Source organism: Plectropomus leopardus, chromosome 1 (genome assembly GCF_026936395.1).
Source record: "Plectropomus leopardus strain MGB_pleo_1.0 chromosome 1, ASM2693639v1, whole genome shotgun sequence".
Lineage (NCBI taxonomy): Eukaryota > Metazoa > Chordata > Actinopteri > Perciformes > Serranidae > Plectropomus > Plectropomus leopardus.
This window is the reverse complement of record NC_142176.1, coordinates 30,117,483-30,228,210: the sequence shown is the minus strand read 5'-3', so window position 1 is coordinate 30,228,210 and position 110,728 is coordinate 30,117,483. Positions and strand designations below refer to the sequence as shown.

General features: G+C 38.3%; 4 protein-coding genes across 10 annotated transcripts; 1 reads left to right on the top strand and 3 right to left on the bottom strand.

Annotated features, from left to right (window-relative positions):
• Nucleotides 1-435: 435 nt before the first annotated feature.
• trpm7 (transient receptor potential cation channel, subfamily M, member 7) lies at nt 436-68,217 on the bottom strand. Of its 3 annotated transcripts, none has more exons than XM_088079804.1 (49): nt 67,981-68,217; nt 58,677-58,756; nt 56,257-56,295; nt 55,128-55,335; nt 53,742-53,955; nt 51,749-51,873; nt 51,364-51,535; nt 49,204-49,378; nt 46,803-46,926; nt 46,374-46,446; nt 44,207-44,307; nt 43,634-43,768; nt 43,485-43,538; nt 43,258-43,398; nt 42,721-42,855; nt 42,283-42,560; nt 41,932-42,160; nt 39,970-40,125; nt 39,497-39,640; nt 35,252-35,380; nt 34,834-35,085; nt 33,401-33,611; nt 32,358-32,490; nt 32,052-32,230; nt 31,700-31,832; nt 30,155-30,957; nt 28,959-29,053; nt 28,148-28,244; nt 27,891-27,967; nt 27,713-27,750; nt 27,407-27,435; nt 26,357-26,410; nt 25,498-25,542; nt 25,172-25,237; nt 22,000-22,283; nt 20,953-21,035; nt 20,058-20,263; nt 19,629-19,680; nt 19,103-19,209; nt 16,076-18,413; nt 15,585-15,685; nt 15,143-15,219; nt 11,080-14,480; nt 9,999-10,090; nt 9,534-9,610; nt 5,408-8,562; nt 4,588-4,673; nt 4,048-4,124; nt 436-2,042 (listed from the first exon to the last, which is right to left on the bottom strand). In XM_088079804.1, exons 1-40 carry the CDS (start codon nt 67,981-67,983, stop codon nt 18,301-18,303), a joined length of 5,772 nt encoding a protein of 1,923 aa, XP_087935930.1. In that variant the 5' UTR covers nt 67,984-68,217; the 3' UTR covers nt 436-2,042; nt 4,048-4,124; nt 4,588-4,673; nt 5,408-8,562; nt 9,534-9,610; nt 9,999-10,090; nt 11,080-14,480; nt 15,143-15,219; nt 15,585-15,685; nt 16,076-18,300. The 3 variants fall into 3 exon arrangements, with proteins under 3 accessions (XP_087935930.1, XP_087935915.1, XP_087935923.1); XM_088079789.1 differs by lacking the exon at nt 67,981-68,217 and adding an exon at nt 59,792-60,075; XM_088079797.1 differs by lacking the exon at nt 67,981-68,217 and adding an exon at nt 59,792-60,073 and having other exon boundaries at nt 33,437-33,611.
• Nucleotides 68,218-70,214: 1,997 nt separating this feature from the next.
• sppl2a (signal peptide peptidase like 2A) lies at nt 70,215-83,266 on the bottom strand. Of its 3 annotated transcripts, XM_042512605.2 has the most exons (17): nt 83,056-83,266; nt 81,254-81,364; nt 80,655-80,837; nt 80,106-80,195; nt 79,837-79,970; nt 78,746-78,900; nt 78,549-78,645; nt 78,044-78,145; nt 77,023-77,104; nt 76,608-76,682; nt 76,263-76,319; nt 75,701-75,754; nt 74,486-74,585; nt 74,166-74,246; nt 73,544-73,704; nt 71,403-71,436; nt 70,215-70,704 (listed from the first exon to the last, which is right to left on the bottom strand). In XM_042512605.2, exons 1-17 carry the CDS (start codon nt 83,107-83,109, stop codon nt 70,664-70,666), a joined length of 1,611 nt encoding a protein of 536 aa, XP_042368539.1. In that variant the 5' UTR covers nt 83,110-83,266; the 3' UTR covers nt 70,215-70,663. The 3 variants fall into 3 exon arrangements, with proteins under 3 accessions (XP_042368539.1, XP_042368607.1, XP_087935908.1); XM_042512673.2 differs by lacking the exon at nt 71,403-71,436 and having other exon boundaries at nt 83,056-83,262; XM_088079782.1 differs by lacking the exon at nt 75,701-75,754 and having other exon boundaries at nt 83,056-83,262.
• An 8,794-nt stretch (nt 83,267-92,060) lies between these two features.
• On the top strand, nt 92,061-100,927 carry LOC121942778 (gonadotropin-releasing hormone II receptor-like). Its single transcript, XM_042486032.2, has 4 exons — nt 92,061-92,244; nt 95,447-96,050; nt 97,574-97,778; nt 98,424-100,927. Exons 2-4 carry the CDS (start codon nt 95,502-95,504, stop codon nt 98,948-98,950), a joined length of 1,281 nt encoding a protein of 426 aa, XP_042341966.2. The 5' UTR covers nt 92,061-92,244; nt 95,447-95,501; the 3' UTR covers nt 98,951-100,927.
• Nucleotides 100,928-101,122: 195 nt separating this feature from the next.
• Nucleotides 101,123-109,196, bottom strand: wdr93 (WD repeat domain 93). Of its 3 annotated transcripts, none has more exons than XM_088079770.1 (16): nt 108,975-109,196; nt 108,022-108,133; nt 107,548-107,749; nt 107,229-107,293; nt 106,451-106,529; nt 106,272-106,357; nt 106,002-106,086; nt 105,597-105,678; nt 105,258-105,328; nt 104,404-104,493; nt 104,136-104,267; nt 103,515-103,725; nt 103,347-103,407; nt 103,063-103,219; nt 102,771-102,957; nt 101,123-102,592 (listed from the first exon to the last, which is right to left on the bottom strand). In XM_088079770.1, the coding sequence occupies exons 2-16, from the start codon at nt 108,091-108,093 to the stop codon at nt 102,493-102,495; spliced, it is 1,680 nt and encodes a 559-aa protein (XP_087935896.1). In that variant the 5' UTR covers nt 108,094-108,133; nt 108,975-109,196; the 3' UTR covers nt 101,123-102,492. The 3 variants fall into 3 exon arrangements, with proteins under 3 accessions (XP_087935896.1, XP_087935883.1, XP_087935891.1); XM_088079757.1 differs by having other exon boundaries at nt 101,131-102,592; nt 105,597-105,753; nt 108,975-109,193; XM_088079765.1 differs by having other exon boundaries at nt 101,136-102,592; nt 104,404-104,490; nt 105,597-105,753; nt 108,975-109,191.
• Nucleotides 109,197-110,728: the final 1,532 nt, after the last annotated feature.

The window sequence follows — 110,728 nt, the reverse complement described above, 5'->3', positions numbered from 1 at the left end:
AATCAATTCTCCTCAGATGATGGATAACTAAGTTTGAAACAGACCTGCATTACTTCTTCTATTCTAGTACATTTCAGAGGCAAATATTACACTTTTTATTGAACTCCTCCTTTTAATAAGAACATAAAAAATGAATTGTTGTAGGTACACTGACCACATCAGCATTACATGAAATTGTAGCTAGCAGCTTTGTATTTTCATCCTACAGAGATTTGTCAGATATGATTTGTTTTTTATCTGCTCGACATAAAGTGACAAGTCAGCAGGAACAGTTCAGGAAGTCTAGCTGATATTCTTTGGAGAAGGAAGATCAGATCAGTTGATCCGACACACAGCCAGCACTGATCACCACACAGACAAAAATTTGACTATAGACTGGTGTAGACTTCTTTTCCAGAATAACTCAGCACTGTTAAATAAGTCGTAGAGTCGTCGTTGTTTGTCCAGTGATGTTTTATTGCATTTGATGTGATTTGATAGAACTGATTACAAATGATACAATGGTATAACAATGGTGTAAGTTGTTAAAAAGAGTGCAAATATATTTTTCCAAGCCAAATTAAAGATCTCATATGGAATAGCCTATTTGACATTGATTTAATGTTGCTCTTAACTGCTAAAATGCGACAATGGTAACACAGATGATAGTTATTAGCTTTTCATTACAATACACAATCCAAGTAACAGGGCATGTGTGTGTTTATTAAGTATCTTAAGGGTATACATACAAATTGGAAATGCAGGCGTTAATGGTTGAATAGGGTGGTCACCCAATTTTTTGGAAACTGCTGATTGTGCTTTCTTGCAGAGAGTTAGTTGAGAATATTGATACACACTGACCTCTGTGTGGTAAATGAACAGCAACCACCAGCAGCTGGTTAGCTTAGCTTAGCATAAAGACTGGAAACAGAGGGAAACAGCTAGCCTGGCTTCATCCAAACCTAACAATAACCTACGAACCAGAACATCTACAGCTCACTTATTAGGTGATACTGGACGTCTTGTTTGACCTGTAAAAAACACAAAAGTATAAAAATGACAAACCACCGTTTCTCAGAGAGGTTATCTGCCAGACTATTTCTTGGCCTGGACCAGTAGCACAGAGTCCAGAAGGTTACTGGTCCAAGCCTGGAAATAGTCCAGCACATAACTCCCCCATCAAACATCAAATTGTCATTTTTACGCTCTGGTTTTTGAACGGATTCAACAAACCAGATATCACCAGATAATTTGTGAGCTTCAGAGGTGCTGGTCAACAGATTTTGTAGACTGGACAGAGACGGGTCAACTGTTTCTCCCAGTTTCCAGTCTTCATGCTGAGCTGAGCTAACCGTAGCTTCACAATCAATGTACAGATATGAGAGTGGTATCAATCGTGTCATCTAGCTAATAACTGGCAGAGATCGAATAAGTGCATTTCCAAACATTTCAAACAATACACAAAATAAATTTGTGCCCAATCATGTCACAGACCTGAAACGTATCTAAGCAGACAGCAAATATGAAATTTAAAGAAGAGCTATTTTTTTCTGATTTTTTAAATTCCTGAGTAAATGCAGCTGTAGAGATATTTGTTTGTGAGTAAATGGCAGACGGACATGATGAGAGCAGTTTCTCAGGCTCCAGTCAGATGAAAAGCTTCTGGACATCGTGTACACACTGAGACTTTTAGTGTGTACATTCATAAACAGAAGTGCAGATCAGTGGCTGGTTCCTCAGAGTTGCTCTCATCATCCTCTCGTCTTTGTATTCACAGTGAAGATTTATGGTCTGATCTTCTCATGGCTGACGGAGACACTTTAAGGTTTTGATTTTGGTTCACAATTACAACTTTAATTCTTTTTTAATGTCATATTTCAATGTTTGAATTTACTTTTGTATCCAGATAGGCAGCTGTCAGATATTGTAGTCTGAACCATAAAAATCAGATCATGTTCTTGCAGTGTGAATACAGCTGGTGTTTAAGTCTCAGTCTTATAATGGTTCATCTTCTAGAGCTTTGTCCTCTATTTGCCAATTCTGTCATTCACTTTCTTCGCCACCTGGTCACATGAAACACAAAAAAAAAAAACATCCTGAAATATCCTGAACACAGAACAATGTGAAGAAAATATAGGCAGAGGAAAGAGTCTCTGGAGATAAATACACCGCCAAACATTTCCCATGGATCATAAGTGACGATTGAAAGGGATTTTTTGTTTTACCTGATTTTTTGTTAGGTAAATGCTGCATATTAAACCTTTAAGTATGAAAGGTTTCAAACATAACTTACATAAAGGGATTAGTTCTGATTTTTTAAAGTGGGGCTGTATTATATACTTATGAATAGTTAATGTATTAGATACTGTAGCTGGTGGTCGACACTGCCTCTTTGCAGAAACAGAGGGGGCACACAGCCCAAAGCTCAGTATTACTTGGCTGTAAAGAGGGTCAATATCAAAACATATTTTAGTCAATTTAAAAAAGGCCTACCTAAAAAAAATCGTATCAGTCTAAGAGGATGCAGTACTGAGTTTTCACCTCTTTACCTTGCTGTCACACAGCCTTTTCCTTTGGCACTACATGTTCCCAACCATGTAACTTCTCTATTCCTGCACAGAAGCCCAACAGAGCCGTCCACAGTATTAAGCCGCTGGTTAGCTGCTTGAGTCAAACTTTTGGCGGTTTATAGAAGAGACAACAAATACAAGAGTGATTATGACAGCGATGATGTAATGGGGTTCACCGTGGAGACAAAAGGGATACTTTAACTAACTAGTGTACAGAGTAGGAGAACTTTTGAGGAGGGAGACCTAACCGGCCAAAAATGAGACAGAGAGGGGACATTTCTTTCGAAGCAGAAGCTAATTGTGTACTGTTAACACAGAAACTGCTGCTGCCTGGAGTTGGTAACTACACAACCTCAGCATCTGTCTAAATCAGAGGATGTCAGCTCTTCACACTTCACTGGTTGTTTTGTGAATCTTTTCCATTTATCTGTAGGTATTTATTGTAATTTTACATGGTTGGGTTCAGTATTGTTCTCTGGTGTTGACGGTTTGCGGTGGCTTTATATAATTCTCCTGAGAGAAATGTTCACTACAAACACAGAGTTGTTTCAGTCTTGCAAGTGAAGTGTTTACATCTGTATTTAGTTTAAATGGTCACAGCAGTTTTCATTTCTTTGTCTGAACAGCCAGCAAAAATACAAGCATGTGAAATCTTTAGAAATGTGAGGTTTTGTTTCAGTGGGATTGCATAACAGTCTGTAACAGTACTTTGTGAGTCAAACAGCTGTGCTGCAACTTGATATTGACTCAATCGGGCTTCTGCCTAAGAATAAGGAAGTTATGAGAAAATGCAGTACCAAAGAAAAGGGCAGAGTCACAGAGAAGTAAAGCAGTGAAAACACTCTCAATACAGATTGATAATGATTTTTTTTTGGGGTAAACCTTTTTAAAGTGGTTAAAAGGATATTGACAGCCTCTATACGGCAATGTAATTGATTTGATTTGATATTTATTTATTTCAAACAATGGAAAAAGTATTATACAAAAACAGATTAACACAGTTACAGACAAGGAAATTCTGAGCTTTTGGGTACGAGTCCCGTCTGTTCTTGTAAACAGGCAGTGCATTAGACCCACTTCAGAATTCCCAAACTATCTCTTTTTTTAGGTTTTAGCTTTGTGGGCTACACACCCAAATACTTAAGAGTCTAAAAAATGTGTTTTTGTGAAGCCCACACCACAAAAACGTATTACACACTACTGTGAAGAATGTAGTCGGGTGTAATGGGTCATGTGAAGGAGGCTATTGGCTGACTACTTTAAGTTTTTGTACCAGAAGAATCTTTTTTTTTTTTTTTTACTTTTTCCTTGACATACAAATTGTATTATGACCTAGCCTTAAGTTATGATTTTAACAGTTAATGAAAATCACTAAGACATTGAACAGTCTGTAACATGTTTTTTTTTTTAAATGAGCTAATTACCAGCAGTCTGCCGTAGTGTTAAAAAGATGTCACTATTAACAAATAGTATATATCTATCTTACTGAAACACTGACCTCATTGTTATCAGGAAAAGATCCCTTCTCAAGCTTGGAGTAGATCAGCTCATCCTTAAATGTGACCTCAAAGCTGCCTGTGAGGGTGAAAAATGAGACGGCACAAATGAAAATCCATCTATGTCAGCTCAATATGTAGTTTATTATGTACACACAATATCTGCATTGGCATCGCAGCCAGTAAGACAGGTTTTATCTGAGAAGCTGGAGACAGTGTGTCACTGCTAAAAGGCCAATTGGGGCACTAAAATCTCCTGAAAGATTTTGAAATTTAAACACTCATATATATATATATATATATATATATATATATATATATATATATATATATATATATATATATAAAGTTTGTTTTTGGTTTATTGTTTATTATTATTATTATTTGGCACAAGAAATAACTGAACAATGGAGACAAACAAACAAGCAGTGTTAACTTTTTTCCCCAGTGTGTCATTGAAAAGTCAACATTTTTTACTTATTGGCAGAAATAAACTCTCTAATCGTGAACAGTGAGAATGAGAGAAAGAAAAAGCTGCTTACCTGGCCTCCCTTTAGTCCCCACCACCTGCACATCCTTGAGGATTTGCTCCAGTTCACGGAAGCGCCATGAGGAGGATCATCATCCACTGTAACAGAAAGCAACCCAGAGCGAAACACAATAAACCTCACTATGGGCACATAGAAACTTTCTCAATAAAGGACTTCCACACGTATCAAAATATCCTGAATTCAAAACTCCAGTTCAATGCAGACATAAGTAGGCTATTTCCGCATTATAACCAACATCAGTTAAAATATGTAACATATCTTCGTTACGTTGAGTCGAGCCAAATATATTTCCGCTTTTTTTCCCCATGAGCTTCTTAAAAATAGTCCATAAACGTTAGATAAAGCAGTATTTTCCCTCATAAACGATGTAGGCGAAATATTCTCATAATTTATAACCTGCTAAAAGTTTGTCGCGGTGAGACTGTCCTCTGCATATTTTTTGTTCGTTTCCTGTACTTCCTGTACTTGGGACTTTCAAAGAGACACAAAATACAAATATAGCGAGGCGAAATGCCAAATGAAAGTAGAGCTGGGGTTGGTTTTTATTTTTACTCGCTGGCATGCGTGTGCACAAACAGTAACCGACAATCCCGCTCAGAAGACCATTAAAAAGGCAAATATAATGTGAACTGTCGCACCAAGTTGCAAAGTACAGATGTGTTTTTTGCCTGTTGCAGTAAAACCACACCCTGATTTGAAATTAAGCAATAATCTACCTCCCGACGTTACTGAGTGTATTAGGGTTTGCCCCTAACTATACGATTAAGCAGAATAACTATATGTAAATATAGATTCAAAGTTATAAACTCACCTATGTTCAACAAAGACAGAGGGCTTATCCGCGTTACTCATGTTTGTATGAGGCTGGACTCGATGCAGAGTTGCAGACTTTCAGCTCGACGATGAGTTGCATATAATGCTGAGTCACGATTGTTGCATTATTATAAAGTAAACCACACCCAGTGGGAGGGTAAATCAGTGTATCGTGTGTGCGTCGCCTATCTACTATTAGGATATGTACAGTTTGAAAGTTTTCAGTATATGTTCAGTTTCTTCTTCTCATGCAGTATGTTAAAAAAAAAAAAGTTCTTCCTGTTCATACTGGGCAACTTTTGCAGTGTACATATGGACCCAAATAGTCTGTATAAAGATACAACTGAAAAATGTTAATCTATCTCTAAGGTTAAGGTGAAAGTGAAATGCCAGCTCAGTGTTTGTAGCTCAACCATCCCTCTATATTGCTGCTATAATAATGTTTTGAGTGTTGTGTGACTTTAAATAGTCTAAAGACATAATCAATTCTCCACAGATGAAAGGTGGCTAAATACACATTTGAAACAGTACAATTTTGACATGACATTTTATGTTACTTACTCTTACTCCAATACACTGATGAAGCAAATACTCTTTATTCAACTACTTTAAATGACGCCTATTACTTTGCAAAAAAGCTATCATGAGAACATAAAATATTAATTGTTTCAAGTACATTGACCAAACTGGCATTATATGAATTAGCTAAAATAGGCAGCTTTGTAATTTTCATCCCAAAGTGATTTCTCAGATATGATTTGAGTTTGCTGGAAACAGAGGAACGAGTAAGCTGCAACAGTTTAGGGGGTCTGGCTCATCTCTTAAGGACGTTCGGATCAGTCGATCTGACACACAGCCAGCACTGAGCACCACACATACAGAATCTGAAGAAGCACTGGTGTAGACTTCTTTTCCAGAATAACTCAGCACTGTTAAATAAGTAGTATCAAAGTCATCGTTGTTTGTCCAGTGATGTTTTATTGCATTTGATGTGTTATGATGGAACTGATTAGAAATGATACAACCAGTGGTGTAGTGGAGGATATACGCAGGTGTACAGGGTATCCATCTTTTTTTTTGATCGTTCATAGTATACCCACCTAGCATTCCAAAAAGCCACTTAAATATCTAAAAGAGTATACCCACTTTCTCCTCAGTAATCTACCTTGAAGTACGCCCACCTCATCAGCTACCTCTACACCACTGGATACAACGGTAGAGCAATGGTGTTAGTTGTTAAAATGTGTGTGCATATGGAGCATTTGTCATTGATTTAATGTGTATCTCACTCTGAAATGCTACAACAGTAACACAGATGGTAGTGTTCAGCCCCTTATTACAAAACATTATCCAGGTAATGATGCATGTGTATTAGGGATGCACGATAATATTGATAGGTCACTGGTATCAGCAGATAACGGCTTTCAAATGAAATATCGGCATTGGCCTGAAATGACCTTTTCTGCCGATATGACTTGCTTACAAAATTATTTTTCATGGCATTAAATTATGCAACTTTACTTAGTTAAGAATAGGTCATATTAGCCCTAGTTTTGGCTATTGTCAGACTGTTCTATAGTGAGAGCATCATCCAAGCCTGTTAAAGTGGGAGGAGGTAACAGTTTTGTTTGTTACATAAAAATAAAGGATGGCCTGTTTTACATGTAAGCTAGGTTTAAGCTGTTTTATTGTTTTGCCCAGTAAATGTGTATATTGTGAAAAGCATTATATTCTATGTTTGCATCTTTGTGCCCGCAAAATGTAAATGCATATATTGATATGGCAAAAATTTTACAAAAGCACATTCAAACGACAAAAAGGCTAGGTGTCTGACAAAAGATAATACACACCGCTTGGTGATAAAAAAAAAATATTTGTGGGAGCATAATCTAGAGTGCGTTATTTTCTTTGGCCATAATGAGTCATAAAATATCAACATATTGGATATTGGCAAAAATCAAATATCGTACATCCCTAATGTACATTTGAAAAAGGGGCATATGTCAGGTATGAATATAAAATAGATCTCATATGTTAGAAGATGAAGCATTTTAGAGTATAAATGCAGATTAGAAATACAGGTATTGGTAGTTGAATGGGCTGGTCACCCACACAAAGAATACACAGGTTAAGGCTGGTGTCAACTGTTTCGAAAACATTGGAAAAAAATCCTTTTTTTTTCAAATCAAGTAGGAAATTGTGGCAGACACTGTGTATGACTACCCAAAATTTATAGAGTAATTCAAAATTTTTGGAAAGTGCTTATTTTTGCTTTCTTGCAGAGGGTTGGTTGAGACGATTGATACCACTCTGACCTCTGTTAGGGGGAAAAGACAGCAGCTGGTTAGCTTAGCCCATTACAAAGACTGGAAATAGCGGGAGGCAGCTAGCCTGGCTCTGTTTTCACACTCTGTTATTTCTATATGGTTTAAACAAACCAGATACATGTTAATTAGCCTAGTGAGCTTTAGAGGTCCTGGTTAGCTGATTAAGTTGACAGGACAGAGCCAGGATAACAGTTTCTCCCTGTTTCCAGTCGTCACGCTAAGCTGGTGGTAGCTTCATATTCATCATACAAACATGAAAGTCCTTTCTATCCTCTCATCTAGCCAAAACGTTTGGAGTTATCTAAACAGAGAGATATGGAATTTAGAAAACTGTTACTTTTTCTTATTTTTTTAATTCCTGAGTAAATGCAGCTGTAGAGATATTTGTTTGTGAGTAAATGGCAGACGGACATGATGAGAGCAGTTTCTCAGGCTCCAGTCAGATGAAAAGCTTCTGGACATCGTGTACACACTGAGACTTTTAGTGTGTACATTCATAAACAGAAGTGCAGATCAGTGGCTGGTTCCTCAGAGTTGCTCTCATCATCCTCTCGTCTTTGTATTCACAGTGAAGATTTATGGTCTGATCTTCTCATGGCTGACAGAGACACTTTAACGTTTGGATGTTGGTTCACAATTACAATTTTGGAAATGTTTTAATGCCGTATCTTAATGTTTGAATTCACTTTTGTACCCAGATATTCGGGGCCATAAAAATCAGACCATGTTCTTGCAGTGTGAATACAGCTGTAGTTTAAACCTTCATCCTCTAACGCTTGGAGCTGTGTCCTCCCTGGCTGATTCTCTTCGTCACCCTCTCCACCACCTGGTCACATAAAACACAAAACATTTTTTTAGGTTAAGACAGTTTAATTCTCATTTGTTGAATTACTTTTTTTTTGTAGCTCTGGGGAAGGCTATCAGTCACCTCACCACTTTGGCCCAAAGTGGAATAACTTAACAACTGATGGATGAATTGCCATGAAATTTGCCACACACATCCACATTTCCTTCAAGATAAATTTCGCATCAGTTAAATGTAGGCAAGCTGTATTCCTTGAGTATTGTGTTGTGTATTATAATATATATATATATATATATATATATATATATATATATATATATATAATATGTTTAAAAAGCATGCCAAATTGAATAACACATTTGATTAAACTGAGCAGCTGGAATGTCATTATCAGTAGTCTCTTAGAGAGTAGAAAAGCCACGTAATATAGAATTATATCTGAATGTTTAAACAAATGGGCCAATTAGAAATTTAACATTCAAACCTAAATTAGGTGTCATTATAAATCACAAACAGAAGTTGGGAGGTCTTGGGGTCCTCCCCCAGGATATTTGAAGCATCAAACACTTAATTTTCTGCATTGTGGTGAACTTCAATGCACCAATTTTTGGTGGAAATATCTGTTTTTATGTTATGAAAAACACATAATTCAGGCACCAAGAGGCAATTCAAAATAGCACCATCATTAGATTTTTTTTTATTTTTTTTTTAATTTTACCTAATTTTACCTTTTATTTTTATTATCATTAAGCACTACTACTGTGACGAACGCAGTCGGTTGTGACATGTAAAGTACTGGCTGAATGCTTTAAAAATTGCAATTCAAACAGTTAATGAATGAATATATGAATGAATATGAATGAATGTTGTCAGTCTAAAAATTACTAGTAGTCTCTTAACATTAAGTTGACCAGATACTTTTATATGCCAAACTGTGAATGAAATGTCACTTTTTTAAAAATACTAGATATCCATCTCATTAACACACTGACCGTCTTAGAAGTAGGAAACAGTCCTGTCTTAAACCTGGAGTAGATCACATGACCATCCACTGACACCTCAAAGCTATCTGTGGAGTTGAAAAATGAGACAGAAAATCTTTTTGTCATGTCAGTTCAATGTAAAGTAGTTCATTATGTACACACATTATCTGCATTGGCACTACAACCAGTGAATCAGGTTTATCTGGGAAACTGGAAATAGTATGTCACTGCTAAAAGGCAAAATGAGGACACTAAAAACTCTGTCTCCACAATCAAAATATAACCACTCAAAAATATTTTTGGACATATTTTGCAAAACAGATAGTCTAACTGAACAACTGAAACAAAAATGGTTAGAACTTAGACTGTACATTTTTTTTGTTTTCGTTTTTTTCTTCCGCTGAAAGTTGTCTTAATGGCAGAAACAGGCCTCAATACAGGACTGCAGGAATGGAAAGAGAAAAAGCAGCTTACTGGGCCTCCCTCTGTGTCCCTGCACCACCACACCGACAGGATGGAGGGCGTTGACTAGTTTCCGGAAGTGCCCCGAAGACGCTCATCATCCACTGTAACACAAAACAAACAAGACGGCCCCAGGAATGAGCACTGAACCCAGAAATAAGTAAGCATTTCAGCATTTCTAGTTCCCTTGTTTCAAAGGCAATGGGATTTTGGTTAGACTCCTTAAATAAGGTCTGTGGTTAACTCAAACTTCAGAGACCTCCACACTTAATGTTACTACATAAAATACATGCGTAAATACCACACTGAATTTTAAAACTTCAATGTGTAGTCCATAGTGTAGTTTATTTATAGCCAAACATTATCTTTTTACTTCCAGTGATTGTATTTAGACATCAAAATCCTAAAAGTGGTGTTCAGCCTTGCCTATAGTAGGCTATACAGGATTTATCTAAAACAAACAACCAAAAAACCCCTTAAAAAATACACCGCCAGACCCATACAGAAGTAATCCCCCTCAATCATCACCTACGACCCCACTAGAGGTGTGTGGCGGGGTATTTATCTGCAGAGACTCTGTCCTCTGTCTGTTCTTGTCTTATTTTGCTGTGTTCAGGACGTGTATAGGCGTGTACCCAAACAGCGTTCAGGTGAGGTCAGGTGCCAGGCTGTAAGCAGCAACTATCCAAAGAACACAGCACTAAAAAAGCACAAACATAGCGAAGCGAAACACCAAATGTGAGTGAATCTGTGGTTAGTTTTTACTTTCAGTTTTGCTTGGGAGCGTGTTTACAAACAATGACTAACAAACCTGCCTGGAAAGAGTCTACCCATATATAGCCTAGTATTTTCACTTTGCCCTTGAACTTCTTATTCATAAAATAAATGTTCAATTGAAAAATAAAAGCAGTGTGTGACGCATCAAGTAGCCTAACTGACAGGTAATGCACATAATGAAACATGATTTCTGCCATTTTCATCAGGACTATACCCCAATTTGAAATAAACATGGACATCTCCTAATGTCAAAGAGTTTATTGCAGTCGGTCCTAACTGCAAGATTAAGCAGAAAAATACAAAGTTAGAAACTTACCTATATTCAATGGTGACGACATGCCTGTTAGTCATGTTTGTATTGGGCTGTAGATGATGCAGATCTGCAAACTTTCAGTCCGAAGATGAGTTGCATGTAATGCAGAGTTGTTATTGTTGGACTATTATAAAGTAAACCACACCCAATGGGAGGGTAAACCAGTCTGACAAGTGTATGCATCAAAATTGGCCTCGGTTTTATTTAGGATAAATACAGCTCATAGGATAAGAAACTAGAGTTGCAGGGTTTCTTTACACTTTCTTGGACAAAAAGTCTAAACTTTTTCTATGAATTTTCAAGAGCCCTTTTTTTTTTTTTTTAAAAAAAAAAAAGTGTTTTCCTGCCCCACTTGTCAGGCATTTCTCCAAACTTATCAGATTCAAACTGACTTCAAACATAATTTCAGGTATGCTGCATACATGAAGAGAGAGCAGGAACACAGGGAGAAAATTAAGAAATGTGTGCGTGTGAGAGTCACAAAACGTCACTTGGTAGGTTATCCATGGAAGATTGTTGCGGCAATTTCATTACCCAAAACACAATTCCATGAGTTTTCAGGAAATTTAAAATGATTTTTACTTATTCCACAACTTTTCAAAAATGTTAATAATTTTGACTAATTCCATGATTTTTCCAGGCTTGGAAAATGTGATTGTGAAACTCCATGACTTTTCCTGTTTTTTCGTGAGAACCCTGAGTATGTTAGAAGAGTTACTGGTTCCTCTTGTTCATACTGGCCTAAAAGAGAGTGCTTACTAATAATGCTACTGCAATGGATATGAAGGACAATTCTTTTCTGTCTTTTGCACTAAAATGAATTGATTTTACCAACCCTGTTTGCTGAAGCCTCATATTAGCTTCAACTGAACTAAATACATTTTTTACACAGGACAAAGACTGTGCAATCTTGTCTCTCAATCACCTCCGTTAAGATTGCTTTAGTAAGTGATCTCAAACTTACAGATTTACAGGAGAAGATAAAGTGATGAAGAACTTCTGAAATTTACATATGGACCAGCTAGTGTTGTGTGAAGATACACTTGGAAATGTGAAGCTATCCTTTAAGGTTCAGGGGTAAAAATGACTTTACAAATGCCAGCACAGCGTCCTTAGCTGAATTATCATTCTATGTTGCTTTTTTAATAATGTTCTGCATGTTGCATAGAGCGACTTTAAATATATGTTGTATATATGTTTCAGGGGCAAATATTTACTCAACTACTTTTACTGATTCCTATTACTTTGCAAAAAAAAACAAAAAAAAAAAACAATGATAATGTAAAATTTTCGTTGTTGAAAGTACATTAAGCAAACGGGCATTATAATACAAAGCTGCCTGTTTCAATTGTTAAAACAGGCAGATTTTTATTTTCATCTCACAGTGATTTATCAGATATGATTGGATTTTATCTGCTGGAAACAGATGAAATCCAATCATATCTGTTAAATCAGATATGATTGTGAGAATACAGACACCGAGTGTTTCTTAGGGTGCAACCAGATGCGGTCTACCTTACTTTCTGAATTGGAATAGTTTAGACAGTCAGATTAGACAGACAGATTTCTAAGGACACTCATATCAGTTTATCAGTTGACCCAACACACAGCCAGCACTGATCACCGCACACAGAAATTTAACTAAACACTGGTGCAGCCTTTTTTCAGGAATAACTCAGCACTATTAAATAAGTCTTATCAAAGTCATCATTGTTTGTCCAGAGATGTTTTATTGCAGTTGATGTGTTCTGATAAAATGAATTAGAAATGATGCAACGGTATGAAAGTATTGTAAGTTGTTAAACAGAGTGCAAATATGTTTTGCAAGTCAAATTAAAGATCTCATGTTGTATATTTTTCATTGGCTCAATGTTTCTTAACTGCTGAAATGCTACAATAGTAACAGATTACAGTACTTAGGTTTTCATCAAAAAAATCCAATTAATAGTGCATGTGTGTGTTCATGAAGAATTTTAGAATATAAATGCAGTTTAGAAATACAGGCATGAATGACTGAATAGGGTGGTCAACCATAAGGGGTGCAAGGGACTTTAAAACATTGAAAAAGTTTTGTTTTGGTTTCTTTAGTTTGTTGGTTTACAAAATAAGTGAGGAAATAGTGGCACTCATTATGGCTGAGTGCCACCACAATTTTAAAGAATAGTTCAACATTTTTTGGAAACTGCTGATTGTGCTTTCTTGCAGAGAGTTAGTTGAGAATATTGATACCACACTGACCTCTGTGTGGTAAATGAACAGCAACCACCAGCAGCTGGTTAGCTTAGCTTAGCATAAAGACTGGAAACAGAGGGAAACAGCTAGCCTGGCTTCATCCAAACCTAACAATAACCTACGAACCAGAACATCTACAGCTCACTTATTAGGTGATACTGGACGTCTTGTTTGACCTGTAAAAAACACAAAAGTATAAAAATGACAAACCACCGTTTCTCAGAGAGGTTATCTGCCAGACTATTTCTTGGCCTGGACCAGTAGCACAGAGTCCAGAAGGTTACTGGTCCAAGCCTGGAAATAGTCCAGCACATAACTCCCCCATCAAACATCAAATTGTCATTTTTACGCTCTGGTTTTTGAACGGATTCAACAAACCAGATATCACCAGATAATTTGTGAGCTTCAGAGGTGCTGGTCAACAGATTTTGTAGACTGGACAGAGACGGGTCAACTGTTTCTCCCAGTTTCCAGTCTTCATGCTGAGCTGAGCTAACCGTAGCTTCACAATCAATGTACAGATATGAGAGTGGTATCAATCGTGTAATCTAGCTAATAACTGGCAGAGATCGAATAAGCGCATTTCCAAACATTTCAAACAATACACAAAATAAATTTGTGCCCAATCATGTCACAGACCTGAAACGTATCTAAGCAGATAGCAAATATGAAATTTAAAGAGCTATTTTTTTCTGATTTTTTAAATTCCTGAGTAAATGCAGCTGTAGAGATATTTGTTTGTGAGTAAATGGCAGACGGACATGATGAGAGCAGTTTCTCAGGCTCCAGTCAGATGAAAAGCTTCTAGGCATCGTGTACACACTGAGACTTTTAGTGTGTACATTCATAAACAGAAGTGCAGATCAGTGGCTGGTTCCTCAGAGTTGCTCTCATCATCCTCTCGTCTTTGTATTCACAGTGAAGATTTATGGTCTGATCTTCTCATGGCTGACGGAGACACTTTAAGGTTTGGATGTTGGTTCACAATTACAATTTGGATTTTTAATGTCGTATTTTAATGTTTGAATTCACTTTTGTTCTCAGGTGTTCTGAACCATAAAAATCTAACCATGTTCTTGCAGTGTGAATACAGCTGTTGTTTAAACCTTCATCCTCTAACGCTTGGAGCTGTGTCCTCCCTGGCTGATTCTCTTCGTCACCCTCTCCACCACCTGGTCACATGAAACACAGAACATTTTTCAGGTCAGAACAATTAAATTTTCTTGTCTGCTAATTTTTTATTTTAATTTTTTGCGATATTCGCAGAAAATAAGTCTTGTGGAAAACAAACATTTATAGGAATACTTTAAGTTTATTTCAGCAAGATAATTCAAGATAATTCATTGTGTGTGTCCCAGAGAGCACTATAAAATTGCTAAAGAGACATAATCCGGTATTTCCTCTGTATTTTTCTACCTGAATGACAGGACACCATTCGAAATAATGATGTGACACTGAAACAGAAAACTAAATTAAAAGTATACTATCCAAGAATTTTCAGTGATTGTTTGTAAGCAATATCAAGCACAAAAGTTAGAGCCAACCAGATGCACTCTCATTTGCTATATTTGCATTTTTTTCAGCGCTGTGCCTGCAGCTTCTGTAGTTTCCTCTTGAATGCGTACTGCTTACAGGCAACTGGTCACTACCTTTTTATAAAAAGGCAGAGGGCAGGGTCTCTGCACATATTGGCTGACTGCTTCCAGTTTTTGTACCAAATGAGTAATTTGCTCATGAAATTAGCAAATGACCAGACGTCCCTTAAAATTAAGTTTTAGTTATTTTAAGATGTCACGTCTAACAAAGTGGATGAATAGCTCTCTAACACACTGACCTTTTCAGCATCAGGAAAACCTCCCCCGCCCAGCTTTGAGTGGATGACCTCATCATTGAATGTTACCTCAAAGCTACCTGTGAGGGTGAAAAATGAGACAGCAAAAATAAAAATACATCCATGTCACTTCAACATAATGGATTTCATCATCTATACTTTATCTGCACTGGCACTTCAACCAGCAAAACAGGTTATCTGAGAGACTGGAACCAGTATGCCCCTGCTAAAGGCAAAGTTAGGACTGAAAACTCCTAAAAGTGACACCACAATGACAGTAGAAAACAAAAACTTTCACAATACATTTTTAAGGATTTTTACATATAAACAATTAAAAATTTGGCAGATTTGACACAAGAAATAACTGAGCTATGGAAAGAGCCAAACAGTGTTGGAACTAAAGAGGTTTATGAACTGTTTGGGTGGAAAAGAAAAAGCAGCTTACCTCCCCTCCCTTTGCGTTCCTTCACCTCCACATCGGGAATGTCCCTCTGGAGGGCTTTAACAAGCCGATTGACGCACCCCCCATAACCTCATCCTGAACCACTACACAAAACAACCAGAGGGAAAACTCTTCATTAGACCTTTTTATTGTCACATAGAAACTCTCATACTTATGAAGGATTTCAGAAGTTGTCAAAATCAGCAGAACTGGCGCTAGAGTTCAATGCAGGGAGTTGGAGGTTATTTCTAACCAACGTGAATAAAAATATGTAGCGTGTCTATGTAACGTTAAGTTCACCCAAATATACACTTTGTTCTTAAGCTTCTTTGGAAAATTAGCATTAGGTTAAAATCAAAAATACAAGCTGTATTATCATATTAAGTACTAACATGTAAGTGAACAAAATGAATCTACCTCCCAAAGTTAATGAGTATATTACAATCAGTCTTAACTACAAGATTTAGTAACACAACATCAAATTATAAGCTTACCAGTATTCAATGAAAACCGTAGGCTTACTCCTGCCACTCATGTTTGTATGAGGCTGTAGTTGATGCAAAGCTGAAAACTGTCAGTCTGAAAATGAGCTGAAGATAATGCAGTCACGATTGTTTTACTTTTATAATGTAATGCACACCCAGTGGGAGGGTAAACCAGTCTTTCCAGTTTAAGCATCATACCTGGCAACCAGTTATTCATACTTACAGTTCATGCAGTGTGTTACAAGAGTCACTGTTTCCTCCTGTTCATACTGGCCTTGAAGAGACTGCATACCAATAATGCTGCTCCAATGAAGATGATTGTTCTTCTGTCTTCTGCACTAAAATAAACTGAATTTACCAACTCTGGTTTTTGAAGCGTCGTATTAATTTCATTGTACATATTTGTTACACAGGACAAAGACAGTGCATCTTGTCCCCCAAACACCTACATTAAGATTGTTTTAGTAAGTGAGGAGTTGTTACAACATCTAAGAACTCTTGCTATGTAAATATGGACCAATTAGTGTAATGTCTTAAGCTCCACCATCACTCTCTCACAGGTGAGCAGTTTGGACCGAGGCTGCTGAACAGAGGTCGTAGTGTGTGGATTCAAATACTAGCAGCGGTTCTCCAACTATGGCCTCTGTTCAAACACCAGACTCATTGTCTCTTTCTGCAGGCACACACTCAAGAATCTACCAGCCCCCTCTATGTGCAGGACTTCACTGCTCCAATGATGATGGGCTCAGTGCAATGTTAACGTTTGAATTAAAATTGTCACCGCTTGTAAAAAAAAGTTTGCATGCATGAAAACATAGTTTGGTGTACACATACTGCAGTGTAGACACTTTTTTTAAACTTAGAAATAGTTTTAAAAGTAACTATTTTCTTGATCAATAGAATAATTATTTTGTTTTTAAAATCTCAGTGACATATTCAAATCGATTGTTGAATGCAACCAACAGTCTAAATCCAAAAAATGTCTATTTTTACAATCATTAATGACAAAGAAAAACATTACGTCCTCACAGTTAGCGGCCTGGTGCTACGCGGCTAGCACTGTTTGAGTGAGGGGAGTGGGGATACAGAAATCCCATGGCAATTTCAAAATAAAGGTGTCTCTTAAAGATGACAATACATACTGATGTTTTTACTTTGCGTATTGAATCATTGGTCAAGGTTGATGTAATGTTATGTCCCAGATCAATTCATTTCTGATTTAAATTGGATATCAGGACTTTAAAATCTGTTGTTGACTACTTGAAAGCTGCAGGGGATTAATATCCATTCGATTTTTATCTGAACATTGGCAATACATCGGAACACAGTAATTCTTTTAAGACATGAGCGATGTTGCTAAAGCTTTTTAACGTTTTATTTGTTTAAAATGATGTCCAGTACAAAATGTATACAGTAATACCCTTAAGTCTGTCAGTTCCCCTGAATAAAATATTTTAATCTGTTCAGCTCATGCCAGATAACAGTATCTATAAGATACACTAGATTGTAATTTGCTCATACAATAGTTGATGACAAAGTTATAGCAATAGTACCTTTGTAACAATAAAAACTATCAGCAATATTTTGGTGGACACACTTTCAATACAATAAAATTACATACATTTTTATGTAAAAGTTGCATTGCAATCTGCCCATATTTTACAAGATTTTCAAATTCATGTTTATCTGTTCATTAACTAAGAGACAAAAGGTTGTGATACGAGTCCTTGTACACTTATAAAAAAGGATCTGGTGGCAAACTGCAGTGTAGCAGTGACTGAATCTCAGCAGGCTGTCCTCTCCAAAGCTGCTGTAACAGATGTACAATGCACTTAGATTTGTTCTTTTTTTCTTTTTGTTAAAACAAGGCAACTTCTCAAACTTCATAATAAATAATAAGCCCTCCGCAATGATACTGTACCTGTCCATATATATCCAGTTCATATATTTATATATATTTTCATAAACTTGTACAAAATATGTTTAAAATGTATTTTCCTCATTGATGTACTAAAAACAAAAAGGTAAAGATGGTTGAATAGTCTTCGACACAGCATTTTAGTGGGATTAAAAAAAAAAAACATGACAGTCTGCATGCACTGGTTTCCATGGAAACACAGGTGTAATTCTTCCAGTTGATTGGGTGTGCCTTTCTGCTCCTTGGCTATGACTGAAATCAATCAGAAGAGTGTTGCTGCATGATCATTCACTCACTGTCTCTCTCATTAAAACGATCACAGCATCAGCCTCATTGACTGGCGGGACTCTTTGACGCCGCCCCCTGGGTTGGGAGGGTCTTCTTGTGGGAACGTTACCTTATCTGGTGTGTAATCATTCCGCTTTAGATCTGGAAGAAGAAGGACAGAAGTCAGAAAAGAGCAAGTTGCAACAAATAAGAGTTAGTTAGCATATTATTATAGATTTGTGTATGTTACATAGTTTTTTCTCCTCTTCTCAGTTTGCTAGCTAGCTATCAGCTAGTATTGATACCTGCACCCACCAAAGCTGTTATGAGAGCAAAATGGCAAAAATATGCAGTAATCAACCACAAAAACCCGACCTGCAGCTCACAAATTTTGATAGCACATTTGTAAGGACTGAGGACGGACAGAGGCTGAGCACCGCAGCACGCATGTGTTTTGGAAAGAGACAGACAGACTTTGATGCTCTTTCACAAAACAACATCAACAGAAAAAGTACCTCTCCAATCAACTTCACAAAAACCAATCAACACGCACACAAGCACACATGCACACTCACACACGCAAGCACACACACTAATCCCTAAAAACAACACATCAGCAACGTGCAACACAGTTAACAGTCATATACATATAGTCACACCCCCTCTGCGTTTCCTAGACCCCACACATTAACAAAAGCATCAACGAAAGAGAGAGAGAGAAAGAGAGAGCTGTTTGGGCACAGTTAAATTATCCAAATGCTGCTTTGAAGCTTGACAATGTTGAGCACATTAGTGATGTAATTTAGTTTGAGAATAAGGTACCTGAACAGCAGCTGGTCAATGCCCCTCACCTGGAAGTTTTAGTTTCCGACAGCAGGAGTTGCAGTGGTGTTTTGCTCGGAAGTTCCTGATAGCATCGTCCCCCAAGTTGGCAGGTCCAAATATCATATCATAGGATCTGCAAGAGTCACACCGTGGTGCACAGTTACAACAAACAGCAGCTGGCAAAGAGACTTTTAATCAATATTGTAAGGCTGCTACTAATGATTGATGATCTTTTTTACTAATCCAATTTCTATTTTTTTTTTAATAATCTGGCAATTATTTCCTCAATTTAAGGTTTAGACTACAAAATAAAATGTCATAAAATACTGGAAATGCCTGTCACAAATTTGATTAAAATCACTTTATGATCACAGATCATATAAGACAAAAAAAGGGAAGCAAATTGTCACAAGTAAGAAGCTGGAACGAGGGAATGTCTGATTAATTTTTTAATTATCAGCTAACTAATTAAATGGCTCAGCTGTACAAATTGAGCCTCAAGAAGCTAAAGATATAAATGAATGACTTGTGAGTAATTGAGAGCTCACTTACCCCTTCTCACCACTCTTAATGACTGATGGATCTGTCAGAATCTCCCCAACCCCTACACACACACACACAGAGGCGCATGCACGCACACACATGCACGCACACACATGCACACGCGCGCGCGCGCGCGCACACGCACACGCACACGCACGCACGCACGCACGCACGCACGCACACACACACACACACACACACACACACACACACACACACACACACACACACACAATTATCAGGATATTAATTCTACTAAGAGCACACACAGGCAGTCAGCGCAGAATGAACATTCATTTAAACACATTGTTACATGCAGGAAACAGAGGACTACATTTCCCATCTTCATTAATGTGTCATCTATGTAACAAAGTGCCATTTAAAACACAAAACTTGAAAGTAATTTGCTGTGGTGAAATGTGTGTGGACGGGCGTTACCCTGCAGGTCGAGCACCAGCAGCTCTCCGCGGGTGTACTCGTAGGTCCAGTGGCTGAAGGCCAGCATGGTTTCCTCCAGGAGGTTGGTGGGGACGATCTCATCTCCGTTGTTGTTGTTGAACTTCCTGAACTCCCCAGTAATGCACTCTTCAATAGCAAACCACTGTCCAGCAGAGTGACAGTACAGCAGAAACACCTCCAGAAACCTGAACACAGAGGACTCAGGTGTCAGGGTAATGGCCCACAAGAAAGGATGCTTTGAAAAATTAAAATCCATCGTAATGTTCTTGCACAAGTCTTGTTAATTTAATTTGATGCCTTAATAGCGAAGAAAGAATTCTGTTTTAGAAGAACTGCATTGCATCCAAAAGACTACTCACTACAGATTTGGAACTGTTAATTAGGAAATGGATATTATGAATTTGAAAAGAAACATTGATCAGATAATGTCATGGGTGTACATGTCTTGATGATTTAAATGAGTAGTTTGAAAATGTGGGATATATGTTTTCTTTCATGTCTGTCTGTCAATATACTGTAAGGCTAAAGCCAGCTCTCAGACAGCTTAGCACAAAGACTGGAAAAGGGGGAAACTTAAAAACAAAGGCAACACAGTGAGAAGCAAGTTCACCTTGTCAGGTGTAGGAAAGGTTTGTGCTGACATGTAAATGACTTGACATATCTAAGCAAATGCGGATGTGGCTTTGCCAAACCACAGTGAGCTAAGCAAATTCTGTGACATGCACACAGCATCGATAGTTAAAGACAAAAAACATTAAGATATGAAAAAAAGCAGTTTCACAATGTGTGTGTGTGTGTGTGTGTGTGTGTGTGTGTGTGTGTGTGTGTGTGTGTGGCATTTCTGTTCTTGCCAACCCTCCTCGTGCACACTTACCTCGGTGAATAAGGAATAGTCTTCGGCCTGATTTGGTTGAAGGCAAATGTCAGCTTCTGAGCAGCTCGTTGTTGTTGAATTTCCTGGAGTGACACAGAGAAACGGCACTTAAAATCAGGGCTTTAACCCAATGTCGAATTCAAAACTTCTATTTAGTTTTTCTAATGAACTTTTCACCCTAAAAAAGCAACAATAAATCCTTGAACAAAATCCTCAGTTTTCATGAATTTATTGAAATGATTAATAGAGTTAGTATTTTTTTTTATAAAATCAACTTTCTTTAAAGAACTTATGGGGTGTTGTTCTAGATCACATTAATACTGCTGTGTACCTCCCTACACCCCTCTGTGTGCAGCAAGCAAACAACTTGTTTTTCATCAAAATATTGGAAAAAATTAGTCTTTTCTGTCTTTTTTTAAATATAAATCTGTCTTTTTTAAATATAAATTTTGGCTTTACAACAAGTTTTTGGAAATGTTTGGCTCACAGGAGTCAGACAAAACCCTACGCAGCCACCACTGGAATGTATTTTTGCAAATACTATAATACTAATTATATTAGTGCAGCCTAATTTTTATCTGCTGGATGAACAAAAATTGGCAAAAAAAGAAACTAAAACAAAACGATTGCACAGCAATCAAATTGAATATCAATGAAACTTTGAACTATTCACTACAACCCTACTAAAAATAGACCTTTTTAAAGATATTATATTTTACATCATATTATGTTTATACAAATAGAGATGATTTAGCATTTTTGTGATTCCGATGTTATAGTAATTGCCACCGTGTTTTAGGTTAATACGTTTCATGGAAATTGCTTCGTCTGCAGTAACATGTCTTTATAGCTAAAAGCAAGGACTGCTATGTCTTTTGAAGAGAGAACTTGGCATTATAACAAGGCAGATCCTGATTGTTGGAAACGTTACACTTTCAAAAAGCAGCAGAGAAGACTTCAAACCAAATACATTTATAAATCAGCCAACGGTATGAGTATGAGTAAAATCTTGAAGAAAGTGGGCTTTACAATGTCTGTGCTCCCTACCCTGAGACAAAGGTGCAGCACAGTGTCCTCCTTGTAGATGCTCTGCCAGGTTTGGACCACCTCAGGAAGGAAGGATTTAACTATATACAGATGTCCTGGCTTCAGGATGTCATACTCTGACCAAGTGCAGAGCACCTTGAGGGCCCGTCTGAGTCCTCCACCCATCTCCTCCTTGCTGAGAAACTCTATTTTGGCACAGAGGCCCCGCTGGGCCCAGGAAGACATGCTGTTGTTGATAGTGTTGGGGGAGCTCTCCTCCAGACGGTACACAGTCACCGGCTCCCCTGAGGGAAGAGAACAGCAGGTGAGAGTTGCACACACCGATAAACACAGCGTTGGCTTGACATCCCTGTTTGTAGACCTCTGTCTCCCCCTTTTTTTTGTCTCAGAACAAAAAACACAAATGCTTAAAACTGTACTTCTCCATAGATTTCATGACAAACTCACCGCAACAAAACATTTGATATATTATCTGTGTATCAAGTGTCACTGGCTAACATTTTCCTACTTGCACGACCATCAGAAAAACAGCAACATGATCACTCTGTTGCCCATCTTGTTACAAACTGTGAAGCCCTCAGTCATCACAACATTGCTTGATACAGTAGGTATTTGAATGTTTCTACACATTAATGAATATCTTTTATGTTTACTTTTTGCTATTGTTGGTTATTATGTTTTTTGCTGCTGTACTGGTCAGGTCCCACTTGGATCATTGAGTGTTGCCCCCATGGCACCATGAAACTTGCAAAACCATGAGCGTGAAAGTCTTAATCAATAATTTTCTGACTTAAACACTTTGTTTTTTCCAGAGCTGATGCGGAAAGTAGCTACGAGACGCTTCCTTCTCATCTAATGTTAAGAGCTGCACGTGCGCAGTTGCATTATCTGAGTACAGCAGAGAATCAGACAGGTAATGTGAGGGCAAACACAGAGAAGAAGATGACATACTGAAAATGTCTCCAGGCTGGTTTTGAAACGAGGACAAAGCAGTTACGAGATACACCCTAAAACTGGCAAGACTATTTGTTCAAGTACAGTGTCAGTGCCAATTTCTACTACCTGTACAGTGTGAACCTTGCACAGAGACAGTTTGTTGTGGGTGTGTCAGCGAGAGTCATGTAACTCTGCAGAGGTGTCTGAAAAAACAACAGCTGATAAAATACCAGGTGTGACAGCTGAGCTGAGCAAAACAACTTCAGGTCCTAAGACTTATGTTGAAGGAGGTTTATATCTGCTGATGACAAATGCCTCTTGGAGAAGTAGCTGGTCCTAATATTTACTTTGGTCATTTATTTGTGTTTTTTTTTTACTGTCTGTACTGACCTACAAAAGCCAAAATACAATAACTACATATTTAGTTACAATTTAGCTAAGACCAAAATCTGACTTATTTGCATCTGTTTTACTTTGCAAAAAAATGTATGCAGTAAAAATGAAGTAGAATACAGATGTAAAAACCACACTACAGTGACTGAACTCTGGTTAATTGTGGCTGATGAGTGATTTAGACAAAGTAAACACACAGGTTGAGTCTCTCCCCTTTTGCTGTCTCCAATGGGACCTTATTTCTGAAAAAAATATGCATGGTGGACAATGACAAGGGACAAATCATGTTTTATCCTGATGGAATTGTGCCATGAATTATACATGTGATGTTCTTCAGTTTAAAAGACTATTTTCCAGGTCATGAAAATCACGGCTTGTTGTAGGCTTGTCCTGGTACCATTTAGTTTTGTGTAAAAATGCTCAGTGAGCTACATCTCTCGGCTCACACAATATATGTCACCAACACCAACGGCTGGGTAACCTCAACGCACAGCTGTAACATCATGTTATCTGAAGTGTTTTATCCAGCGACCCTCTGTCTTTTTATCATCTGGGAAGTGAGTATATCACTGAGTCAAACACACAGGCTTTGTACCTTCAGCGAGAGATAGAACTATGATATCACTTAAGCCACTTTGGGAGCGTAGTCTAATAATGTTTTGTCGTGTCTTTCTTGACTTACAAATTATCTTTTAAATGTACCCACATAATGTGAGTCAAAAAGGAAATTTGCCTCACACCTTAATCTACCATATATACACCTTTTTCCTCTCTTACACTCTCAGAATCTCTCTACTTATCATTTCCCTCTTTTTCCTGAAGTTGAAAGATCTATATTTGACATTCCAAAGTCTAAGTGATTGACTTTGGTTTACCACAAGGGAGAAGCTAAAACTAATCATAATGAATTAAAAAAAAAGCCCAACCCCATAAGTTGGTCCTTCTTACAAGGTAACTAGACCAGCTTAGCAGAGTGACAGGGACTGCCATCTCTGAATCTGGTGGTGAAGTTAAGATACATGCCAATAAAATACTTAAATGTATTCAATTAAAGATTAATTGTCATTGGTTCAAATGGACAAGAACTGTGAAGAACAGAACATTGTTTTTAGATACCACATTATTCCTGTACAAATTACATCCAAACATGCAGTATCCCAATGTTTTTTTTTGCTTAAATGAAAGGTGACAAATATGATTAAACAGCCTAAAGGGGAATAAAATTAAGATTTAACAAGTTCTAACTTTAAGAGTTTGGCTAAGAGCTTTTAAACATTTTCCCTGCTTCCCTTCACTGCTCCTGAAATTACTGCTTGGTGCCTTATTGATTCATGTTTTTTTGGTCTCCAACTTTGTTCAAGGCTGATTAAGTAAATAACAAGCTGCAAAAAAAGCTGTGTGTCACAATAAACTGTGTTTGTTGCAACATACATATACAATGCCATGATGAAATGCCTTGAAACTGCATGGACTGCAACAACAGAAGTATTACACTTCAAGACAGTCACAGTAACAACAGCAACAACACTGTGACAACCAATTCATTAAAACCAGTACTTCCTCTTCAGCAGGGAGGTGCGTCTGAATTGTGACGCCAAAATAATCACATTAAAAAGAGTACATGTAAATAAAGGTGGCACCTACACTCTGCTTCAGTCACACCCAAGCTGTTAATGAGCAAACAGCTGCAGGTGTGGTGGAGCAAAAACAATGTCGAAAACACATCTCTAATCTGCCTCCAAACTTCCTCATTCTCCATCGGCCTGCTGTCTCTCCTCAGAACTGTCTGTGGTGTTTTAACCTGACCTGGCATGCCTGGGAAAGCACTGTGATCCAGACTCACCTCTAGGGGGCACAGGGGTGAAGGGGATACTCTGGGACAGCCTCATCAAGTTGTTGCGCTCCACAGCTGCAGGAGGAAAGTATGTGCGCATACATAAATACACAAACAGGTTAAGACAACTGCAGGAGAGGAGTGAACTGAGGTGAAACTACTTTGAAGTACTGTGCATTGCTCTTCGACTCAGTGAAATGGCTGTTTTCCCCCACAGACAAAACATTAACTTAAATGCAATAATTCAATATAACCAAAAAATCTACAATCACCAATTTTGGAATCTAAAACAATGTATGAAAGCTTGATGATACCACTTCTTGTCTATGTCTCACCTGAGTACTGGTAGCTTTCCATTGGCTTAAAAGGTGAGCCAATAGCTGTGAAGAAACAGAAAAGCACTGTTAACATTTTTACTGAATTAAGCCATTGAATGAGTATGCCAATGGCAAACACTGGACAATGATTTAGGTACATCAGTTTGACAAAAACACTCCGAGCTGTTCCAGCATCCACCAATAGATGTCTCTGTGTGACTTCAAAACACCTCAACCTTGACTCAACAGTTTCTGCAAGTCATTTCTGTTGCTAGATAAAAATGGCACAAAATTAATTTGTTTTTACATATATTTTAACCCTCCTTTTTTCTTATCAATAATAAAACACCAAGTACAACAGACCATGCTTCTCCCTGCAGATATTTAACCAGGCCAACCTTATTATCACCAGATTACTGGTCTGTGTGAAGAAATGGTGCCCCTTATCAGGAGTGGGGCTGTAACTAGTTTTCATTCCAATTATATTTATTAGTTGGCCAGTTATTTCCTTTAATTACTTCATTGCCAAGTTCACTAAATGTAAAGAAACAGAAAAACTGCCCTTCACTGTTTCCCAGAGGTGAGCATGAGGACTTAAAATGTCTTGTTTTGTCCCACCAACAAAGCAAAGGCCCAATATATTCAATTTACAATGATAAAAAGCAGGGAAAAAAAAGCTGACAGAAAAGCAGAAAATCCTAAGAGAAGCCCGAAATAGGGAATATTTGTCATTTTAACGCATCAATTTTTAAAATAGGTGTCGCTTAATTTTCTCCTGATCAGCCTTTGGATTAATGGACAAACTTTCAGCTCTAAAAACCCTGATACACTGCTCTGAGTCAGCTGTGCTGTTGGTCAGTCAGTGTGTGTTACTCACAGTCCTTTCTAGCCCCGAGGTGGGTGTGTCGAGGCGTGTAGAGAGAAACTGCGGCTGTAACCATAGAAGAAATGCATAGTGAAGCTTTCATCCACAAACATGAGTAAACAGAAGTGAGGTATTGTACAGCAGAGTTCACTTCTATGTCAATTGAAAGATCATCAAATGTGATATCTGCAAGTATTTCGAATATATTTTGATAATTCCTGAATACCCCAGATCCACTTCTACCAGCACCTCCTTGTCTAAAATAAAACTCTAATAACCATATAATATTGAGGACTTAATATGACACCTTCTCCTTTCTGTTGCCAAATTTGCCATAGCCAAATCACAATCAATCCAAATTTTGCATTTCGCTTTCACTAAGAAAACAAAAAAGTGATTTTTCTCGGGTCTAAAACCATGTTTCCTTACATCTGTAATACGATTTGCAAGCCAGGGCATATATTTAGCGCCACAGTGCTTAATTTATAATGGTTTTACCCTATCAAAATAAATAAATAAAATAAGCTTTTGCAATTTGGACACTTGGCCATATTGTGATTTTGATAATATTTCTATTAATTCTATTAAGTGCAGCCCTGACCTGTTACGGTATGAATTACAGCCACCCACAAACATGTACAGGAGGCCAAGAAAGGGAAAAGGTCAAAAGTCACAATGATAACAGTGCTCGTGTAATGCTGTGTTCACATCAAATGTGTACACACAAGCTGTTAATACATGCTTTATTTCTTTTACTCATTGTAATAATGATGTAAAAATGACGTCAGGTTTGGTTTCTCCAGAGGTTGATTCTGTTTCAACATTTTGCCGAAGGCCACTGTTTGTCTTTTTTTACCCCCCAGCATCCCCTGTGGCCCAACGGTCGCAGCCTTAATGCACCAACAACATTCAAATGAAAGTGAGGAGGCATTTTCAGCGCATCCCCTGATTTGGAGTGAATGCAGCTCAAATGCTGCAGGCAAAGCTGATCCAGACAGAACAAGTCTGGTGCAACTAAACCATGCCAGATGAAGGAACTACAGTGAAAACTACATGTCTTACCATTTGGTGCATCTTCACCAGGGGCTCGTCTGACAGAGAGCAAAAGGGACAAAAGAAAGACATTAGCTTAACAAAACAGATTATCTGCATATCAATCCAGTTCACACATCTTCACGGAGGTTTGCATTAAAACGCATTTACACATGCTGGTGTGAATAAAGTGTGCATCAGTGACTGCTGGCTTTAAATAGGTAAAGAGAATTATGCATCAGAAATAAACAAACATAAACTGACATGATTTTCAGAGGTAATGTTAAAAGGAGGTGGATTTGTGGCCTGTGTCTGTGTCAATGGGAGGACACTTACAGGCTGCTGGCTTGGGCTGATTTGACCTGAACTCTTTCCTGGTGGAGGAACAAGAAGTCATTAAACACTGACAGAATCCAGCAATAATGAAGTTAACAAGAGTTAAACTTTACAGAATTGTGTTTTGTTTTTTTGTACTTTGTATTCATGGAAGTACACACAGTGACACACGTCTTACCAGTACTGCAGCTCTGGGGTCCTCGTGAATGAGGATGTCTTCAGCTGACACTCTACTCCTGTCCTTCTTCGTCAGAGCTACAGGAACACATTGAACAATCACAAACATCATGTGTCAGCAGGGATACTGAACATTTACCAGCACTGTCAAAAGATGAAGCTGCTGTTTTTTGGGTTGCAGAAAATTAAAATGATTGGATATGTTCAAAACTACGCTGCTTAGCAGATATTTTCTTTTTATTATTTTTGTGATCTTACTGGAGTCAGGATGGAGGAACGCCGGGTTTCTGTCAAACTCTGTGAAGCCAGCGTAGGAGTTGACTGCTCTGATATGACCATGACCTTCAGGCTGAGCCTGTGGCCGCAAAAACACACAGAGATACATAAAAAGGTGTGAGAAAGTAAACATTATTCTGAAACGCTGATTAATGCCTAATTTCATAAAGTTTAATCTTATCAGGCTAAATCTTACTATACACAACTTCATGGTATCCTGCAGCGTTTTATCGACCATTTCAAACTTACAACGTGACAACGTAAATATTGTAAATGGGTCCCTTTGCATTTCTTGGTAGAATGTTTTGCAGCATATGTGAGTGACATCAGCTGACAGGAAGTAAACAAGGACCCAAGCTAGACCACTGTCTACTAACTACATTAATAACAAGATGAGACGCATCAAGGTCTCTGTGATTGAGCTCAACAGGTAATGGACTGATCACATCATTTACTGATCACATCAGTAATCAATTCGAGCAGTTTTAATAAAATCTGCGTTACCATCTCTTCTAATATGTTGCGACACATTTGACTGTAACAGGTAAATGACGGTGAACATTGAAAGGTGGGTTACATCATGTTACCAAGGAGGCGCAAGTTTTTACTTCCACATCAGAAAATTTACTTGTGGGACCTTAAAAGTGTTTGGGACAAGTGTTTGTCTGATCTCATCAAGAAGCTTCAAAATATCCTCACGAAGGCAAATATGACAGGAGCACACTTTGAACAAACACACCTATAACAAAACATTTTAAAGGAAAAGGGTCCATCCAACCACACATACACATACCTGCGATCTGGTCTGTGTGACCGGGCTTTGCTGTCTGCTGGAGGTGGAGGTTTCTTTGGGTGTAGAGTGCTGGAGGTCCAGACTGTCTTTATGTCCTGAAACCAAAAAAAAACATTGTTATTTCACATTTGGGATATTTCAATTGTTTAATCAGTCTGTCACATCATCAAAATAAAAAGGATGTTTTACTTTTTTTCTACTGATTTCATGTTTGCCTAATGTAACAAAATCCCACCAAAACAATCAGAACAATATTAGCTAGAACAATTTGAAAGAGATTTCTTTACTAGTCTGATTATGAAATTTAAGACAATTGCATTCGGAGCAAGACACCCTGCCCAATCTGGTGAGATGATCTAAATGGTAAAATAATCACAGTTCAAACATCTGATTCTTATGAGAAACTCCTCACCTCCACCTGCTGAAGTTTCCTTGATTAATCACAGTTAGTGCTGAAAACCAGCCAACAAAACATTCATGCTCGAGACACTTATGAACATATGAAAAAACCTCAGAACCACACGAGAAAAAAGAGTAAACAAGTCAGACAAGAAGTTCAGACAAATCATAGGAAAGAGAGAAAAGGGCACCAGGGAAAGGTCTACTGGAATCCTGATCTGGAAATGGACAGGCCCGAGCACCCGGCAGACGCAGTCCTCAACTTAAGCTCAGACTGAAATTCAAACCTCTGGCTGTGTTTGACTCTCTTGTCGTGTTCCTCTTGTCAGTCGGGACATCTGACCCATTTTGACCCTCATAGGAGGACGCTGATGGGGCAGGTGGTCCTAGCACATTGCATGCCCTGCTCCTCCGTCTGTGGGGTCTCCTGGGGGCCACAGCAGGGGCACAACCTGGCAGGTTGCCATTTCCGAGCACCAAGTCACCCGCTGAGGATTCAGCTTCAGGAGCCAGTGGGACCTCAGTTTCTGTACTCTGTCTACTCAGAGAGCCCAATCTTCCATCGTCGTCACAAAACGCCTCATTCACGTACCCCAAACCCACCTTCCTCTCTCTCTTCCCCCTTCCTAACCCCTCTGTCTTCTCAGGCTTTGCAGTACAAGCAGGCGAGCAAGCAGGCTGAGCAGAGCCCGAAGTCTTAGAGATAATGACAACAGTAGGATACACACACACACAGTTTTCACCTTCCACTGTCAACTCCTCATCAACAACAGATTCACCCTGAGTCTCATACTTACCCACAAATGCCCCAAACTCTACAGTGGTGCTGTCTGGCTGGAGAGGCTGCTGGTAAAGCCCTGCTAGGGCGAGTTCTGGGTGGCTGGAGCCACTGGGCTGGGAAGGGGTGCTGCTGATGTGGAACTGAGCCCCGGGAGAGGGCACATTGGGCAGGCTGGATGGGGAGTCGGAAAGGCCCGGCTCTTGTGGACGGGTCAGCTTACTCTGGGTGAGAGAGTGGCCTCGGAGACGCAGCTCCGGAGGGGAAATGGCCACAGCACTTTGGACAAAGGCACTGGAGCCAACACTGCCTGAGGAGCCAGCCTCTGCAGCAAGGTGCCCGAGCCCAAACAACCCCCTCCTCTCTGGACTCAATGCTGGATTCAGGTTGGGGTCCAGCCCCAGTCCTGCTCCTGGGCTGGGCTCGACTCTCCGACTACTTTCCGTCCCAGCCCCTCCCCCTGTACCAATCCCAAAAAGAGAATCTGCAATGTTGACTCCTGACTGGGGAAAGGAGGAGCCAAAGTAGGCCCCCACACTGCGTTTGCCTATCACAGAAGATTTGGAGTGGGGGCCAGTGTCTGTTGCCACGGGGGCGATGCTGGGGACCACGTTCTTGGAGAGGCTGAGCTCCCGGGTGATCTGATTGTGGACTTTGCTGGCCTCCGACGCCCTCTGAGCTGTGAGGGTCTTCAGAGTGTCCACAGTCAGAGCAGAGAGGTCCTGCAGGTGGCCTATCTGGGAGTCCAATGTGTGCAAAGAGCGTTTTATAAAGTTGACCTTATTCCCGACCTCCCTGAGCTGCATACACATGGTCTCAACCCTGGAAATGACAAACAGTGGGTTCAGTTTCTCACAGGTCAGCTTGTCTTACCTACGTTTGTTAATTTGAGATTAAAATTTACATATATGTTATTATATAGGTAAGAATAAAATGTAAAGGACCAATTTCTTTATTTCTAATAAATGACCAAAGCTCTAGTATGGCATATTCACCGACTCATTTGAAAAGTTTTAACATTTTCTGTAATTTAAGGAACTTTTTTCACAATAATATTCACAATTTCACAATTACTGTACATTCAGTAGGTTATATTATTCATTTGATTTCATGTCAAGCACTACATTATTTTGAAAGCCTTAAAGGTAAACTGTGGAGTATTTTAACTCAAGAAGCGCCACTGAGCAGTGTGGTATGAGTGATCCTTGTTTCTGTTTGTCTAAGGCACTAATAAAAGGATGCACATGCACACAAGTTTGTTAGACCTCAAGAACACACACTATGACTCTTCGTGAGTAACAGTAGTTGGGTTTCCATCCCAATTTAACCCAATTTTTAGAAATTATGAAAAAGGAAGCACAAATTTATGTTTTTTCATCCACTACTATTATACAAATACAGGGAGTGGGGTCATGAAGATAAGCAGTAGGTGGCGCTAATTCTCCACTCAAGTGCTAGTTCACTACAGCAGATGAGGATGCAGGGAGACCTAAAGACCTAAAACCTAAAAGCCGTAACATTTGTTTATTCACAAGAAAACTCCACAAAGCAGTAACAGTCCCACCTTTCTGAGGTAAGACGTATGCGCTCCTCACTCCCCGAGTGAAACTGATCATCCTTTTCATGAAAGTACGTCTCCACACACTGCTCCTCAAAATCATGAAGCTTCTTTTGGTCTTCCTCTGTGAGAAACAGCTCTGAGAGAAGGAAAGCACATGCTTGTTACTGTTGGAGATTTTTTTTATTTCCCAGCTAAGCATATATTTGTTAAATAGTCTTCTTTTGTGCACATAAAGCAGTTAAATGCCAAATATTTGTTATGCCAATCACATGTGTATAAAATGCCTTACTTTTTAATAACCAACATTTAATAGACATGAGGCTTATGCCAGAAAATGACAGAAGTGTAGTCATACTTGGTCCATAGGTATGCTCCTTCTTCCTCTTCCTACACATACAGAAGAGGGAGTAGATATGGCAGAGGAGGATGAAGGGCGGTGGGAGGACAGGCTTCTCATGGTAGGCCATAATGAAGTGGTAGCGCTGGTACTTCCAAACCAGATTAGAAATGGACTTCACTTGCAGATACACGTTGCTGGAAAACAGAGTACAGAAACGACAATGAGGATGATGATGAGATGAGAATATATTTGAAGATTTAACACAAGACTAATCAGTACCCACATTATTCTGGATTTAGCACTGAAATGTTGTGCACTTACTTGAAGAAGGCGATGAGGAGGTTGACCATTAGTATATACTGTACAAAGAGGTAGACTGCTTGTAAAAGAGGAGTCAGCCACACTCCTGCTGCACACAGGGGCTTGACTTGTGGATCACTGTTATTGGCACACACTGTAAAGAGGAGGAGCCTTTCAGGATGTGCAAACACATACAACCCCCAAATATAGAAAATTATATTCCCCATAATGATATCTTGTTCGTTTGCGATATCTGTCACTAACTTTCTGTCCTGTGAGAGTTTAAATCTGACTCAGACGGATAAATACTAAGACGAAAGAGAAGGACAATACTGCCTTAAAATGGCATTAAAATATTAATTGTTTTTAAGGTTCAGAGTGTCACATTTAGGAGGATATATTGGGCTAGCTGAACAGCAGCGGAAAAATACTGATTTGTGACATGAAACTGCTGTATTCAGTGTTTTACCAGTGTAAATCACTAGGTCTGTTTGTTTTGGGGGGGAAGAGACCCCTGCAGATAATTAAGCTCCCAGTTAAAACCTCCCGAACAAAGAACACTGGAGAAATTCTGACTGGGAGAGGTTCCTGCTGGTTGCAATCTGCAATCCTGACCGCTAGATGCCCTCAACTCCCCTAAAATCTTACACACTGTCCCCTTAATATAAAACCCTGCTGAGATTTTTATTTCATGTACTAATTTTTATGTTTAAACTGCGGTAACAGCTATTGGTATCATCGCCCCTGAAACATTAATTGAAATTAACTGTAAATGTAAAAAGTTTTTTTAAAAAGCTGACACATTCACTGCAAACACTGACAGGTACAAGAAATTGAATTGGAACTATCGATTTTTTTCAGAGAAACATTTTGAATGTCTGTCAACTGACATCTGACTTTTTCTGGGTTTCTGGGTCATATTGACAGTAATAAACGTGATTAATTTCAATGGTGTGTGAAACCTTATGAACACAGCCAAGTGTTTTGTTCTATCAAGCTTCAAATGCGCTTAACTGAAGTGACAATTACTTAATTGTTGTATGTTTGAATAAAACTGCTCTTACCCTCGTAATCTCCCCTACCATCCTCATCGTCCTTACCATCGATTTCATAGGCATACACTTCCCCATACATCATCCAGTACGGCTGAAAGACCACATCTTTGGCCAGCGTCCAGCTGGGCTCCTCGTGTGGGTACAGAATGGCTTTCCTAGGTACGCCATAGCTCAACAGGACTATAGCCATTATCACCACAATATAAAACATGTTGGCAACCTGCAAGAGATATTACAGATGCTGAATCAAAGACATGACTGATGGTATTATAACTACTTGAAACAATATTGGACTTATAATGTACATCCAGAGAGTTTCTTTAGTGCACACGTCTACTCTGGGGATCCAAAATCAGCACTCCAAAATCAGTCCCTTCACTTTTAATACAACGATTTGTTACAAAAGAAAAAATCAAAACCAGGCCACGTTCTTTAATTCTTTGATTTGCTGTCGCCTGTTTCCAATGCAATTATTTATTACAGCAGCTGGGTAAAAAGTCCTGATAATGTCGGTACTGAAATCCCCAGGGCAGACAGAGTAATGATGAAGGGTTTTTTAGGTTTACTTAAAAGCTATGAATGATGAAAACTTGTGTTCCAATTAAATCTTCTTTTTTTTAGAGGAGGAAAACACACTTGCTTTCTTGGTGTGAACTGGATGAGAAGATCAAAAACACTCAGAGATCTCTACAAAGAAAAAAGCTACAACTAGTGGCTGGGTAGCTTAGATTAGCTTCAAGACTGAAACCAGGGGAAATGGCCAGCCCGGCTGTGTCTACAGGAAGAAAAAAGCCTATCAGCTCAATAATTAGACTGTCGGAAGTCAATTGCGCAACCAAAGATAGTTCTAAATGCAACTCCCTAAAAACCAGGTTGTCTGTTTTGTACTTTTGTTAGTTAGGTAGTGTAGACTAAACAAATAGGATATACAGTGCTGGTAAAATTTAAATGTGCTGGTAAGTAGTTTGTTTTTTTTTTTTTTAGCTTCGGACATACCCAGGACAGCAGTTCTCCTTGCATCCAGTCTTTATGCTAAGCTAAGCAATGCTACGCTAATCATCTGATGTCACTAGCTTCGTATTTAGCTCAGCTCTGCAAGAAAGCAAGTATATTTAAAATCATTTCATCCAATATTCTGTAGAGGGTAAACAACATGAACATGAATACTTTGGTAAAACTACAACATGGAGCACAGGAAATGAACAAAATGATAGCAGGCCTGGTGAAAAGTCTGCTCTACAACTGATGGGGCTGCTCAGGATAACACAGCAGGTTACAATACCTGTTAACAGCATGATGATGATCAATGCTATTTAAATGTGAATGTTTAAAATGATTTAATAAAAAGGCGTATTTATGAGCAATATGTGAATACACGAAAAATAGCTGTGTACAAAAATGTTAATTTCATTGTGTGACTTCTCACTCTCACAAGAACTCACCATCTTAGCGATCATCATGACGTACGGTCCAGCTTGCTGGTTGACGGCCAGAATATCCAGGAGTCGCACGTACCAGAAGATGATATTGAGACAATACACCGTCCTCCCGGGGACAAAGGCTTCGCCTCCAGCCAATCTCAGGCCAAAGCCGATAAAGAAGGTCACAATGGCCAGAAAGTCAGACACATTAAAATAGTCACTGAACCACACCTTTATCTTTTGGCTTATTTTGCCTGCTTCAGACATAAACATCTGGAGAAGAAAAAGACAAGGAGAAGGAGAAGAAATTTGGAAATAATGACAAAGAGATTAGTTAATTTGAAGTTAATGGTGGAGTTTAAAGGACTACAGAAAACATGGTAACTTCACTTCCTTAATTATATTATAATACACGTCTTAAAATCTTTATTCCACATACCTCTCGAATTTTCTCAATGGCAGAGGTAAATATGTAGAGGATGACCACCCACTCTTGAGGAGAAGGCCACGTGGGCATTTTCACCAGGACCACATATGAGTAGAACATCAAGAAGCCCAGGTAAAAGAGCTGACGATGGAAGACACACAATAATAACATAACATACCACACTTCTTCAACTTTAAGCAAAGAATGTATTCTCCAAAAAACTTCAAAGCTGAGATATTAACTGGTTATGTCTCAGTTTAATACTCATGCCTCTATATGACCAAAGCAAACAGGACCATTAGTGAGAAGATCAACTATTTCTTATAGTTATTCTTAATGCCTGTCAACACAACAGATTGCCAGCAAAATCAGATGATACAGATGAACCAGGCAAAGTTTCTCACTAAGTAGTAGTTTAGCCAGCTAAAAGGAAGATTTATCTTAAGAGAATTTTATTTTTGACGTTGCATTTTTTTGGTTATAGCTGATGATGGAGCAGGATCATCAGAGAGAAAAAGAACAGACCTAAGAAAATAAATAAATAAATAAATAAATAAATAAATGGGACAGAGGTGAAAACACGAGCCATCCTTGGATGGCCATTCAACAAATGGAACGTATTGTGGGATTTGAAAGGATTCAAAACTGACCTCGAATTGGCTCTCTTCCTCCTAGACAAGTATGTCATTAATTTTTGTCATTAATTTAATTTACGAATTACATTGCTAGACGTGGTTTTACATTAATAAAGACATTTATGTTTACTTTGTTTGCTGTAGTTAATTTGCCTCATTGTTATGCATCCTTCAAAAAGCTGTGTTAAAAAAAGAAGAAAAATACCATTAAAAATTAGTTGTGTCTTTCTCTTACTTGCTTCCAAAACAGATCTATATACTACCCAGATTACGATCTTAAAGACACAAGGCGTTAGGGCTCATGAAAACACTTCTGTTTTGTCCCCAAAATATAAGTTTCTTGTAGTTTCTTAAACTACATGCGCCATGATTGTTGGTGATGTAAATTTCTACTGTTTGTATATATATATATATATATATATATATATGATACTTAAGAGCCTCTAAATTCAGACTGCTCCAAAGAGGGGCTTCTTCTCTCTGAGATATTTTGAGACGAGGTCAGCTGAGGCCCTCTGAGGGGGCTGAACCTCATCATGGCGCTTTGAGTCGAGAGCAAATAGCCTGCCATTTTGACCGAGGCCTCTGAGCCCTCAGAGCTCAGCTGGCGGTTTGCTATGTGGATAAGGACTGTGTGAGAGAGGAGGAATTTCATTTTCTCCGTCTCCAGTGAAAATCACAGTTCCCAACAAACTCTGCTCTCAGAAGGGAGGGGTGAGTGGTTCAGGGGATTATATAAGAAAAAGAGAAGGACGTTTTTTTATCCTACTCATACTAATTTAAAGCTGGAATACTCTGTATTTTTATGGCAACATTTAAGATAGATACTGTACGTAATTAGGCTATTCACCTCCCATCAACCTCATGTAAGTCACAACAATTCGTACTGTGAAGTGACATTAGTGTTGTGTGTTCTTCTGCCCTCCACAGGCCAAAACAGATCTTAATGCACACGACATTCACACCACTCTCAGGATAAACTGTCATAGTGAACCCTTCATTTTTCATCTGGCACTACTATTGGGTAAAATTTTGATTTGTCCACCATTTTTTGGTGGACAAATTACATTTTTAACCAAATTTTGACCAAATTCCACCAAAACTGATGACATTCCTAACCTCAGATGCACCGGATTAATTTTATACATAAAATACATGTCCAGTTAAAATAAACTGTTATTTCTACATCCTAAAAAAGCCCACCCTAAATTAAATGTTATCTTCTCCATTACCTAAAGAGGGCTGAAAAGAGACAGTGAACAGTGCAGTAAAGTGTGGAACTGCCTCTCCAAAGATGGTGATGTAGGTGTTTGCAAATACCTGCAAAGCAAAAATATGCCATGGATCTGACAAATCAAGTCACTGGTTCATTTCTAGAATCGACTATGTATAAAAATGTTAAATTTTCTTTAATAAAGATATTCATTTAAAAAACAAACCGCCTGAGTAGATTTGTCTGCACATCTCTGTGCAAAATCAGTGCTCATTCTACATAGAAAACTTCTATTTTTATTCCAGTTCAAAAATTCACTATATCAGCTGCCATGTCAAAAAAACATTTTTTTTTCCAGCTCTGAAATTGGTATCGGTTTTGAAAATCTGATGAGTCAGGCTCTAGCGTATGATTGGTGCTAATTAGCAAAAGGCAAGCTCAGATTCTTAAACTAAGATGGTGAACAAAGTAAACATCAGCATGTTAGCACTGTCGCTGTGAGCACATTAGCATGTAACTCAAAGCAAAGTACAGCCTCTCAAAGCCTCTGCTGTTGACTGTAGCCTCTCAGTCATGTTTTTTTAACTCATTCAACTTGAGTGTTTTGGTCTGAACAAGGCTGAGGGAACTTGATGTAAGAAATTTCAGTACGTTATTTAAACTTGTGTTCTCTTTTTTTTTTCTTCTATAGAAACAGGTTCAAGCCACATGGTTGTCTCCTAATAGGACACAAACTCCCCACAGAAGTTTGACCTGCTTTTGACACAGAAAGGAGCTCTTCTGTACAACCATACTCCGGACTGTGGGAAAGTTTGTTCATATAGGCAGGTAAAGTCACAAACACACACACACACACACACACGCACGCACACTCTGACACACACGTCCAGTTTCTTGGTACAACTTGGATTTGAGAAGCTGCTGAACCTTAACATGAGAGGTGTGAACCGTTGGAAAATCAGCCATTAACACATCCTATCTGATGGGTAAGCTCTGGTTGTGAGCTGCTCTGATGTGTTGAAAAGCAGGTAAGGCAGATCTAGATAAGCTCGGGCACAGGCTGCATTATATCGACCGGCAGTTTCACTGATGGTATCAGCGCCTCTCAGTCTTGAACAGCCTGAAAAACAACTCTTTTGATGCAAATAAAACCCTCAATGATGACTCCCAGGCTCCTGAGAACCAGCCTCAGGCTTGTGTGCATAAATAAACATTAGAAGAGGTAAGAAGAGATGAGTGATAATCCCGTGCAGGATTGTAAACGTGACAGTAATGAGTGTGTATTCATGAAAATTGGTCTAAAATAAGCTTTAATTGCTACATCTGTCACTTTCTTGACCGACTGTGGTCTATAAGGAGGCGTTTTAAAGTTAAATGTATAATATGATAAGTAACATTTCTGCATCAAAGTCTTTAAAATCAACTAGACCATTGTTACATATTGTGTTAAGTTGTACCCCTAAATTAACCCAAATGTTTCCAGCAATGTTAAAACATAGTGAAATCTGTCAATTCTGTATTAGATTCTGCTAACAATCCAGAAGAAATACTTCTCACAGAAATTAGAGGGATCTTAACACGACGTTGGGAAATGTATGACTGTGTTCCCTTAGCTTTCCTGTGGGCGGTGCTGTGAGAGTATCCGTCCACTCTGTGAATGTTAAAATACATGTAGTGAGAGAGCTATGTCTCCATTCTTAGCGTCCTGTAACTTTCTGTGTTGGTGTCTGATAAGGTTGCACCTTGTCCCCTTCTCTTGTTTGTGGTATTCATGTACAGAGTGACATCTGCAGGGATGTGTCTGACCTTGTAAAGGGAGCCTCAAGCAGTAAAGGGACAGTTCAGTCCAAATCAAAAATAAATATTTTTCCTTTTACCTGCAGTGCTATTGATCAATCTGGATTGTTTTGGTGTGAGATACCAAGTGTTGGAGATTATCTTCCTTCCCTCCAAAATAATGGAGATGCAGTGCCACAAAATAGACTGAAAAGCTCAGCAGCAGTGTCTCTTTCTGAAATCATAACAAGGCTACTCAAGATAATCCACAGACCTTGCTGTGAGCAGTTTCATGTATGAATTATTTTCTTTCTACTGAACTACACTCGCCAAAGGAATCACTTTGCAGAAGGAAAAGATCAAGCAAATGTTCTTCTTTTCACAGCGAAATCTTAAACAACCTGTATTAAGTTACTACTCCTGGGTAAGAACTGGTCTGTTCTCCTGTCGCCCTGAATCCTGCCTGGATAAACAACCATAAAAAAGATGGTGGAATGGATGTGTAGACAACTGTGTGTGTGTGTGTGTGTGTGTGTGTGTGTGTGTGTGTGTGTGTGTGTGTGTGTGTGTGTGTGTGTGTGTGTGTGTGTGTGTGTGTGTGTGTGTGTGTATTCTCTTCTGTAATCTCCATACCGTGTTGGACCAGAACTTGACAATGGGAGCGTGGTAGAAGGCATAAATTTTCCTGGTTAAGGGCAGCTTCCTGGAGCGAATGTGTGTCTCCATGTCGTTCTTTGCCTCCACGTGGTCGTGGGATCTGGCCTCCTTGAACACATCCTGCAGAGAGGTTAAAGAGGCCCAAATTAGATAACAGCGGGCCACAATGTGGAGAGAGAATAAGAGACAGAGAGAAAAGTAAAGAGGAGAATGTGAGTGAAAAAAAGAAAGCAAATAAATGGCAGATTAAAAAGAAACACAAAGAAAGGAATTTAAGGCTCAAAGTGCAAAAGATTATTTATCAACAAAAATGTGATTTCTGTCTTTTTATACAACAGACATAACGCCTGTTATTTTGGACACGCTAGGATCATATATTGCATCTTTCAAACTAAAAGGAAAAAGCGAAGGACAAAAATACAAAAACAGAAGGACTGAGTAAATCGAACCATTTGGATGTCTTCAGCAATGTTCTGGAAGTTGTGTTCGCTGTCCTCCATGGTCATCTGGTGGTCGTCCTGACTCTGAGGGATGTGAGCCATCTCAGCCTTGGATTTGTACTCCAACAGGAGGATGGCAGGAGGCACCAAGATACTCAGAATCACCTAGAGACAAATGCACACTCATGTGGGTGGATGCTTCTATATTTGTCGAAAGAGTCTTTTGAATTACACACACTAATGAATCCCAAGTGTTCTATTACCCAAGTGCACAACTAAACTGCTTCAACTAATGTGAATGTTTCCTGTATTATAGAACCAGTGACAAAAACAGTACAGTAAACAGGGTTCAAGACTCGCTGGGAAAATTCCCACAAAGAGGTCACCTGCGAGGACCTGTCACAACAGCTAATTTTGGTGGATGACATAGTGTTCCAGAAGCAATTGCGCTTAACAATACTGTTGTCATTTTTAAGTTTCAGTGTGTAAGATACAGGGGTTTTAGCAGTGAGGACTGCACATTGCAACTAGATGAAACTTTCCCCATTGTTTATTTTTCATGTGGCTTTCAACAGGAGCCAAATTGTCCACAGAGGTCTATTCCACTCCAAATCAAAAAGATCAGGTGGGAAAAAATAACACCAAATAGAGCAGTTTAATGTTACAAAATCAGTGTTTCCCTGATGCTGTTTTGCATGTTGGAGAGGGACGGCTCACCCACCACATGTCAGTGTGCTCATTTTTTTCCCTCTGATTTCTTTAAAACCGGACATTAAAGAGGTACAGTATTTTGCCAGTCACATTATTGGCAGAGGTATCTTCCTCTCCAAAACAAATGGACAAGGGATTCAAACTGCCAAAACACTGACTAAAGCAGTTTTGCATTTAAAAAGTCAGTGTTTTTCCAATACTCTTGTAGCAGATGGGCTTCCATGTATGGTGGCTAATGTGAAAAAACAAATGTGTTTGGTTTGTCCATTCTGGGCCACTGTAGAAACACGACAATGCAATATGACATATGAAAACTCCCAATGTAGATATAAATGGCTCATTCTAAGGTAATGAAAATATGACAATTCTTACTTTCAGGTGATTATACACTACATACTTATTATATTTCTTTTTTTCCAATATGTCCCCCTAAATCCATGGACAAGACCATTTAATGCCACTGATATAACGATTATTTAATAGTATAATAATGTAACTACAACCGATCAAAGAGCAATTAACTTTTAATTAATTTTAATCTTAAGAATACTCAGACAAGGAAATTGTAATGTGAAAAAATATTAAAATATCACATATAAATACAATTTAGCGTAGTTTTTTTTGATGTACTTCGCCCAAGTCATAAAATGGTAGGGAAAAATCTGCTCTTTATACTGGCGTTTTGTTGGTTAAAATGTTGATGACACTCTTAGGTAAATAAAAAGTAATGTGAACACATGAGCCATATTATATATATATATAATATATATAATATATATAATATATATAATATATATATATATATATATATATATATATGTGTGTGTGTGTGTGTGTGTGTGTGTGTGTGTGTGTGTGTGTGTGTGATCTTGAATATTCTGACCTAATTTAGTCAACAACGTAGTTATCCTGAACTGGCAATCGTGGTCAACACTTGAGATAAAGAGTTTTAATAAACAGTTTGTTCCCTGTATCACCGTGAATCATTCAACACAGTGGCATTTTAACACCTCGAAGTACTTTAAGTGAGATTGGGATTAGATATGAAAACAGACCTTTGTTCAGGGTTCTGGAACACTGCACCTGTTGGCAAAACTTCACCAAATACAAATATTAAACCACTACAGGATGGTTTAATGTTTGTATTAGACTAATAATTCACACTGTCAAACCTTTGCAGCCACTGAAAAGCAAAGCACTGCCTCCAGTCCTTGTTTTTCCATTTGTTACCAAAAATAAAAATCTAGATGGAACATGAACCTTGTACCAGGAGTTCTTGCGCATGTTCAGCCGTCCCATCCACATGTCTGACAGCAGCAACTGGGTGCAGGTATGAGCCACAAAGGGCCGCAGGTGGGAGGAGACAGCCAGCTTCAAACAGGTGGAGTTGCTCCAGTTCTTTAGCTCGTAGGTGAGCAGCTTCATGGCCATAGTCTCATCCTGCCTGAACGACTCCTCCAGCAGGTCCACTGCTAATGTCCCAAACTCACTGAAAACAAACACACCCAAACACACCAGCACAGTTTTTTGAATTCATACCATTACTTTTATGAAAAAAATGTGAGAATTTCATATCTACCTGACATGATTTACAGCCAGAGGAAAACTTACTTTGAGTACTCCTTCAGCTCCTCTGAGGTGTCGTCCACCACGTCGCTCTTCTTGGCCTCGTAGCCCATCGATCGGCAAAGCTTACAGGCCACCAGTGCCTTCGCCATGTTCTCCTCTCCATGCTGCCAGAAGAAGAGCGACATTTTCTGCCTCTTCATCAGCACTGCCCACACCAAAAGCTCATTGAAAGGGTAGGGAAAGCGCCGCGTCTCTGGGTCATCTATGTCCACGATCTCTTCTTTGATTCTCTTTTTGTTCTGCTCAGTGGAAGACTCAAGCTACGAAGAGAGAGAAGGAGCAGTGAGAAAGGTAGAAGCAGAAACACTTGGATGACACTTAGATGCAGAGAAAGATCTTTCTCTCTAGACTTTTTTGTTTTAAGGCATGTGTGGGATGCTCTAGTCTGAAGAAGACTTGCTCTTTCTATTGAACACTTACCTTAGGTTTGTATGGCTGTGCAGTTTTGATGAAGTGGTTGTGCCTTGTCTTCTCCTTCTTGTCAGCCTGCATGCTAAAAGACTCGTGACTTTTCCTCAAATGAGAACCAGGACCTGCTGTGTGGCGACCTGACCTCTGCCCAGAACATAAAAAAACAATTTCAAATTAGTAAACTGCCACTGACTTTTACTACAGTTCACAATTCATTCAACAGGTTTGTGGTCTAACATCAGTAGTACAATGTATGAAATGTTACTGCAAATTTTTTAATACATCCACACAACCAATTACACCACTAGAAAGATGGTCTTTTTGTAAAACTGGGCTGTGTGTGTGCAGTGAAAACACGCAAATATTTTTGAAAGTGATGTGACATGACCAGAGAAAACAGATAAAAAGGTCTTTGGCATTCACTTTTGCTCAATAGTTAGAAAACATACAGCTACCAGAAAGCACAGCGCTGCAGCAGAACAATAAACACTCCCCATGGTAGGTGATGTAATGCGATCTTGGCTCGTTGCAACAGTTCTAACTCACCCTATTGTTGCCATGGAGATTGTTGTAAATGATTCTGAAGCGTTTCCTGGTGTAGTTGCACCTGTAAGTCCCGCCCATCAGGTACTCAATAACCAGGCCCACATCAATCAACGTGATCTTATAATTTGGAGGCAGATGACTCTGCAAAAAGGTACAGAAACAAAGTGGTGAGTGAGAGTGACCAGACTCTAGTTAACATCAGACGATAAAAACTGGACGAACTTCACCTGTTTAACATCTCGAACCAGGTGGAGAAGACCTGGGTTGTTGGGAGGTTGTTTCTAAAATAGAAATATGAAAAAAGATTTACAACACTAAAAGAAAAAAAAGGAAATACTCTTTACAAACAGCCCTGGTATGTGTTTCATAATGTTACCGTGTTGTAGAGCTCCTCCAGCCGACTGATTGTCAGGAAACGGTGCATGCTGACACCGTTTTCGATGAGTAACTTGACAAAATCCACCCTGTCCATCACGAGTGCATCCAGCATTGCTTGCTCCAGAGAGCTCACCTACACACAGAAACAAAGATAAACATACTTTTATGAACCAAATGATTATTTATAAAACAAATACAGTGAGAAAGCAGACCAAAAATATGTCTGCATAAAAAAATAAAAAATACATTGAGAAAAAAAACAACACACACACACACACACAGAGGAAACATAAATAAATATCATCTATCCTCTCTCAAAAGCCAGGATTCTCCCAAGTTTCAAAATAAACAAAAGCAGTGAGGGCAGCTTATGAAGACAACTGTAATATGGTTCATGTTACAGTCAAGACAAGCAGTTCGTGGCAGCCTGCCCAAGTCCAGTCGATTGTGGTTAGCAGAGATTCTGGGGTCACTTTGGGCGAGTCCAAAGGTTTGGAGCTAATGCTGAGCTAAGCAAACATCCCTGAAAGTTGTGGCTCACACACACAGATAAACAAACACACATACATACCAGGAGCTGCTGTCCATACACAAACACATGATTCTTGGCAATGTCTACGCGGTCCCAGGCCAGAGTCAGGACCAGCTGATCGAAGGCAGACTCGTTTGTGCCTGAAATACACAAGTACAGCCACGTGTAAACATATACAAAGATATTAATTGCCAGGCGAGTAAAGCCTTATTAACTGTGTATTTCCTGTTAGCCAGCTAGCAGGATTAGAGGGGGTTAGTAGAGCAGGGCCAGGGCAGTAATACAGTCAATTACACACTAATACAGCAACGCAGCAGATTAGACTACAAAGTGAATCCCTGTTCAGTGTACGGCTCTCTTCCACACTAATCTGCTTTATTGTCCTCTAGGATCCATCTGAATCAAATGATCATAATCACTGGGCGCAGAACTGATTGTGCAGATGACAAATAAGAATCTCAGTGGCAATCTGATTGGAATAAATTCACTCGACTGAATTCAAAATAACCTGAGTTTTCAGGTGGTCTGTCTGCATTATCTTACACACGAGAAAAAGAGGATGTATTCAGCTTTAAAAGGAATACTTCAACCTTAAATGACCATTAGTACATATCCCAAGTTAGTGAATTCATGGGAAAATACTTTTTTCACGCATGCCTCCACGGCAAACAAAGAATCCAAAAACTCATAAAATTCTTGATTCATTTTCATTCATAGGGGCCTGTGTAAAATAACAGCAACCCTACATCCAAACATCAGTTTACAAACTCTCACACAACTCGGGCATTATAATCCAAGTCTCATTTATGAAGTTGTATGCTCATGCGCTCTCTTCAGAGCCAGATTTCATTGAAAAAAAACAACAATTTTACCTCACTGAGCACATGAGCTGGTAGTCTGCTGCTGCCTAAGTCAGTTAGTTTGCTTCGGTTATTGTGTGACTTTGGCGTTTTAAAGGGTTAGTTCAGATTTACCAAAGTCACACAATACCCCAAACTAATTGATTGAGGATTGAGGTAGTGGGTTGATCAAAAACTTCTGTGTTCAGAGAGGTAAAATTACTGTTTTTTTTAATGGAGTCTGACTTAAAAGATAACATAGATAAGTTTTGAGTTCATTCAACTTGCTGTTTTTAAAGGCAGACCCCCATGACTTCAATTTATCAAGACTTTTCACTCTTCTTGGATTATTTGTTCACCACACAAGAAAAACAAAGTGTTCTTCACAAATTAAAAGTTACAGAGGGGTGATTAATTGATATACAACTATTTATTTGGGGGGTGAAGTATTCCTTTAACAACAGCGCTGACATTTCTGGTAACTTCTTAAAACTTCACATTTAATATTCCACCTGCTAAGTGAATTGAATCACAGAAGCAGAGAGAAAGATCTTTAAGCAGCACTCAATATCATTAAGGAGGCCTGAGAGCTTTTGTACTCCAGGGTCCTTTTGAGGATGAGTTACTGTTTGACCAGGATGACTGCGCCTTAGGAGGATAAATATTTACTTGAGCGGACATTTTCAGTCACAGATCGTTTGTCTTTTGAGTGTCTAAACCTGTTCCACCAGACTATCGATCAGCTGGAGTCACTCACAAATTCCTTGCTTTTGTCTAAATAAGCTTGAATTATCAAAGCTGCTGCGCCCTTCTACATTCAGTAAGCACAAACACCCCTCTTTCAGGTGAATAATTTTTTAAATACTTGAGCGGAAGCATGCCAATGTTCATACAACAGTTAGTTTTAAATTATCATTAAGTGGGTATTTTTCTTCTTTTTATTTCAAGTGCATTATCATTTTTTAAAGACAAAGATCCTCTACAGCATTATGAAAGAAAAAGTGAGACTCACTCAGGTGAATGTCCAACTTTTTCTCTTTCTCTAACAGACTCCAAAAAGAGAGGAATTGGACTGAGACATTCAGCAAAGTGACTGACAGTGTTGGTATTAAGAGGCCCTGTGAATGTGGGCAACATGATCTCCTCAGGAACACAAAGAGAAGGGCACACGGGGGGGAACGCTGTTCTCAAAGCATATCGATATCAGAATGAAAACATTACAAAGTCTCGAAATCTTTATTTCCCAATGCCAACAGCCTCAGCGTATGAATAGTCTGAGTCAACTTTATGTGACTTTTGTGACTCAGTTCCTTTATTAAAGAAATTGTTTGGGGGAAAAAAGGTTCAGAGAGAAGTCATGCACTAACCTTGGAGTAAAGCCCTCAGAATGGCTACGTCAATGTCCTGGGTTTCCTCTGAGCTGATGTGAAACACAGTGATCTGTTTTTCAAGAAACAAGATAGCACTTATCAACATGTTCCCACAGACGTTATCCAGATGTTTCAAGAGTATGTGATATGTGATATATGACTTTATAAAAACTAATAGTGGGACCATCACAGTTGTCTCTGTGGCTTCAAATTGTTCATTTAGTCTAAAGCTTCTCTAGTTTCTTTCAATTCTCCAGAAGCTTTTGTGTTCTGTTACCAGAAATGTTATCAAAAAAACTCTCTTTGCAAGTTTATTTTACTGCTGCACTCATTATATTGGGAAGAGTTAAATAAAAGATGAACATGAATAATTACAAGTGTATGAAAGGGATTAAAATATGCAATTAAAAGTTTGTATGAATGTACCAATTCTTTGCTCTTCATGCACTCCATCAGAGTCTGAAAGAGATGGATGGCTTCGCTCTGACTGAAGTTGAACGTTTTCTTGATGGTTGCGATGATGTCAGTCTCCACTCCATCAGGAAGACGACTGTAAAGGAAATACATTATAAAACGGTTACACGACTCAAACCCACACAGCTGTTAAACGCTTAAAACACAGGTTTAATTCCAGCGCCAGGGTTTTTTCCTGCACGGAGAACTATGCGGAGGCTGCCTCCGTCAAATCTCCAGCTCTCGAAAAAATTCTCATGGGTGTCTTCATGAAAAATACTTTCTTTCTAACTAGCAGTGCACTTATTGGATCTGTCCTTTGTAACAGAAAGCTGATGTGGCGGTGCTATATCCTAATCAGCACAATGCACAGAGAAAGGCGCTGCCAAAACTGCCGAAGAGGGAGGAAAGAGCTGTCCATTTTTGTTTACAGCTTGACATCAACAAAGCAACAGGGTTGCCACTAATAACGTCTTTTTCACTAAAGCAAACAAATCACTAAAAATATATATATATATAAATAAATAACTCATTTTCCCTGCTGTTTGATGTTTTAATATAATTTAAATCACCACATAGCATTTATAAACGCTGTTGCAATGTGTGCCTGAATGCAGGGACTAAAACATTTGTACCAGTGAAAAGAATGAATAGGAAATAAAGTAGCTCTTTTTATATCAACGTTTTTCACGTTTTATCGATAAAGTTCAAATAGACATTTGTAAAACATAATATCAGTTAATTACAACACATCTGAGAACACATCTGCCACAAATACTGAAAAAAGCCAATTAATTAAATTAGAAATAAAAAATATTAAAAATAAAGGCTAGACCGCCTTATGAAAAGAGTGTGAGACAGGATTACTCAACAGGAGGACATCTAGCTTTGTGGAAATAGTATTTTGCCAAAAGAATTAAATTGTTTTACAAGATTCAGTAGATCAGTACTCAGTAGTCATGTTCTCTTTCTTAAACATAGTTTAACCAGGTCATGTCATCTACTACTTCAGTACTCTTTAGGAACAAATATTACTGGGAGCACTACGGAAATTTCAGATAAAAATGTATTTTCCCTGGATTCACATTGAAGACACCACTGATTATCTATGTAACAATCGGGCCAGATCTAAAGGGATCCCGTACAAAAAGTTGTAATGTTTTTAATAATAGAATTATTATAACTCTTCAAATTGTTGCTTCTACAAAGTGTTTGCTTAGGCCAGCTGAAGACACGGTAAACATGCAAGTGTGTGCACATGATGCAACCTCAGTCTCCACTTAGCCAGAAAAAACCCTGAGCACACAGAGAACACGTTTTGAGAACCTTTTCAACAGGATTCAAAGACAATTGTAAAAGACCGCACCTGGGCAGTGTCTGCAGTGCATGAACAGCCTTCAATCACTTGCATTCATTTATTTTGATTTTATGTCTTGGAAAGAAGCACGTACAAATTGGATTTCATTGCTGAATAATCTCCTCCTGCAGTATACATTATAAATCGTCAGCAGCATCGTGGAGTCTCACGATCACTCAAAGTGTATTAAAGTGTTTTCTTTGTTCTATTATGCAATTTTCCGTACTACTTTTATTTACCACATCTACATTCCATCAGCCTTTTCCTATTAAGACAACTTTAGAGGAATGGACAAAACCTTCATCATGTCTGCTCTGGATCTGTGCACGTCTCCTGTGACAGGCTGTAAAAATTCCCAACCTTTTTGTATGAACATGGCCAGGAGTGGACAAATACTTTATGCATGTCAACCAACAAAAAGACACTTTTTCCATAAAAGCAACTCTGAGATTAAAAGTTAAACTTGATTAATTGATTGATATCAACAAATCCTCAACTACACAACTAGTTTGAGTTCATGGACACACTTAGGTTTAAGACATGCATGGTGGTCATCTATGATTGTCTCACAACCTTTCTCAGAAGTGCGTGCAAATTTCTTTGCTAATTCACGCCTGTAAGCAGATTTTAATGGCACTCTGTCCCAGGTTCAACTATTTTTAACTCTTTTATTACAGACTGGGCTGTGGCTGACTTGTTCAAAATGCTTCTGGGACAGAAATAGATAAGTGTCACCAACAATGCTGCCATCAAAGGAACTGCAAAAAAAAGGAACATCACCGTCTACAACACAGTAAATGATTCATCACTAATCCTCAAACTTTTACAACTATTTTTAAACATAAATCTTAATATTTAATGAAGCACTTGCTGAAACCTTGATTTTCATTCATTCTCTGTGGGGGCATCAGTAAAACAGTTTACAGACAGAGTTAGCTGTGGCACGGCAACCGCAGCCGTCTTTCCCCCGCCCACCCGTGTCTGTCCTTTGGTTGTGTGTGTGGGGGTGTGTCCTACCCTCCCTCCTCGGTCTGCTTGTGGATGTAGGCAAGAATGTCAGCAGCACGGCCAGTCCCCTCACACACCACCACAGGGACAGGAGGGCTCTCCTGAAGGTACTCCAGCACAGTGAGGATCACATTGGGACCCCCCTCAAAGATCAGAGCCACAACAGGAACACCCTGACCAATTCCTACGACAAAGAAGATAAAGACCGAGCTTAAAGTCTTGGTTTGGGTTACATTTTTCCCTTCAGGAGAGCAAAACCAAAGAGCTCAAAATATTACTCCAGTTTTCAGATCACTTCATAAGTTCACAGGTTCTCACAGAATCAATGACAACAATTTATTTCTTTCCCATAAATCCCCGAACAGTTTGGTTCAAGATAATTATCAGATTTCCTGACGCAGTCTGAGCCTTGCAGACCTTTCAGGTTGACTGGTTTTGGATTAATGGTTGTTTCCAGAGTCAAAACTAAACATGGTGAAGCTGCCTTCAGCTTCTTTGTAGTTCAAATGTGGAAGAAATTACCAGAAGAACTGAGACTTGACACAAAGCCGACTCATTTTAAATTCAAGCAAAAGAGCGACCTGTTTACCAATGTTTTTAAAATTATTAATTAAATTAAATTTTCTTTTAAATCAAATTAATCTTTACTTTGTTTTACTGTTTTACTCTGTGCTATTTTGCCTATTTTATTGGTTTTATTGTTTTTATCCTTTGCTTCTTGTGCTTTTACCTTTGTAACATGCAAAGCACTCTGCTGTATAATAAATTTGCCTGCCTTCAGCTCCAATCTCATTCACCTAACACAGCTCCACCCAAGTGACAGTTTGTGAGAGGCAGTGAAGATAATAACCAGCTCACTGTTATCACTTTGTTTTCATCAGGCAAAACTGACTTTTAAATGATTACACCTTGCAGTGTAGACCCATCTGAAGGGTATGTACTGTACTGTCTAACATAGTTAATATAATGCTAAATAATCAGTCCATGTGTTGGTTGTTCCCTCCAATCTGTCTCAAGTTGAACTAGTTATAATTCCTGTACATAATTCAGCCCAACTGAACATAATACTTCACTGATGACAGTGTTATACAAATTATTATTTTGGATTTATCATAACTTGATTAAAAAAAATGTGATGTATGGCTTTCAGAAATGTTAGATTGTTAAGTCTTAAACAACTAAACAGCTTATCTGATGCTTCATATTGCTAATCAGTTATTTCCAGGAAATGTCATTTCACTGCAGTGTTAACCAGCTTAATGCATAAAACAGGCAGATAATTTGTTTTTTTTTTTCTTTTTCTGGAAGATAATCAATCTTTCAACAAGCCCTAATTTGTCCAGTAACACTTAACAGCCAGCAGAAAATGTCACAAATAAAAAAAATCACTAAATAACTATTCTGCTTTGGTTTAATGATTATGAGATGCTTTTTGGAGTCATTTGATGTTAATTTTATGCTCCTTCAGTGAAATCTCACTTCTGAAAAAGGCATAAAAAGGTTGCTTGTGAGCTGTGTGTTTATGTAGATGCACATTCTCCACCAGCTCACTGACTGTCTTGATGAGGAAAAAGATAAGCTGGAGAGAAGCAGGCATTTTAATTCAAGGGAACTATAGACGCACACTAGAATTTGCATTTTTAGTGATAAATAATAATGAATATAATAATAATAATAATAATAATAATAATAATAATAATAATAATAATAATAATAATAATAATAATAATAATAATAATAATAATTTCCTCGTCTGTTGTCAATGATGCAGATGATGTGTAGTCAAAATGAAAGGAGTGCAAGAGTTCAATGCCAGTTTGTGGTAGCCACTTCTGAGCATTGGGGAAATTTTCAGGAATTTTTTTTTTTATGTTTATCGATCATCATGAGCAAGTAAAAGAGAAAGCACAAAAGTAGATTGTTTTTTCCTTGTAAGAAGGAGGGCACTTTATTAGCTCAGATTTGAGGCGCTGGAGGATTTGTGGAGGTGAATCTTTCTGATGCACAACTACATTTTTGGCTCTCCAGATACGCAAACAGTATCACTGGATTATCTCAGAAGCAGAGCCCCAGACAACTTTTACAGATCTAAAGTGATCCTGAACAATCTCTTCTTTGTCAAAGTTTAAGTAATGGAAACTGTGGGACTGAAGTTTTGGTTTTTCTTACGTGCGTGTATTCTTTGGAGGTTGATGTGCTTCTCCAGGTCCCGCCGCAGTTTAACCTCAGCACCGTATTTGCCCACTGTCCCATCATCCACCAGGAGGAAATGGGAATGCAGATTGTTGAGAACATTTAGTTTGCTGAGAGGATTCAGCAGCGTCTGATATGGAGCAATAATCTGCAGTGTGGAAATAAGAAGGCAGTGTTGGAAAAGGATAAGATAGTGAGGGAAAAAAGAATAAAGTATTCTGTGCTTTAGCAAAACAATCGCACTATGACTCAATCATGCGGTCATCAACATTAAACAGACATCGAGGTTATCAGGTATCTCAGCACTCAAAGTATCAAGTGATGATCTTGAACAAATGAGATAGTAAGAGTCGCATCTTACGTCTCTGCCGATGAGATCGTTCCTGTTCTCAATGACTCCCCAGGGTGCAATCCCAATAGTGCAAATTTTCTTTGATGATCTTGAACAGTGCTCTTTAAGAGCATCTCCCACATGCTTTGCCACACCTTTAGGAAGAACATATCAAACAATCAGTAAACTTTTATTTTGTCACTACAAGAGTGTAGGGTTTTTATTGAAAACATTGTTGTTGATTTTTTTTAAATTATTGGACAAGGAGCAAAAGGGAGGTTGGTAATCACATAAGCAGGGGGTGGGGAGGGGGTTGAGGGGGTTGGGGGGAGATAGCGTGTTATAGAGCCAGCATGTTTTTATTTAAGTGAGAAAGTAAGGGTTTAATTTGACCGAACCAGCGTTGGTGATTGCTGAACAGTGGAAAGATGAACCAAGACAGTTTTTGTGGGTTATATTTTGTCTTTTTTTAATGTTTTGGAATTAAGTGTGTTGTATGATGATATATTTAAATGGCGTCTGGTTGCTTTGGGGGCTTTCAAGTAGAAGTGGGGCTAAGTCACACATGTGCAAGTAACAAGCAGTGTCTCAAGTCTTAACGTTTTAAGTCTCAAGTAACTGTGGTAAGAATCAGCAAGTCAAGTCGAGTCTCTGCTGTAAGTCAAGCGAGAAATGTCAAATAATTGCTCTGGGTTAAGAAACTCACAAGACAAGTCATACGAAATTATGATGATTAAATAAGCTAACAAGTTCTTAAAAAGACAAAGTGAGTTGGACGTTGTAGTGCTCGTGTCACGATGTTGAATTTGACTGTTCTCTTTTTACTACCATCATTGACAACATAATCCTTGAATCCAAAATCTATTATTTTTTCGACTAGCCCCCTCCACGATAGCTGCCTCGTGCATTGGCCTGTGTCTCGTTGGTTGCCAGGTTTGCATGCACTGCAGTAGTAGTCGCCCAATCATGTTTCAAAAACAAAATGTAACCTTGCAATGTCTAGCAAAATGCAAATATAAAAAAAAAGTCATTTCAATTAATCTGTCTGAAGTCTAAATCATAAATACCATGCCAAAGTCAAGCTGAGTCTTTCTCAGTGTTATTCCAGCAAGTCTCAAGTCCTAAAATTTGTGATGTTAGCCTGACTGAAGGCAAGTCATTTGACTTGAGTCCCTCACCTCTGTTTTAACAAAAAAGGCCAATTTCTGTAGGGATCCTTTCCATAATGTTGTCAGACAGTTAGAATAACAACCTCAGCGTTTTAGTGGCCCTTTCTCTTTGGCCATACCTCACTTAAAATTCCCCTTAACATGCATATATTTCCATATAAACCAGTATAAGTGACCAGTAAAAGTGCACTAGTTAGTGTCGATGCCATTATCCATGCATGTGAAAAGATAATAGCAAAAACATCCAAGCTTCTGTGACCAAAATGCCGCATGAAGGGCAAGTCCACAACAAGGACATTAGTCTTTGGGTTGTTTGTGAACCACAATCCTCAGCTAATGGATCTCATGGATTCAGCAGTAATTTGTGATGCAGGAGACCATCCCAACTGGTCAGGGTGCCAGAAGCATTAAAAGTAATCACTGGTCTGGGTAATTGACCCTGTGAGTAATGATTTAAACACTATGATCAGACCACACCATCTTAACATCGCGCTGTGGCTGCAGACACACCTCGGCCACGACACACAGCCAAATGACACGCTTAGAGCCCAGTATTACAACTTCTGCTACATCAGCGCATCACACACTGATGGTGGCTGTGTGTTTGTGCAGGTCTGAGTACAATATATGTGTTCATTTAGAGAATATGTAAAGAAGCCAAGGCGGAAAGTAAGAGTTATTCAGCTGCTATATCTATTCAATGACAATGATACCAATTCTTAATTACATTCAGAAGGCAGTTTAGCATTCTCTGTTTGCTGCATTATTTTCCCAAGACCCTAATATGTATCCCTTTCTTGTTTGTTTGTTTGTTTTTTGTCAGTCACAACTAAAATATTTCTCTGACAACAAACCTGTGTTGACCCCTCCGGTGAGGATCCAGGCCCCGGTGGTGACCGCAGCCTTGATGAGGCCCTTGCCCACCACTTGCTTGATGCGTGGGTGCAGCTCAAAGTTCTGAACTCCTCCATGGACAGAGATGAGGATCTTAGGAAGCTCCATATGCCACTCCTTCAGCATCAGCCGCAGGATGCTCTCTGGCCGTGAGTCGTGGGACAAACGCACATACTGCCCACGTTTTGCACAGACACAGGAAAAGCACATTCACATGAGCACATAAAACAGCTTAACATCACATCTAAGAAGATGGATCCAGCAAATGTTTGGCTGAAAAAATACTACAATGGGAGAAATTCTAAACTTTTCCATGACTTTTGAAGGAGCCATAATAAAATTTACCTGACCAATTACAACTATACGTTTCTGGACAGAAATATAATTTATGTATATAGTAAACAAAACATCCATTTGGACACATATTTGAGCTACATCGGCTAAAAAGCTGTTGTTGTTGTTGAATTTGTTGTCATGTTCAATTACATTAAAGGTTATCTACTGAAGATTAATGTAATAATTCCATTTAACAAAATAAAATCCATGATTTTTCCACAATTTAAAGGATTTTATTTATACTACGACATCTGCAGCTTGGAAAATTAGATTTAGAAATCCATTTACTTTTCCAGGTTTCTCGTGAGAACCCTGTTATTAATTGATTGGTCAATTCATCATCAGATCACTAGATTATAACCACTCCAGAAGCCCCCCATCCCCATCAGCACTGGGTCGAGTGCAATAATTGTGCTGCTTTTTATGATGTATTCTGCTCTTAACTTGTTCTTGTGTTTTGTTTTGTTTTGTTTTGTTTTATAATCTCTGATTTTATTTTTTTTATTACCTGTTATGTGTTTTTTGAGCTGCTGGATACATGAATTTCCCTGCGAGGATCAATTAAGTATCTATATATCTATCTATCTATCTATCTATCTATCTATCTATCTATCTATCTATCTATCTATCTATCTATCTATCTATCTATCTATCTATAATTAATAATAACCAGTAATAAAGAGTTCGGATAGATTCTATCATGATCCTTTCATTTTCCTTTTTCTATTTTTTTGTTAGTTGGTTAGCCATGGCATACCAACTTATTTTTATTTATGATTTTTGAAGTAATTTGAGAAATCCTGCCAATTATAAACAGGCATAAATGTATATAAATAAATGTTGACAATGGGACTGCACTGCATACATCTACATTGAAGAAAACACCTTAAAATGCTGTGTAAGACCATGTTTCTACAATCCATAATCACAGTTGTTGCTAGACAAAAGACTCATATGCTGTCTTTTGACGTGAACAGCATACCCTCCAGCAGAGAAGAATTTGCCCTCACCTTGGCTCTGTACGAGTGAGACCCTCCCTGGAAATTGATGACACCATAGGCGTCAGTGGGGCTCGCCTCTGTGTGTTTTTCCACCGACCACTCCTCCAGCTCTGGCATGGACAGGTTGGGGTTTTCACCCAACTTCACGTCCGAGTACTTCGTGGCCAAGCTGGCTGTAAAGCCAACATGCTGCCGCACCAGCCGCCCACAGCAGCATCTTGAAGGTGAACAAAATCACTTTTAATTGATAAAATAATACCCATGTTTAATTCTACGCTTAGTAGCTGTAATGTTGAAGAACACAGAACATAAAATAGAATACTTACAATAACACAGTTAAATTATGATGCATTTATAATAGCTGTAGTATAGGGAATATTGAGGGGAAATTGATCAAAAATAACTTTTTGTCTGGGACATGCAGCTCTAGCTTGTCTATTACTACACTGTCACGTATGTAGCCATCAAGTACAGATCATAATTTACCATTTTACATGGTTCTCCACTGAAAACATCAAAAAGTCAATTGGAGATGACATTTTCAGCCAACTCATCAACCTAACTTTAGTTTAATCAGCTAGTAATTGTTCTTATTTCAGCTGACAAAATCGACAGTCACTTGCTTGAAATGAGAACATGGTTCTTGTCAACCTCTCTGTGAAATTCTTTCAAGAATTGCTAAGAATTTGAAAAAGTTTTTTTTCCCCCCATCACCACAAACTACAGATGTGACATGCGCTTGGGGGCTCAACATTAACATCCAAAACATCCAAATCCTGATTTTCCTCCTCATAATATATTCCAACACTACAATATACAGAACAAAATAAAACTTTCATCCAAACAAACAACCATGGTGACAAGGTTTGACAGACTTAGAAGAATTCTTCCTTTAATGTGCCTAACCAATGTATCATTATTAACATTGTTTTACACCTCCTTTACGCCTTAGGTGAGAATGAGTATCCTGACACATAAAGCCTGCAGGTTAATGGTTTCCTGAGCTACTCTTCAGTGGAATTACACTGTAAAAGAATTTGCCTGCAGGCCTTTTCTGCTGTAAAGTAACTGTATTCTCTTAGGATAATCCTGTCAGGTAACAAAGACCGAGGGGAACAAAGACCAAACAAATACTTACCGTACTAGCTGTTGGCAAATCTGGCATCCTGGAAGGCATCTGGAAGGAATTTCACAGCAATTACTGATTTCAATTGAAATAAATACGAACTACTAACAGTATATTTACAAAGACACTAAAAATGGTGGGATCTCTCCTAGTGAGAATGAAGCTCTTGGTAGTCAAAGTGTGAGGACATTAAGGAAGGTTATCTGTCTGCTGGGCAGGCAGCCCAGTTACATTGGCCTTTACCCAAGAGAGCATTGTGAAACCTGCCAAGGGGACTCTCACTTTGATCACACTCACATGCAGGCCTTTGGCCCAACATTAAGTGGGCCTATGTCCCCTAACACCACTGAAACATCTTCGAGCAGCAGCAGCACGTACTTAGCAAATTATTGATGCAAAAGAAAACACAAAGAAAAGAGTAACCCAGTATCATTGCGAGTTCACGAGACGAAAAAACGGAATACAACCTCTTGAAAGTATAACTAAAAACAGAAATGGCTTACACACAAAGGAGGTGGTTAAATAGTAAATACACATGACAGTGGGAAAAAGCAGAATTCTACATTTTATTTCATTGTCTGTTTCTATGACTTTTAAACCAGCTGCTGTAACTTTAATTGAGCTATTCCGTGTGTGCCTCTCATGCACATGGTACATTGTGAATGGATGGGCTGCATGCCAGACCAATAAGAGGCCTTCCAAACAATTTTAACACTGCCTTGTAAGATTCCAGTAAGTCTGCAGGAAAATCCCACTTCACATTACACACACAATAAATCATCAGGGTTTTTTTTTTTTTACATAACAGTACACAGGAAAATAAGTTATTAAAATGACATCCAGATTTCATTAGATCTAATAAGTCATCCAAATGATGAAATTCAAACTTCCAAAATAGCAGACTGATAGTAAATTAGTAAATAAAGAATCCATCCCTTTACAATCAGGCATTGTCAACTCTTTTTGCATTACACCATGGGACCAGGGATGCCCTCTGTTCCCTTATTTATTTGCAATAGCTGTGTTACAACATGCCACCAGTATAAGGCAGAACACGGAGATAATCTCCATCATTACTGCAGGACGACCCCAACAAATCTGGGCTATATGCCAACAATATACTTAAATATTTAGCTAAACCAAAGACAATTAATTCCACTTTTATTAAACATGCTGGAAACCTTTAACATACACAGGCTACCAACAAAAAACAAAATTGTTTGATACTATATAACTCAAAACAGCCTAGAATAGGTTTTTCACTCAATTGAAACAGAGAGGTCAGGTCACCATACAGGTTTTTGACAACAATTTCGGGTCATTTACTCAAAGTCGGCAGAGGTATGAAATATTCTCCTCTGACTTCTTCATTTACTTACAAGTCAAGGCGTTCACTAGGAGGTACATCCATGAATTTGAAAAGACCTTTATTCAGTCATTGAAGGAACCAGCCCATGAAAACCAGAGAACCAACCTCCTTTCATTGTATTACAATGGCAAAAAAGGTTATATGAGCACAAATAATATCATAAAGGTATGGGAGAGAGAATTCTCTAACAAAATAACAGGAAGTTTGGGAGGAGTTTCTTGGCAATATTAATAAATGCTCTATAAATGTTAGACACATATTAAACCAGTTGAAGGTTATCCATAGACCTCATTGTACAAAATACAGATTACACAAGATACCTTGAGGTATGTCGTACCTGTAATAAATGAAAAGCATATCAGGGCACTTTGTTCCACTCTCTATAATCATGCCCAGAAATTCAGCCATTTTAGAGGAATATATCTGAATTTTTGTCCGAAGCTCAAGCTGCCAAAATGAAGCTGGATTCATTGATAGGAATGACAGATGCCACATTACATAAAGCAAATAAATGCCAGTTATAGACAGTTTTATTGTGTATGTTTTAGCGAGAAAGGCTAGAATGAATAAGTGGAAAAGGGAGTGACCACCTTTGAAGCGTGAAATGTATTACACTTAAAGGAGTTGAAATATTACCAGTTGTTTTGCGAGTTGTCCTTTTAACTGTTCTGAGACTAACACTATGATTGATATAATTAACAAACTTCAGGACACTCAAAAAACTGAATCTGTGTTAAAATATTGTCATTCTTTGTCTTAAACTTATACTTAAACTTTTTCATGATAGTGTCATGAATGTATGGCCCTGTTATGAATACCCAAATAAACAAAAAAAAATCCTTCCCTAAGAAGCTGATGCACAGGTTCATCACTGGTCTTCCCCCCTCACTTAACACTGTAATAATAGTGACAGACATAAACATCAAAATTATGTGGAAACAGACTCATTTACTCCTTGGAGAGTAGTGGTTAGGGTTTGGGCCTTCTTTAACACACACCATGCAATTACACCGTTTCCATGGCAATCACCACAAGGCACACTACAGTACGTCTCAGCACATACCTGTGGGGGTCCTTTGACACTGGAAGTATGTAGACACATTCCCGCTTGGTGAAAGTGCTTTCTATCCAGGGTTTCTGGGACTGTAAACAAAAGAGAAACAGATGCATGTTGCAAGCAGCGGACAGCAGTTGATGTTCCTGGTTTGTGTTTATGGCTTTATTATGTTTGCATTTAAAGAATTCAAGCTGCTAAGAAAACTGTCCCCTGTGGATGTGGAAAACAATGCTTCTCTGTGTAGCAATTTATTGAGTGCTTGTACAAACAATGTTGACATTATATCCACTGTAGTTTCTCAAAGACAAGGAAAAAAGAACACGGGGATGAATCAAAAGTGGTAAGCTGTCTGTTTTACTTTAGTTAGAGAAATTTTCTCAGAAAATAACAGAACATCCTAAAAGGGGGCTTATAACCCTTTAATCCAGGATTTACTCTATGAAAATAAAAGAGATTAGATGTTTTAATAAATAAAAAAATACAAATTTACTATACAAAATTAGGACAACTTGAGTTCAGGAGGCACACCAGCCACAAGTGCCTACCAAACTGCAATAAAACTATCTCATTCTGTATCACTATTCCTTTAAAACAAGGATTTATATCGCAGGAATTTTCAATTAAATGCCACATGCCTTATTGTTCCCCCAGTACAGCTCAGAGCGATTAGCACCATTAATCCTTCCCAGCACAAAGAGGGAAACCTGCAAGCACCGTCACCTGCTTTACACCAAAGCGTTTCAACTATTTCTGAAACTCAAACAATAGTATTTCAACAACCTGGGATGGAAATGTTGCTAACCAGGCAGTTACCAGCAAGTCATTTTCTGCTGGAGCAAATGATCCTCAGCAGTAAATGTTTCTATTTAGTTGCACATATACTGTGTAGAAACAGAAGTGACTTAACATAAAGTAGTTGTGCCCCTCCGCCAAAGCTCTATGTCTAAACTTCAGTCAATTAATCTATCTTTCCCAAAAGCTGCTTATCTCTGGTGCAAGAGTCCCATCCATAGTGCCTCAGGTTCTATGCTGCCGACAACAAATGGCGGTTTTACAGAAACATCTAAACAAACCGGTCAGCCAGCCGCTTGACCAGTGACACTGAGCCACTGAGTGTGTACCTGGATGTACTCCTCTTCATCTCTGTGTTTAAGGGCTTTGTACAGGAACATGCCAAGGCTCCTTCATGCATCTCCTGGACAAACCACAGTCACCACAGCCTCCCCTGAGCTCTGGATCATCAGCGACAAAATCACTTTACTTCTCTCCGTCTTCGTCTCTCAAGAGAAATTTCCATACAGGTCTCAAAGTCTACAGCGATGCTGTTACCATACAGATCCGGCCCGAGTTAAAAGCTGAGTGATCACTGAGAGGTTGCAGCTTTCAAACTCCATCCACGGTTAATCTGTAAGAAGCCACTCAGGGGGCAGATGAATGTGTCTGAGACCAACTAGATATTATACTTAGGCTGGGGAGAAAGACGAGGGAGGCGGGGGTGTGGGAGAGGATTAGTGGATGGGCAGAGGCCTCAATGATATATACCTTAGTTGCCTACTGAGGACACACCACCAACTGTGATTCATGCACACAAAACCTCTCCAAACAACACAGGCCCTGCCCTAACACTTTAAGCGGCCTCCTTTATTTTGAACTCATTTTCAAGAGAGCAGCACTAAAACAAACGTAATCCAGATCAAATCGAGAGCAGCAAACTAATGTTAATCCTGTGTACTTTTTGTATTTAACTAAAGTAAAACTGACCCAAAACATGGCTTCACATACCTACGTATGGCAGTGGTTTTGATGTTCATATTGACTCTCCTGTATGGGAAATTTGTACACTGGGTGTGTCCACACAAAATAACCCTGATAGATTACACTTGTTTCTTCTCAGAGTTCTAGTGGAAACAGTGTATAAATTGAGGGAATAATGACATCAAACACACGTGGCAAATGTCAACAAAGGTTGCTTTTAAGAAATACCTCACCCATTAAAGTGGTCATTTGTATATCAATTACTCACACCATGTTATATTGAATTTGTGAAGAAAACTATTTAAGTTTTTCTTGTTGGCCTACATGTCAACTCGTGCATTGTAATCCATCGTATGCATGCGCTTTATTTCCCAGTCACATGCATTTTTCCTAAAACGTTACTAAGTAAAACTCTTGGTAACAAGTAGTGCACCTTGGCAAGTGCATGCATTTGCACACTGCTCTAGGGTTGCAAGGTATGAGATTTTCACAAAACAATAACAGAAAATATCACATTTATGTAGGTATATGGTACTACACACTGCTGGTATTATTATCTGTTACAATGACCCTTAAAGGAATGAAAACAGATGGGTTTTTTGGGTTTACCAAACCCTATACATTTTAAATAGTAAGGTTTTAGCTACGGCTGGGTGATATGCCCTAAAAGTAAAATCTCAGATTTTTCACACCAAACTCAATTTATTATTTTAATTTTTTTTCTACTACAAATACATTAAACAAGTTTTGCTTTGATTCTAGCAATCAAAATTAACAAAGGCAAACTGAAAAGTGTAGAGGGCTTCAAGTCAGTATTGCATATTGCACAGTTTTGAATATTATACAGTTTTGTAGCTGAAACCACTTGACAATGACCAATTCTGATATCATACAACCGTCGTTCAACATTAGTTCCATGTTAACAAATAATGTTATTCGCTGTGTTCAAATTATTAGACCAAAAACTGTTTTGTGAAATTCTTGCTAGCAGTTGACGTCTGAAATGTTACATTTATTGCGATATGGCTAATGATCTTAAACTATTCCTTTAAGGTTCTGTATTCGAAATTGGATTGAATTGCATTGTGTCTGCACCTCTTGTAATGATCATTTCCTGTCAACCCCAAAAGTGGTACATTACATTGATTTCTATACTGTCATTACAGTCAACAATAAAGTATGAAGATTTTTAGTGTTAACTTTACTGGTATAAAGCATGTTATTAGGATCCAGCCCGTGTCAAAGCAGGACAACGATGCTTCATCCAGTAATGTTAAGTGGTAGGTTTGATTGTGGAGTGCCAATTAGCGTGTGCTGATAGCAATACTTGTTGCTTGATTCTTACCTTAATTACCCTTAGCTACCAATCTTATGAGCTGCAAATGTGTTCATTAATTTTACTCTGTAGCCTGTTTAACATTTGTGAGTTATGTTGTTGATGTGATGTCATTATCACGCACTGCCTTGTAGAGCTCTGAGCTCTTGTAGGCCCAAAAAATCAGGCCCGACTCTGCATGAACCTGCAGTTTCTGTCCAAGCCTGACCCGTGCCCAACTCACAGCAGCAGTTTCGGGCCTGAGTCCAATTAAGAACCTGAATTTGTACTGTAAAAATAGGCTTATAGTATATTACATTTAATATATTTTAAAATAAATATTTTCTTAATATTAAAACATGCAATACAATCTAAGGGTGGAGTGTTTCCTCGCACCACTTCTCCTTCTCCTCTTCCTTCTGTTAGTCTGTCATCTTGTGTGTGACAGGTTCTGAAAAGCAGGCAGCACCCCTTGGTGCATCTAGTATGCACGGCGATGGCAATGCAGTGCGTAGATCACCATTCTCCACTGCGTGTTATGCACATCTCTTCTACTGCTGGGGAGGGAGAAGCAAAAACTGACAACCAAATCGCCTTGCAGCCCCTCTTTCTCTCTCTCCCTCTCCTTTTCCATCCCTCTCTCGCCTGCGCTCTCGCTCTCTCTCGCTCTCTCCTCTACATGTTTGTCACTTTCCCTCTCTCTCCACCCTCTTTCTCTCTCTTTCCCTCGTGATTCAGTCCATTAAAACTCCTGCCAAAGTGCCATTTAAGAATGAGACAATTCACAACAGTTTATTTTCAAAAAAATTAAACAAATAAACGTTAATTTGACAAGAACCTGACCCCATTCAAGTCTGCGGGAAGCCCAGGTCGCGTCAGGCCTAATCGGGTCCGAGCAGAGAATCAAAGCTCTACTGCCTTGTACATACTGCCGGTCACTGACTCCTCAGCGCCTCCAATGACCTAATCAGTGTCTGTGCTGTGGAAGAATGCTTTTAACAACAACGCTGGAGACATCTTGATCTAACAACGTGTTAATGAGACAGATGAAGCAGGACTGTACTCCACTAACCTGTAACCATGGTACCTGAGAATGTCAGGCAACAAAAGACTCGAACACATCAGAGCCACTGCCAAAATCACACACACACACTCTCACTCTCCCACTTCCTCGCTCCCTCCCTCTTCCTCTCAGAGCTCCAGCTTTTATGATTACTTTGTTCCTGTAGGAAATATAACCCAGCACCTTTCCATCCCTCTGGGTTCAACAATGTAGGCTGCTGACTTTTGTTTATGGACAACCATGTGTGTGTGTGTGTGTGTGTGTGTGTGTGTGTGTGTGTGTGTGTGTGTGTGTGTGTGTGTGTGTGTGTGTGTGTGTGTGTGGTCATATTCATCTGCAAAAAAACAGACATGGAAGTGAATATTTTTGTATGGGAGACACATATCTGATCACATACTGTCGCTTTCTCCGTCTATCTTCCAAAACTCACACAAATGTGCGTGCACACACACGCACACACACACATTCACAGCAACCTTGCCAACTAAGCTCTTCCTTCCCCCTCCTTCTTCTTTTTCCCAACAATGTAACAAGGCTGGCTGGTCGACCCATCATTCCTCTGGCCCTGCATGACGTAATACGGGCTGAGATAACATCTGGCTTGGCAATTCTATTACCCATTTAGAAAGTGGAGGATATGGGGTCAGCACTTTGGTGTCAGCACTAGTCAAAGAGAAGAGAGTTTCTCAGAGAAATAAGGTTTGGGTTTGAAGCAATAAGGTTTGGAGTTAGTATTTAAAAATTAAATAATGTTAAGCAACAAAATTGTCCAACTGCCTCACATTTCTGATAAATATTTGATTATTATTATAGATTTTTCTGACAACAATCACATCTGAGGCACTGGTATATGGCTATAAGCATGGACGCAGAACTAGGGCATCCTCCACGGTACAGTGAGCCGAGGCTCCTGTCATAAAGTTTTTCCCCACCATAACCTTGATTCCTCACTGCTGTTTCTCTTTGCATTAAGTCACATCACAGGAGAGCGGCAGTTGTACCACAGGACCCACAGATATAGACACAGCTGGCATCATACATTTTGGAAGTGCAATCAGTTGAGATTTTGGCCAAAATGATAATCACAACTATTTTTTAACAATACTGAAATCACAATTGTTTATTATGATCTTTCAATGATTTTATGGACAAAATAATTGCACTTTGACATTTAAATAAACAAAATCCAAAATATTCAAACAATGGAAGATGATCCTAGAAAGGGACTAGCTCTTTTTTTTCCGTCTGTTTTATGTTGTATATTACTCTTCTACTCTACAGCAGGATCAAAAAAAACCTTTAAATTGGATCCATTAAAATACAATATATATCATATTATGAGACAGTTTGACACAGAAAAGCATTATCAACTTGTAATCTTTGCCAAATCTTAGGTGTTTAGGAAATAGGATTTTGTTAAGATCCCCATTAGTTTATGCAGAAAATCAGCTACTCTTCCTGGGGTCCACTCAAAACATAAACTAGAATTACCGCCTCACAGTTGACTTCCTTTGAGAACCATTCAAGGTGCAGTTACAGTTTACATCCATGTCTACAAGGATGTAACCCCCCCCCCACACACACACACACACACACACACACACACAGAAGAGCTACGATACAATCAGTGCAGTTTCAAGGTGGACACCCAAGACTTGTCTCAACAATTCAGTACCTGACCAAATAAGTAATGTACAGAAAAGTGTTTTTGTCAAATATTATGATGTCACAGTGAAGATGAATTTTGATTGTTTGGATATAAAATGTCTTCACTTGATCATTTTATTAGACGTGTGCAAATTTCTATCATAATTAGTGTAAGAATTCTTGAATTGATATGACGACCAAGTTTCTGATCAGTTCACTCTTTCATCCAAGTGGACATTTGTGACAATTTTTTGTAAATTCCCTCAGGGTGTTCTTGAGATATCACACATTTAAATAAGAAAGTATAACTTACAATATTTTTCTCTAAAGCATATCACTCTGCATATTTGTATCCATATCCCCTTACATGTATGTATTAAAATACACTAAATTAATAAACACTGAATTTATGCATAGAAAGTGAAAATCTTGACAACACATTCCTGTTATCCCATTATAACCTCCAGATAGGCTTCCTGGAAGGAAGTAAAGTTAGTTCATACAGTCATGAGACTGAAGTGTGACAGCTCTCCAGCTCTCACCCTTGTGCCCCCTGGGCATAGCTCTGAAAGGCTACACAGCACGAGCTGATACCATGCTGGCATGCCACCCTGAGTCCTACCTCCGAGCAGCTGTATAACCTAGTATAATGCAAAGCATGTGATGGCTAGTCTTCTCAACATCTGGTGCTCATGGTTATGTGAGCCTATGAAAACCCAGGTTAAATCCATCTCAGGACAGGACATCAGGGCAAGTTAATGCTGCTAAACTAGCAACAAAGAAAGGAACAACATAACATTTTATTCTTCTCCTGTATGAATTATACAACACATGCAAAACAAGGCATATAGGAAGCTGGTACTTCCTCCAGTGCTCTTTAAACGCATGCAAGTCAGCTGCGTGTCTGACCGGGAGCTACAGCTCTGCAGCGAGAGAGCATGCAGTGTGTGTGTGTGTGTGTGTGTGTGTGTGTGCTCGCGTGTGTGTGTGTGTGTGTGTGTGTGTGTGTGTGTGGTGGTGGTGGGGGGTGTCCAGGAGAGCACTACATTCATAAAAATCAAATAACTGAGACTGTGACCTTTTTTGTTTTGAAAACCCAGTACAGAGCGGCTGGAAAAACTTTTATCAGTCATCTTCAAATGGGCTTGTGTGTTTGTGTGTGTGTGGGGAGCAAATGGATTAAAGAGTGAGATAACAGAGCTCAGAGAGGCATGGTGCAGTCACTCTGCAGGCTGAAACACGGCAAGCCGTCACATACACACTCACACTCAGTACACAAAAACTCACACACACTACTTGTAGTGCTAGAAGCTATTCTGTGGTACAACAAAGTGATGCAAGACCATTTTCTACAAGCTCACAGAGCACTGAAGCTGATGACCAGTTCAACCATCCACCATTACATAAGAGACTGTGACCTGCAATCATAAAGCCGTATTACAGATTGGTGATATAGATCAAATCATGCTGACTGCTCTGATGAACCAGACAAGCATCGTTTGATCAGCATTAGCTCATTAGACTGCTATCAGACTATCAGACTGCTAAGAGCAGCAGCACAGGGTTGTCTCTTATAAAAGCTGATGCATGTGACCGGCTCAGGCCGGCACTGTGGGAAATAAGACAGCTTTGCACTGAAGCAAAACACAGGCACCAGCTGCTCTAGCATCTCAGCAAATAAAGGACATAGATCACGACCCGTATTGTGATATCAGATATCATTTATAAATATATATTAACCTAAAAAACTCAAACATTTTCTGGATTAATGCCTCTTGATGTGACTATGCAATGTCTGTCTTTGCCAAACATGATAATAATCTGAATAGTTTGGAATTTTTGGATAGTTGGTTGGATAAAACGTACCATTTGAAGTTGGCACCTTGGGGTCTGGGAAATTACAAAGTGCATGTTTCACTATTTTCTGATATTTTACTGACAGATCAATTGATCGAGAGAATAACTGGCAGATTAAAGGTCCTATGTGTACAATTATATGGGGATATATTGGCAGAACTGTAATATATAATAAAAATCAGTATGTTTTCTTTGGTGTAAAATCACCCCAAAATAAGGATTGTGGTGTTTTTGTTACCTTAGACTGAGCTGTTTATATCTACATTGGCAGCAGGTCGTTTTCCACTGAAATCGCCTTGTTTCACACAGCCATGTTCCTATAGTAGCCCAGAATGGACAAACTAAATACTGGCTCCAGATACGGCCATTCATGGTTTCATATCTGCCAAAATAGTAAGAAGCCCTTCTGCAATGAGCAGCACCGGAGTAACAGAGTAAATTTCTTAACATGAAACTTCTTTATTAAATGTTTCAAGTTGATTAACTCGGATAACTCGGCTCACATTAAAAATCCCCTTCAAGGTGTGGATCACACATGAAATTATCAGAGAATAGCATGTGGTGGGTCTGCAAATTACTAAACATTGTTGGAGATGCATTGATTTGAAGGGCGGTTATTTGACAGGTCTTTTCATCTAGTTTTTTGTTGTTTTCTTTAAATCCACAATCGAATTTCTAGAAATCTAGAAATAATCTTAACTACCGTCGCATTGTTAGAAGTAGTGGATGAAAGCTGATATTGTCAGTGTTAGCCAGCTCTCACACACTGTTATAATAACACTGTTTGGTCAATAATGACTCACAACCACGGCTACATGTCATCTTCTCTCCATTCACTCTGAGCTGCTAGACCAGATCAGACTAGACAGGAAATCCTTGAGAAAAGAGGAGGCCGTGCTCGTCCCAAAGAGGAAAAGGGAAAAGTTACAACTCCACAAACACTAATGTCGAGACGACTCTTTAGCAGTGTCTGCAGCAGGCCTAAAACAATTAACTCTCGCCAAATAACAAACAGTCATGAGCGAGCGTTCAGAGATCCACCAAAAGTCTGAGATAATAAATGCACTGTTTCAACATCACTTAACTTTCCCCGGCGCTGGCGGAATAAAGGCATTCAGCGGACTTGGCAGACACTCAAGGTGGCATTGACTTGTTACTGGCAATGACAGCGAGTCTTGTCCGACATCTGAGACAGCTGGTAGAAATGTGTCTCAACCAAGTGCCAGCCGCTCTGAAGTGCACTCTTTTATCTGTTTTTGTCTGGTGAAGAGACGCTCTGTCTCCGTTGTCTCACTTCGAAGAAACCGCTGCTAACATCAGCCAGCTACTGCAGCTAGTTAGCTTAGGTTAAGTACCTAGCATTTAGCGCTAGCGAGCTAGCTATTTAGCCTGCTAACGTTACGCCCGTGTGTGATTTGGGGGTTTTCTTGCTAGACGATGTGTCACCGTGTACACTTCACTTATTACGTGCGTGTCACAGTGTTTTAGCACTACGGCCACACACTCAGCAAACACAGCAAACGCCAGCGGGAGCTCGGCTGGGTGCCTGACAGGCAGGAGGCAGCATGCATGGGGGGACCTGCCACTCAAAACCCCCGATCAGTCACGACGATCCTCAGCGCCAATTTGACACCAGTATAAAACCCAGAGAAAGCTCACAGAGGAACACGTACCATTCTCTTCACCGTTGAGACTCAGGAAGAGCTGTGTCGTGGCTTTTATCCATCTATCGGCGGTGCTCTCGGTTAGCCTTGGAAGGAAAGCCCGGTGGACGTTGGAGAGATCCGCTTCGGCTGCAGCTCCAACGGAAGGTTGCTTTTTCATAATTGTGCGACTCCAGACTGACGCTGCATGACGAGCCGGCTGACTCAGCCAGCAGCACACTGTCACATGGCTGAGGCGGAGCCAGCGGCCACATGTGCGCTTTGTTTTACTTCCTACGCATACTATACAGTACGAAGAAAATGTAAGATTTTTTTGTAACATTTTTGATAATAAAGCTTATGTTTTAACTTGCTGAATGCCACAACCACGAGTGCAAATTCAGTAGTTACCATAAAAAACCCCATAATTTTCTGCATTCAAGAGTGAACTCCATGACTGTATGGACTCTATTTAATCTTTGGAGAGCTCTTAAGCTATGAGGACTGTACTATTATATGAAACCTTTGTGACCTCGCAGTAGATGCTTGAGCACCCTTGACTGGAGTTGACGCTTAGATTTATTTTCTATTGAAGCCTTGTTAACCTTATTTTCCAGCCAGAACCCCTTGGCTTGGTGTTATTGTATTGTACTGTATATGTCTTTGTGCACTGTATATGTCTTTATGTGATTTGTAGCCTTTTTGATTGTGTCTTGTGTCAACAAAGATAATAATTATAATAACTAATGACTCTACAGTATGAACAGCCAGCACAAAGATAGGCCAACATTATTTCAACAACAACATTGGCAAACTTTCATCAGCAAACATTACTGTGTTGGGCACTAGTTTAGTTACCCTCCTCACAATGGTAAACAGTGGAACAATACTTAAATATTACATAGAAAAAAAGCACTGTTTAACATAAATACTGTAAACCAACTTTTGACTGTTGTTGAGGCTTTCTCTCTCTCTCTCTCTCTCTCTCTCTCTCTCTATATATATATATATATATATATATATATATATATATATATATATATAAACAACAGTAGACTTGTTGAAAACCATTTCAATATGGCAATTATACACTGTTATACACTGAACAGTTTGTTTTTTGGTGCATACATTAAATATACAATAACCATATAAAGGAAAATTACTGCAAAACTCAAGAACTCAAGAAAAAATTGCAATAAAAAAATGCAAAGATAATTAAAAAAAAAAAAAAAAAAAAACAGGTGCCAGCAGAACCCATTTTCATTTAGATATCTTGAGGTGAGACTTCAAGATGACCCCTTTGAAAATGGCCATGTTAGTTCTTTGACAAGATCTGCCATAACTTTTGAGTGTTGTCTAGTCCTCCTCCCAACAAGCTATGCCTACACAGTTGGCACCAATGGATGCCTTAATTATATTAGCGGCCTCCGCTGTTGCCACCTCCCCTCCTTGTAAAAAAAAAAAAAACAACCAAAAAACCTGTGGGTGGTGTTAATCCTCAACCACAATTTTATTTTTTTGATAACTTAATCAACCAGACCCATCCTACAGTTTGGACTCTTGCTCTCTGATAAAAGATTTGCAGAGCACCTAGACCAAAATCCATGTGCTAACTTTTGAATTTGCAGACTGAATTGATGATAAAAAAAACATGTATAACAACATAACTGCATGATTTAGAGAGTACCTAAGTGAAATGTATTAGGACTTAAGTAGTGGTACAAGATCTAAAAATACAAGGGCAATATGTGCATTATAAACCCACTAACTGGACTGTATATTTCAAAGATCTCTGAAATCAAATTTTTATGAGCACTGTTGGAAGTGTTGTGCTCCAACTCAGGATGATAACAGCCAGCCATTATCAATTTACATTCAGTGTGATTTATTTGTTTCTTTTTTTTTACATGGTCCTTACCTCTGAGACACAAATACTGATCTGACACCCTACATTTAAGTACGTCATTTAATTCTTCAGTCTTTCAGAGATGGAATTGTGCCAGCTGTTTTCTCTTCCTCACACTGGCAACCTCCTTTGCTGCAGAACTAATTTTAAGAGCTTATTGATCAGTGCTTGGCACAATCTGGCCCCTGGCTTCCTCACAGAACATAAAAGTCCTAATAAGTCCTTTAAAAACTTGTCTTTACTCTGAGTTCATACACTCAATAAAAAGAGCATGGATCCCCTCCACAAGTCACTGCTTCATGTGTGATTTACAGGAAGATTTTGTTTCAACAATGAATGAAACACACATTCAAGAACATTAAATATAAGATTGTTTTAATATAAGGCAATTAAAGAAATCACATCATACAAACAGGTTACACAGAACCCCCCAAAACAGTTATCAAAATGTCTCATATTGTGGCTACAAGTAATTTAAAAACCACCCCACCCCCGATGAAACAACTCGTCAAGCTGAATATTATAAAGTGCTTTCTTATTTTGTTGTATGCAATCATCACCAAGGCAAAGTCATTACAATTTTCTCAACATGTACCTAACTGAACTTTCAGGCACTAAACAAGCCTACACAATATTTATTAGCTCTCTAACTATTCGCAGCAGTCAAATGAACCCTTACTGTTTTAAGGATCTGTTGATCAATTACACATGTTCCCTTGCTTTGCAAATGGAATATTAAAATGTAAAAAAAAAAAAAATGGGGAAAAAAAAGCATCCAGCAGTAGGGTCCATTCTCAACACTGTAAGTCAGCATCTTTCTCCCTCTACGGAGCAGTCAGTTCTTCCCTCTAAAGAAAAGTGGAAAGGGAAAGTTAATTTTTGATATCAATGTTATGGTTAATGAAATACAAATATTTGAAAAAGAAAGACAGTTATTTAGATGGGCTTTTAATTTGTAATGCGTATTGCATATACAACAGCAGACGAGCGCCACGTTCTACGAATACCAAACCCCAGAGATAACACCTCCCAAACCCAGTTACTGCAAGCAACAACATGCAGAGGGCAACATGAACATGTTGGTGGATGAATTGCTGAGTTGAAAAGTTGCTGCATGAAGGATGGAGTGATGCAAGTATTAATTCCCATTGGATGGAAAAGATTGATGAGTGGAGAAAGAGAATGATAAAACAAACTGCAGAAATAAAGAGATGAAGTTAATGGTATTCCAGGGCCACGTCTTTAGCACAAGAAGTGAAGGTGAGAAGCTCCTCGGATTATTTTCAATCAACCAGAGACACCTAGTGGTCAGTTAATACAAAACTCTGTACTGTCCAAAAGCAGGTCCTCCAAGTGTGTTTTAAAAGGTATGACATCTGTTGTGTCTTTGAATATCACATTGACCCTGGAAATCAGGGGTTAAAATGTCAAAAGAAGGGGCAACCAAAAGAAGCTGGCAAGAAAAGATAACGCACTGCAGTAAGCAAAACTATAAAATGGCAGGAGGGATGCAGAGGTGAGGTTTTGGGGTTGGAGGGAAGCACACCTGGCAACAAAGGTTCCCTGGATGAGTCCAAGACCTGGTGAAGATGAAGCCAGGTCAGAATTGTGTCCTTTTCTCCACTTTATTGTCTCTCACTTACAAAAACAAGCATATTTGCACATCCATACACATCCATCCAACCTTTTCTCAGAACTCCTAATTTAACCTGGGACCTCAGGGTGACAACTGTCAGGAACATCAAAGTATTTTTGTGTTTTTCTTGTTTGTCACTTAAAAATATACTATAAATAATTTCATAACCTCCAGGCAGCCTTTGATTCAGTTCATGCCAGTAGCAGATGTATACCAAGCCCATATCCTAAATGTGACATAATGCAGTGGTTCCCGTTTGTTGCGGTCCAAAAGTGGGTCATGGCACCATGTCAAGTTTGTGAAAAACACACTTTAATTTGAAGTACAGTGAATTCTCAGCACAGAGCTTTCATTTTGAAGTGCAGTTTCTGGATATAGAGTAAGTGTTTTTGTAGTTTTTTGTTTTCCCAGAACATTAACTATGCCATTGCCCCATTCTTGTTATTATGTGTCCTGTTATTTTTCTTTGTTTGTTTTTGTTTTGTTTTGGGTTTTCCTTGTTTCATTCTACTTTTTGTTTGTTTTTTCAAAAATAGGAATGTGAGGAAGTGGTTGGGTTTTTTTTTACCCTCCATACAAGTATTTTTCCTTTGAGCCTCCCTGAGTGACTCAGGGAAAAAACAGTTTATGTCCCACACGATGTGTTCAAGGACCACCAGAAATGTGGAAATCCAATACTAATTTATTTATTTATTTTTAATTTGAAGTTTTTGGTTGTGATAAATGGTGTCATTTTTGGTGATTTTTATTTTGGCAGGCCTGTGGGTTTGGAAAGGATGTTTTCTTTGAAAATAACAAATAATTTAAAAGATTAAAAAAATTAGCAACAATTTAAGAGACAAATAAAATTGCTTTTTTAAATTACCAAAACCAAAAAAAAATATTGCCAAAAAATTTTGACGATCATTATAATTACAATTTTAACAACCCGCCCCGGGTTGTCTAATCTAGGAATTCTAATCTTAAATATCACAACATGGTCTTAACTCATTGTGAGACATGTCACTGAGTAGTGATGACTGGGTGTAACACGCTGCCACATGCCAGGCCGATAAGTGTGTAAGTAACAGATGTCCATTACTGTACATTCAGTTCATCAAAGACACCACAACATCCTGAAATAGAGTCAGTCGATATACTACAAGTTGGTGACTAAGCGATTTCTGAAGTGCAAGCCTGAATTAAGTGCAATGACAGTGTAGTGATGCTGTAGTGTTGACTCAGTACCTCTAGCTGCAGAGAGCTGAGTGATGTAAATGAAGGTTAGAGTCAAAAGGGGTTGAACCACAACCTAAGGCCTTAGTAATAAAAGTCAGAAAATACACTTGACGTCTACTCCACGTTAGCTTTTGATGCCTCAAAATATTTAAAACATTATGCTGTGGAACATGCTGTTAATAAAAGCATCATCCAAGATTTCACAACTTAGTTCATATCATTTTCAACATCAGAACAAACAGTACAGAATTGGGGAAAATTGCTTGAGATCATTTCCCTTGAGGCTGCTATTCAATAAACAGACCAACTTTGTCTTGCAGAGCCTCAGGTGTACTGGTGCGGCCAGCGTCCTCTAACTTTACTCGCATTACAAGACAGTTGCATAGCAAACTGGAACAGATGCAAACAACGAAGCTGCAATTTTATACTTTTTAAATAAGTGCTCTGTTTAAAAACCAACAGCAGACTAGGAAAAATTTCGCTCTGCAGAAAGTCTGCTATAATGAAATAGCAAATCCTCAAAGCTGACCAGGAAATGGCTGAACAGGTAAGATGCTTGTTTTTATTATGTTATTGCACAGGTAGCTTGGCACTAAAGCACATAAGCCTTGTTCGTATTAGTAAATATTAAGAGCAAACATCTTGGCAGTAAGCCTTGCCGTGCACTTCAGTGTTTGGAAAAGTGCTGTGTTGACTTTGGTTTTATAAACTGGTAGTAGGAGCTACGTTCTTCAGAGATACAATAAAATTAAATTAAAATTAAAATGCAGGAAATACCAACAGGAAATACCAGTACTGTACCAAAGCTGTATCAAACCACTTTGTACTCTCACCTCATAGGTAGTTCCTTTCCAGAACTGCCTCATCTCTCCCCGGCACCCAGCCACTATGGCAGAGGTTATCAGGGTGAAGGGCACCAGGTAGAGCAGGGCGGGCTGGCCCATCCCTGACAGCAGCATCACAGCAAATGTCACTATCATTCCCAGCAGATAGGCTACAAGGAATAAAGATGGACACAGAGAGAGAGACAGATCAAGGTAAAAACCCTCGAAACTGCACCACACAAAGATACAATCAGATCTTCCAGTGAACATCAGTAAACTGCTTCACATGGGAAAGAGAAAAGATCAGAGACATTCAGTGGTAAGCGAAATCAATGTCAGATACACGCACATACATATACATGTGCGCATTTATACATATACAACAAATATTACCATGAGGAAATGTCATGAAATACAGTCCTTAAATGTATGGAGCTCAGCTAGAAGAGTGTGTACAGCAGAGCAGCAAAGAACAGCAAATCTAATATGAAATGTACAGTATTCTGTAATATGATGGTAACAAACTGTACACTTATTTTAACAACGTCAACAACGCTGTAAATTCAGCACTTATTAAGACTGTAACCCAACAGTTAACTGGACTACAAACTGGTGTTAAGTTGTGATTTACCTATACAGCAGCTGATGAAGTAGATCTTCTTGCTGCTGTTGATCCAAACATCAAATCTGCTGCAGTAGGCAACCAGGAGACCTGTTGGACCAATGAGGATGCAGAGGTTGGGGGATACATCACAATGTAAATACTTGAAAAGCTTTGTTTGTACTGAACTGTACACATCATGCATTTAGGTTTTCCTTCTCTTTCTTCTATGGACTCTATGGGTTTATATATTGTAGTTTAACTGACAAGCAACCAGCTGCCACTGTTTTCTGTATTCAAAATATCTACTAGGGACAGTTTAAACACTGACAGTGACACTTGAAACTCACCTGGAACGATGATGTCTCCGTAACCCAGAATGGAGAACTGCATCCCGCACAGATTCTGAGCCCAGGCTGAGAACCGTGGGACTCGCATCACCACTGGCAGCTGAGAAAATAAGACATTTTATCTGTTTAATGACAGAGGGCGTGACAGCAGGATTATCGTGGTGTATGCAACCAAATACAGCAAGGTTTACACTGTGTTATACTGATTCAATGTGACTCTCTATGTTATATTTATTTCTCAAAGCTTTTGGTTTATATTGCTTTAGAATCTCTTGCAATATTTTCAAACTCCCACCTGGTTGCAATCCTATCTACACCTTGGCTTCCCCAATTTTACATAACATGTATGATCTGTCTTGATGTTATTTATATAGTTCATATGATACCAAGAGATTTTCCCTCTGACTTTCTGCCACAGGTGCTGCTAGTGCTCAGCACCACAAGTGCTCACAAACATACTATGCACACTTTCACAAAATATCCTGCTGAACATTACTTTGCTGAGAGTACACAGGTGCTTCGAGAGTAAAATTTTCCCACAAAAATGAAATAAAATCCAAGAGGAATCCTGGCTGGGAGAAACTCCCTGCTTCAGTTATCCATCAGAGGATTAACATTCCTTCCTGAAACCTCCAGGTACCTCTAACCAAGAAGCAAAAACATTTACAATATTCATTCCAAAACAATGTTTTAGTCAAAACAATTATGAATATAGAAACTTTTCTATACAAAAAAAACAAAACAAAATGTAGACCCCCCCCCGAAGACCAAATCCACTAAAAACACTATTCATAAATGTATTCAGCTTGAGTAGAACTTCTGTGTTCACAAGACAAACTCAAGTGACTTATCGGCACACATCAGCTGACAGTCATGTGAGAGTTGACATGTGCATTTCTTTCCCTTGCTTCACATTTCCCCTTTGTGAAAGGCTTTAGTAAAAGCATATGTGTATCCAGCAAGTGCCTTGTTTTCATGAGGAGGCTAAAAGCCAAAGGGAAAAAAGAAAAGGTCCAGAACATTATTATATACATTTAGAGTTTTTTTTCTTTACTTTACTCATCATGTTTTTATCAAATTATTTGAGAGCCTTAATGAAAGTGGGATTCTACACATGAGAATCTACCAAACATCTACAAACCCAATCCCTTCCCACACACCTCAGGATGCAGTACTAAGAAAAGGAAGTGGGTGGTTAACAATTCAAAGCCTTACTTTCTCAGAGGGAGCCTGGGGTTCAGCGGGGACCTCCACCATGTTACCTTGTGTCTACGACAGAGCCCACCCAACCCCAACGCACAGTTAGTCAATCGGTCTACCATATCCCTTAGGGCATCAAACAACAAGCAGTGCAGATCAGCCAGGATGTTAATGAAGCCAGTCCAAAAGTTGAAGGGGAATTCCACCATGATTAGCATTTGGATCGTTGTCCAGGACTTAGGTGATAAGACTCCTCCACTTCTAAGATCACAAACTCCTGCAAACTGCTCTTTTTAAACACAAATGTATTCCTTTAATTTATGTATTCACAGAACAATGCTTCAGTCTTCAGCCTCCCAATAAAGTAAACAATTTTGAGCTATAAGAAATCAAAAATGATTCCAGGACAGTATAAAGTGCCTGAGTTGGCTAATAAAAAGTGACACTCCTCAAATATAAAGCATTCTTATATTTATTTATTAATTATAGTATATTTTGAAAAGTGTTTTGAGAAAGCCTAGAGAGACAATTTGGTGGAATTCCCCTTTAAGGGAGGAAGTAATGCAGGGGGACTTACCTTCTCTCCAGAAGCATCTGGGCCCAGGGCAACCTGTACCATAATGCTGACTCCATTCTGTTGACAGAGAAAGAGACACCATATATTATGTTATTCATCCATTTGTAAAACCATCATGCATCACACTGAAACACCAGAGCTGCAAAAACATCTCCTAGTCAATGATATTGGGTTTCTGTATGTAGTTGTATACATAGTTCCCTTTGCAAAGCATCACTTCTTCACTTGAATTAAGCTTTTGTGCATCAGTGAAATATTATAACTGGATGCGGACACATTTAAGGGCAACAAAGGGTTGGACAAAAAAGCAGGAAAATAAAACAAGATAAATAAATGTACTCGTACCTTGGTGAGGAAAGGAGTGATGAAAACAAAGAAGACATCATACACGAGAAGGAGGCTCAGCAGAATCACACAGATCTACGCTCAAATGGAAAAAAAGATCACAGGTTGATTCTAAGTCTCATAAAACTAAGGAAATATTTTAACATTACACTGCTTTATCAGGATTTCCTTAAATGCCAGTGGTGGTGCATGTGCAGAATCCTGTCTTATTGGTGCAAAGGCAACAAGATATTGGACAATGGGACTGTGTGAAATATAGTTTTGGCAGAGGACAATACATATAAAAAATATATATGCTACAATATGTATGTTTAATAACTATAACAATGAGAGTACAGGTAAGCATTGTGTCTGCCAAAGTAAAAAAGAAATGCAAGAGAGTGAATCTCAGAGAAGAGGGGCTGTTAGGAAGTACCTTGAAGTTGGACAGTGATATGGTCTTCATGAAGTTGAGGCAGAAAGCAATGCCAAGAAGGTCCTGCAAGATCCAGATCCATCTATGAGGAAACAAAATGCTCTTTTACGTTACGTTTTCACCTTAGCATTTGTGGTTTGAACTTTGACCAAAGCAGTCTGGCTCTACTTAAGGATACAGCACAAAAGGGAAATGCATCAAGTTACACACTGCTAAAAAATAACACCCAACTAAAGCAACTTCTGCTAAATTTCATGATACAAAACATAAAGCAACATGAAAGAATAAAAATTGATTTTGTAGCCAGTTGTTTGATAATTCGCCACAAGAATTTGGCTTCTGATGTTTTGGACTTTAATATTCACAAATTCTTCATAAGATCATAAAAGTAACATGTACAAGTCATACTGTGACAAGAAGGTAGCTGAAATAAAATCTACTATTCAAGAAACTCTGACCAGTCCTTAAAACATAATGACCCTCTAAACATAATGAGACATTTGAGCTGCAATAAACATGCCAACACAGATATAGACAGATGGACAGACAGATAGATAGATAGATAGATAGATAGATAGATAGATAGATAGATAGATAGATAGATGTTAGACAATACTAATCCTACTAAAACTAAAGCCATCCTTTATGTCTCACAGAACACATATATATTCTTTATCTTTAAAAATTGTATCATTTTGCAAGAAAATATTTTTTCAGCAATATTCACACAGCAACACATTCCTACTTTTATTCAGTTATTGCACTCAAATGTATTATGTCACCATGCCACCATCAAGACATACTTTTTAATGTGTATGATTAAAGTTTCAACAAATAACACCAACTAGGCTGATGCAATGGTTAAAGTATCTTTGTCAGGTATCTTTTAACCAATAAGCATTTCCTGCATCACCACCAACACAGTCCACTGTGGAGGAAGCGCAGCCATGTCTGAGTGTGAGAGTGAAACAGATAGCAACATTGTGGCTGTGTGTTTTGTGTGCACGACTCTTCATAGTACCTGTCTTCATTCCTGTAGACCCCCCAGACCACAGCAATGCTAATGCACACAGCGGCCAGTATGAGAGACCTCACTGAGAAGTTATAATTTCGGACAGAGAATCTAGAAAAAGACACAGACAATCATAATAAACAACGACTTTCAGCACTTCAGGCTTTCCTGCCAAGGTGTGATTCAGAGACAAACACACAGAGTTTTGTTTCACATCCTCCCACTGTGACCACAACGTCTGTCTTGTTTAGACTGGAAAAAGTTACCAACTTAGAAAAACTAGGAGACTAAGAAAAGTAGTGAAACATTCACATATATTCACTCATACTGAGCTGTTCCTTCACATCTGTTCTTAAATTGTCATTTGTACATTTTTCATTTTTGTAAAGCAATAACACCATCTGCACACCTAACATCACATCATTATCTATTATATATTTGCTTAAAATTAGTGAAATGCGTGTGTGCGTGTGTTTGTATATTTAAATATTTTTTGAAAGACTATTGCCTTTACCTCCCAGCAGCACAACCAATTTTTTCCATCACTGCATCGAGACAGCTGAACAGCGCAGACGCAGATGCCAGGCAAAATATCACAATAATGACGTAAACTTGGGAGAAAAAAAAGAAATACAAATCACATTCACAGAAATCCAGATATCATTAATCATTTGGAGAACACAAGTGCATTTCTTTTTTTGTCTCATTTACCCAGGACGCTGTAGAAGAAGTACATAAGGACCAGCATCCCACACATCAGGGCGACAAAGAAGACCACTTTAAGAGGAGAATATAGGAAAAGTTCTCCGCTGTCTGCTTTGCTCTCTCCCCCGCCTCCCCCTGCCGCACCACAACTTAACCGGTCTCTGCCACAAACAAAAAAACATGAGAAGTTTTTTGTGTATTTCAGGCCTAAACTGGTGGTTCTTGGGGAAAAACAGATACAGAATAGCATACACAGATTGCGGACCATACAATATAATTCAATATGATATAATAGTGCAGTAATAAATACGACCTTTGGAAACTGTCTATGGTTTGTTGACAATAAATACATGAATAAAGGTGCACATAATAAAGGTCCACATGCTGTAGCTCCCTTAAGTGCAATTTATTAACATTGCACTTAAGGGAGCTACAGTGAGCGTATCCTTCTTCATGTTGTTTATTGCTGTCCTTTAGTGGTCCAGCACCTGCCTTAAATGGTTTTTAGATGTGCATGACAACTATGCTTTTTTGCTTGTTGACAATGCTATCTACTCTATGTTCAACAAATCTCACAATGACACTAAATTTAATCGTCATTGCATAATAACAACCAGCCCCTTCATGATGTTGAAGTGTTGAACTGGAACTATTAACACAAATTCAACCAATCCCCTTAAAGTCTGCAGGACCTGGAAATTTAGTCGAATCACAGAAACTTTTTCCACAAATTTGACCAATCATTGTAGTTGTAGTTTCACCAATCACAGCAGTCTCCTGTATAATCTCCCCAAAAACAATGTCTTGTTTCTGTTTGTCAGGATGCAGACATGTGTAACAGGAAAAAAAAGTTCCTGCTAAAGACCGTGCAAGGCAGTTCCCAGGTGTTCTGCATGAAAGTGGGGATAAACTATTTTGCACCGTGTGCAGTGTTGTTGTGGAGCACAAACGAAAGAACAATTCCAGAAATAGCCTGCAAAATCCTGGAGGGACTGCTTTGCAACAATTACATGTAATTCTCATATGTTCCCTAGTCTGATTTAATTACAATTTACAAATACTGCTCTGTATGTGATTGTGAAGCTGTACTATCACACCTCTCACAGGCTCCGCTCCAGTAGCCCCCCAAGGCAACTGTGACAATGGCGATCAGTAGCATGACTGCAATGCTTGCATCAATCTTCGAGTGAGGTGGAGCATAAAGCTTTACCTGCATCTCTTCACCAAACTCCTGAGGACATACACATAGGAAAAAAAATAATGAGAAACTTTGCATCCAGTTTGACCTTCTTCATCAATTTGATCTTTATACGAGGGGTGGAAACACCAAGTTCAGTAGAAACAGTGAACAAAAGGGCTGTCTGACCTTGTGTGCTTCAATGAAGTCCCTGTACCTCATGAGAGCCAGAGGAATATGGACTTTTGCATAGTCAGAGTCATTGGCTGATGGTGTAATCTGAAGAGACAAAAAATACAAAAAAGATTTTTAAAAATTAATTTGGTAAGACTTGAGAAAAAGTCTTATCTGGCTTTTGGGGAGTAATGTACTGCATGATATATTATCAAGATGACATATAAAAGATGACTCAGTGATTTGACTCTGATAACATGACGGGAAACAAGAACATTTGTTTTTACATAGAAAATATATATACTTAGATGGAAGTCCCCACATCCAAACCACTGGTAGGTCACTTCCTTTTTTTATGAATCACTTCTGCATGTGCATCTTAAAAGTCACATTCATACACGCTAACACTAGTGTTATGATCAGGTACAGAAAAAGAAAAGATTATGGGTCCTCCATAGAAGTTGTTTAACAAAATAAAATATAAATATAATAAAAAATAAATACAAAATAAAAAAAATATATAGAAAGTATCTGAAATCCTACAGATTGATTTAAATTTCCTACCAATAATTGTTTGCTGGCAATGAGCAAAGTTGTAGCTCCAAGACTTTGAGCAACCACAGCCTTCTGGCTGAAGTCACAGTCCCCCCTCATCACCACCAACGCTTTGCCCTTCACCACATCTGGACTGACACCAGAGCTGTTACACAGCAGAGTGGACGTCATGTTCACGAGTGGATACTGCAACTGGAAAAGTGAAGACAGTGATTTCAAATTAGGATAGGAAGAACATTCATATAACTTCCTATCATAAATTTTTAGGAAAGACACACTAAATACAAGGAAGTAATTAAATCTCCTGTCATCATCAATACTACCTAACAGTAAATATTTCTGGTTACCACAGTAATCAGAGTGGTGAACGACCAGCAGCCACCAGGTTGTAAATGCGGGCTCAGAGATGATAATAAGGTACATTTTGTAACCACTCATGGTCTATTTCTGTTCTGATGTCACAAACATAGGCAAATGCATTTTTTTTTAAAAAGATAGAAAATAGAGCCAATGTCTTAAGAAGTCAATAAAAGTCACAGTTACTTTTCTGTTCTGATACTCATAAATCCAAATAGAAAAAAAAGACTAGAAACTTTGGAAAAACTTACGGCAGCATCAAGGGTTTGTGACAAGGGGGTCCAGGAATGATTGTGGACAATGCAGTACTCCCTATCTGTACTTCCATTTGAAATGTGCAAGATCGCTTCTTGGCAGTTTATCTGTTGGGGGGAAAAAATGTATTATTTTAAGTTCCACACAAAAAAGTGTTGAAGAAAATATCTTAACCAAACCCTGCCATGTGAGACAAAATTAATGACTCAAACTAACATACTATGCTAGCCAAAGTACAGTACAGAAAGCAGATTAATTGTAGCTGGTATAAACCTAATTCCCTCATAGGTATGTATCTGGAGCTTTGCATGTTGAAAAATCACTCTAGTTTAACCATATATGAAGAAGAAAAAAATATTTTGTTGGTTGAAATGTTTACAACATATGTCCAAAAGACCTCAAGGTGTGATGGTGTGTCACTAATAGATATTGCTTAGGGGTCTCAAGCCAATTAACAAGACCGGAAACCATGAATCTAGGTTGATACCAGGCTAAATTTAATCAATGTCAAATATTTTTAGACTTCTGAGTGAGAGTAGGAATCACCAGAGGCCTGTTGATATGATATTATCACAATACTTTGGTCACAATACGATATTATTTACTTTAAACGTTTTGCAATATGAGGTATTGTGATAACATTTATTGTGATACACTGCAAGTTATTACTTGTTTTTTTTCAATAGCTAATTATGTCAGACTTTGTCAACATCTGTTTTAAGTTATTAAAGTAGTTTTCAGCCAGTTCATCTTTCTTCTGTTATTTTACTTGTAAAAAAATATCTACTGAACAGAATAATCAATGATTTAAAAAGTTTAATTTGTATATAGAATATTAACAATTTATGAAATAAAAAATGATACTTGGTGTCTATATATGGATACATCATTGCCATACAAAATATTGTGAAACTATGCTGAGTTTCATACTGATATTGCTTTAACATCATTAATTCCCATGGCTACATTTTATGCAAAGCTGGGACCTACCCTAGATAGAAAAAAAAAAGTAATTTCATTGCAGTCATTTCACTTGCAAATCAACCAATCCATGCCTACTGACATGTTATAGATCAAAATGACTTGAAGCCGCCTGTAGGCTTTCAGTAGAATTTGGTTTTCCTTCATTGGATTTGTTTCCATGGTAGTTGAAACTCCCTGTGGTAACTAAACACTGTCATGCTAAAACAGGGACAATTACTGTTCAAGGACTTCACTGCGATCTTTAAATGACTCAGTGATCATAAAATGCCTCAGTGATCATTAAATGCCCCCGTGATCATTAAATGCCTGAGTCATCAATAAATCTGTCCTCATTCTTGAAATAAACATTTCCTTGTTAGTGACGTTGTGGACGTCGTCAGTGAGATGGGAAATCACCCTCCGCCAACGTTTGAGCTTCACTTCTACGTTAAATGAGCCAAATTAGATTTTAACTGCCAACGATTAGTGTGTAATAAATTGTCAGTTTTGTAAACTATTACCTACATCAACGTCCTCTCCATCACGTAACATTAATACCACATCAATTCTTCTAGCTTGAACCACACTAGCTGAGGCTAACTGACCGAGCTAACGCTAGCTCACTGACAGCAGTCATCTGTGTCGTTGTTTACCTGACGACACTTCACCTCTATTAAACATATCCTCACAATGTGTCGACTACATTATAAGAATATGATTTAGAAAATTAACAGTATAGTTGTCGAGCTTATCGACGGGGTAAGTCCAGATATCGGGCCCGGTTAGCGCTGACGCAAACCAGTGCAGTTTCTCTTATAATCGTTCATAAACTTACCTTCGATGCCAAGAAAATGAGCGACAAAATTATGATCCTGACAGCACTTTCCATTTTGGCCACATTCGCTTTTTCACGGAGTCCGGTGGCATCCACATTAATTGACTTATCTATGGCACGGAGATACTTTTTATTCGCTAAGTTACTCGTATCTTCATTGCTATTGTTTAGCTTGCCAGTAGCTGCCAGGTACTTCCTGTATTGGCTCGTGACACATGACACGCTGACCCACTGGTTTCTGTTTCACCCCGCAGCGTCTCAACAACAAACACGCGCTCCATTAACGACTTAAAATAATAAAGAGGTGGAAGCTGCAATACAAGTCTACATGTTAAATCACATCGAATGCTTTTGACACAATGTACTTAAAGTATTTGGGCATAAATCTAAGTTCTCAATGTGTAATCTCACATACAGAAGAATAACCTACATTTTTTTCTGTTCATTTCACAGTATCACCTGGTGCTAGTTATTGACCCGTGGTGGTGGCACCTTTATTGCTTGATCTTATGTTTGGCCCTGAATACAAATATGTATCATTCACTCAAAATCATTAGCATCATTTTTCTGCTGGTACACATATTTTTTTTTTCTCGAGAAGCCTACATTGCCAGTTTTCATTTCACATAAATATTTTCTAAAATGTATGTCCCCTAAAAGAACGAACCAAATATACACAGAAAACAATAACATTTCAACCTCGAAGTTATTTTATGTGTGTGTCACAAAGACTCTGATATCATGATGTAGGCTATGACCATAAGGGATTTTGAGACAATAGGCCCCTGAGCACAGATATGCAAATACCCCACCACCTCCCTCATGTAGGAGCAAGACCGACACCCCCGTCTGTTCGTATAGTGTCTCTTTACAGGACTTTTGTTGTTGTTGTTTGTTGTTGTTGTTTTGTGTCTTTTGTCCTCCATGTGTTGAACTTTGCACCTTGCACATAAATAAGGCACATTGCAGCAGGCAATTTATAACACGCACTTTGTGCCATACAGTTTTCATTGCTACTGTCAATGCACCCTTGTCCTCTTTATGAATGGTTGTATTTTTTAATCATTTCTCTTTTTTTGGTTGTTTTGATTCTTCTTGTAATCATTTTCTGTCTTTCTGACATAATTTTGTGTCCTATGAGGTAACTTTGTGTCTTTTTTAGTTGGTTTCAGTCTCTTCTTGGTAGTTCTGCCTATTTTTTGTAGTTATTCTGCATCTTTTTGCAGTTTTCTTTGCATCTAATTTTGGTCAGTTTGAGTCTCCTCCTGGTCAGTATGTGTTAAATTGAGCGACATTTTGCAGAGGAAGGCCAGATGAGCCCCTAACGCTTTAGGCCCGTGGGCCTGTGCCCAGTAGGGCTGTTCAGGATTTCATGATATAATTATATAAATTACTTCATGGGGTGCTGACTATTATTTGGATGACTTGTTTTTCGCTCTGTATGCTCATGACACTGCGTAGGATTTCTCACTGAATACTCCATATTCTGCCCGGTGTCGCTTTAACTTTGCTTGAGTTGCCTGTTCATATATGACTCATGCAAATCACCCATTCTCTCCCCGGCACCAATTAGCTAATAGAAAGTGTGCTCACTCATCCAAGATGTAATCAGATGCTGAACCTGATATTCTGCACACAGACAAGCATAATCTGTCCTCAGAGACAGATGGACAGTTAGCTCAAGTGCAGATCATTTTGACCATTCCTGGCAGAGCTGTAAGGTTTTGTTTTAAAATATCATTTGGGTCAGGATGTATGTTACGGCAAGAATAAGTACATAGTAGGCATGCCATTTAAGTAACCACACCAACGAGTATGTATGTGGATATGTGTGCGCTGCAAAAAATTACTCAATGTAGACATCTCACATTAATGGGCAGCAGTAATTTACATTTCCTCTTGATTTGAATATTATCTGTGTCTATTTCAATTTTTCCACACTATTTATGAATTAGTGGGCAATACGCATTCGTAATGTGATCTCAAAGACCATCACTGCATGGCTGAGAGGCTAAAACTAACTGGATTTCTAAGCGTACATGGAGACTTCCTGGCTCAAGGCTGAAGCTCCACAGCACCAATACTTGAGATAAACACAGCAGCTGCAGCGTCTCATGTGACCCTGACCTGCACAAGGCTGCTGCTGGGGTTTTTACTTTAAATGTACCACTCTAAAATCTGCTTTTGCATGGCTAAAGCTGTAAAGACAAACTCTAATTGCATGGCAACTGCTGCTGGATGATGACAGTCATGTTGCTTTCAATGCATTTTGAGTGGTCAGTGTTTCAGATTTGAGAAGCCACAATGGTTGAGCATTTTAAGATGTCCATTTACACAACTCTATATGTATGCAAATCACACACACACAATCACACACACACACACACACACACACACACACACACAAACCAAGCTGAAAGGTGCAAATTTATATATGTTGATTTCCTCTGGGCACAGTTTTAGAGTGTCTTAAAAAAATTTACAGAAGAAAAAAAAATATGTTGCAGTAGTGAACACACCATTCACCATGCCTCTGTTTGGTGGAAGAAACAGCTGAAATTTAGACTAAGGACAACCAGTTGTCACAGAGAAATGCTGCTGAAATCAAATAATTATTTTTCTATCAAATAACTATTTACACACCGTCAAATTTTGAATTTACAAAAGCTTTTTTTCAATGATTAGCAACATGGAAACACTGAAATCTCCTAAAAGCATGCTTTTCCTTCATGTTTTTTTAATTGGGGAGGGCCAATTACCACTTTGCTTATGATATTGCTCTTTTCAGTGTGAAAATATATTAACGTTAGCAGTTTACCCACTGACAGCCGAATGGTATCCCCAACCTCGTATAACACACACAGGGAACATTAAACCCCTACTAGCCATGAATTGGAGCCTGCCAGAGTTTTCTCCCTTTTGTCGAACTCTCGCTGAAAGAAAATCAAATAAATGTTCCTTTTAGGCTAATGGCCAAACCATTGTCTGCTGTGTGCTTTCCACATGAAAGGAAAGGACAAGCGTTTGAAGTTGAGAAGACTGTGATGAAGGAGAAATTTCATGCACTCCAGTCGAGATGGTTCAGTGTCAGCTTGGCCAGTGTGCTTTCCTGCATGTGTTCGTCCACGGGTTCACAACCTTTTTCATATTAAGGGCCCCCCAATTTGATACAAATTCATCCACAATTGATAATATTTCCATCCAATATGGAATATTCGTATCCAATATTCCATCCGATAATATTTATATCCATTTGAAATGACTTTGTTCTGAGCTATGATTAAGATCAGAATTCTACAGTTACAACTGAGGAGAGGGGCGGCATGGTGGCATTGTGGTTAGCGCTGTTGCCTCACAGCAAGAGAGTCCCTGGTTCAAAGCCCAGTAGGAACAGGGTTCAGTCCATTGGGCCACAGGGGCCCTTCTGTGCAGAGATTGCATGTTCTCCCCATGTCTGCATGGGTTCTTTCCAGGGTCTCCAGCTTCCTCCCACAGTCCAAAGACATGCAGCTCAGCTGCTCACATTGGACTCTCTTCTGAAATATATCATGAAAATAGACAAAATAAAGAAATTAAACCAAGCTACATACAGAGAGAACCCTATTTCCATCCAGATTTTGCATCAGTTCATGTTATGTTATGTTATGTTCATGTTATGCTCATAAAATCAGTCTTCAATATTGACACACCTCTCTTGTTTTCCTGTTACTTTCCACCAGTAGTGTCCATATTTTGGGGAATGCTTTAAACGAAAATAATAATAACACTGCAGCTCTGACATTTGTTAGAATATAGGAGGGACATTAAACTTGCTTTGAATTTGTTAATACATTACAGTGAACATGTTTAGCTACACTTATTTAAGTTTACATGACTGTCATGTGGTAACGCATGCAGTGGGTACATTTGAAATGTCTTAGTGTTCTGTGTAAAACACATAGGATCTGAGAGTTGGCAACCAAAGTTAGAAAACAAAACCTAATGCAAATTTTTGATTCATTTTGGAAAATGGAGGACAATAATCTTAAGTAAAAACCAAATCTAAAGACAGTAAGAAAGCAGCAGACTAAACAATGTAAAAGGGTCAAAGAGATGATTTTTGTGTTTATGTTGTCTTGTATCTCGAACAGGTCATTTGAAAAACAAGTGTTTCACAGAACACAAACTATGAGTCAACTTGGATAATCAATCACTATGTTGGAGCCTCGGGGACATGACAGTATTAAATGTCAACAATTCAGATTGTTTTAATGTCAAGTGAGTGTCAATTAAAGTGGCAAAGACCTGACTATCCTGGGCTCTGTGGATTTTGAAAAATCGATGAAAGAGTTGTAAATTAGCAGAAAGTAAAACACACCTGACCACATTTAAAAAGCAGTAAACCGTGTTAAACCATTATTATTATTATTATTATTATTATTATTATTATTACCATATTCAATCTTGAAATGCAGAACACAAAGGAAGCAGCCCCCTGAAATGGGACACGGCTATTGTAAGGTTTCCTCATGCCAAGAAGTCAACCTTGTCTGTCTATAATGAACTAATGAGGACATTAGCATTCAGAAGATAATTCATGCTCCCAGGGCATAAAGCCTAGCATGTTGTGTAGACCATCTAACAAACAACATGTGTTTCAGCATCTGTAAAACATATTTGTGCTTGAGGGCTCGTCATAAACCAGCAGTGGTTTTAAATACTCTAAAACAGGATATTACAGCTCGGGAAAGTCTGTCTCCATCTCAACCACTGTGAGGTTAAAACTAAGGTGTTTATGACACAAGGTAATCTGTCAGGTTATGTCCTATTCAAATGCATTGTGTTGTAGCAAAATGTGAGCAGTAAATGTAAGAATTCTAACATATTGACATACAGTATCTCTCTTGAACTTCTGTGCTTATCAGCAGACTCATACCTACATGCAGAATAAACCTACATCAGGGCAACTGAGCCTAAGAGCTCTTTTCACTTGAGACTGAATTTCATTACCAACAAAACATGGTACATCAAGGGCAGACCTAATTACTATTCTGCAATACATCAGAAACATAGAAACATTAATTAGCTAAAAAGCCTGAATGTGGCCTTTTATGTAATCCCACTTCAGTCACTTTAATCTGAAAGTGGGTATTTCTCCTCACCTGAGACAAAAATGTGCTCCTTTCTCACTGTATAGTCCCCCTCTATGTCGTATATAATATCATGAAAGATATGAAGAATTTAGGATGGTGACATAAGAGCACAACTGATCTTCTGTAAGGGATTTGGCATCAATATCTGTTTGTAAGTTGCAAGAAAACATAAATCTCGAGGTTCAAATTTAAACACTGTGTTTTGGTTGTGTACAAAATTGTGACTGACCAGTAATGTTGGTAATATAATTATATGAGTATATACAGTGGTGGTCATGTTACCATTAGGAACAATAGTATTTGAGTTATAACATTGCATATTAAAATAAACACCTTCCAAATGACCATTTAACATCACTTTATTTGGGGCGTTTTTGCTTTTCTTCTAACTTTAATTAACAAATATTTCAATGGATCTCTTCTCTTTTTGAGGCTTAAAGACACAGTTTAGTGTAAATGGAGAGCATTGTGTGACACGACTTGAACGAGGCCAGAAGACCGGGGTGACAAATAACAACATGTTTTAGGTCAGCATGTTCCTTTCCTTCCTGGCTGTGATTTAAACACCACATAACTATCTTTTCATAAATGGAACAAGGGGAAATTAATCCATCTCAATGAATCAAAACAAATCCTGCAACATGCATACAAGGACATCACAAAGGAAGAGGACCATACACTAATTTATCATTATTTGTAGGTAGAATAAATTGGACTTGTCAGTTTCTTATTATCATAATGTTGTTTTCTATGCAGTTTTAAATTTGACCTGTGCAGTTGTTATTAACCAATAGTTAGAAAGTTAATATTCAATAAAATGCCAGTTGTGAATATAGGTATCAAAGTATCTCAAAGGACTCCACTCAATGGGTGCTATACTTAAAGATGAACTAAACCCTCCACTTTTGACTTGAGTGCCTCCTCCATGAATGTGAAAAAAGTCTCAAAAATGGGCTGGGAAGGGGGCTATGACACGCACAGTAACCCAATCGTGCAGCCTCTCGATCCACAGCACCTCCCTGCACCCTGCACAAACACAAAATAGTCTGTTAGTGAGAGGGTGGGGATGGGGCATGGACAGGAGGCTTGGTTGGTGATGAAAGCAGGCTCCTGCTACCAGGTTCAGCCAATACCAAAGTTCAATTGCAATAGCCAGGTTTTAACCTTTACAAGGAAGTCGCTATGCATATTCATAGCACAATATGTGGAATTTTAATTCTTTGCACTCAAATGTCAAGAGTTGGACCTGAATCAGTCAACAACATCATTAATAATATATTGCTTTTCAACTGAAAAATGTGGTTTGGGGATTTAGTTGCTCAGTACTATCGACCACAGATACTTTCAACCAGAGCATTTTAATTATGTTGAAATTTTCCTTTCAACGTACAGAAAAAGGTCACTGTATAAGTACAGCTCTGTGTATAATTCAGAGGATGTTGCCTCTTCATTGGAAAAAGGTCACCAGATTTAATTTATTTTCTTATCATGTGGTAAATTAGTACAAGAGAGACACACATCAGCAGGTTTAAAAAGGAAACTGTTAGACATACTTTATGTAGCACATTTCACAAGGAAACATTACATTAGTAATGAGTTTGTACAAATAGGAAAAAGATTAGATGTCAGGTGTACATATCGTTACATAGATATAAGGGTATAAAAATGATCATAAATACATAAATGAAAAATATAAAATAAGAATACAAAATATGTTATAATGTTATAAAATACAAAATAAGAGAACCAAATATTAAGATTTAAAATTATAAGTTAATGAACTAATAAGTCAGCAAAAACCAGAATCAAATCCACAGTCACACATTCAAGTATACTAGTCAAGAGCTGCTGGGAAAAAAAGGGTTTCACGCTGACAGCATCTTATGTATAAAATAAAATTTTAAGCAAATGGCTGATGCGGATAACCAAGAATAACTGTTACTCAGTTGAACAAACAGCATTGTGATGTGCCAAGAGATGATAATTATGGTAGGAAAGCATAAAAAATACATTTATGCAACCAACATAAAGCTGGGTTTACCTGTACTCATCTCCTATCCTGATTTCTTAAAGTGTGGTTAACAGCACATTTAAACCACTTCTGTAATCACTATCACACAATACCAATCAGTGATAAAACGGCTGACCTTCGTTTGAATAGAACAACGTGGATGATTGTCCCTTACAGTGTAATCAGTGAGAGCATGTTTCAGCTGCCACTGACTGCGATTTTTCACAGAAAACTGTTATATCATTGTTCCACTGGCAGCAAAAGTTGCAGTGATGGATCCTTCACAACCTGTTACTGACTGGACAGAATGTGAACTTCATCTGGCACCGAATTTGTACTGTATGCATTGAGATGAAGATAAATATAGACATTAATGAATGTGCAGACCACCTAACCTAAAGGAAAATAACAGTCATCCAAATGATATCAAAACCCACACACCCAAAAGACTGCAGCTATTCTCACTATGATTAAATGTAGCTTCTAAATTATGCAGATTTAGGATGAGATGTTAATAAAATATTGTTGTGGTTGCACTAAAATCACTTTTTATGGTATTTTCTTTGTACACGTGGAGGTTTACTTGCAGCTGAAGTAAGTTTACAAATGCTTACATGAGACATCCTAATAACATAATATTAATAATAACATAATAACATGAGACGCATTTATCACCCTTGCAGGGAATAAATGTGAATAAATGTGAAATGTTAATCACTTTATTTCAATTTCTCACATGGCACCACCATATAACGGACCTTTAGTGACAGTTTTTAAAATATATAAAGAGAAGGAATGTGATTTATAATTAATCCTCATCACCCCTCTTCCTTTGCTCGACCTGTGCTAAACTTTCACTGAGACATTACCATGGAAACAGAGCCCAGCACTTAGATGTACTCTGACATATTTATTAAATCTCTGTTATCATTTTATTAGAAAAAGTAGATTGCTCTCAGAAGGCAAACATCTGCCTGTGAAACACATTTGTAGCGATATGTCAGATCCAAGAAATTACATATTTTTTGGCAGTTAAACTTTTTGGTCTCATGTGCCACTGAGCAATTTTCATAGGAATGAATGGGCTCCTCCTCCGCAGCTGTATCTAGTTTTCTTTATCTCTCTTTTATATAGATGCAAATAGCTAATTTGAAGGTAACAATATCACAACAATTCTTATTTTAAAATTATTGTAACTTAATGAAAACATAGTTTTGAACGTTATATAACATTTCTACCAACAGATGAACCCAATTACTACAAACTGGACCTTTAACATGTTATATCTCATTTGCTAATTCTGTTATCTTGTTTAACAAAGATCAAACAAATGAGATAAAATGTGTCAAGAACTGAATTTTAGAGGTGAATTTTGGGGTGACAGAGGTCAGCCTAAAGCAGGAAGATGACCCCATAAAGCAAGAGGTCAGAGGGATGATAAGACCTCATATGCGTCGTTTGTGACTAATTTGTGATGATGATTTGCTTAGCTTTAAGGTCTTTATGAGTAGGTCCACCACAATCTCTTTAATCTTCAGATGCAGACTTGAATCTTTTTGCTATTTGCAGATATGTTTCTCATAGTCATAGAGAATATTTTGTTTTTCATGCAGCAAAGTCTCAGCTGCTTGTGTCTTATCTCATGAATCACGTCTTACATAATGGTGCAGCAGCTTTTACTGCAGGATTTCACACAACATATACACACTGATATTTTTCAATTTTGTTTTCGTAAGACTGACCGACATTTTTTACTATAGGTTATGCCAGTGAATGTTGAGATGAGGGGCCCCACCCTGGGGAGTTTGTTGCACGACTCTGATTGGTATATGTGGATAAAGGTGGAGCGGTTTACGCATTGGACATCAGAGGAGCTGCAGCTGTATTAGGTGTTGTTGTGTCAGCTGGGAAACTTACAGCAGCCTTACTAAAAACAAACGGACACTAACACCGAAGAAGCTGCCGTCCTGCGGTCATTTTAAAATATCTGAGGTCCCAGATTTACGCAAAAGGCTATACCAACAGTCCTCCCCGCTGCTCATGAACGTAAGTTTACTTTTCGCATAATAATCTCTCTGTAGTTTGAGGTTACAGAGATGGAACTCGATACAGTGGATGAATTATAGTTTTGTTTATAATGTGGTTAAGAGCAACACGTGTACTAAGTCAAATGTGGGAATAACAAAAATCTGTGCGCATCCTCACGCCTTAAGTAACATTTCTTTACTTTTTTTCTCAAATTAGTGACTTAAGTCCTCTGTGTGCGGATAAATGCCAGTATCAGTTTTAAATTGGGGGGATATATAGTATGATCTGACTTAAATAATTCATGTTTGGTTCCATCACCCACATATTCGTGACATTTGAATATCAGAACGAGTTAAGAAATATTTTGGGATTGTTTATTAACTATCAGAAAATATTTGGTTTCATCGATTACTTATATTAATCTTCAGACAGACAGACAGACAGAGAGAAAGAGAGACTGGATCAACGAGAAGCGCGTGCATACAGCGCGTGTGCGTAATTTTGCTTAACAGACCAGTACTTTGCATATCACATTTAATACATTTACATGATTACATTATGATTATTTGACATTATGTGTCATCTATTCTACCACCATGTCTATGATGAAAGCTCATCTGTTATGAAATTTATTATGAGGAGAAAATAAAAAAAACATGTTAGTCACATTACTGTAAACATAGGTGGGACATCACTTTTTTTTTTTGTAACAAATTAATGGATTCAAAAAGTACATTTTATTAAGAATCACTCTGAAATACTAACAACCAACAGTCCATGGTGTGATATTTGTATTCACAGCGTCAGTCTGCATCAGTCAGTGATGCAGCTGTTGTGCTGTGCAGGTGTGGGCACCACTGTCACAGATAACAAAGAGGTTTCCAGGCACTTATTAAATGCATGGAGACACTAAACAAGAGTTCATTTGACTTTAAAACTACAAGTCAAACACATAAAGACTGTTTTTCTTGTTGCAATATACTGGGAAACATTTTTTGTCAGGGCTCACTGCACAACAAAGATTAATTAAAGTGTGACTACTTCGTTTTAGTTTCCAAACTGTGGCTGATACTGTTGTCATTATAATAATCTTTATTAAAACTTTTAATGAATCCATTAAAATGTATTTACATCTTCCCTGTTCCCATGTTGTTATGATTACTAAGGAAGCCATTTGTAAATTGCAGTTGCATATTAGCATGACAACATGCACTTTAGAAAAACATGGACTTGTCGAGAAGCACATACCATGTACGATTAGCTAAATGTACTATATTCATACTTGCCATGTCCCTCACAGTTTGTGAGCATCATCTTTCCATCTAACCGACTTCCACTGTGAATGATACTCTCCATGTATGCATATTACTTCCTCCTGATGAGATGTATTTGAGGCATGAATTATTCATTCAATTTTTTTCTGTTTGGTTTGTTTGTCAGCAGGATTATTGAAAAACTAGGGACCAGAATTTCATAACTCTTGGGTTGAAGGGCGAAGTATCAGCCAATGAGCAAATCTGACTCACAAGGCACATACACAAATTATTTTTTATTTTAGTTAGAGTGGAAAAAAAGATGTTTTCAACATTTGAATTGTATACCCACCTAGCGCCTCCAAGTGGTATTACTGTTGATGCAACTGTTGCTAAGACTAGCAAGATCACTTTTCATTTTCTTCAGAGCTTAGCAACTATACACATACGCGACACTAAACAACGTCATCAACATACACAACATTGGAGAGAGAATTTCTGTTATTACTTTACTTGTTCCTCCCTCTGCCATTTCAACCACCACTGTGGACAGCAATGACAACTGCAAAATCTCTCTTTCACTTCCAAATTACTCCTTTGCTGAAGATGGCAAGCACTGGATCTGGTAAAACAAACAGCACAGTTATCTTCTTGCTTTTGTTGCACACTGGTTGAAGTCCTCCCTTAGTGCCTTAAATCCATCCTTCATTTTTCCCGGGAGATCGTACCCACAGGCAGGCAGAATTTCATAGTGAACGTTAGGCTTAGAGCAAACAAATTTTACATTTTTTAAATTTAAATTATTGTTCGATAGCCAGTGCATTGTGCAATTAACATTAAATTCAGAATTGAATGTTTTTAACCAAAAAGTTATCTCCCAGGGCTTTTACATTGCGAGGTAAGCCATTTGGCCTTGGTGGAATACATACAATACATCTTACAATCCAGTAGATCTACAGTGCAATTGTGACAAAACCTAGTCAACAACAGAAGTACGATGACTAATCTTCTGCGTAGCCTACACATGAAGTTACTCAAACTTCATACAGGAAGCAGTCATTTTGGAGCACCTGGGATTTTTTTCTTTTGCTACAATGACAAAGGCATGACCTGTGCTGCTCTGCTTTGGCTCACCCTGATACCTACCCTTACCCTAACCAATCTCACTCCTCATGCTTAAACCAAAACAATTCAACCCAACGAAAGCAGCGAATATCAGAGGGAGAGCAGGGCAAATCCTAATATGCCTTTGCCATTCTGGGAAAAAAATCTGGCCTTGGGTATGCAACTTTTTTTTCCCGTAGGATAGTGAAGGCATGACCCTGCAAACTGTGCCTCTGATAGGCAAACTTACACTGATTTTCTTCAGTGGTTTCATGGGAGAACCAGTACGATTTTAAAACCATGTGTGCAAATAGTAAGTTGCTAAATCATATTAGTTAGTGTACTTAGGTTTTTAATTAAAAAAAAAAAAAAACACTCAAGTAAAAATATCTCCCTTATGAACATACATACAGACATTCGTAACAAATGTTTGCAATAAAAAGCTGCCACATTCATTTCATGTAGTTATTTCAGTTTATTCATTTCATATTTATATATATGTACATGACAGAAACATGTTTTTTTGTATTTCACAAATTTATGTCAAGTATGCAAAATATTTATCAATTAGAAATAGATAATATATGCACAGCTGCGATGATGAGGTTTAAGTTAGACAAAACCATATTTTGACATATTTCTAATATTTTTGGAAATAAATATTAGACATATAAAGTGGCTGACCTTACAGATGAGACTAAGACTGGACTGTTGGCGTTGGTGGTGGTCGTAGTTCATTCATGAGTTGTTTGTTTCTTTTGTTACACAGATTTGTTTGGATGACGTTCGTCAACTTAATGGCCTCTGACTCATCCATCTTGAACCTTGCTGACTGCCTCTTTTTGCTTTACTCTTGTTTCCAGCACTGATCTTCATGTTGGATGAGCAGAATGTTGCTTCCTCTGCGATCCTCAGAAAATGAACACCACTCTGTGTGACTCTGCAGCGACCATGTATGACCTGACAACAGACCACCAACTTAACTCCAGCTGCAACTGCTCCTCGCCCTCTTCCAACCGGACTGCAGGGGATGAAGACCTGGAGCTGCCCACGTTCACCACAGCAGCCAAAGTCAGAGTGATTATCACCTGTATTCTCTGTGGCATATCGGCCTTTTGCAACCTGGCAGTACTGTGGGCGGCGCACAGCGATGGGAAACGGAAATCCCACGTCAGGGTGCTTATAATCAACCTGACGGTGGCTGATCTGCTGGTGACCTTCATCGTGATGCCTGTGGATGCCGTGTGGAACATCACAGTCCAGTGGCTTGCTGGGGACTTTGCCTGCAGGCTACTGATGTTTCTGAAGCTGCAGGCGATGTACTCCTGCGCCTTTGTCACCATGGTGATTAGTCTGGATAGGCAGTCAGCCATCCTCAACCCTCTGGCTATCAGTAAAGCCAGAAAGAGGAACAGAGTTATGCTGACTGTGGCGTGGGGCATGAGCATAGTGCTGTCAGTCCCTCAGGTAAGGAGGTCAGGACCGGTTTTCATTCATACATGAGCCATCTAAAAAGTGTCTGCGTTCACATGCACAGAGGGACATGGCCACCTGTTGTACTCTGATGTAGTAATTATTTCTTTGGTTTAAGTTGTTGACATGAATATTTTGTCTCCACTGATTTACAATCTGTAAATCTGTAATCTGTAAAAGTATTAAAAAATATAAATGTGCCACTGCACGTTCCCCTCTCAACATAAGTCTGAAATAAACGGCAATCCCATCAGCAAGAAGAGTTTCTTGCCAAAATGTTTTGTTTACATGAAACTGTAATCATCACCATGAGGGAGGCTGTGCAGGCGAGGACCAATGTGAAACAATATTAAAGGTAAATTTACACAAAGAAATGTAACGCCCATCAAGATGCGTCCTCAGGCTCCACAACGGGATGTCCTGTGAGCGTACAGGTCCACATAACCTTAAAGAATCTGTTAATTTCCATCAATTCCCACGAGGAGACCAAATCCAACTGTTCATTTCTCCTGCTAACAGGGGGAGAACAGGTCAGTTGGGAAAAGTTTCCGTCACCATATCACCGTCTCACCATTCTTTCTGAAAGATACGAACATTGTATGGGGTGGCAGAGTTGTCCCGCCTTTGAGCCAGCAAGGGAGGTGGTAACAAAGCCGAAACGGTGTCTGAGGGAAAGGGTAAGCTGGCAGGATGGGTGTGACACTGGATAGCATGTTATGAGTGCGACCCACTCAGGGAGGTTTAAAACGCATTCTCGCATTTTTTTTCTTTTTAAATTTAAATAAATAAAATTGAATTATATATTTAATATGAAATTGTATATATATTAATATTTAAAATGTAACATGTTCACACATTTTGTTATGAAAAAGAAAACACTTACCATTATTATATTTTCATAAATTACTGAGATACGGAATTTGAAGCAGTAATGCCCCAGCCGCACCCAAGTGACTGTCCTAACCATCCATGAGGAGCAGACACACTTTGGACTCCTGTGCTAGTTATCAACATCATATCAAAAGTTCAGACAGCTAACACTAGCATTCACTGATATGTCAGAAAATCAGCCTGATGCCTCCATTGTTATCCAAAAAGTGTCTCAATCTTTACAGTGAACATGGAAGAAGTCTTTTGTATCTGAGCCATTTTGCTCCTTTCCCAATAGGCTGGATTCTTAAAACTGACGTTGACTGATTAGTTATTGATTGAGATATATTTTTGTCCGTGTTTTGTCTAGATCAGCCACAAAACAGGTCTACACCTGAACTATCCTACCCAATCTCAGAGAGCTCTATTAACAAACTTGGGCAAATGAAACAAAAAATATCTGCATGTCTGAAAAGCTCTATAAGGTGGAGGGAAAAAAATGTTTTTCACTAGACGGCTTAATGCATTTCATATCCTGAGACAGATCAACCAGAGCATGGAAAGTTATCACTGAATAATAATACGATCACCAAACACATGGATATTATCTCTAGGCCTGTCTGATTATTGCTCTTTTCCCTCCTCAGATGTTCCTGTTTCACAATGTCACCATCATCTACCCCAAGGACTTCACTCAGTGCACCACACGTGGAAGTTTTGTCACTCACTGGCATGAAACAGCCTACAACATGTTCACTTTTTCCTGCCTGTTCCTGCTGCCTCTGGTCATCATGATCACCTGTTACACCAGAATCTTCTGTGAGATTTCCAAACGACTGAAAACGGACAACTGTGAGTACAAATGAAGCTCTGTGGATCAGTTCACTAAAGTGATTAGCTTTTATAAAACAGAATTGCTGCTGTGTTTGATGTTGGGCTTTGACGTTTTAAGATGCACTACAAAGCAGTTATTGCACCATGCCTACACCTGAAATCTAAATCTGAATGAGAAGGCAATACTTGCAGGCAATACGACTAAAGGCTTTACAATGCATGACTCAACAAAAATGGCCTCAAGGCCATTTTGAGCTTTGGTGTAAAAAACTAGGGAAATAAAACAGCAAAATGTGTACCCCAAAATTAATAGATCATTATTTGTTGCATTGGCAGTATATATTGCCGTAAACCATGACCAGCACTGCACGTGCATAGGTGTGTACAGATGTGTTCCAGTGTCAGATAAAGCATAAACTACATCGAATTTTGCTTGGTTACCGTTGTAAAGCTTTCAAATATTCTTTTGTATCACATTTTCAATTTTAAGCAGACGAATATTTGCACAGTTTCGTGTTTACTCAAAATAAGGTGACTATAAATGGAGACCATATTTTCAGTTTTGGCAAACAAAAGCTGATGCCCGGTTGCTACTTTTAAGAGTTAGTGTTGCGCCCTGTAACGTGTGCCATGTTTTGTGTCCGTCATGTGTTCTGCTCTCAGTGTCCTCCAATGAAGTGCAGTTGCGGTGTTCGAAGAATAACATCCCCAAAGCCCGGATGAGAACGCTGAAAATGAGCATCGTGATCGTCTCGTCTTTCATAATCTGCTGGACGCCATACTACCTGCTGGGCCTGTGGTACTGGTTCTTCCCTGATGACCTGGAGGGGAAGGTCTCCCACTCACTGACCCACATCCTGTTCATCTTTGGGCTCGTCAACGCCTGCCTGGACCCAGTCATCTACGGCCTGTTTACCATTCACTTTCGAAAGGGGCTACGGAGGTTTAACTGCAATGCCACCGCAATGTCCGATCACGACAACAACACGGTATTAACTGGATCTTTCAGTTGTGCTGCCAACACTTTTCCACTAAAAAAAGATGTGAGCACTGTCAGTCAGGAGAGATTCATGCTGTGCTGTGATAACCACAGCACAGCAGAGTCAGCATCAAGAAGAAGCAGCTTTTTAATAGCAGACAACAATGCAGAGAGAGATTCAAACCCATCCAGCCCTCAGAGCATCATATGAGGACAGTACAGAGTGGAAGCTCCCTCATCATGTCTGAGACTGCTTTATTTATTCCAATTAAGTCAGTGTCTTGTGTTAGGTGCAGAATTACTTGAAATGTATGTCATTTTGACATCATGAATCATGAAAAGCTTCTGTATAAAAAACAAAAAAACCCTTGAGGAGGGGAAGCGTATTCATTAAATGCACAGATTTCAAAACACAATTGTAACAATCTTCTGTTATAAAGGAATGTTTAGTGCTCTGTACACTGTAACTTGTGGTCATCTTGAATTAAATGTATTCACTGGAATTTAGTCTATTGTGAGTCCATTGAAACATTGCCAATTTTCAGAGGTGAAATTACAATGAACTGTGTTGAGACTGAGAGGAATAATTCTCAAATATAGCCGAAATTTTGAGCATGCAAATAGCTGTAACACCGCAATACCACGCAATTTCTGTGCAGATGTCTTATGCAAACACATATCTCTGTCTGTGGTGATGTGTAGTTGCAGGATCCCTGAGGGGAATGCTGCTGCTAATCAGTGATGAGTCATTGAGCCCAAATGGAAAGGCCATTTCTACGCTTTAATTGTGACAACTTGTTATGTGGCAGAGATGGCTTTAAAATCATCCTTAGCTCTATGGAGAAAAGCATGCATTTTTGCAATTTTCCTCTGTTGTTCACAACAAGAAATGAGACACGTATATGTTGAGGTGCTATGACTCTCCTAACCTCAAATGCAAATGCAAGTGGAAGATTGACATAATTTTACAAGTAGTGCATTAAAATGCAGTTTTTTTAATTAATGATCTAACGTGATTTGCTGACCAACATTTATTACATCTGGTGGGGAAATCTGAATTACTGGACATTGCAGCAATTTATGCTACTTCCATGTTTAAAAATAGAAATTATGTATCTAGAAAAAGAATTTAATCTGGGCACAGAGGTGCATTTCAGGCCTTATGTGGAGGATTTATCACTTTCTAATTTAGCTACAAGCTGTAATAATTTTGAAAATATAGATAACAACATTCTTTAAATTGATACCTACATATCACCCAGCTTTCATTAACTTTCTGCTTGCATTTCTTCATGCATTTCCTCTTCCTGAATGAGTGCATTAAATAATTTCATTTATAAAAATATAAATACAGTTTGACATGCAATCAGGAAAATGGTCCGTATTTTAAATATAACCTCCGAGAATACATTTTCACTGAGTTCAGCTTATATGTATCACACCAACATGTAAGATGTATACTGTAGATTATGCTCATGTATAACACCCTTCAAGAAGGCAAAAAGGCATATTCCACACACCTTTTACAATCATTTATCATTTAGCTATTTTAGGATTTATTATGATAATTATTATTTAGCATAAGAAGAAAAACAATTTTCTGACAAAGGAATCAGTGTCACTGTCATTTATATGTTTTGTTTGTACCTTAGCTTTTACTAATGAGTGTTTATGTCAGAGAGAAAAAACACGTATAAAAAGGCTAATTTTATATTTAATATGATGTCTTCTTTAAGTGGCTTTGAAGCTGGGAGTGCTGACAGCAGGTTTGTTTTTTATGTTATAGTGAAATAATATAATAATAAACTTACAAGAGAACATCAAACCAACAGCAAGCAGTGACAAGGATTAAACTCTCTGCCACGTTGAAAGTGCTTTGTTTAATTTAATAGGCTATTGCGGCATTATCTGATCTTTTTTTTTAACGGGTAGAAAATCTGATGTTGACGACAACACAGGCCAGGCTCTTTGAACAGAGCTCTGAACCTGTGCTTTCATTGTGGTCTCGATGATGTTTGGCCGTTTCGCATCAACATTCAGGAAGCTTTTAGAAATTCAAATTAGGCTTTCAAGCACATATTAAAATCTGTATCAGTACCGTTTCCTTTGACTGGTGCAGTTTGAGTACAAATGATTCAGCGATGCCATACAAATGATCCAGAAAGCTCTCCATCGGTTCAAATGAACACCATGAGTACATTCTGCCACAAGAATTTCCATTATTTCCTATCTAAACTAATACAGAGAGCCGATTAGTAACAATTAAACAGCCACACATACTGATTGGTTGTAGATAAAGAAGCTCTCTGATAGATTGAGATTTTCTGAATGGGTGAGCACGTCTCACGTGTTTTCATCCTTTCTGCCATTACCTTGATACTTGTTATTGAGTTGCTAATTAATGCCGCCGTTGAAGGTGAATGTGTCAGACTGGCACACATAAAACTAAAACTCATGCTCCTACACTGCAAACCACTCTTTCTTATGTGTGCATGAGCCTGTAAAGCAGGGTTTCTGTCTTTGGTTTATTACAAAGAAATGCCTTTAAAGCTGAAATTGAGTCACTATTTCCACCTTACATTATGCTACTTTTGTTTTTCTTTCCATTACATCAAAAACTGTCATTAGTGGCATGAGACTGCTTAGCTACACACAACATCCGCTTTCTTTTGTTGCTGCCTATTATACCCAAACAAAACTTAACATAAACTTCCACAGCAAACACAGTCAAAGCCCTAAATGAACCACTGAATGACAGATTCTACAATTTAATCAATTAACTCAATTTAACAAAATCTCTGCACTCTGATCTGAATGTTTTGTCTTCTGACATTAAAACCATGACAGATGAAACATCCATGGACCCCAACGGCAACAAAATGCCAACGTGCCATGACTAAATACAGCCCAGTCATAATCAGCATGAACACACTCATCCTTCTGAAATTCACAGACGGCGTTCCAGATCCACAGATATAAACATTTTGCCCACATCAACACAAAAAACAGTCATTCCATTTTGTACACTAAGACAAATTCGGGATCAGCCTTAAATCTGTTGCACCAAACTGTCTCAACTAACAATAATTAAAAAGAAATACTTACAGCATATTCTTACTCATACATATGAAGATTCATCATAAGGAATGAACACAATCCTATAACCTTGGCACCATGGCATTTACTGATTCCTCTGAGCTTTGTCTACATTAGCTGTGGTTTTATTAATTTTCCTGAATTGCATCATTTGCGACAATATGCTCTTGTAATTTAAATCCTTGCACAAAATACTATATTACAGAATTTACATAACAGCAAGATAAAAATTACTTACTAGATTAAAAGCTATTCCATCTGTGGTTGTTTTTTTTTTATATAAATACTGTATGCCTGCCTGAAATTCTAATTCATCAAAAATGTTAATAAACAGAAAATGCTGCCTTGAAAACTGGCTTCAATGCAATGTTTTAGGATGATTTAGAAGCATTTAAATATATTTTTTCCACTTACACATTTGCTTTAAAAATGTACAGAAATAGAGCTGGAATACTATACTGCACTAATTACAGAAGTTTCACACAGAAAAAAACTGTATAAATAGGCACTGTGTGTCGAGGAGAATAGTGCAGTCAATGTTTAAAAGGGTTTAGTAGACGCTTCGAACCACCATAAAATAAATATAAAATGCACAATAAATTTAAAATGCACATTAATACAAAAGTACCTCTGTGCAATAAAGATCTGTTGCTGTTCTCAGCTGGCTGCAGCTCTGCTGTGTCTCTGCTCTGCACTTTCCTGAAGCTGCTTCCATGTCTGCATTATGATTTTGTTCCTTTCATCGACTGAGAGTGCTCTTCACACGAAAACAGAAAAAAACAAACAAGATACGACTTTAATGATTAACTACGAATTATTATTACTTTGTCCTCAGTAGTCTTCATATCATCGGATTCATTTTTAGGAATACACTTTCAAAAATAAGTGCATACCACATGCAGATTATACCTACATGATGGCACAAAGAGAGTCACCTGTGCTGGAGGTAGAGATTGCAGGTGTCTTCGAGAATGACACGGCTCGGTGTGTTTTGTTGCCGTGGTGAATCTTGAAGGAAAATGATATTCGGCTTGATGATGTCATGCTCTCCAAAATAGAACATGAAAAGCTTACTGTGGGTTCCTTCTTCAGGAGACCCACTGCAGCTCGGGTCCTGGTCACCTGTGTAATGAAAGCCTTTAGTACTTCACCAGCGATTCCTTCATTAAGTCTTTTCTTCTGCTATGGTGCAATGCAAAACGAAACAAAAATGTGGCTTTTGTTTACCTTTAATGAACATTGTCTGCTGTTTGATGTTCAGAGCATAGACAGGATTGCAGGGAGTGGCGATCACATGAGTTGTGGGAGGAATCAAGAAGCAAACAATGGTTTTGTTGATGACATCTTGAAGGAACATTTTCCCATTTCTCTGCACCATGAGCAACTAGTGAAGACAAGAAAAACATGACAGCAGGACCCAAAGAGTTTAAATTTATTATACCATATGTTTTAAGATATTCCTTTTGTTCTAACAGCTTTCAGCTTTTTCGTAGCAACTTCAGTGTTTCTACCAAACTCTGCAGAAATGGTATTGGTGCAGTGACAGTTGGTAGTTCCCCGTTATCTTTAGGCCTATAGAGATAAAGAAAATAATAACAATAAGCAATAATAATAATGCTTTCGACAGTAAAGAGTTAAATACCTACGTTGAATATAGAGAAATGTAAAACTCAGGTAACCTTTCGGTGAGCTGCACAGTGCAGGACTGTGTCCCTCGTCCCGCTGTGACTGTATGAATTGCTCCACTTTTACACAACACCAAAAGATGGATGTTTGCTGGGGTAAAAGTCTGGAAGTCATCAGCAGACTGTGGCCAGGAATTCACAAATAACATCCTGAAGAAGGCACTGTGTGTTGCTGCTGACATGCAGATAACAGACAAAGGAGACCCTGAGGGACAGAAGAGACAAATGAGAATCAACCGGACCGTAGCCTTGTTTATATTACAACAAAACCACACACACACACACACACACACACACACACACAAGAACAAAAACACATAAATTGTCACTTTGTTTTTTTTCCAAAAAGTGAACCGACCTCATTATCGCTTTTCAGTGAAGTTCCTTTCAGAGAAATTCTAAATATATCTCACAGCTAACTGAGACGAATAATTCAATCGAATTCACTGAGTCATTGAAGTGGATACACTTTAGGCAAGAACATGGTCATAAAATCTAATGCCCCCCCATAGATGGCATCTATGAATTAAGAGAAATCTGATAAACTGCACTGCTGTAGCTAAATGACACGGAGTAGGATTTAGGGTGAGATACCTCACCATGAGATTTGCTCACCGGTTTGCCTGTCCCACACACACACCAAAGCACCGTCAAGGCCAAGAGCTACGAAACGGGTGCATCTACTGACAGCAGAGCAGAGGATTTCCTTTGCATTTGGCCACAACACATCTGGCGTGGGCTCCACATCTGCTTCAAAAACAGAAGGGTCAAAACCAGAAACATATGCCTATTACCCACTCTCGTACGAAGAAAGAAGCACAGTCGACGAGAGCTTTTAACAACAGGCAACACATTTTAAAGATGTGAAAAATGAGTATCTTACCTGGTTTGTTCTTTGGTGCTTTTTGCAGCAAATATTGAAGAAGATTATGGCTGCCACTCCACCACACACAGATAGCAACAGGCAACCCTGCTGAGAAAAGGTTAGATTAAAGAAGACATTAGCAAGTCTGAGCAGATTGACTTGATTACCTGAAATTTAGCAGAAAAAAAAGAAAAGAAATAATGTAAAAAAAAATTATTAAAAAAAGGAAAAAAGGCAACAAAACAAAACAAAAAAATCCCACACATAATATACAGGAAATAATAATAATAATAATAATAATAATATAATAAATAAAAATAATAATTAATAGTAATTTCTGGAAACATTCCCTATTTTAAATTATTGTTAATTTCTAATATTTTCTCCATCTGTATCTAACTCTTTTTTTTCCAAATAAATTTTATGGCACTTTCTTTGTCACCTTTTCCTAATTTCTTGCAACATCTCTTGCCAAATTGCTCAGTGCTTTTTTAATCATGTTTCAAAAGAAATCAAACCAGTGTGCTCAGGTTTCAAAGCTGAAAATGCTTGTGAAAGGTGTCTGAACGCAGGACAAGAAAACTGATGTTGCTCCAGGTTTAAAATGATTAATAGGAGTGTGGCTTGCCGCTACAGACTTAAACATGCCTCAATAAAGGGGTGGGATTAATATGAGGGATGAAATCTATAAGGACCATTTTGCCCGTCAATTTGCTTTTAATGAGGACTATTCATTAAAACACAACAACAACAATTATGACCCATTATTCTGGAGACTGACAAATATCTTTTTTAGTTGAAAATGCTTTGAAACACTGGCAAATCACAAAAGATCAGATATTCAACATCCCCACCCCCTCTTCATTACAAACCTGGCTGAGACTTTGCTTTACTGCCACCAGGAAACTGTCCACAAGGCAGAAGGAAGTGCTGGGTACAACATCTGAAAAACATTTCATGTAACTGATATTGAGCAGGAAAACGCTGAGCTTCTGCATCTAGAGTTGGTTAGTCGTGTTATCAATGGCACAATTTTGGTTTCAGAATTGCGGATGCAATCAGGGATTCAGCACGACCAAAACAGAAAAAAAATAATTATAAGGCTGAAAAATATTTCATGCAAACATCATGTATGTATTTCATGTGTTAGCTGTGCAACAGAGCAATCAATAACAGTTCAGCTGCTTATATTTGTGTAAACTTTATCGTACCTCAGGCTTTCATTCGTTTCCTTCGTTTTTTCTGCGTCTGTATCAGAAGACTGCTCCTCCCATTGTTGACTGCTGCTGGTTTCTACGTCCAGAGCCAAACAGTGTGTAAAAAAGTCTGTCATCTGCAACACATCAGGGGGACCATCCAATGCAGCCCCTGCAAAGCAGCAGAAACGTGCTGCTGTATTGATTCTTAATTGAAATGTGTGCTCGTACTTATTCTTTTACGTCTATTCATAAAAGCACAAAAACATGAATAACTGTGTGTTGAAATACACACGGACACATACATCTACACCATCACTTACACATACTACAAACGATAAATATCTAATGAATATTAAGTTATACAACAGATAACAGAATACAAAATACATTCTAGCTATAAATAAAATTATATTATACCTGCTGAAATTTTAGGTGCCTTTACTTTAATTACCACTGCAACTGGAGACCATTTCAGGTCCACATCTCCAGATGAATCTGGATCCTGAGGATAATAAACGAATGAATACACATTTAAAAAATAAATAAAAATAAAAATAAAGTTACTGTAGTTGTAATTCAATGACAACAGCAGAATTAAAGTAGTTAACATTTTACACATTATATATAAAACCAGTAAAGAGACAATCATGGACAAACCAGTATAGCAATCAAATTTCAGAACTATACCTGATTTTGTGATTGCGCCGCCTCTAACTCTTTCAGCCATGCTTCTGTGGGGAAGTTATAAACCTCAAGCCAAGCTGCACCATTACCTGCCAGAGACGTGAAAATCTCTTGAATCAATATTTGGATTTACAGTTTTTATAATCCTATAATAAAAACAGTGCAAACAGGAAGTGACTCACATCTGAGTGACACGGCTCCATAATCTCCACCTTCACACAATTCAAATGTCAAGCAAATGCTCCTTTTGTTGACATTTTCCTGGTAGTGGATGACATTTTTGAATCTTTTATTTTAAAACATATTTTCTTAGAAGGATTTATATTAATTTTTTAAAAAATGAAATTATGTCATAAATATACATGACATTTTGAAAAACAATCATCAAAAAAGAACAGCTTGATTTTTCACGTATTTCATTAACTACCCTTATCAACAACAAATAAAGTTTTTTATGCTTCTCAGTAAACTGTAGACTTAACAAAACAAATAATAAACATGTTTTACTTGAAGCTAAAACATAAAATTGATGTGTTATGGAAATCCATTAACAGATCGAGCAAGAAAAGTCTCTTTGATGGATTGTTGCAATGTGGTGGATAAGATTTGGACTCAGTTATGACATTTGTGGAGGAGAAAGATTTTGCAAAGACCTTGCAGTGAACTACTGTTATTTTTTTATTTTTCACTTTTTGAGCAGCTTTGTTATATGCTTTGTTTGTCATGAGTACAGCAGCATGTGCCTTATTTCCATTTATTGAAAGCGTATTTGTGTTTTTTAGGAATGCCATTTTGTGTGCCTTTATGTTCAATGGGAAGTGTATGTTTTTATATGTTTTGTAAAAAATTCAATGAATGCATATTTTTTCTTTAAAAATACAAAAAATATTGGTGGTGAAGAAGCAATTATGACAAGATATATATATATATATATTAAGAAATGAGACTGACTATACGCACCATGATGTTAATAACAGTGAGGAGGTGAATGCTGTCACAGTGATATGCAAAGACTCGGGCAACACCTGTAGTGGAAGATGAAAGCTGCTCATGTCAGTATGACGACACATTTTTGACACTTTTTGAAAACCTCTTTGGGTTTCCAGTTATAACTTTTTGTTTCTCTAACTCACAGTTGTTACTGTCTCACTTCAGCGCAGAAATGATTTTATGACTTCAGCATTTCAACTGTACAACTAAATGTCAATCTAAATGATTCCAATTGTAAAAATCTGATTGTTTCCATGTTTTATGAGGATGAGAGAGGCATGCTACTCACCCATATCATCAACAGTGCCGAGCAGATAGGCCGTCTCACCCATTCTGGTCATTTGAATAGATGTAATTTCCAGTGTGTCGTGCAGCCACTCAGCAGCACAGATCAGAGAAGATGCGCACCACACAGACAAGCCCTGCGAGTGACCCAGGCTGAGGTAACTGCCGTCGTCTGAGCATGCCAGACAGTTGGTGCTCAGAGGAAGCTTACAGATAAATCATACCAGAAAAAATAAATACCCACATTACTTTTAGACAACAATCATCTTTTTTTTTATTTAATAACCTCTTTATCTTCACTAATTATATAAAAAGCGAGGGCTCTGTGTGCCTGAGCCCTTGGACACATCTTCTATTCATCTAGGGGTTAAAATAATAGTTTATCAAGGGTTTTGCCAGATGGGTTGTCAAGAATGTGACGTTTAATTAATCTCCAGAAATAACCCAATAACTTTACATTCCACAGCTGTGGGCCTACCTGTGCTGCACTGGATGGTTCCAAGGTAGGTGCTTTCTTTTTGGATGTCTCTGTTTTGCAAGCTGCTTCCATATCTGAGTTTGGGGTTCGTTCTCAGGTGTACTTGGAAATCCTAGGAATAAAATAATAGTAATAAAATTGATTTTGCATAAAGTATTTTGTTGTTTGTAAACCGTTGCATTTACAGTAATTGAGCAAGAGATGATGGATAGATAATCTAAATGAATTACCATTAATATTGTCTTTTTTGTCATGTTTAAAAATCGTGCACACGTTCCTGCATGTAACAAGTCTAACCAGGAAGACATACTATATGCAGCGGTACCAAAGTACTGTGCTCTTTAACCTAAGTGGAGGATCAGTTCCACATGGTGAAATATTAATTTTTATTATATTAATCATTAGAAGAAGAAGAAGAAGAAGAAGAAGAAGAAGAAGAGGTCCAAATTGGCCAAGCAGTGGCTGAAATAATGTCAGTATATGTGATTATGCACACTTATATAAACAAGGTAAATTATGCAAAATGCCCAACATATGCAAGTTAGCATCCGGCACTTTCCTAATGTTGGGGACCCATGCTATGCATGTATAAGATAAAACTTTGGGGTGCTCCGGGGTTGACTTTGCCGGTAAGCAGACTATAGGCCCATCTACTCGACTAAAAGTTCACGTTACTCAGATACACAGCAGCATTAGGCCTACAACTTCACTGTAAAACATAGCTAGCACACAAAGTAACGATAAACTCAGATGCAAGGTATAAATCCATTTCAGTGCTTTATAAAAACGTGTCTGACTTTGAGGCATGGTGAGGCGTGTTAGCTCAGCACAGTTTCCGCTAACACTGCGCAGCTGCTGCTAATGAGCTCCAGTGTCCACAGTGCGGAGGAGCTGATGCTGACCTAACATATATCACCGCGACATGTCATTTTATTTCACAACAATACTCTTACCTCAACACACAGAGCAGCCGAGGAGGGCGCAAAGTGTATCATGGTCGTCATGACAACTGTTGCCATATCCGTGGAGGGAGTACCCAATAAACACGTGCTGCTTTCACGCGCTGCTCGGATGTCTCGTTTCCTTAGCTGAGAGGTCTTTCCTCTGACTCCGGTGTATTCATGTGCATCTAAACCTTTGAAACCCGAGCAAATAAGCTTGATTTCTTTCAAAAAAACGTTAAGAATGTAATGAGCAACGAAAGAAGACATGTCCTCCCAACAAATTACTGGCAAATTTCCTGAAAATTAGTAAAAAAAACAAAAAAACAAAAACCCAACACACATGCAAAATACACACAAAAAAAACCCCCAAATAAAAATACGCAAAAGTTTAAAAAACAAGAACAACAAGAAAATGACCTGGAAACAGTGCTGAAAAAATATGATGATGATGATGATGATGATAATAATAATAATAATAATAATAATAATAATAATAATAATAATAATAATAATAATAATAATAATAACAACAATAATAATAATAACAATTATAAATGGGGTGGGCTGGGAAAAACATGGAACAACGTGGATGCTACAGAGAACATGTGATGTCTTAGAGCTCCTGTTAAGATTCAAATTGCTATCCAAGTACGCTGAAACACTTTGAAGCTATATTTAGGCTTTTAAACATTTTCCAGACTTGTAGGCTATAATGTCCATTGGCCTATGTAATTTTGAACATCCAAAATACAGTCTGACAAGTAAAAAAGCCATTATGGGTATCCACAACTGCTATTATTACTTAGACATCTACAGCCTGCGGATAGGATGCAAAGGCAGATATCCACAAACGGACGTCTGCTGAGGACCAGATAGGATGCAATTATAACATAACAAGGGTTCGTTGACTATCCCCAATTGTATTTTATATATCCATATAAGAATTTCTTCTAGTCAAAATAAATTCTTATTCTTATTTATTTACAAAATAACATGTACTGCTGGAAACTGCATTTCAACATATCTAAAACCTTCTGCTAGTAAAAAGTCAATTCAAGATCTCCTTAAATCCTAAAAATTAGAAGTGGCTAGTTTATCATGACATATATAGAGTGGATATGTATTGCAGATATCTTTAATCACATTCTTCCGAGTCTGAAAAATGACTTCACTTTTGCCAGGCATGTGGATTAGGCTTTCGAGTTCAGATGTCCACAACATCATTTTAGATATCCAGAAAAAACAGTCCAGATATTCGAAATAGAATTCCAGGTATCCATAATGTAATTTTAACAGAAATCCATGATACATCTGTGGATATTTTCAATTGCATTCCCAGTCATAATTTTAATATCAGATATCCAAAATTAAAAACTGTTCCAGATAACCACTAATTGGGAAAGCCTCAATACATTTTGACCAGTAAATATGCAATTATGGATATCCACAACTGGAGTTTAATAAATGAACAGTAGATATCTGAAATAAGAGATTTTCCTATTAAGAATTCTATTGCAGATATCTGGACTGGTCATTCTGTGTATCTACTATATCTGAAATTGAAAGTACAATAACCTGTATGGAAAAAAAGTGACGGCAGAATGGATATGTAAAATGTTCATTTTGACTAGGAAGAATTACATGTTAAAACAGTTTGCCATTATCTGTGTATGTTGTGTTTTATCTACGCTAAACGAAAGGGACTGGAAGGTGTGAAAGGACCACGTGATTCTGTGTTCAACACCTCAGACACTGAAAACAGA

Bases quoted from the DNA above. Each gene is read 5' to 3' on its own strand.
- sppl2a (XM_042512605.2), bottom strand. From the start codon at position 83,109: ATGGAAAGTGCTGTCAGGATCATAATTTTGTCGCTCATTTTCTTGGCA. The intron at 79,971-80,105 runs GTCAGACAGCCC...GTATGTCCTCAG, and splicing joins ACTTCATTGAAGCACACAAG to GAGTTTGGTGAAGAGATGCA. The intron at 75,755-76,262 runs GTAAGTCCCCCT...GCTCTGTCGTAG, and splicing joins CAGATGCTTCTGGAGAGAAG to ACACAAGGTAACATGGTGGA.
- LOC121942778 (XM_042486032.2), top strand. From the start codon at position 95,502: ATGAACACCACTCTGTGTGACTCTGCAGCGACCATGTATGACCTGACA. The intron at 96,051-97,573 runs GTAAGGAGGTCA...TTCCCTCCTCAG, and splicing joins TAGTGCTGTCAGTCCCTCAG to ATGTTCCTGTTTCACAATGT. The intron at 97,779-98,423 runs GTGAGTACAAAT...TTCTGCTCTCAG, and splicing joins ACGACTGAAAACGGACAACT to TGTCCTCCAATGAAGTGCAG.
- wdr93 (XM_088079757.1), bottom strand. From the start codon at position 108,093: ATGGAAGCAGCTTGCAAAACAGAGACATCCAAAAAGAAAGCACCTACC. The intron at 106,530-107,228 runs GTGCGTATAGTC...ATCCACTACCAG, and splicing joins TCACTGTTATTAACATCATG to GAAAATGTCAACAAAAGGAG. The intron at 105,329-105,596 runs GTACGATAAAGT...AATGTTTTTCAG, and splicing joins GAAACGAATGAAAGCCTGAG to ATGTTGTACCCAGCACTTCC.
- trpm7 (XM_088079789.1), bottom strand. From the start codon at position 59,842: ATGTTCCTGTACAAAGCCCTTAAACACAGAGATGAAGAGGAGTACATC. The intron at 49,379-51,363 runs GTAAGAAAAACC...TCTTTGTCGTAG, and splicing joins CCTCCAAAGAATACACGCAC to GAATTGGTCAGGGTGTTCCT. The intron at 35,086-35,251 runs GTATGTGGAATA...TTTCTTCTCCAG, and splicing joins CCATTGAGAAAATTCGAGAG to ATGTTTATGTCTGAAGCAGG.